The sequence below is a fragment of the Furipterus horrens genome, unplaced genomic scaffold, assembly GCF_987537825.1.
Source record: "Furipterus horrens unplaced genomic scaffold, mFurHor1.1.pri manual_scaffold_8, whole genome shotgun sequence".
NCBI lineage: Eukaryota > Metazoa > Chordata > Mammalia > Chiroptera > Furipteridae > Furipterus > Furipterus horrens.
The window spans coordinates 33,762,689-33,906,867 of NW_028327178.1; the positions used below are offsets into that span (position 1 = coordinate 33,762,689).

General features: G+C 36.9%; 1 non-coding gene across 1 annotated transcript; it reads left to right on the forward strand.

The window, feature by feature from the left end:
• Positions 1-86: 86 nt before the first annotated feature.
• LOC150002711 (U6 spliceosomal RNA) lies at positions 87-193 on the forward strand. Its single transcript, XR_016512928.1, has one exon. It is a non-coding gene; the product is annotated as a U6 spliceosomal RNA (small nuclear RNA).
• Positions 194-144,179: the final 143,986 nt, after the last annotated feature.

Consider the following 144,179-nt stretch of genomic DNA (forward strand, 5'->3'; position numbering starts at 1 on the left):
CCCCCCACAACACACCAGTTACAATTGCCAAGATATGGAAGCAGCCCAAGTGTCCATCAGTAGATGAGTATATAAAATAACTATGGGTGCTCGTTTCGGCAGCACATATACTAAAATTGGAACGATACAGAGAAGATTAGCATACCCTCTGCGCAAGGAAGACACCCAAATTTGTGAAGCGTTCCACATTTTTCTGAAGAAAGAAGTTAAAGAAGATACAAATAAATGGAAGCATATACCATGCTCATGGATGGGAAGAATCAACATCATTAAAATGTCGATACTACCCAAAGCAATTTATAGATTCAATGCAATCCCAATTAAAATACCAATGACATTTTTCACAGACCTAGAACAAATACTTCAAAAATTTATATGGATCCAAAAAAGAGCCCGAATAGCCACAGCAAGTTTAAGGAAGAAGAACACAGTAGGAGGAATCACAATACCTGATATCAAACTATACTACAAGGCCTTGGTAATCAAAACAGTCTGGTACTGGCATAAGAACAGACATATAGATAAATGGAACAGAATACAGAGCCCAGAAATAAACCCAGGTCTATATGTCAACTAATATTTGACAAAGGGGGAAGGAACATCAAAAAAAGTAAAAAGAGCCTCTTCAACAAATGGTGTTGGGAGACCTGGACAGGGACATGCAAAAAAAAAAATATGAAACTAGACCACCAACTTACACCATACACCAGAATAAACTCAAAATGGATCAAAGACTTAAATGTAAGCTGTGACACCATAAAAGTCCTAGAGGAAAAAATAGGCAGGAAAATTTCAGGTATCCCACGTAGCAATATTTTCACTGATATATCTCCTAAGGCAAGAGAAATAAAGGAAAGAATAAACAAATGGGACCACATCAAACTAAAAAGTTTCTGCTCAGCTAAAGAAAACATCAGCAAGATGAAAAGGAAACCAACCAAATGGGAAAATATATACGCCAATGACATCTCAGACAGGGGACTGATCTCCAAATATATAAAGAGCTTATATGACTCAACATCAAGAAAACAAACAACACAATTAAAAAATGGGTAAAGGACCTGAACAAACACTTCTCCAAAGAGGACATAAAGAAGGCCCATAGGCATATGAAAGAATGCTCAACATCACTAGCCATCAGAGAGATGCAAATAAAAACCACAATGAGATACCATTTTACAGTAATCAGAATGGCCATCATCAACAAATCAACAAACAACAAGTGCTGGAGAGGATGCGGAGAAATGGGAACCCTGGTGCACTGCTGGTGGGAATGCAGACTGGTGCGGCCACTATGGAAAACAGTTTGGAATTTCCTCAAAAAACTAAAAATGGAACTGCCTTTTGAACCAGCAATTCCATTGCTAGGATTATATCCAAAAAATCCTGAAACACCAATTCAAAAGAACCTATGCACTCCTATGTTCATAGCAGCACTATTTACAATAGCCAAGTGCTGGAAACAACCTAAGTGCCCACCTGTAGATGAGTGGATCAAAAAACTGTGGTACATTTACACAATGGAGTACTAAGTAGCAGAAAGAAAGAAGAAACTTCTACCATTTGCAACAACATGGATAGAACTAGAGAGAATTATGTTTAGTCAAATAAGCCAGGCAACAAAAGAAAAATACCTTATGCTGTCACCTATTACAGGAAACTAATGAACAACACAAACAAATGAGCAAAATTGAACCAGAGATATGTAAACAAAGAGTAGATTAACAGTAACAAGGGGGTGATGGGAGGGAGAGAAGGGGGCAAGAAGGGGAAGGGTCTAGTCAAAGAAAATGTATAAATGACCCACGGACATGGACAACTGAATGGGGACTAAATATTGGAGAAGAAAGGGACAGTGTGCAGGGAAGCAAGAGGGGGAAAAAACGTGAGACAACTGTAATGGAAAAATAAACAAAAAAATTTTTTTAAAGTATATTTTATTGATTATGTTGTTACAGTAGTACCAATTTTTTCCCCTTGACTCCCCTCCACCCAGTATCTCCCTCCCCCAGCATCCCCCCCCCAAGTCCATACCCATGGTTCGTAAAAAATAACTATCCCTCCCTCTCAGATATTAAGACTCTTTGTAATCTTGTAAAGGACAATGGGCGAAGGTCTCAAGCTCCTCTAGGCTGCTTCAAGCTGGACATGGCCGTCTTCCTACCTACCCTTGGGTCCAGAAATCCCTAATAATAGTGGGGGTGTGGAGGGGAGGGTGGCCTTCCCACATGGGGAAGGATTGTGCAGACTCCAGGTCAGTTGGCTGTCTCCGGACAACGGCGTGCTTGGTTTAGCAGGCTGGTGTCCTTGTTGTGTTCTGGGGGCAACAGATTTGACAAAAAGGGTTAAAAGACATCATTCAATCCATAACTACTAGATGACAAAAGGCAGGGATTAATTTTTCAATGTTCCACATTAGGAGAAAAAAAAAAAAAAAAAAGGGCTTCTTTGGAGGAAGGTGTGCTAGGCACATCTCGCCTGTCCAAAACCCTTTTGCCCATTATATTTAGTTTGGGCTGAGGGAAATAGTTTATGTTTCCCCCCTCTCAGACCTCTAGGCCCTTTCTGTCCAAGCCATTAGGATAGAAAAGAGAATTCAGTTTTAAAGTGAAGCCCACAGACCACCCCATTCTTCACCAACCCAGCCATTTAGTTCAGCCAAACTGTTGAGTCTCAGGAGGCAGCGCTGCAGAGAGGATTAAGTGAGGCTTATGCATACAGACAATCACTCAGGTAATGCAGTCATAGGCTTATGCCCTTTGAAAACAGAAAACATATGTTAATTTAAGTAACATAACCAACAAACAAGTCTATAAATCTGTAAGACTGTCTTATTGGGAAGACATCCAGTTGCAAGGCACTTGACATTCTACTTGCCTGCAACTTGAATCTCTTTGGTGACATAACAGATATGGTTTAATTTTCAAGTGAAACCATTTATTAAGTGAGAAGAAACTTTTAAGACGGTTAGCTGCCCTACTTTACAGTCTGCCACTGATCATTGTGATTTTCCTTGAATAATGATTTTTCTCCCTAAGATTACTCTCCTTGTCTTTAAAGGGACTACATTAAGTCCATTTTTAATTTATCCTGTTCGTCTGCATAAACACAACAAGAGCAGCAAATGATCACTTATGATCTTTAGTTCTGTTTTGCTGGAACTTACTCAAGGAACATTTAGGGTGGCCCTCAGTCTGCTCTTCAGGGCACAGAAGCTGGGCCACATACCTGGCATTCATCCTTGCCTGTACACACCTGTCCTTTCCAAGTCTTTCTGGTTTTCCATTGTGCCTTAAGGTCCCTTCTAGCCATCTTTCAGGAAAACAACCTTCGTTCCTTCCCTGGAGAAATTGCTGTGGACCGCACAACCAACCATGGCAGCAGGCCTTTTATTTCGCGGGCTTTTATTACCTTTGAAAGTCATTCCCAGTTCCTTAGGGCTTTTTGGTAACAACCTGAGCCCAAGCATGTCTCCTTTAGGCTTGACATTCCAGTCAAAGGCTTGGTCAGAAAAAGCAACCTCTATTAACAACTGGTCTTATTAGTTCTATGCAAAGAAACTTAAGTCATTACTTATTTGTTTAGAATGCCAAACTCTGGAGAGATCAAATAGGGAGAAAAATATACAACGTGAAGGAAAATCTTTGTCCTAATATTTACTGAACTGGCATTTCCATTCTTCATATTTTCATTTTCCCCCACTAAAAAAATATTTTTGTTTGTTTTTCCATTACAGTTGTCTCACTTTTTTTCCCCCTCTTGCTTCCCTGTATCCTGCCCCTCCCTTCCCCCACATTCAGTCCCCACTCAGTTGCCCATGTCTGTGGGTCATTTATACATGTTCTTTGATTTGACACTTCCCCTTCTTACCCCCTTTTCTCCCTCCCACCTCCCCCCTTGTTACTGTTAGTCTACTCCTTGTTTACATACCTCTGGTTCAATTTTGCTCATTTGTTTGTGTTGTTCATTAGTTTCCTGTAATAGGTGACAGCATAACGTATTTTTCTTTCGTTGCCTGGCTTGTTTCGCTAAGCATAATTCTCTCTAGTTCCATCCATGTTGTTGCAAATGGTAGAAGTTCCTTCTTTCTTTCTGCTACATAGAACTCCATTGTGTAAATGTACCACAGTTTTTTGATCCACTCATCTACAGATGGGCATTTAGGTTGTTTCCAGCACTTGGCTATTGTAAATAGTGCTGCTATGAACATTGGAATGCATAGGTTCTTTTGAATTGGTGTTTCAGGATTTTTCGGATATAATCCCAGTAATGGAATTACTGGTTCAAAAGGCAGTTCCATTTTTAGTTTTTTGAGGAAATTCCAAACTGTTTTCCATAGTGGCTGCACCAGTCTGCATTCCCACCAGCAATGCACCAGGGTTCCCATTTCTCCGCATCCTCTCCAGCACAAGTTGTTTGTTGATTTGTTGATGATGGCCATTCTGACTGGTGTGAGGTGGTATCTCATTGTGGTTTTTATTTGCATCTCTCTGATGGCTAGTGATGTTAAGCATACTTTCATATGTCTATGGGCCCTCTGTATGTCTTCTTTGGAGAAGTGTTTGTTCAGGTCCTTTGCCCATTTTTTAATTGGGTTGTCTGTCTTCTTGGTGTTGAGTCGTATGAGTTCTTTATATATTTTGGAGATCAATCCCTTGTCTGAGATGTCATTGGCGAATATATTTTCCCATATGGTTGGTTTCCTTTTCATCTTGCTGATGTTTTCTTTAGCTGAGCAGAAACTCTTTAGTTTGATGTAGTCCCATTTGTTTATTCTTTCCTTTATTTCCCTTGCCTTAGGAGATATATCAGTGAAAATGTTGCTATGTGGGATATCTGAAATTTTCCTGCCTACTTTTCCCTCTAGGACTTTTATGGTATCATGGCTTACATTTAAGTCTTTGATCCATTTTGAGTTTATTCTGGTGTATGGTGTAAGTTGGTGGTCTAGTTTCATTTTTTTGCATGTCCCTGTCGAGTTCTCCCAACACCATTTGTTAAAGAGGCTCTTTTCACTCCATTTGATGTTCTTTCCCCCTTTGTCAAATATTAGTTGACCATATGAACCTGGGTTTATTTCTGGGCTCTGTATTCTGTTCCATTTATCTATATGTCTGTTTTTATGCCAGTACCAGACTGTTTTGATTACCGTGGCCTTGTAGTATAGTTTGATATCAGGTATTGTGATTCCTCCTACTGTGTTCTTCCTCAAAATTGCTGTGGCTATTCGGGCTCTTTTTTGGTTCCATATAAATTTTTGAAGTATTTGTTCTAGGTCTGTGAAATATGTTGCTGGTATTTTAATAAGGATTGCATTGACTCTATAAATTGCTTTGGGTAGTATGGACATTTTAATGATGTTGATTCTTCCCATCCATGAGCATGGTATATGCTTCCATTTATTTGTATCTTCTTTAATTTCTTTCTTCAGTGTTATGTAGTTTCTGAGTACAGGTCTTTTACCTCCTTGGTTAAGTTTATTCCTAGGTATTTTATTTTTCTTGTTGCTATGATAAATTGAATTTTTCTTTCAGTTTCTTTCTCTGAGTTTTTATTGTTGGTGTATAAAAATGCCTTTGATTTCTTAATATTGACTTTGTATCCTGCTATTTTGCCGAATTCACTTATTAGGTCAAGTAGTTTTTTTGTGGAGTCTATAGGGTTTTCTATGTACACTATCATGTCATCTGCAAATAATGACAGTTTTACTTCCTCTTTTCCAATTTGGATGCATTTTATTTCTCTTTCTTGTCTGATTGCGGTGGCTAGAACTTCCAAGACTATGTTGAATAGGAGTGGGGAGAGTGGACATCCTTGTCTTGTTTCTGATCTCAGGGGGAATGCTCTCAGTTTTTGCCCATTGAGTATGATGTTGGCTTCAGGTTTCTCATATATGGCCTTTATTATGTTGAGGTATGCTCCCTCTATTCCCATTTTGCTGAGAGTTTTTATCATAAATGGGTGTTGTACTTTATCAAATGCTTTTTCTGCATCTATTGATATTATCATGTGGTTTTTGTCTTTCATTTTGTTTATGTGGTGTATTATGTTTATTGATTTGCGAATGTTAAACCATCCTTGCATCCCTGGGATGAATCCTACTTGATCGTGGTGTATGATCTTTCTAATGTGTTGCTGGATCCGGTTTGCCAATATTTTGTTGAGGATTTTAGCATCTATGTTCATCAGCAATATTGGCCTGTAGTTTTCTTTCTTTGTTGTGTCTTGACCTGGTTTTGGAATTAGGGTTATACTGGCTTCATTGAATGAGTTTGGCAGTCTTCCCTCTTCTTGTATCTTTTGGAATAGTCTGAGAAGGATAGGATGTAGTTCTTTCCTAAATGTTTTGTAGAATTCACTTGTGAAGCCATCCGGTCCAGGGCTTTTGTGTGCTGGGAGTTTTTTGATTACTGCTTCAATTTCACTAGCTGTTATTGGTCTATTCAGACTTTCTGCTTCTTCTTGATTCAGTTTGGGAAGACTATAGGTTTCCAGGAATTTGTCCCTTTCCTCTAGGTTGTCAAATTTCTTGCCATACAGTTGTTCGTAATAATTTCTTATAATCCTTTGTATTTCTGTGGTATCAGTTGTGATTTCTCCTCTTTCATTTCTGATTTTATTTATTTGGGTCCTCTCTCTTTTTTTCTTGATGAGCCTGGTTAAAGGCTTGTCAATTTTGTTTATTTTTTCAAAGAACCAGCTCCTACTTTTGTTGATCTTTTGAATTGTTAGTTTAGACTCTATGTCATTTAATTCTGCTCTGATCTTGATGATTTCCTTCCTTCTACTTGATCTGGGCTTTGCTTGTTGTTCTTCCTCTAGATCTTGTAGCTGTGGGGTTAAATTTTTTATTAGATATTCCTCTAGCTTTTTTAGGTAGGCCTGTATTGCTATGAACTTTCCCCTTAGGACTGCTTTCGCTGTATCCCATAGGTTTTGGGTTGTTGTGTGTTCATTATCATTAGTTTCCAGAAACTTTTTGATTTCTTCCTTGATGTCATTGTTAACCCATTCATTATTTAATAGCATGCTATTCATTCTCCATGAGTTTGAATGTTTTTGAGTTTTTTCCTTGAGGTTGATTTCCAATTTTAAGCCATGTGATCTGAGAAGATGCTTGATATAATTTCAATTTTCTTGAATTTGTTAAGGCTTGTTTTGTGTCCTACCATGTGATCTATCTTTGAAAATGTTCCATGTGCACTTGAGAAGTATGTATATTTTGCTTCTTTGGGGTGAAAACTTCTATATATATTGACTAAGTCCATTTGATCTAGAGTGTTGTTCAGTGCCTCAATATCTTTGGTGTTTCTTTGCTTCGAAGATCTGTCCACTGTTGACAATGGGGTGTTAAAATCCCCTACTATGAGTGTGTTGTTGTCTATATCTTTCTTGGAGTCTTTCAAAAGTTTCCTTATATATTTGGGTGCTCCTAAGTTGGGTGCATATATATTTATAAGGGTTATATCTTCTTGATGGATTTTTCCCTTAAGTATTATGAAATGCCCTTCTTTGTCTCTTTTTATGGACTTTGCTGTGAAATCTGTTTTGTCTGATATAAGTACTGCTACCCCAGCTTTTTTTCAGGCCCATTTGCTTGAAATAATTTTTTCCCTCCCTTTACTTTCAGTCTGTGTAGATCTTTTGTTCTAAGGTGGGTCTCTTGTAGACAGCATATATGTGGGTCATTCTTTCTAATCCATTCAGCTACCCTATGTCTTTTAATTGGAGCGTTTAATCCATTTACATTTAAGGTTATTACCGATAAGTACTTATTCATTGTCATTTTTCCCCTTTGTACTCATGTTCTTCTCTGTCTCTCTCTGTTTCTTTATCTTCTTAGAGCAGACCCTTTAGCATCTCTTGCATTGCTGGTTTGGTGGAGATGTATTCTTTTAGCCTTCTTTTGTCTTGGAAGCTCCTTATTTCACCCTCCATTTTGAATGAGAGCTTTGCTGGGTATAGTATTCTAGGTTGTAGGCCTTTGTTTTTCATTGCTGGGAATATTTTTTGCCATTCCCTTCTGGCTTGTAGTGTTTCTGCTGAGAAATCTGATGATAGCCTTATTGGAGTACCCTCGTATGTTATTAGTTGTTTTTCTCTTGCTGCTTTTAGGATCCTCTCTTTGTCTTTGAATGTTGCCATTTTAATTATGATGTGTCTTGAGGTGGGCCTGTTGGGGTTCATCTTTATTGGGACCCTCTGTGCTTCCTGGACTTGCGTGACTCTTTCTCTCGTCATGTTAGGGAAGTTTTCTGTCATTAGTTTTTCAAAGAGGTTTTCTATTCCTTGCTCTTCTTCTTCTCCTTCTGGAATTCCTATGATACGGATATTATTACGTTTCATGTTGTCCTGCAGCTGTCTTAGAACCTCTTCAGTCTTGTTCAGTCTTTTTTCATTTTGTTGCATTGTCTGGGAGTTTTTGTGTAGGTTGTCCTCCAGCTCGCTGATCCGATCTTCTGCTTCCTCTAGCCTGCTTTTAATTCCTTCTACTGTGTTCTTCAATTCAGAGATCGTATTCTTCATTTCCTCCTGGCTCTTATTGATAGCTTCCATGTCCTTTTTCATGCTCACGCAATTTTCTGTGAGTTCCTTGTAGTTTTTCTGGAGTTCTTTGTAGTTTCCGCTGAGCTCATTCAGCTTCTCCATAATCCATGTTTTGAATTCCATATCGCTTCCCTCTATTTCATTTAGCACTCTTTCTGGGGATTCTACCTTTCCTTTTGATGGGAGGTTGTTTCTCTGTCTCCCCATTTTTTTGACTCCTATTGTTTGTTGGTGCTTCTTAGAATGATCTGCACTTCCTGGATCTGCCTCTGGTGGCGTCAGATCATGTACCAGTCTGGGCCTAGGCAACCTGTTGGAGACTTCCAGGGATCTACTGCTGTTGTCTGTCTTCTTTGATTGTTAATCTACTCAATCTGTGATTAGCTGTCAGGCTTAAGGACCGAGGGTGTGGCAGTTTAATTCCTGTAGGCAGGGCTTTTGCTTCCCCTCAGGCTGAGGCCACTTGGAGGGGAATGGTCTACCCGCAGTACTGGGGATGAGTCAGCACTGGGACCCAGTCGGCTGCTCCTCCAGTTCTCCCCTCAAAGCCACTGTGCCAAACTCTCCCCAAGTGTCTCCAGTCCTCTCTGCCTTCCCTCTGCTTGAGCCCAGGGTAAGTGGTGGCCAATATATTTTCGTATGTGATCCACTTAAGAGCTCTTTTTCTCCAGCTGTTTCTCTCCGGCTAGCAAGAATCCCTGTGGCTTTTCACTTTTCACAGCTGATACTGTTTTACTTTCCACTCTGTTGCTGTAGGCTGGGATTTAGACCCTGCCCTTCTCAGGGAGAATCCCCAGCTGCTGAGCTGTTTCTCAGTCCCTTCAGCTGCCACCCATGTGAGCCCAGCGAGCCCTTCCGCGTCTCCGCACTCCCTACCGGTCAAGTTGTGGTGTAGCGGCCTTTTCTGTCTCTCCGTGGTTATAAGACTTCTTTCCAGCTAGTGTTCCGTTGGTTATTCCAGATGATTTCTCCAAAATTAAGTTGTAAATCCAGACTGGTCCTGGGAGGAGGTTAGTGTAGCTTCCATTTACTCCTCCGCCATCTTGGATCTCCTCCAAAAAATTTTTTAGTAGGGGAAAAATGAAAATATGAAGAATGGAAATGCCAGTTCAGTGAATATTAGAAGGACAAGGATTTTCCTTCACACTGTATATTTTTCTCCCTATCTGATCCCTCCAGAGTTTGGCATTCTAAAGAAGTAAGCAATGACAGAAGTTTCTTTGCATAAAACTAATAAGACCAGTTGTTAATAGAGGTTTTTATGACCAAGATGTTCACCGGAATGTCATGCCTAAAGGAGACAGGCTTGGGCTCTGGTTGTTACCAAAAAGCCCTGAGGAACTGGGAATGACTTTTGAAGGTAATAAAAGCCCATGAGATAAAAGGCCTGGTACCATGCTTGGTTGTGCGGTTCACAGCAATCTTTCCAGGGAAGGAACGAAGGTTGTTTTCCTGAAAGATGGCTAGAAGAGACCTTATGGCACAATGGAAAGCCAGAAGAATTTAGAAAAGGCAGGTGCATACAGGCAAGACAATGTCAGGTATGTGGCTCAGCTTCTGTGCCCTGAAGGGCAGACTGAAAGTCACCCTAAAGGTTCCTTGGGTATGTTCCAGCAAAGCAGAACTAAAGATCATAAGTGATCACTTGCTGCTCTTGTTGTGTTTATGCAAATGAACAGGATAAATTAAAAATGGACTTAATGCAGTCCCGTTAAAGACAAGGAGGGAACTCTTAGGGATAAAAATCATTCAAGGAAAATCACAATGATCAGTGGTAGACTATAAAGTAGTGCAGCTAACTGTCTTTAAAGTTTCTTTTCATTTAAAATATCTTTTCACTTGAAAGTTAAACTATGTCTGTGGTATCATCAAAGATATTTAAATTACAGGCAAGAAGAATGTCAAATGCCTTACAACAGGATGTCTTTCCAAAAAGACAGTCTTACAGATTTAGAGCCTTGTTTGTGGCTTATGTTACATAAGTTAACATGTGTTTTCTGTTTTCAAAGGGCATAAGTCTATGATCTCATTACCTGAGTGATTGTCTGTATGGATAGGCCTCACTTAATCCTGTCTGTAGCACTGCCTCCTGAGACTCAAGGGTTTGGCTAAACTAAGTGGCTGGGTTAGTGAAGAATGGGGTGGTCTGTGGGCTTCACTTTAAAACTGAATTCTCTTTTCTATCCTAATGGCTTGGACCAAAAGGGCCCAGAGGTCTGAGAGGAGGGAAACCTAAAATATTTCCCTCAGCCCAAACTAAGTATAATGGGCAAAAGAGTTTTGGACAGGTGAGATGTACCTAGCACACCTTCCTCCAAAGAAGCCCCCCTTTTTTTTCCCCTAATGTGGAAGATGGAAAAATTAATCCCTGCCTTTTGTTATCTAGTGGTTATGGATTGAATGATGTCTTTTAACCCTTTTGCCAAATCTGTTGCCCCCAGAATACAACAAGGATGCCAGCCTGTTAAATCAAGCATGCCATTGTCTGGGGACAGCCAACTGACCTGGAGTCTGCACGATCCTTCCCCATGTGGGAAGGCCACCCTCCCTTCCACACCCCACTCTTTTTAGGGATTTCTGGACCCAAGGGCAGGTAGAACGATGACCATGTCTAGCTTGAAGCAGATAGAGGAGCTTGAGACCTTCGCCCATTGTCCGTTATAAGATTATAAAGGGTCTTAATATCTGGGACGGAAGGATTGCAATTTTTTATTGTTAAAATAATTAATCATTTATTTATTTTTAAAAAAATAGATGAATATATAAAAGGGTGAAGTGGGAGAGCTTTTATGTACGAACCATGGGCATGAACTTGGGGGGGATTTCTGGGGGAGGGGAGTGCTAGGTGGAGGGGAGTAAAGGGGAAAAAAGTTGGAACTATTGTAACAATATAATCAGCAAAAAATACTTAAAAAAACAACTATGGGACATTTACACATGGAATACTACTCAGCCATAAAAAAAGAAAGTTTTATCTGTTGTGACAGTATGGATGGACCTGGAGACATTATGCTAAGTGAAATAATCCACTCCGAGAGAAAAATACCACATGATTTCAGTCATTTGTGGAACATAATGAACGAACTGAGCTAACAAGCAAAATTGACTCAGAGAGCAGGATGACAGCTAATGTGGGGAGACGGTAGGAGATGGACGATTTAGCAAAAAGATAAAGGATTCATACACATGGACAACAGTGTGGTGATTGTGGTTGGGGGAGGGAGGTATAAGGAGATTAAATGATAATGAAAAAAATACAATTTAAAGAAAGGAAAAAAAGTGGTTTGTGAAGTTTTGTGCTGGAGATTTCTCACTGGAGGAGGCTCCGTGGTTGAGAAGACCACTTGAAATTGATAGCAATCAAATCAAGACAATAATTGAGAACAATCAACATTATACCATGTGGGAGATAGTCGACATACTCAAAATATTCAAATCAATAAAGTTATTGGTGGGAATAAAAATGTGTATTTTATTTTATGGAAAAAACTAAACAGATTTTTTAGACAACTCAATAGTTGCTTGGTCTATAGTAAAATGTGCTTATTGTGTACATAAATATTAGATTAGTATGTAACCAATTATGCACCATTTAACATAGACCAGCAAACTTTACATTGTGCATGAGACCCAACAGTTACTGTCTTAAAATTTTAAAATAAATTATTTCTTTTAACATTTTTTTACTTGAAGAATAGAAATTTATATTTAAAGGACTTTGCAAAGAGCATCCCAACACATTTGTACCATTGCACATTTTATGTGCCTTAGTTTTTTTTTTTTTTTCAGATGCAAAGAACATTCAGACACTTAGCAAGCTAACAGAACACAGAAAACTTTAAACCTGGGGTGTAAAAAGAGATATTTACAAATCCAGAAGCAGCCAAATCTATGTATAACCAAAATAGTTATAGCAGCCCAGTAGTTTGGTCTATGCCATTATAATTGGATAAAGTCAATATTAAAATAAATTCAGTACCTTTCTTATAAATCCACAAAATCAAGGCAAGATTCTAGGAAACAAAGGATGAAAATTAAATTTCAAATTTTGAAATTTTCCAAAGTGACAAGGACATAGAATAAAAATAATAAACTCCTTACTTGCTTATTTTTTGGAACAAATTCAATTAGTAAAGTTGCCTGACACATTGAGCAGTTCATAAAAGAGTTATTTAATTAGAAAACGCAATGAAATTTTTAGCAGGAGTTTTGGGAATTTCATTTCATTTCAGTTTTACACATTTTTAAAAAAATTAGGTGTGTTTTTATTGACAGTCCAAGGCCTTTATCTAAAAAGGTTCTTTCTTATTCATTCTGAGAGCCTATGAAGCTTTCATTTTCTTTTTCAGTGTTTCTTTTCCCCCTTTATGTACTCATTAAATTGTTGCTGAAAACTAATTTGGTAAATGAAGAGAAACAATTTTCTAATTCAGAAAATATGGACTCAGTTATATTTTAAAAAAATTCAAATATCACTTGGGAATGAACAAGCATTTTAGATGTTAAATGAAATAGTTATTCACCATGCACATTTCAGATTTAGATGTGAGACTGAAAATAAGTAGAGTTGATTCTATGTGTAACGTGCAACCCTTAAATCATTGATTATATTTTATTTTCTCAACAAATATATTTGATAAACCACCAGATAGTACATGATATCAGAATTGGCTGATCTGTAGTATGTTTGGATTTTGCCAGATTTTTTCCTGTGTAGCCAAAAAGACTATTAAAATGCATAGAAGGAATACAGCCATTGGTATTGTTACTATAAAAATATACTAACATCTAAAACCAAAGAAAAACTACATTTCTCAGGTAACTATTTTGTATTCTTTGACTTTCTTAGTCTTTAGTGGCAGAGCGGACACACTGCTTGCACGTGTATCAGTAGATTGAGGAGGAAGGAAGCAGAGTAGTGAGAATCAGACAGGACTGATACACTTACCTCCGTCAGTGACTGAGTCAGTGATGAATACAAGTAAATACCAGAAGTTCTCAGGTATTCATGTACATACGTGTGCAATTACGTAAAACCTCCAACCTCTTCTTTCCTTGTTCTTTTGATTGATATCGGCATTGCTAATAATTCAGACTTCAGTCATCCTGGGTTCCAAGTTCAGATATATTATATCAAGAAATACAGTGGGTGGAATTCCTATTTACATCTAACTTGCACAAAGGAGTTAAGAATCCATAACATCTTAAATACGTCATACTTTAGAAAAATATAAATTAATGCTTATGTATATTTATAGACCTCAGAAAATAAAGATTAGAGGCCAGCATAAATTTTTGAAAATTAAAATGAATAAGCACTATATGACTGTTCAGAGACATTAACAACATAAAATATGATAATGGACATAGAAATACCATACAAATGTGCAATATCATTTTTATCTTATCATACTAGTTCTGGAATTACATGGCAGTTCTTTGTTTTGTCTCCTGATTGTATTCATTAACTAGCAGCAATATTGTACAGTGTGTAGAACTTCTGAAACTTTGCTTGAATTGGGAATCTGGAAATCAGTCAGCTAAGACTTGTCATAATTAATGGCTAAGTGACTAATAATACTAGTGACATGCATGTCTCTTTCAGACTAAATGTGCTTACAGAAGTCACAACACAGCGGTAGCAGGTGTGACCTTTGATCATGATAAGGTGGGAACACATTTAGTTCTGCCTCTAAGTTAAGACAACTGTGAGATTTTGATAAGATAATTTAAAATTCATTAAGACCATCAGTAATGTATGGGGGGGTGCAAAACAACCCCAGAATTTATTTATAAAAGTTGTGTATTTGTTTTTACACGTTTAAACTTCAGTGACCTTCAAAGTACTTTCCATTTGATGCAATACACCTATCAAGATTTTTTTCCCACTGTTCAAAATAGTTTTTTAACTTGTCAATTTAGATGCCTTTTAGTGTTTCTGCTGTTTACTGCTTCACCTCTCCCAAAGGTTTGGACAAAACATTTTCCTTTGAGGATTTTTTCATCCAGGGAAACAAAGAAAAATTTGCTTCAGGTGAGATCCAGTGAACAGGAAGGGTGGGGCATGAGGGTCATTCCGTTTTTGGTCAAAAACACTCAATGCAGTTTGGGCAGGTGCACTCATAAATCACCCATCATGAAACAGACAAGTATGTTGAAATAGTCTTCAAAAAATTTTACTGAAGCTGAACACAGCCTCTCACAACAATACCAGCTGGTATAATGATACAGATGGGTTCCTAAATACTCACTTATAGGAGGAAGCCTGTACTACAAGGACCCCACCCTTCAGAAGGTAATTCCGGTGGTTTTGGGGCCCTCCCCTATATTTACCACCAACAGTATGCCAGGCAGGGTTTTGTGCAAAGGAATCTGCATTAAACAAGAAAGAAGCAGCTTTTAAAAGGATTACATTTTGGCCCCAGTCACTGCGCTGCTGCTGAGGACTCAGCAACCTCCCCTTGAACTCCTCAATCCCCCACTCTCCACCACTTCATTCCTTCAGCCCTTGCTTTCTAAAGGCCATTTCCACTGAGGACAAAGGAATCATTGTGTACCTGCTGTCCAGAACCTCCTCCACTCTTTTGACCCCTTTGCTCATGTAAGTAAGGTTGAGATTGAACTAGCTAAGGACACCAGCTACAGGTTCATGAGTTTTAAGTCCTTTGAACTCACTGAAGCTTAAGTGAGAATTTCCTTACAATGAGTAGAATTTCCCTTCTGTCTTTTGTCACAAGTTTAAAAATCTTATAGCTTGAATAATATAACCATGAGGGGTCTGCTTTTGACTTGGATAGTGTAACCCCTTCATGCAATAAACTGAAAAGCCATGCTGGTCTTGAAGTCTCTCATTTCAAAGGGGGTCAAGCAACAGGTGCCTGGCAGTGTCCAGCCTGAAACAAAGCCATAATGCGATGGTTGAGCCAAGCCCAGAGCCCCAAGATCACAGATGGCTGTGTCTGTCCAGAAGCTCATGGCTCTCCCTCTGCCGAATTCCCTGACCTAAGAGGATGTCACCGGCTAAACAGCCTTCTGTGAAGCTGAGGAGAGGATGCAGTAAGGCAGCTATGCCACTAGAGGAAGACTTTTGTAGTCAAAAATCCAGGTGAGTGGAGCTTAGCAGCCACCTGCCCTCAAGTGAAATGATGGGACATAGCTTTGCCACCCAAGTCTTTTTGACCAGACACATCCTAGCTAATCGATGTGCAAACACCAGAATGTGAGACCAACCTTTTCCTGGAGTTAAACTTTTGACAAACTAACACATTGAAATGATGTGCCAGTCATGTAGCTTAGCTTCTACTAGTAACTGCTGTCCAAAGCCATGCTACGTAACAACTAATTCTTGTTTTTGTCCCCTTCAGCTTTAATGCTATGTAATGTATTTAAACCCTTATATACATAAATCCTGTTTTTCTAAAAAACAAAACAAAACAAAATAAAAATGGATTAGATTTTACTTTGGGAGAAAACAGATAATAAAAACATAAGAGGTAATAAATATAGACAGTTTTAAATAGTGCTCTGAAGAAAGCAAATTATAGAGTCATGATGAAGAGTGATTTGAGGAAGGGGAAATGTGAAGGTTTCCGATGTGGTTTTTTAACTGAAACAGAGTCAGTCTAGCTTCTTCTCTGTTATGCACCCCACGTTTTAAAAATATTTTTAACACATGGGAGAGGACTCTCAATGTCACAGAATCTCAGTAGAGTTTTATATTAAACTTTACCAGAACTACACAAAGTAGATTTATGACCATTGTTTCTCCAAGGAGAAAGCAGACTGAGAGCGGGGCAGTGACGTGTCACAGGGTTACACAGGCAAAATTGGGATTGGAACCAGGTGTTTGACTCCTGAGCTGGAATGCTTTCCGGTATCCCACATTAATCATTCTATTCCACATGGATCATTATTCACAATATTTTGGAGAATGGGTCTTTTTTTTTTTTTTTAACTCAACACTGTTGTTATCTTATCCAGGTCCTTCCCCTGGTTGCTCTAGGTAACGATGGATAACCCCACACAACTGTCCCCCTTTCCAGAGGTCTGCTGATCAAACTGAGCTGTCTTGCTTGGAAATGCCTGGGATTTTTACGTCTCCCCTTTTCTCAGGAGTCCCACAGCTCATAATGGAATTATATAAGATACAGAAGGCCAATCCTCTTGCTTCATGAGACAACAACTCCGGGGTGTCCCTCGCACTCTGGAGCTACCCTGGGATCAGCTAAGGAAGACCTCATCTGTTGGCATATTTGCTTAGTTCCTTTCCCTGCTTCCTATCCTATTTCCCTCACCTACTTACAGTTTCTCCTGAGAGTTCTCCCTCAATAAATCATTGCAAAAGAATTTCAGTCTCAGGCTCTGCTTCTAGGAAGCCTGACCTAAGACATTTATTCAACAAATATTTATTGAACACCTGCTTTGTGTCAGATTTTGAGCTAAACTCAAGGGATTCAGAAATCAATATACTATGGTTCTTTCTTTCTGGGACTGGGATGGTGGAGGGACAGTTTGTAGACCATTAATGAAACGTGAAAAAAATATAATAGAGGTGCTCTATCAAAATATATATATGCCACAGGATCCCAGGATCAAAGAAAAGAGAACAGTTAGCTCTGCTTGAAGTGGAAAGTTGGGAGATAATGAAAAACTTTGCAAAGACCATAATAAATAAGAATTCATCAACTTGATAAATGTAGGAAGGTTTTAAAGGGAGGAGGGGCAGTCCTTTTGAAAGATTCAATTAAATGAAAGACAAGGCAAGACTGAGGGATTCTCAAGTCATTCTGTATGACTAAAAAGACAAAATACGGTTTTATATGAGACAATAATGGCTGTCTGACAAACCATGATAAAAGACATGATATACTAAAGAGTTCAAATTGTACAAAATAAAAATTATTAGAGGTGCAAAAGAAAATGCAAAAACTATAAAGCTAATGTGCATGCAATATGTATTTTATGAATATTAGATATTCTATTGTGTGAATGTAATTGCTAACTTAAGACATAACTGTATTTAATAATGTGTAGTTGATTAATAAAGTAGAGTTACATTTCCTAACTGTGTGTAGTTTTAACAGAATTGTATTAGTCAAGGGCCTCCTTACTTTCCTACTTATTATTGAGTAAATTGCATTTTCAGAATGTCCTGGTTGAGGGTTGAGTCTGCTACATTTTTAACATCTGTATAGAAGTTTGCCACTGTGAGTTTACAACAAGATGCTATTATGAAGTTAGCACACACACACACACACGCACACACAAATGTAGTGCTAATTGGGCACAGTTCAAATTGTCATGTAAAGTTATTTTTATAGTCAAGTGTGCATTTTTTGACTATATAAATTAGGCAATGATTTGATTTGCTCATTATGAAGGCTAAAAATAATCCATCTGACCTGTAGTAAACCATTTACTTAGTCATTGGATAATGACTATTGTTTTGTTTTTAATTTTTTATATGAAGCAAGATCAGAACTGGGGGAAAATTATGAAGCATACAATATCCTCATTCTCCTCTCTGCCTCCAGTAGTCTTTAACCAGACAACTAATTGCTCTGAAATTTTTCATATCCCTCTACTGTCATCCAAATGTCATGGCCAGGCTTCATGAACCACAGAAGGAATTTTGTCAAATTGACACTAATGTGTAAAGGATGGATAAGCCCTGAGATTGTCTTTCAGGTGGAGGTGGGAATAGGTATGGCACTTTGAGTCTCAGACTGCCCTGGGGTAGTAAGAAGTTCATACAAGCTGTTTCACATTCTGGCCCATGGGGTAAATTCCACATTTATTGTGGTAAGACTCCAGGATGCTATTTGATAAGTTTGTTTCACTTAATTAACAAAATATTTCAAAGCATAAAGCCCACATACCAAAAGGCAAGAAAAAAAGGGGGTGGTAAAAAGGTTGAGAAGACCTTGTATAATGAAAAGATCATTAACCTAGTAGTCTAAAAAAGTGTCTTATCCCAGCTAAGTCACTTAATAGATCTGTGACTTTATGTAAGTCACATAATGTCTCCAAACCTCATTTTTCTCCTCATTGGTAACATGAAGACAGTACTACACACCTAACCTGAACCATTAAGTTGTTATAAGAATGGAATGAACTCAAATGTATTTGTTTTGTATACTAGAAATCTCCTGGGAAATGTTATTGTCCTTCTAAGGTTCTAATTTTGGTTGCAATTCTCTCTTAAAGATCCTTTCCACCTTCAGTAGAGCTCTGTGCAGTCACATCTGCACCCTGCCCATCCTGTCTTGGGTGATCACAGAGGCCACCGAAGTCATGGGTCAGCCCCATGGCAATTTTAAGAATCAATGTTTAAGTTGTTAAAAAACAGGCAAAAAAAAAATCTCTTACCTATGTGTACAAGGACACTTTATATTTAAAAATTTCAATGGGAATATACATCCAAATTTTCCTTTATCCAACATTTAAAGTGGCGGTACTATATAATTCACATAAACATTTACATCTTTTTTTGGAAAAATGATGTGTAAATTTGAATATTTCATTGTGTTGTTCTATTTTATCAGTATACCTAGGGGGAAAATGAAGAAGAAAGCCTGCTCATACACAATCTTTAAAACTGAAAGTGAGTATGTTTCAGTGGAATTTCAAGCATAAGTGTCTGAATCATGCTTATGCATTTATTCTTTGTAAGTGTCAGGTATTAGAACATTTTAATGCATCTCTCCTTCCCTTGAGTCCATTTTATGTGATTTCAGATATCCTTCTGACTTTTTTTGTTGTTTTGACAAGAGGAATAAAATGCACTTTATGACCAAATCTATGTATGTTTTGGACTGCTTCACTCAGAGATGCTTGGGGGAACTTAATCAAGAGAGCTTTTATAGAGTTTAATACAGAAAATAAAGCCAAGAAAGTAAGCACTGAAAATAAATTACCTTGAAAATGGAGTAAATCCTTTTTATCTGTCTGTCTATATTTAATGTCTCTCATTTTCACATGAAAGAGGATGCTGCTTTGGAGAAAAGGATTGTATCTCTACGTTTTACATACTTATTCTGAAATCCCAAGCACTGGAATAATGTCATCGCTGTGATTATTATGTTCCTTTATTATTCACCCAATGAGTCATTACTTCTGACTAAGTTATGTTTAAATGTTTGCTGTGGAATTGCTTATATTTTCATTAATTCACCAATATTTCTGAACTACATCATCTAGGATGTGTGCACAAATTATAATATGAGGATAGAGTCATCGGTGTGTCCTACATTCACAAACAGATTACCATTTGTTCTGCTAGGAGAGTTGAATCTAAGAAAAAGGCCACAATGGTAATAGGGTTTGAAAGTAACAAGCCAGAGAGGGAACTAACCAAAGCCTTTGTTTTTCTAGAAGAAAGTTCAATCTCCAAACCTACTTCTTCCTAAATGTTTTTACTTTTATTCCTCTTACCTGTGAGAGAACTGCAGCTATTGTTAAAAGTTCTGAAAACCCAGACCAATATTTTCTTTTTGTCTTCCCTTCAGAAGAGAAGAATCCTTTTGTGGAGGCATCATCAATTTAGGGCTCAGATGATCCAGTATAGCTGCGCTTGAGTTTGGGAATTAAACATTGTCATGCTGTAGCATTTTATACGGTGTTACCTTATTTAGTCATTTAAACTTCAATTTCATTGATAGCTCCTTTTATCTCTATAGTCAGGGTTTGCTGATTTGGGTCCACTTTCTACTTTTTCCCTCCCAACAATTGAGGTCCTAGATGCTGTCCACACTCCTAAATATCCATGAGAGGAGGCAGTATTTAGATGAGAAGCACCTCCTTGGCTTTGAGGCATGGCTGTTATTAAATTTCAAGCCACATAAAATGGCAAGGGAGGTAATTCAAGAAGCAAGCTCTTCCCTGAAACAGGCTTTGTCAGGGATGAGTTCAGCACCATTATTGTAATTTACACCCGTCTTTACAAATCCCTTCTATATCATTTTCTGTTTAGTTTAAAAGCCTAATGTGAGTTTTGTTGAATTAGACCTGAACCCCTGGGCCATGTTGTTCCACTGATATCTGTCCTAAGCTCTGCATGTGAAAGCAGCCGGCACCAATGTCAATAGAGTTCTATAAAGATTAATGGGGCACCTGAAAAGCAACAAGGACTATGAGTGATTTCAGGGATCAGACTCCAGAAATCAATTTCTGTGAAAATGTCCTTGCTAATTTAACTGATAGCTTTTGACACTCCTCCTGCATAGCAGAAGCTATAAGTATGAGAATCTAGACTTTATTTTGACCAAGCGAATAAATTAATACATAGCATTGGCCAAAAATGCTGTTACAGTTTTTCCGAATGATGACTCTAGTAGTGCTTAGTTGCCTTTATTCGAAACAATTTTGTTAGATTGTATTGTTACAGCTGTCATATCAGCATGCATTAAAAACCTTATCAAAATCGGTGAATTTTTGTGCAACCATTTTAATATTGAAGATGGAAGAAAATACACAACGTTTTCAGCATATTATGCCTTATTATTTCAAGAAAGGTAAAAATGCAACTGAAACACACAGAAAAGGTTTGTGGAAATTATGGAGAAGGTGTTGTAACCAGAAGTTGCTGTGACTGATTGAACGTGTCAAAAATGGTTTGCGAAGTTTGTTGGTTCTATTGACATTTTGGCCAAATAGTTCCTTGCTGCGGGGCTGTCTTATGCATTGGAAGATGCTTAGCAACACCCATAGCACCTACCCACTAGACAGCTGACATACTCAAAATATCCAAATCAATAAAGTCACTGGTGAAAATAAAAAAATGTGTCTCTTTTTTCAAGGAAAAAGCTAAACAGACTTTTTGGCCATCCTAGTACATGGGTAGATATGTAAGTTCCAACATATAAACATGTACGTGAACCAATATGTCAATTGTTCATAAGTTTCCTCAAAATCAGCCATGTATTTTTCTAAAAAGATTTGAAGAATAATCAAGCCTCACAGGGATGAATTCATTCATATTAGACAAAATTAAAGGAAGTTTACTGCTTTGCATGGCTTATCAGCTATTGTACAAATAATGCTCTGCTATGTCCTTAATATTTTGGGCTCTATTATATTACAGAAATAAAGAAACTTTGAAATTCCAACAAAAAACTTACAGTTTTCCACATACTGATAAAGGCATAATATATTAAAAACTCAAAATAGGAGAGAAAAATCACAAAATTGAGTGCTGTGGAAATTTTTGAAATATTTAAGTAGTGCTTATTCAAACATTTTAAAATGTTTTAAGTATAGTTTTCAATTATTTAGAAATAATTATTGTCATTTTCATCTGCCTAAAATAAGGATATTGTGATTTTAAGTGGAGTTCTTCAAAGAGACTTTTTTTAAAAATCTGTATTAAAAGAGAATTTTACGTTGACTTTATCCTAGCATCTGAGTTTAGTAACTGCCTCTTTTAATGTTTATGAAAACTTTGTGAGAAGACAGTCTGAAATGAAAAAAATTGAGAAAAACAAAGGAAGTAAGATAAAGCTTTTGAAGCCTTGCAGCCTTACATGCTGCTGCCACCTTTTAACAAGTATATGTTTTGAAGTTTCATTGATCCTTGATTTGAGTTCCCAGGTTTAGTAATAAAATATGACATGATTTCTCATTCTGGCACAGGGCAATTTACTGCAAAAGAATTATGCAAAGTCCTTCCTAGTGTAAGGTTCTGACCAATTCAGAGAATTCATGAAGTTCATCAAACCCGTTATTATAACTCAGAACTCCCCATTTTCCACTTGGTTATGGCATGAAACTAATAGAGTGTGATTTAAGTGGCTCACTGTCTTGGGGAAGTAATGCCATTGACTACTGAAGCACGTCTGTAGAATTGAAGCATGTGACTTTACAGAACCCAGTCTCTCTCTCTCTCTCTCTCTCTCTCTCTCTCTCTCTCTCTCTCTCTGTATCTCTCTCTGTCTCTCTGTCTCTGTCTCTGTCTCTCTCTCTCTCTGTCTCTCTCTCTGTCTCTCTGTCTCTGTCTCTCTCTCTCTCTCTCTCTGTCTCTCTGTCTCTCTCTCTCTCTATCTCTCTGTCTCTGTCTCTCTCTCTTTCACACACACACACACACACACACACACACACACTCCGCACCTACACTCACAGAACAGTGTTCTCTTAGTCCCTGTTATCAGCCTGGCTTCTGTGTTCAATTACACGGCACATATCACAGTGGTTTGCAGCCCAATGCATAAAGCTTTCCAAAGCAGCAAATCTGGCAACGAACGTTCTGTGGCTTTTCTGCTTCTTCTGAGTTTCACCTGTTTTTACTGATAAAAAAGTGAATGGAAATATTTTAAGGAGGAAAGAGGACAAACATTTCAAAGAAGCTAAACTTAGTGAACTGTTATAACATTAGGAAAAATGTGCCAAAGAATTAATGGAAGGCAGAGAATAATTACAAAAAGCCTCCATATACACATAAACAATAGAGAGAGTAAACTGAAAGGAGAATCAGGCTGTTCACGGACGGCCACATGTCTGAGACCTAGGAAGGCAGATTTAAAAGTAGCTGTTGCCTTGATCCTAAGGCATCTGCTTTGCTGGGTCTTTCCAGTCATATCTTAGATCACTAACATGAGGAATAGTGTCACTATGACCATCCTAGCCAAGAGGACATGGAGTGGTGAGGGGTTGGAGGAGGCCACTGCATGCTACTCTGCCTCCTGTCACTACCAAGCCAATTGTCAGGTGAGGAGGTCAAGTTGATGTTATTCAGTATCCTTATCATCAAAGGTGGTTCACACTGACTTTTATACTCTTCCCTGCCCTTCTGCCATAGCTAATCTTCAAGTGTTCAGAATAGTTCAGAAATGGAGCTCTCACAAAATCATAGCACACGTTTCCAGACAAGCCAAGTCAAAACAGGAACTATTAACAATAAAATATTTTGCTTCACTAAGATATTTTCAGAATATACTTTGTGAAAGACGGAAGAGCCAACATCTGGAACTTGCTCTATGTTAATCTCTATCAGAATTCTATTGTGTAAACAAAAATGTATTAACAGTTCTTAATTCACAAACAACTTTGTATTAGTGATATAAGAATTAAAATTTTACTTTATATGACTCATATCTTAGCATTTTTGCTCTGACACTTAACAAGCAGAATTTTTGATTTGGCCCTTTCCTTTTAGAAAATCTAGAATGAACCACAAATTAGAAAAGTAAACCTTTGTCTAATATTCAATAATCCTTCTGAAATTTTGTCATCTTTTTTAAGTGATGAGAATACAGACTCTTAATTCTTTGCTTTGTTGGCAGCCTTCCTAGGCCAAGACCAGTTGATTCAAAGGAGGCCAAGTATAAACGAAATGCAATCGTCTGCAACTCCTGGGGGAAATAATGACTTATAATAATGAAACTACAGGAAATGTACTCCAGCAGGTAGAGAAGCTTCACACTCCCTGTAACTTATTTTTTCTTGTTTTTCTTACTAACACAGGTATTTTCCTAACACGGAAGATTTTTGTATGCATTATTTTTGTTTCCATTCTTACCCATCCACAACCACAGCAGCGGCACCCACAGGCACCCACACATAGATTCTGCAAGGAAAGCACTAACAGACCATGAAATATAATTATTTCAGAAGTTATAACTTCAACCAGTGTGAGATTGCTAGGGCTCTCCTGTCTAGCTCTCTAATAATAAACCATATATTTTCTGGTCCCTTTATTCTTTATCCAGGCTTTTCTTTGTTGTCTCAAATACACAACTTTAAGGTCTCGATAGTTTTCTTAGAAAGGAGATAAAAGCAGAAAACAGAGAGATGATTGGGAGGATGGATAGGATAACAGAGATGTGCCAAAGGCCTCTCTTATTTTCAGTTGCATCTGGTAGATTTACCTAGTGTGATAAAGGCATCTGTCTGGCCAAAGGTTTTGTTTGGACCGTGATCTGGGTTAGTTATTTTTGTCCCTTATAGAAACCACAAGGGATAAAACACCCTCTCATCGTAACGTGGCTTTTTACCAGCGATCTCAGAGGGGTTGGGGTGGCTTGTAGAGGCAAAGGATGTGCAACTTGGAATTTTTCCTCAAGCAAGCACTTCCCACATTTGGATTGACACACAAAATGCTGTTTCCTGAGAGTTCACCTGTTTTTCCCCTCATTTTACATTAAAATTTAAAACCCAATATAAAAATTATAATACAATACTTTTAAGAATAAAGATTAAATTTAAATATAAGAAATTCAATCACATAGATAACTTTATTTCAGGAAAAATTAAACAAGGGACACAAAAGGTAAAAATAGTTTTCAAAAAAATGTTTACTCAGTTATAAACTTGTCATCAATCTTATATATAAGTGCATATTAAATATATATATATATTTCAACACCACCTAGTAATTGCATACTAGTAATTTAAAAATATGTATAAATAAGTATTTATAAATAGTATCTCCTTATGACTCAATTTGTGTTAGTGTACAACTAAAATTAATGAATTTTCTTAATTTGTTTATATCACTTTGTCTATGATTTTATTGCTCATCCTTTTAATTTATGCTTATTTTCATCTATTTCCATCTTATTGTGAGAAAGCTCTTTACTATTTTCACTCTTCAATAGTAAAACTAAACAAACTATTTTATATTAGCAAGTTGTAAATCCAGGAAAAACATTACAAAAATTAAGGAAAATGTTACAACACTTTTCTCTAAAGTCCAATTGATAATACTGTATGGAAAATATATAGCACCATTAGCTTTCAAAATCCACAGATAAACAAAAGCTAAGTAATAACATTTATCAGTGTACTTATTATTACTATACTGGACAGGAAGATCTAAATATCCTTCATAGATCCCCCAAAAGTGATTTAGATACTGAAATAATTAAAATAATCTTATATTTATGCACATGACATCTTTAATAGGAAATAAAATAAATTCAATGTATTTTATATAAATCCATTTCAATGGTTTATTGTTACAAACTGATAGTGAAAGTTTTTATTCAAATTCTAATAGCTAAACTTCCTGAGCAATGTCAAAGATCAGGTATCCTTCCGGCATATCCTGTTGTACTTATATATCAAGACAAATTATATTAAATTTGAATTTTATATATTTTCTGTGATAATTATATATGTATGTTTTTTAATTATTTTCCTTTCTTTACCTCTATCTCCACTGATTCTTAATATATTAAAACAGATGTATTTAAAATTTGTATTACCCTGGCTGGTTTGGCTCAGTGGATTGAGCGTCGGCCTGCGAGCTAAGTGTCGCTGGTTCGATCTTCCAGTCAGGGCACATCAGAGAAGGAAAACTCTGACTCCAAAAAACCTCCGCTGCCTTGCGGCATACCTCTTCAGGGGAAAGGCTAAGGGAGTAAACCCCGACAGAAAATCCGGAGCCGGAGTCCCTAAGGCGGTTTGACGTTGTAGTCAACACCGGCAACTCCTGCGGCGCACCTGAAGCCAAGCTGTATTGACTCCGTCTTTCCCTTGGGCCCTTCAGCTGCGAAGAGAGGGGGGGTCTGCTGCATGGGCAACAGCAGACCCTCCATATCACCCTGCCCAGTCTCTGTAGCTTCAGCTTCACTGGAGAGGACACTCCAGCATCATCGCAAGATGTCGTTTCAACACGGGAGGAGACAGATACCGTGTCACTCCCGAGTCGGACTGCACAGCCATTCTCGGCGGTGCAGATAGACTCTTAAGAAGCTACACCATCGTCTCTCGAGGCTCTGTAGCTTCAGCTTCACTGGAGAGGACACTCCAGCGTCATCGCAAGATGTCGATTCAACACGGGAGGAGACAGATACCGTGTCACTCCCGAGTCGGACTGCACAACCATTCTCGGCGGTGCAGATAGACTCTTAAGAAGCTACACCATCGTCTCTCGAGACGGACGGCTGCCGACGATTTAAAATTTGTATCTCGTATCACACCCAAAAACAACACGCATATGTATACATTTATATATTTGCATTTCCATAGAATTATTACATTAAAAATTTGTAAATATTAGCAGTACTTTCAATATCAATACCTAAAACAATTTTAACCATTCCTTAACCTAGAAGGATATAATAATATTATGCATATTTGTTCTCCATATTCTACAGATGTACTTCTAAATCAAAATTCAGCTTGTATATGTGAATACATTTTGCTCTCACTAGGATTTGGTCTGAGCTTTTTAAATTATTAGTATGTTACCACTGGTGATTTTTACTATTTTATACATTTCACACAGGCTGATAGCATTTGAAGATTAAATACAAGCTGAAAATACAAAACCATGCCATCTAAATGAAAAAAAAATTATGTATTAAATACCAAACAAATCTACTTTGAACGAAAATATTAAATAATTACTGTAAACTGTGAATACATCATTTCTAATGGCGGCTTTATATCAGTCCACAGGGAACCCTATCAAGGACCAGCTAATTAATGACTAACATTTTTAGTTGATTTCATTAGTATTTGTTATAGTGTAAAGTACATTCCTTTTAGTGCTCTGATAGTGATTTACATACATTTATTGTAAAGGTTTTGCTTTGGATAATATAAAAGTGATTTAATAGCTAAGTGAAGATTTTTTTTTACCTACCAAAATCTACTTATTCAAACACAAATATTAACTTTTAATATAAGAGCACTCAATGCATTATTACCATCCATTAAAACAAAACATATGATGTGGTCAGCTAACCATCTTTATGCCACAGCAACAGACTATTACAGTCTTCTTTTAGAGTCTGAAGCATTTGACCATTTTTGATTGAGTGTAATTTTTATAAATTATATGCACTTCACTTATACAGTAAGCTAGTTGAACAATCCCCCCTGATTAAAGAAGGCAGTGTTATCAAAGTGAGATAGACATCTCAGCCACCTATTTGATATCAAGGACAAGTTTTTATCCTCTTGGTTTTCAAAATAGTTAATAATACTAATAAATAATTATATACGATGCTTGGAATTTTGGCCTAAAACATGGTTCCATTTTTGTGATGTATGTTTTTCTATTCTAGGAAATATTAAAGTTGAAAAAAGCAAATTGTAAAATCAACTGAAACTCACAAGATACTATTCTGTGTGATGAGGGTTTCAGAAAAATAAAGACTTTGTTCTTGACATCAAGGAGAAAGCAAGATAAAACATGAGCATTTACATAGATCATATACAAGTCTGCTTAAGACACAGACCAAACAAGCAACAAAATCAATAAATGTTATGTTTTGGAGGGTAGAGCAAAAATGTTGTGACTTGTTCTTAAAAGAAAATTAAATGTGTCAAAAGCTGATATCAGATATTTAAAAATATTCAGACATCTGACTCTATATAGTATGGTTAACTTCAATTTAAGTACTCATATTTGTAGAACTTATGTTGTAAGCATTAAATGAGAAAATTTTGAATATTAATTGAAAAATATAAAGTTATTGTATCTTCTAAAACCAAAATTCAAAGAAAAATGTCAGTATTCTTTATTTTCTGAGTAATTAATATTTTATCAGATTATTTACCCTGGTAGAGAGGTCTTATTATTGTACAGTTTTTTTAAATGAAAATTAATATTTTAAAGAGGTATTAGTAATGCTCAGGCAAGAGAAATACAATTGTAAAAACTCCATTTACTTTAAATAGGGCATCCTCACTATGTTTTCAAATGAGAACAAGAACTAGACCAGAACTTAAAAAATAGTTCCCCCAATCAGATGTACCAAGCCCTAAAAAAATGGTTTCTACATTTTTACTCTCATATAAATAAAGTGATTAATTTGGCTCAATCTGCCTTTCTTTCCATCTTTGATTCTGACACCCACCCACTCAACCAAATGTTATGGAAAACATTTAGTTAAGATATGTTAACTTATCTGTGAAATGGGGCTGAAGCTTTACTAACCTTCTTCCACCATACCTTGGTTACTTTCTGATTCTCTGATTTAAGTGTTTTACAGGACGGGCATTTATTATATCTGTGTTTATTTATGGCTTCTAATCAGATGCTTGGAATACAGTAGTATTTCTGCAGGAATTATTAACCAAGGGAAATTATAAGCAAATGCTTAAGATGAAGACTAATTGACTTTAAAATTTAAGACATTGAAGTTCCATTATGAATTTGCCTTAAGATATTTACGTGAAGTTGCAAAGACTCCCTTAACTTCTTCCAATTAACCATCAATCAAAGTTAATGGACCAATATAATTCAAATATTTATATCACACTATTCATTGCAAATGAGTATACACATGTTAATAATTTCCTCAAAATTATTTCAGAATAATACCTGCATCTACAGTCACCGTGGCTATGCTTCCAGCTGGGAAATGTTGAGATATACCTAAGGGAACACTAGTCTCAAGTCACTAAAGCTGGTTTCTACAACTAAAACAGGCATAGAGAAGGTGGAGTGGTGCACTGTCTCATCGTCTGTTAAATCCTAACAAGTAATGACCTAGAGCAGTGGAACTATTTGTTTAATATAAACTGCCCTTGCTCTGAAGTGTAGACAAATGTGCTTACCTGAGAGCAATTTTCTCTTTCTCTCCTTTTTTTTTTTTTTCATATAAAATTGACTCCAGACTAATTGAATTCTACTTTAAAGGGAAGCTTATTGATACCAGGGAGAATATTGATGAATGTTCATTGACATTCTGCTTTATCATTTAGTGCAAATATGCTTCCGGGCACCAATTGACATGTATGTTTATTTCTATCTTATTAATGTAGGAGAAAAAAAGAAAGTTTAACTGAGTCTCTGATGGAATTCGGTTTTAAACTTGGGGAAAAAAAATGTTACTTGGTATGACTATCAAATGAATTAGTGCCCAAATATCACAAACTGAAGATCAGTCATATAGTTTTAAGATATTTGGCTTTCTTGTAAAAACTAACATGTTCTATTTTTTTTTTTATTGGTGTTTGTGCTTTTGGTGTCATATAAGAAACTGAGGTTATGAAGATTTACTCTAATGGTTTTTTCAAGAATTTTATAATTTTAGCTCTCATATTAATTCATTGATCCTTTTTAAGTTAATTGTCATATATGCTCTGAAGTAGGAGTTAGAGTGAAGAGGAAGAGAAGAATCAGGAGGAAGGGATGACGAAGGGTGATAAGGGACTTTCTGGGTATGACGGATATGTTCATTATCTTGATCGTGGCACTGGTTTCACACGTGTACATATGTTAAAGCTAGTAACATTTTACACTTTAAATATGAGCAGCTTATTTTGTGTTAATGAATATCAATGAAACTGTTAAACCAAAAAAGTCATGAAAAAAGAAATACGAACCTGTAACTTTGAATGCAACCCATAGGAGCACCTTTATATTTACCAGATGGGATGCAGCCTGATTCATGAATTGTTGAAAAAAGCCAAATAGATATTTAAATAAATAAATAAAATACAAACTTATAACTTTTAAGCCACATAAATATAAAGATATTTTTAAAATTACTTCTCAGCTTACATCTGTCATGTGAGATCAGAGGTCACTGAAACCACTAATAGACGTGTTTCCTACCATGTAACCTTTGAAATTCTGTCTCACCATGTTTGTGTGCTTGGCTTTTTAGCCAAGGTGTACATGTATCCCCTTATTTATTCATATCTAAGTGTAAACTCTTAATAAATGCATTCTATGGGATTAATACAGCCAGCACCTAAAAGAGCCAGGCATACAGGGGGTGTTGGAGAAACCGTTGTTAACTGAATGAGTGAATTAATTAGTTAATTAATTAATAATAGGCATCATTTTGGCACCTCATATCAGAGGTTGGAAAAGTAGTCAAGTTTTCTGATATCTTGGAACAAAGATAAAAAGTTACCATCTGAAATAACAGCTAGTAATATAGAAATTTTCTTATATTTGTTTTTTATATGTTTATTTAGAACATACCTACTCTTTCCATATTCAGTGTTTGCATCTCTTATTACTATTTAAATACATGCCATACTTTTGTAGCACTTTAAGAAAATAGCTGCTACTGAGAAATTTAAAACATAAATCTCTTCTCCTTACTAAGAACAAGTCTGTTCTGAGAAGTAGATAATGGGCCTCTTTGAAGCAATACGTTTTCCTTTTTAAATTTGTGTCTTATTTCTGAGTATCTTTGTTTATCATCATAAAAGGAAGTTTCAAAAATGAATTGCAGTATTTGAGAGAAAGATGTGAATTAAAAATAGAGACCATATAATATAACCCAATTGTGCACACCTTTTAAAAAGTGGGGTTTATAAATCACATTATTAAATATTTAAAATAAATGTGTTCTGTTTTTGCATTGTATATGATTAAGCCAATCTGCATTTAACATCTAAATAAATAAATTAAATTAATCTTAAAAGCAAAATTTAATAATTATGGCTTAAACTGATATGTTATGGTGTACAGCCAAACCATAATTTCTACCACACAATCCTAATTATTGTAGTCCGTAGAAAGTACTGAAGTCTATAGAGTAAGCCTTCCAATTTTATTTGTTTTCTTTGTCAAGATTGTTGTATCTTTTCTAAATCCATTGTATTTCCATATGCATTTCAGAATCAGCTTGTCAATTTTTATTGTGTAAAAACGGGACTTCTGAGATTTTTATTGAGTTTGGGTTGACCCTATAGATCATTCTGTCAGAACAAAACAAACAAAAAATGGTTCAAACGTAACATTGAAAATAAAGGAAATAAAACTGGAATATTTTATAAAAGTTGAACATTAACTGAAAATGCATTTTTCCCTTTGAATATATTAAGTTTTTACTGAGGTACCATTTACAGAGTGAAATGCATGGAGCTATGTACGCAGTGAAATGAGTTGTGACAAATGCATATATCCATCTAACCACAACCCATTAAGACACAACATTTCCATCAATCCTGAAAGTTTCCTTATACACTTCCCCAGGCCATGCTACCACCCCCTCCAATCAGAGATAGCCATTCTACTAGTTTCTATCAGAATATTCTGACTGTTTAAGACTTTTATATAAATCAGCTCATGCAATGTTTTTTGTTGTGTCTTAGTCTGCTCATGCTATCATAACAAAATACCATTACATACACTGGGTGTCTTAAACAAGTGAAATTTGTTTTCTCACAGTTCTGGAAGCTGGAAGTCTAAGATAAGAGTGCTAACATTTTTAAGGCTCCTTTTCTGGTTTACAGATGTTTGCTTTCTCATTGTGAGGATTTTCTTTGGTGTATGCATGAGGTCATGAGAAGCGAGAAAGAGAGAGAGAGAGAGAGAGAGAGAGAGAGAGAGAGAGAGAGAGAGCAACCTCTTTCATGTCTCTTCTTTTGTTGTCATTGTTTTAGCCAGGTTTTTTTAGTTCATTTTATTTTTAAGTGTACAATTCAATAATTTTTAGTAAATGTACAGTGTACAACCATCACCACAATCAAGTTTTAGAACAGTTCATTACCTGAGAAAGATACCTCATGTGTTTGTTCGTATAATATCATCATAAAGGACACACTGTCGTGATTTCATCCACCTATTATTATCTCCCAAATGCCCCATCTGCAAATATCATCACAACAGAGGTTAGGGGTTCAACATATTACTTTGAGGTGGTCGGGCACAAACATTCAGTCTATAATAATCTGTTTCATTTTTTTTCTCTCTCCCTCCCTCCCTCTTTCCTTTCCTTCCTTCCTTCCTTCTTCCCTTCCTTCTTTCCTTTCTTCCTTTTAACTCTCTCCGTCTCTCCCTCCTCCAGCCCTCCCCCAAAGTGTACCCATGAGAAGACTTTCATCCTGCAGATAAATGATCAGGTGATACATGGGGTTGGAAGCAGCACCAGAGAGTATGGCTTCAGCTTGAGCACTAGGTAGATCTTGAAGATCATGCAGCTGGTTGCTGTCAGGTACTTGCACTACTCACGCAAGAAATGCAAGCCCTTTTATGAAGGCAGATCAGAATGGTACAACTAACTCCATGACTGCTTCAAAAGTTTAAGTATACATTTAACTTTAAAAGACCTGCCAAACATTTTTTCACTGCAGTTGTTATATTTTACACTACCATGATTTGGTGACCTCATAAAAATTATAGTTGTTAATCTTTGAAACTGGATGCATTCTAGTAGTAGTATCCCATTGTGGTTTTAACTTGCCTTTCCTTGAAGATTTATTTTGTGCATTTTATATGCTTATTTTTTTCATTATCTACTTCTTTTGTGAAAAGACTCAAATTGGTTCTTTAAAACACTGGATTGACTTTTTAGTATTGAACTATATGTAGTTTTTCATATATTCTTTATGCAAATCTTTTATCAAATGCTTTGCAATATTTTCTCCCATGACTTGCTTATTTACTTTCTTAATAGGACATTTGACAAAGCAGAACTTGATTAATAACAAAATATCAATGTTTTATCATTAGTGATTTTTTCTATTGTTAGTGATTTTTGCATTTTAGGGACAACTATGTTAATCCAGAAGGATTTTTGTCTGTTTTTAACCTAAAAGTTATATAATTTGAGTTTGTAAGATTAGTTTGATGATTCTTCATGAATTAATTTTAGTGTATATAGTGTGAAGTAGGGAACATATTTCTTTATGCAATGCATGGTCTCAGTGTGCTAATATTTCATCTGTAATTTCTTTGTCAGGCTTTTGTACCAGAGTTTTATTCTAGTTTCCTAAAGTGAGTTATGAATGTTCCTTATTTCTCTATTTTCTAATAAAATTTTGTAACTCAGGCTCTATTTTTTTTAATGTATATGTAGGATAAAATTTACCACTGCCACCATCTTGAACTTCATTTTACTTGGTGGGAAGGCTTTGATAACAATTTAACTTCTTTAATAAGTATATGGTTATAAATATATATATATATATTTAAAGATTGGTCCTTTATTTATTTTTTGAAGACTTTATTTATTTTTAAATAGAGGGATAGAAACATTAATGTGTGGTTGCCTCTCATGCACCCCCAAATGGGGATCTGGCCCGCAACCAAGGCATGTGCCCTGACTGGGAATCAAACCCGCAACCCTTTGGTTCAGAGATCAGCTCTCAATCCACTGAACCTCATCAGTAAACGCAAGATTTTCCATTTTTTTAGAGGATCAGTTTTGGTAAATTGTGTTTTTTAAAATAATTTGTTTATTTAACCTTACCTATAGAATTTTTGACATAAAGTTCTTTGGGATATTTACTTACTATATTTTTAATGTATCTGGGATCACTAATACTATACTTTTCTTTAAATATTACTTTTATTTTCTCTCGTTTTCTTTCCTCCTCAGTCTTGTTAGAAATTCCATCAATTTTTTCCAAAACAAACTTTGGCATTGTCAATAACTTCTGTTTGTTTTCTATTTTACTTTATTTGCTCTTATCTTTATCATATCCTTCTTAAACACATATTAACAAAATTTATTTCACTCTCCTTTTCCTAGTTTTTTAACATGAAAGTTTAGATAACTTATTTTGAATCATCTTTTTTTCCTAAAATATTATATAGCTATAAATGTTTGTTCTTATTTCTAAACATTGCTTTGGTTATATCCCACAAATTATATTTTTATTTGCTTTTATTATTATTAGTTCAAAATATTTTCTAAATTTCATGGGATTTTTTGAGTCACATGACATACATAAGCAGGTCACTCAATTTCTAAATATTTGGGCATTTACCAGATATATTTTTGATATTATTTTCTAATTTAATTCTGTTCTGGTCAGAGAATATTCTCTGAATTATTCTATGCTTTGAGACTTATTACAAATTATTTATGGCATAGTATATGGTACATCATTGTAAATGCTTTACACAAAAATAACCTGGAGACTATGAGTCATTGAGGTATTCTATATATGTGAATTAAATCAAGTGTATTTTTGTCAATTGAAATATTAAAATCTAATAGAATTTGCCTATTTTTCTATTTCTTCTTTCACTTATCAGTTTTTGATTCTTATATTTTAAAGCTCAGTTACATGATGTATATATAGTTAAGTATGTTATGTATTCTAGAAAAAGTGACTCTTGTCCTTATGAAACATTTCTATTTTTCTCTGGTTCTATGCCTTGTCTTGAAGTCTATTGTATCTGATATTAATAGAGACAATCCAACTTTCATATAATTAGCATATGCCTAGTGTATATATGTGCATGTATATATTTTTTTACTCTTTTACATGAAACCAATTTTTGGCTTCATATTTCAAATATATTTCTGATAAAAAACATAAAATGGGTCTTTTTTAAAAATTCAAGATGAAAATCTCTTTTTTTCATTAAAATATATTATATACATTTACTGTAAATATTGATATAGTTGAATTTGTATATTATCTTTCTTATTGTTTTCTTCTTGTCCCATTTAATAGTTGTTTTTGTTGTTCTGCTTTCCTATCATCTTTTGGAATAATTAAGAACCATTGGTGTTTAATTATGTCTCTATTTGATTTTTAGCTATACCTATTTGTTTTATTTTTATAGTAGTTGCTCTTCCCTAGATATTCATCTTTAGGTCATTGTAGTCAATAGTAAATTAATATTGTACCACTTCACAAATAACATACTAATCTTACAATGGAATATCTCCATTTACCACCCCCGAGATTTGGTACAAATTTTCATCATTTATACTTCTTAAATATGTTATAACCTCACAAATATATTAATATCACTTCAGTTTTTAAGTCATTAAAAAATAAAGATATAACAATATTTTAAAAATATTTACCATATACCTAAAATTGTTTGTGCTCTTCATTCTTTTGTATGACTCACTTTTAATCTAATATTATTGTCTTTAAGAAGAATTTTCAAACATTTATTGTCTTACAAATCTACTGATCAACTATTGTTCATCTGAAAATATTTTAACTCAGTACAATTTGGAGGACACTTTTGCAAAATTTTTACATAATACTTTGAAGGATATGAAGTCTGAAAACTTCTTTCAGTCCATCAGGCCCCCGGTAGTTGTTTCCTGTCATGGCCTATAGCATCTCACTCCATTAATCTGCAGGTGAGTATTTGAATAAAATTTGAAGGGGCCAAAGTATATTTTGGGGGCTTCTTCTCTAGGCTTTACCTTCCTTTTAAGTATCCTTGAACATTTCCATCATCTCAATAAGTCTGATCTTCAAGCTCTGTTTCCTCTGCCCAGGAAGACTATAGCTCTCTATTTTGGTTCCACACCCCTGAGCTGAAGTGTATGAAGTGCCTCAGGCAGAAAGTTGGGGGCTTCATGATTTTCCTTCCCACAATAATCACAGCCAGGCACTGCTTGCTGCTAATACCTGAAAACAAATATCTTATACATCTCTTAAATGTAAAACCTATTTACAGTGGGACAATAAGTCTTATACTAGCTACTCAATTATGCCTGGGATTGAAATTCCACAGTAAATTTGTTTTTATTATACATCTCCACAGTATTTCAGCATTATCTTTTTTCTATTAGAGAAAAAAATTCAGATTTAATAAGTTAATTTTTTAACTCTTTGCTATACTAAAGCATTGCAGCTTGGCAATGTAGAAGTAATTAAAATGCTAATGAATATCTTAAGCCTTATAACTGAAATTATTTTTCCAGTAGTTTTTATTTCCATAACTTATAATTACACAGCAGTTTTATCTTTGACTTCCTTAAAAATTTTTAAGTTAAAATATCTAGAGAAGCATAATTGGTATCACAAATAATCATCAATCTGTATACAATATTCTAACATTCACAGGAAGTAATGCTTTACTAGGATAAGGAGTAAAAAATGAGATGATAAAATGTAGTATAAATAGGCAAATATACTAAAGTCAATATTTTAAGTTACTGAAAAGTTGAATAAGTCAATAACTGTCACAACTTCCATGTAGCAAGTTGACTCTGTGACACATGAAAATGCATAAAGGTTATGCTAAATTAACTGGCTTCTTCTTGAGTAATCACAGCCAACCAGGTCTCATCAAGGGTAGGCAAAGTAGTTTCGTTACCATTACTGACTTAATTCTTTACAATGTCATAGCTTTGAGGTCGCTGAACATTCTAATCTAATGAGGGAGGCTATCTTTTTTGTGACATGTTTTTCTTCCCTGAGAAGTTAAAGTTTCTGACAACTGAAAAGGTCCTAAGGGAAATTCCTAAAAGGACTGATAGCCTTGAACCTTGGCAGCTCTCTGGCAGCAAAGTATATGGATTTTGTACAAAGCTTTATATTTCTAGGCCAAAATAACTATGTAATTATTTTGTAATTATAAAGCAATCATTTACTGGCAACTAGAAGTTTTTCATTTTTTTATAGTAATTCCAAGTACAACTACCATATAATTTGTAAGAAAGAAATAGCTATGCAATTACTCTGTATTAACACAGTAATTACCAAATATGCCCAGGCTTATTTGTGTCATAGGAAATAGAGATTCCCACACCTGCAAACTGCAGATTACACAGCAGCTATGTATGCTCTCTTCAGTCAGTCTATTGCAAAACAAAAGGCAGTGGGGTTAGTTTTTGTTTCATCATATCATTGTGTTAGGTTATCAATTGAATGTAGTATTTTCTCACAGCTGTGTCTCTATGGTTACAAATAAATTGTCCCATCAGAGTAAAGTAGAAATGATTTCAGAGCTGCAAGAAAAAGGCTAGTACAATGCAAAGGAGTGAGAGTTCGAAGTCAGATATGTAATGGAAATCTACCCTGCCTACTTCCTCAGAAGTAATTTGGATAAATTACCCAATTTTCTTCATTTATAGAGTAACATTTATAACTTTATAAATTTCAGGGATGTTGTCACACAAGATAAGAAATACATATGTAATAATTCACTCATACAGTCAACAATTAATTTCCTAAATATCTACGTGCACTGTCTTAGACACGTGGAAAGCACTGATGAGAAAAACAGACATAATTCCTGCCCCGCAGAGCTTAAAGTGCAATAGAACACATTAGCTGTGACTGACTCATCACACACATGAGTGTAAAATGACAACTTTCATTCCCTGAGATGTCTTAACTAGAAGAAGAATTAAGAGGGCTTACATAAAAATTTGTACATAAATGCGCAGGCAGCTTTATTTATAAAAGCCAAAGCCTGACCCGTGATTGCATAAACTAACTGTGTACACACATTTCTCAGCAACAAATACTTCTCGGCAATAAAAAGGGACAAACAACTTGATATATGTCACAACTTGGATGAATCTCCAAGGAATGGTGCTGAATGAAAAGGTCAATCGCAAAAGGTTACATACCGTATGATTCCGTTTATGTTTTTGAAATGGCAAAATTTTAGACACTAGAGGCATTTTATGGTTCCAGTGGGTTGGAGGGAAGTGGCTGTGTTGTAAAAAGACAACACAAAGAGGCCTTGTGGTGACAGAAATAGCATCTCATCTATGGCAGCAAATGCATAAACTACACATGTGGTAAAATTACAGAATTAAGAACACCATACAAATGTGTCAGGGCAGCCTTGCTCTGAGAAATCACCCAGAGACCACTGTGAAATCAGGCAGTGGGCTTATTGAGAGGAAAAGGGAAATGGGGTGGAAGGGAAAAGCAACTCCCCAATCATAGGAACAAGGGCTCATAGGAACAAGGGAATGGGGCCCAGGGAATGGGGACTGGGGAATGGGGACTCCTGCTCCTCCTTGTGGACCCGTAGGAGTCCCACCCACACTTCTGCAGACACCCTTTTTTTATATTTGTCAACCACACATTCCTGTAAGGGTAAGTTTTCTTATCAACATATTCAGTAGATCATTAACATCTCATTGCTCCCCCCAACACAAACAACAAACCATATCAGGCTAGGTACATTACCATTTTCCCTGGGAATAGGTTCAGTCCTTCAGTATATCCTTTGGGAACCGCTAAGTCCAGGGCCAGGTTGATTAGCATATACCAAAAGTCAAGGTGTGCATTCTAGCTGCCTCCATGTTCTGACAAAATGAGTATGAGTAAAACTTAGGACCAAGTGGGTACTTAAACTTTCAAGGAACCTGCTTTGTAAAATATATGATTTCTAAGCATTAGGTTGTACACCTGAAACTAATACAAAATGATATTGACTATAACTTGTATGATAATTGAAAAACATAATTAAACAAACAGTTAAATGGGAAATATTAATAAGACAGGTGGACTTATCAATGTTAGTATCCTGGCTGTGCTATTATACCACAGCAATTTTCAACCAGTGTGCCACAAGAATTTTTTTATTATGTAACCATTTTTATTGCTATCCTATTACAGTTGTTAGCCCTGGCTGGTTTGGCTCAGTGGATTGAGCGTCGGCCTGCGAGCTAAGTGTTGCTGGTTCGATCTTCCAGTCAGGGCACATCAGAGAAGGAAAACTCTGACTCCAAAAAACCTCCGCTGCCTTGCGGCATACCTCTTCAGGGGAAAGGCTAAGGGAGTAAACCCCGACAGAAAATCCGGAGCCGGAGTCCCTAAGGCGGTTTGACGTTGTAGTCAACACAGGCAACTCCTGCGGCGCACCTGAAGCCAAGCTGTATTGACTCCGTCTTTCCCTTGGATCCTTCAGCTGCGAAGAGAGGGGGGGTTTGCTGCATGGGCAACAGCAGACCCTCCATATCACCCTGCCCAGGCTCTGTAGCTTCAGCTTCACTGGAGAGGACACTCCAGCGTCATCGCAAGATGTCGATTCAACACGGGAGGAGACAGATACCGTGTCACTCCCGAGTTGGACTGCACAACCATTCTCGGCGGTGCAGATAGACTCTTGAGAAGCTACACCATCGTCTCTCGAGACGGACGACTGCCGACATATTACAGTTGTCACAATTTTTCCACTTTTCCCTCCTTCACCCATCTCACCTCCTGCACCCACAGTTGATTCCCAAACGCTTGTCCATGTCTGTGGGTTATTGGTGCATGTTCTTTGTCTAGTCCCTTCCCCTTCTCTCCACCATTGTCCCCATCCCCCCTCACCTCTGGTTACTTGCAATACCTGACTATTTAGTCAGGTGCACTGACCTCTTTTCCCTTAGATTGTCAAATTAAAAAATGGGAACAACTAACACAACAATAACTCTCTGATGTGAATGGATGAAAATAATACCTAACTTTTTTTGTCAGATCAAGAAAAAATATTTCTTTTTGGTGTGCTGCAGAACTTCAGTAATTAGTTTATGTGTGCCATGAGATGAAAAAGGTTGAAAATCACCTTTATACCATAGTTTTCAAAATGTTACAACCAGGAAAAAGTGGATTAAGACCAAAAAAGATCTCTGTATTGTTTCTTGTAACTGCATGTAAATCTATAATTATCTCAATAAAACTTAAATTAAAAAATAACCTGCATTTCTGTAATCCTTCTGTCCTAAAAAAAAAGAAAAAAGAAAAAAAGAAAAACATAACTGAAAGATGGAAAGAGCTAAGAAGAGCTATCTTCAGAGGGGAGAGGCATAAAATATCAATTGAACCAAAAAAAAAAAGACCTGTTTGAGACAAAAGTATGTGAGATATAAGATTCAAGGTGAGAATGAAGAGAATTCAGAATCCAGACCTTTTGGGGCTTCAAAAGGTAATAAAAGTTTTTGGCAAAGCAAAACAAAATCATCAGATTTAAGCTTTGAAACTACCATTCTGAAAAATTTATTTTGAAGGGAATAGGATATATACACAATTGTTTAGCTCTTTTCTCTTCCAAAACTGTAGGATACTAAAAAAGGAAATGTTCAAAGTATATTCCCACAAAAACTGAGAGATTAGAATAGGAGATAGTAACAGATAATTTTTGAAAAATAGAAAGGTTCGACAGACAACCAATTCAGCGAAAGTAAGGAAATTTTAATTTAAGGATCTTCAGTGGACATATGGATTTTCTTCAGATCACTGTGAGGCTCATGTCTTGGATTCACCAGGTAACACCTGAAACTAATACAAAATGATAATGACTATATCATACCTGAGGCTGGCAGGGTAGAGAGAGAAAGTGTTTGAAAGTTTTTATACAGAGAAACTGGTTGTCTTGGTCCCCATTCCTACACCACACGGGCAGAGACACAACTACCCAGGGAGAAGCTCATCTCCTGAATATATTCAGACCACACTTTCCACCTTCTTTCATTTCAGTTGGCAGACACGTATTCCACCCCAATCCATGATCACTTAGGTCTGAATTTCAAGAAGAGGAAGAGAGGAAAATAAGAAAAAATGGAATAGCAAAAGGGAAAAGAAGAAGGCTCATTCAGAAGTCAGTCCTGGCCAGTGTGGCTCAGTTGGTTGGAGCCTCACCCATACACCAAAAGGTTGGGATTCAATTCCTGGTTAGGCACATGTCTAGGTTATGAGTTCCACCCCTAGTTGGGGTACATTGGGAGGCAACCAATCAATTCTTTTTCTCTTGTATTGATGTTTCTCTCTCTCTTTCCCTTCCTCTCTCTCTAAAATTAATAAACATATTTAATATTTTTTAAAAAGAAGTGAAAGATTGGAATTACAATTACCAAGGTAAGAGCAAATGTATAAAACATGTCCTTTCTTTCCCTAGCATATTAAGTAGTGGACTTATTGCAAAATGTTAAAAAATAATAAATTAAAAGTGCTCAGTAGAAACAATTGTCAGGATGCACAAGTTATATTAAAAATATAAAAACTATATATCGGGCATCCACAGCACTTAAGAAACTGCACATACTGCTGTGTTTTTGGCGGTGCTGGCTGTCATTGGCACCTGACTTCACATCGGCATGCAACTACCTTTCCCTCTCAAAGTGTCCAGTTTGGATGATAAATTACATGCTTGCTACAACTATGTATAAAGTTTCTTAAAAATCCATGTAAAATACACATGATACTAAGGATGAGTCTTCAGTATAGCTTTGTGGGAATTATAATCTTTTATTGGCCTGAGACCAAATACCTCCCATGAACAAAGATAAGTAATTAGCAATGCTCAGTCTGACATGTTTTAGCAACTTTTACTTGTTAAATGATTTTAAAAAGAAAATGTATATCTTAAAAACAGTTTTGAGGACTTTATAAAAATATAAACCTTACCATAATAAAGTTTTAAAATATCTTTATTCAATTTTCTCTCTACATAGAATAATTGATGAGAAAATAATAGAACAAATATTTAAATTTTAGAGATTCATTTTGAAAACTGCCCCTATTGTCTTTTATTGAGGTGTCAAGTTTTTTTGTTTTGTTTTGGGGGGGCATAACTGACAGAATGAAGTTTCTCGTAATTTATTGAAATTCACTTAATCCTCTGTCAACCATCTCAATTTATTGCAGCATTGTCCAGACAAGCCAAGATAAAATAATAGGATACAAGATGATATATTACATAATAAGCCAAGAAAAAAACCTCAACTATACAGGAAAATGTGATTGTTTTAAGGAATTAACTTAAAAGAATACCTATATTTGATCATTCTCAGCCCAAAGCAACCTAAAATTGCAAAGGAAAAAGAAAAGAATAAAATAGATTCTATTGCATAATTAGGAGGCTGTGGCCATGTCCTCCAGTAAGTCTAGAGTAATAAATGTTGAAATTGAATTAACTGATACAGTTAGCAAGCATCAATACTCCTTAGAGGTAAGTGACTGCAAAACCATAGCTATTATAATAGTGTCCATCACTTTTAACTTATTTTTCTAACCAAGCTAGTTGAAGTGATCTGTTTTCAAAAGCATCTGGATAGTGTCTGTGCAGCCATAACTAGCATGTTCTGGTATCTGGAACTCTTTTTCTTTCTTAAAAATATGAACTATAAACAGAAAAGGAGAACTCTGCCAGTTAGGAAAAGTTAACTTGTTCAAAAAAATAAAAAGAAACTATATTTCTATAATTTATTTAAAGGATACCTAAAGGCCATATTATGATACACATAAAGATCTTCCATTAACGAAAACTGTTATAAGAGGTTCTCAGCCTAAAAAATAATTTGTCTAGATCATCCATCTTCTCTTTTAACTTGTTCTTTGCCCTGAAATTAATGAATCACACATTTCAAACAGCAAAAGGAACAAAAGAAAATATAGAGAGGGAAATATATATTGATAGTTTAATGAATATTTTGGGGGCTCATCTAATAATAACGATATTGTCACAATAATATCTGGTATCCTCTTCACTGAGTGTTCAATGAGAATTTGTATGCGTGTGAGTTTGTATGCCTAAGGAAAGGCTCCAGTCCCCCATTTTGAATGGTACTTCCAGAGTGCTACTGAATTCATGAATTTCTCAAAAAATCCTTATGTGGGACTTGATTATATATCATACTGTATTATTAACAAATAAGCCATTTTTCTAAATAAAAGCATCTCTAATGATAGTATGAAAAATAGACTTTTTTATTATCTTAGCTTTAAATGTCAGATGCCATTTTTTAAAGTGACATAAAATATTAGTTTCAGAGAAGTGTAAATTAATCTGAATACATCAAAACGTCAGTCTGAGACCACGAAGTACTAAAATCTGAAACAAGCATCAGAGAAAGGCATTTCACAGGAAATGGCCCATTCATTGCAGACTATCATTTTAACTTGTCCCTATATCCTCTTAGAAAAAGAAAATTCCACTCTTTCAAAATATACATTTTCCTGATAGAAGCAGCCCTATGCTTTGTCTCCCAGCCCCAGGCCCAACCCCAGCCGCACCCCCACCCGTGGCAGTGTGGTTTGCCTCTTTGGCCATCTCTGTGCCTCGGCATCTCTGCCATCCTCTGAACACAACAGGTGCAGGATACAATTTGACTGCATTTTCCTTGCTCGCCAGTTCCGCAGGGGCTTTCGAACCATATCATGTCTTTAAAAGAGATTGCATTGACTGAAATGCTAACAAAGATTTCCCCTTTGTGACTAGAGCTTTGAATAGCTTAATCAACATATGGGTAGGGGAAACTGGGGTGCTCACACATTCTCTTTTCCTCCATTGTTCAGACCCTATTTGCTTTTTATTGCAATTACAGATATCTAGGAGCTGAGGGTTATGTACATTGGCACCGTGCAGCACAGTTATTCACAGATATTGTTGAAAATTTTGGTGTCATTTCTTGCAGTGAATTTTAAGTATTTCAAGTTCGTTTGAAAAATATGTTTTTGATTTCCACATTTTTTGGATATTAGACTTGGAGTAGAAAGAAACATTGTTTAAAAAAATTCTATTTTCTATTATGAGAGCTTTGCTAACTCGTTGTTCTTCTATATCATGGAGTGGGTACAACAACGAAAACACAAGGACCAAAGGAGAAGAATGATTAATAGGAACAGGGAAGTAGCTGACAAATGTCACTGATACACTAAGTAGTCTTAACTCCATTGTGATACAAACACCGAAGAGGTCATTTTCCCGTAATTGCTGCCTTACCTATACTGCATGAGCCTTCTTTTCTTTTCCCTAAATGATATCCGGGGCAGATCCCATTGTTTTTATAAACACTCTTGGTTCCCAAGATCAACCCAATTTAAAAGTTTAACCTCAAATTTTATCATAATTTCCTTTCTTCCCTTCTCTTAGTCAAGCTGGAGCTGTGAGCCTGATTTCTTGGAGCAAAGAGAAGGAATTTGTTTAATCAGAGAAAAGAAATGGTTAAGGGTTGTAGTTTCAGAAAGGAAGCTGGCATCCTGAATCCCCTAGATAAAACAAGAATAGGATTTGGGGAGTCTGGGTCTTAAATAAATTTTCAATGTGCTTGTGTTCTCTATACATTTGATCTTATTTGCTTTCTCTTTAACAATGTGAATTTTAGGCACAGTTACTTTGTTCTCCTGAATTTTTAAACAGTTTTTTTTTTTAATTATTAAATGGTGTTTTATAAATTGCATGTCAATTTTGCAGTGTTTCTTGATTTTTTTCAAAAAACTTCTCAAACATTTTCTTTTCAGTTTTTGTTGTTAACACTATCACATATGTCCCCTGTCACCACACCTCCAGGAAATGCTGATACCACAGATTCGCTGTACACCCATGTAGGTACTGTGACCTTTTGGAGGGCCACAAATCATTATACTGTCTAAGCTTTCTTTACCCCCAACAGCGCATTTTTACCCCAATCCCATTGAGAATGCCTGGTGTAGAGGATTGCTATCAGCACTTTTTTTCACATAAGGCTGAAAAAGAATAGAAAATGTCAGTGTGTATCACACACACTGTGACAGCAGGTATTATTTTAGCAGGTATTGTTTTGTGAAGATGTTTTTCCAAAATTACATAATTTTGAGTGTGTGCACGTATTCATATACAATCACAGTATGAAATGTACCTTTTACTTTAGTCTTCAATAGAATGTTGAGAGTCACTGTTGTAGGAGGTAACAACTGTACAAAGAACATGCAACACACACACACACACACACACACACACACACATACACACATATGTGGCTAAACTGATAAGTAAGAAACCGATCTCCTAACTTAATTTTCAAAGCAGTGCTTTGGGTTGGATTACTAAAAGATGATACTATATATTACTGTGCCAAATAGCAGTTAATTCCTATTCTTTATCTCTTTAATTCCAAATTGCTCCTCATAGGCCATGCTGGGAAAAAGAAAATGGTTCATTGATTAGTCAAGTTTTTCTTAGTAGCTGTATCCTTCCTCTCATAAACTTATTACTGTTAGCAAAGACTCAGTTAAATTATTAATCAATTTTTTTATTTATTCTCCTTTATATGTTAGTAATTGACATGAATATTAGATAAAATTAATTTATCATTATATCATCACAAGCTAGACAACTCACCACATAGTTGTTGATCATAATTTTATAATGATTGAGTTACAGTATTTTTTCAGAGAATGTGAAAGATTGGTGCAAATTGTGTTGCTCACTCATTCATCAAAATATCATTTAAAAAACTGTTTTCTTCTAAAATATTTAAAATTATATGTTAAAATTAAAAATAGATATGAATTATGATAAATAAATGTCAAAATTTAAAAAAATATATTTAAATAAAGCTAGGTGTTTATTTTTTATTTCAATTCATTTTAGTACCTATTTTTGTAAAATAGATACAATTATTTGAAATTCCAGTTTTCAGTGTTTATTTATTTGACAATGGCTTTAAGCATGTTAAATCTTGACCTAGATATACATAAACATAGAAGAAATGTTAATTATTTAACATCACAACTGTTTCTTCTGCCAATTTTTGTTGAGACAAAACCATACTAATTTATAATTAACTTCTGAAGTGCAAATTGGAATAGGAAGAGAAAAAAGAAAACAGGTATCCTGCACTACCAGAAAATGAAAATTCATTATGGAAGAGATTACTGCATTCATATTTGAGGAAAAATATTTAAAATATTTTATAAGTTAGCTTTCTTCCCACTTACCTATGTGCTTTCACCATTTGAATCATTCCTGCATCCCAAAGTAGTGTGCTGCCCACATTAACAGAAGCACAATTTCAAACTATCCAAAGTTTGGACACAGTAGGTTTTCTCTCAAGGCCATAGCAAACACATGGAGAGGTATTTCCTTGAGGCCAGCATTGCTATTTTTGCTTAGCATTGCACGTAGTGCCACACCCATTCTGAGTGTTAGGTTTTAAGCAACAGAGGCAGCCAGGTGTTTTTAATGAATTCATTTTTGTAAGTTTGTGGTAAGTGAGGCTTTCTAAGGCTTGGGACTGGGAACAGACCCCACTTACACAGGTCCAAGGGCAGCTCTGCTTCTTACCAATAGTCTATTTTTTATTACAGAGTATGAAACTACGTGGGAGCTATAGATTTATTAATGCACATGTCTTTTAGGGTAAAGCAATACGGCCTTTCGGTTATGGTCAAGCCCCAGAAGTTGTGCTTGAATGGAGGAAGTTGAGTTTAGTAAAGAACCTATTTATAGAGGTATAAGCAGGATTCAGAGAAACCAGCGAGAGCTGTGTAAGCCCCCCTAGGGCTGGAAACATTGGAAAACAGTGTGAAACAGTGAGAAAACAGGGATAGCAACAGGGAGGACACATTAGCAGCCCTTAGTCGCAAAGTTCAAGGGGAGGGAAGAGTTTCCAAGATGGGGGTAGGGGGTGGGAAAAGGGGGGGGAGAGAGAGAAAGTAGGGAGAGAAAGGAGAGAGAGAGAGAAAGAGAGAGAGAGAGAGAGAGAGAGAGAGAGAGAGAGAGAGAGAGAGAGAGAAAGTGAGATGTAGCTAGCTGCCTTATACATCCCAGGATGGAGGCAGCACCAGGGAACAGATAGCTCATCTCACCCTCATCCGACTTACCTTCTTTTACTGCCTCTTATTGGCCAATTGAACAGAAGCCAGAGGACAAAGAGGCCTCTGATATACTCCAAGTGGACGAGATGGAGAGTGGATCTGGGGGTTGGAGTGGGGAGGTGATGGAGAATTTTCCAGACTATATACACAAAGTATTTCTGAGTTCTGCAGACAGAAAAAGCAGCTAAATCACTCTCAGCTTGCACAGCAACCCATCATTGATAACCTGTTTTTTAGATTGCAAATGCATGTTTTTGCCTTCATTTAGGAAACTGACAATTCTGACAATATTATTATGCAGTTGTGGATACCAGTAATGATTCCTTTTGAGATGTTACAGTATTCTATACTCAAAATACTTCCATCATGGCTCAGCTTGCAATTCACATGGGTGTCGTAATCTGTGGAATAGGAACTATGCCACAGCCCTTTTCATAATGAAATAGGGTTGATTAATCTATATGGTTGATTGCCAGAAGTCAATTCTCATGGTTTGATTAGATCTTAAAATTAGTCTTTTGAGTACCTTATTTGCAGTGTCTCCATGCTGCCCATTCTTAACAGCTGGTTGTGTATTCTGCCCTCAGCAGTGCTCTGAACCAGACCAGTGCAACGGAGCAGGGCAGAGCCATGGCAAGGAGAGGTGTTTATTGCACTTACAAAGCTGTTATCAAATTCTGCTGCTTTAGTAATACACTTGGGGTCGGCAAAGCACATCATAGAGGAAAATGCAGGAGCGTGTATCAAGAAGCCTTATATGTATACAAAAGTCAGTGGAAAAGGAATAAAAAAATCAGGAACTTGCTCCTAATAAAGCTGAAATTGCCTTTTTTTTGGGGGGGGGCGGTGTTACCTCTCTGGGGAACTTAGGTAAAAATAGCAAAAGGTATTTCAAAATAACCACTTTAGAAGCAAACTTAACATTGCAAAAGAAGATATTTAGTGGCCCGTAGAAGCCAGTTCTGTGGTCGCTTTGTCTAACTCCTGCAGTGAACTTGGCCTCCCTCCCCATCTTCCCTAGTACTTCAGCCCTCTCCTTAACAATTCTTCAAAGACCTGTTTCTGCCCCAGGGCTGTTCATTGTCACTTATTTCATAATCAAGTTCAAGAATTTTTATGGGAACTGGGAAAGTAAAAATCTGCAACTGTATCCAATGTTTCAAAGCTAACTGGTGTATCCTCAGTCTGTGGTCTGCCTAGATCCCCTTGGACTTATTTTACTGTTTCTGTGATTACCTCCCCTAGCTTCAGAATCCATTTGCTCCGGCTTGCCTATAGGATTGCACTTCTAAGACTGCCCTCTGAGGAGTACAGAATGAACCAAAGTTCCCTGGGAAGAGGGTACTGAGGCCACCCTCAGGAGGACTTTGCTGGGAATTGCACCTTTTCAACTTCTTCGCTCTCCTTTCCCTGCTGAAATCCCTCCCTAACAGTGTCTACCAGAAGGATCCCCTATTGCACATGAATCCTCGTTTTAAAACCTGCATCTAAGGATTCCGATGTAAGATGGCATTTTCTGCAGTGGGACATCACATCTCTGGCAAGAGTCACCCTAGTTCCTCATACTCAGTCTTCTCGTCCTATTATTCAGGAAAATGTAGAATTCATCACGAGTTAGAAATCACAAATTCATGATAAAAACTCAAATAAAATAGCATATCTTTTGAGACAGGTCATGGATATTATCTCCTTTAATGTGGTTAAGAAAAGGTAAAGTAGGGGAGAAACTAGAAAAATTAGTTCCAGCAGACAAGCTCCCAGTTAAAAGCTGACATTGATGTGTTTTCTCCATGGGGGCTTCTCAAGGCTTCTCCAGGCTGTTCTGTATCAGTGGTTAGCCAAGGGGACTTACAGACAAAGGAAGGAAAATAACATTAATGCTCCGACCTCCTGCTTTGTTTGAAATTACTAGTAGTAAAGGCTGAGGTGGTAAAAGCTTTTAAAAGCATCTGTTCACTAAATCTTTTGAAAAGTTCTATATGCTTCCAGCTCAAACCAGATGATGATATCTCTTCTTTCCACGTACTTACAAAATGAAATCCTTTTTATGATTGCAGAAGCTCCTCACTTCATACCAACTCAGAGAGAAAGATTTTGTCAACTCTGCCTGGAACATGGTTTTATTTAACATCATAATCCTAACAAATCTCACTTGATTGATTTCTGATTTCTATTTTATTAAACTCAGCCTTGCATAGGGCTCCATGCCTCCCAAAGTGAATTTGCCACTTCCATCCAAATATAATATAGCCACTAATTATAGGAAGCTCGGTTAGTGCATAGTAGACTTCCTGGGCTTTAGGGAATTCCAAAATACGTCTTATTCCTGTCAAAGAGAGAAGATAACTGAAGCATTCCCAGATTGAGGCTTCGTCTTCCAAACCTTTCAGAAATGGAAGGGCAGTTTTAAAAATTAACTCTCAATCTCTTTCCTCATAATAGAAACTGTTTGCCTTCAGATATTATATCATACTTATTTTAAGTAACATGTGATTGTGGAAAGAATACCAGGCATTTTATATCAGAAGATTAAGGCTCAAGTTTCAGTTTTGTCATTTAACTGCTATGAGAAAAATTCTCAATTTCCTAACCTATAAAGGGAGCATAAAAAAAAACAGTCCTATCTACTAAAAAAGGTTTTTTTTTCCCCAGGATAAAATGAAATATAAAACTAACACAATTTACAGTGAAATGTGAAAAGAAAATTTAAGCTATAATAACTGCAGGAATAGAAGGCATTATTAGGTGTCTGTTTCAATGAAATAACAAAGACTATATCCTACCTTGACAGATCTAGGAACTATTTGCACTGTTAATTATCAGAGGAGCTTATATTTAACTTGAGAAATAAAGTTATTTCCAACTTTTTTTAGTCTTATAAATTTTATCTCCATTACAGTAATTTAACTTTTTATACCTTTGTTTGCTTTTCTTTTTCCTACTTCCGGCAGAGAAATAAATTGTCTCATAGTGTTTACATAATAAAAACCTCTCCCTCCCCAAAAGAGATGAAGAGCTTTTTATATTAATTATGTATGGACTTCAGTGTGTTGAATCTAATGATGCACAAAAGAGGTGACTCTGATGGAAGATTCAGAAGATTAAACTTGGAGTAAAAAGAGTTGAATCTGACCCCTTTTTTGTACCTTATGGATTACCTACACTTCTGTTATATCTAATACACTTGATCTTTCTGCAGTTGCTTTATCATTTATAGTCTCAATAAGATTATTCATTTATGACATTGGTTGTGAGGATTAAGTACAAATATTAATCATCTATTTAATACTTACCAATATCATTATTATATCAATAAGGAATGGCTTCAGAACTAATCATAATAATTTTTAAATTAATTTTTCCTTCCACTACTCTACTGTCTCCATTTAATGAATCATCAGGTCCTTTTGGTGCTATATCCTAGGTTTTTTCCCAGTTCATTTTTATTTCTTTTACTCTGGTCAGGTCCTCATAGTTTCTATTTCATTTCTCATTTTTTCAATAACTCTTACAAAAGCCTCAACACCCCTCTCAAAATGATTCTCTTTGCCAACTGTTTTCTTTATAAAACATAACTGACCTTATAACTCCTGTGTTTATAATCCATTTATTAATTTTTATCACCTACATCATTAAATTCTAAAACACTTATAATGACTTTCTAGCCCTTGATATCCTACTTCCAACCTGTTTTTATTCCCACATATTTACAAGAACTTGACTTTTCCAGGAAACTGGAATGTTTGGCATTTCCAACACCATCCCCTCTTTCTATTCATACATCCACTCCTGTCATCCCCTTTCTCAGGATATTTCCTCCTCTTTTCCTGCCTTTCATGATCCTATTTACAACTCAAGGTAGAGCACAAGTGCCAGCTTTCCTCTGAAGCTGGCCCAGTCCTCCTGAGAGAGGATTAGTCTCTAATTCCTCTGCCCACACAAAATACTTTACTTAAATCACTATGAATTTATTGCCAATACTTTCCTCACATTACATGTACACACACACACACACATGCATACACACACAATATGTCTCTATTTAACTCATCTCTCCAAAAAAAGTAAATACAAAGATTAAATTACCTATTTTATCTTCCAACATCAGAGCGCCTTGAATAGAGTAGACAGTCATTAAATATAAATAGAAGGGCGACAGTTGCATAGTTTTGTTGCAAACAAAAGGAATGAAATGATTTTTCTATATGTTCAAAGATAATAACCCGAATTTGGCCTCCATGAAAAGCATATACTGTATTTTTTGCACTATAAGATGCACCTGATTATAACGCACACCTAGATTTAGAGGAGGAAATCAAGAAAAAAAAATTCTGAACCAAATGGTATACTTAAATATTTAGTAAAATATAAGAGAACAATATTTCAACCATGTAAAGTGAACAGCAGTCAACAGCAGTATTAAGAATCATCATCAAAGTCATTAATAAATGAGGAGAGGCTTTAAGGTTCAAGTACTCTTCTAGTTTTCTGGGAACCCCAAGAACTCATAATCACTAGTGTCAGAGTTTATGGGGGCCTTTAGTAACAGGCATTGAGGGAGTTAAGAGGTATCACTAGAGGATTTCCAGCCAAAAGGGAGGCCTATACAGATACTCTGTATCTCCCTTCAAAACTAAGAAGGAGTACAACTACCTCAAAACTAGAGACCACCAGAAGTTCCAGAAAATTGAGCTGCATAAATCTCCAGAAAACAAAGATATAAAGAAGAAATATTCATCCAGACAAGTAAGAGGGACAGAGTTGGGGTGAAGAGGATGCGAAGTGGTGGCAGCAGCAATGGTGGCAGTGGCAGGCTGCCAGAAAGCACAGTCACATGTTTTAAAAAGTCAGGAGGGATTCTAAGAAGCACCAACAAACAATAGGAGTCACATAAATGGGGAGACAGAGAAACAACCTCCCATCGAAAGGAAAGGTAGAGTCCCCAGAAAGAGTGCTAAATGAAATAGAGGGAAGCCAACTATCAGATATGGAATTGAAAGCATGGATTATGGAGAAGCTCAATGAGCTCAGCGGAAACTACAAAGAACTCCAGAAAAACTACAGTGAACTCCAGAAGAACTATAAGGAACTTACTGAGAATTATACTAGCATCAGAAAGGACATGGAAGCTATCAATAAGAGCCAGGAGGAAATGAAGAATATGATCTCTGAATTGAAGAACACAGTAGAAGGAATTAAAAACAGGCTAGAGGAAGCAGAAGATCAGATCAGCGAGCTGGAGGACAATGTAGACAAAAACTCACAGACAGTGCAACAAAATGAAAAAAGACTGAACAAGACTGAAGAGGCTCTAAGACAGCTGCAGGACCACATGAAACATAATAATATCCGTATCATAGGAATTCCAGAAGGAGAAGAAGAAGAGCAAGGGATAGAAAACCTCTTTGAAAAACTAATGACAGAAAACTTCCCTAACATGAGGAGAGAAAGAATCATGCAAGTCCAGGGAACACAGAGGGTCCCAATGAAGATGAACCCCAACAGGCCCACTTCAAGACACATCATAATTAAAATGCCAACATTCAAAGACAAAGAGGGAATCCTAAAAGCAGCAAGAGGGAAACAACTAATAACATACAAGGGAGCTCCAATAAGGCTATCATCAGATTTCTCAGCAGAAACACTACAAGCCAGAAGGGAATGGCAAAAAATATTCCAAGCAATGAAAAACAAAGGCCTACCACCAAGAATACTCTACCCAGCAAGGTTCTCATTCAAAATGGAAGGTGAAATAAGGAGTTTCCAAGACAAAAGAAGGCTAAAAGAATACATCTCCACCAAACCAGCATTGCAAGAGATGCTAAAGGGTCTGCTTTAAGAAGATGAAGAAACAAAGAGAGACAGAGAGGAACACGAGTACAAAGGGGGGAAATGACAATGAATAAGTACTGAAAGAAAGAAGGAACTTCTACCATTTGCAACAACATGATTGGAACTAGAGAGAATTATGCTTAGCGAAATAAGCCAGGCAACAAAAGAAAATTACATTATGCTATCACCTGTTACAGGAAACTAATGAACAACACAAACAAATGAGCAAAATTGAACCAGACATATGTAAATAAGGAATAAACTAACAGTAACAAAGGGGGAGATGGGAGGGAAAGAATGTGTAAGAAGGGGAAGGGTCTAGTCAAAGAACATGTATAAATGAACCATGGACATGGACAACTGGGTGGAGACTGAATGTGGAAGAAGGGGTGGGTAGGGTGCAGGGAAGCAAGAGCGGGAAAAAGGTGAGAAAACTGTAATGGAAAAACAAACAAACAGAAATTTTTTTAGTGGGGGGAAAAAATAAAAATATAAAGAATGGAAATGCAAGTTCAGTGAATATTAGAAGGACAAGGATTTTTCTGCACACTGTATATTTTCCTCCCTATCTGATCCCTCCAGAATTTGGCATTCTAAAGAAGTAAGTAATGACCTAAGTTTCTTTGAATAAAACTAATAAGACCAGTTATTAATAACGATTTATTTGACTAAGACTTTGACTGGAATGTCATGCCTAAAGGAGACATGCTTGGGCTTTGGTTGTTACCAAAAAGCCCTGAGCAACTGGGACTGACTTTCAAAGGTAATAAAAGCCCATGAGATAAAAGGCCTGGTACCTTGGATGGATGAGCGGTCCATAGCAATCTTTCCAGGGAAGGAATGAAGGTTGTTTTCCTGAAAGATTGCTAGAAGGAACCTTAAGGCACAATGGAAAACCAGGAGGACCTGGAAAAGACAGGTGTTTACAGGCAAGGCTGAATGCCAGGTATGTGGATCTGCTTCTATGCCTTGAAGGGGAGACTGAAGGTCACCCTAAATGTTCCTTGCGTAAGTTCCAGCAAAGCAGAACTAAAGATCGTAAGTGATCATTTTCTGCTCTTGTTGCGTTTATGCAAATGAACAGGATAAATTAAAAATGGACTTAATGCAGTCCCTTTAATGACAAGGAGGGTAATCTTAGGGAGAAAAATCACGATTCAAAGAAGATCACAATGCCCAGTGGTAGACTATAAAGTAGTGCAACTAACCGTCTTTAAAGTTTCTTTTCATTTAAAATTTGTTTTCATTTGAAAGTTAAACTATGTCTGTGGTATCATCAAAGATGTTTAATTTACAGGCAAGAAGAATGTCAAATGCCTTGCAACTGGATGTTCTTCCGATAAGACAGTCCTACAGATTTAGAGACTTGTATGTGGGTTATGTTACATAAATTAACATGTGTTTTCTGTTTTCAAAGGGCATAAGCCTATGATCTCATTACCTGAGTGATTGTCTGTACGTATAGGCCTCACTTAATCCTGTCTGCATTGCTGCCTCCTGAGACTCAATGGTTTGGCTGAACTAAGTGGCTGGGTTGGTGAAGAACAGGGTGGTCTGTGGGCTTCACTTTAAAACTGGTTTCTCTTTTCTATCCTAATGGCTTGGACAGAAAGAGCCCAGAGGCCTGAGAGGGGGGAAACCTAAAATACTTCCCTCAGTCCAAACTAAGTATAATGGGCAAAAGGGTTTTGGACAGGTGAGATGTACCTGGCATACCTTCCTCCAAAGAAGCCCTTATTTTCCCTAATGTGGGACATTGAAAAATTAATACCTGTCTTTTGTCACCTAGTGGTTACGGATTGAATGATGTCCTTTAACCCTGTTGCCCCCAGAATACAACAAGGATGCCAGCCTGTTAACCAAGCATGCCGTTGTCCAGAGACAGCCAACCAACATGGAGTCTGCACGATCCTTCCTCTTGTGGGAAGGCCACCCTCCCCTCCACACCCCTACTCTTATTAGGGATTTCTTGACCCACGGGTAGGTAGAACGATGACTATGTCCAGCTTGAAGCAGCTAGAGGAGCTCGAGACCTTCGTCCATTGTCCTTTATAAGATTGTAAAAGGTCTTAAGTCTGAGAGGGAGGGATTGTTATTTTTTATTGTTAAAATATTTAACTAATTAATTAATTATTTTTAAAAAAGAAGAAGAAGAATATATGAAAGGGCGAGGCAGGAAAGCTTGCATGTACAACCCATGGGCATGGACTTGGAGAGGGGATTGTTGGGGAAGGGGGTTGCTAGGCAGAGGGGAGCAAAGGGGAAAAAATTGGAACTATTGTAACAATATAATCAATAAAATATACTTTAAAAAAAAAAGTCAGGAGGGACACCTGGGGAGCACTTCCAACACCAGATGAGACCACATAGCTCACGGTTCCAGTGCCAGGGAAAATAAAGCCTCATTGCTTCTGACTATGCAAAGCAGTGGGGGTTGGGGCAGGGGAAGAAATAGCCATTCTCTCAGCAGAGTCCACTTGTTTAAAGGGCCCCCACAGTCCTAAGAAATTAGCAGACCCACCCACTCTGGGCACAGCAGCCAGGGCAACAACTAGAGTAGTGCCTGGAAAAGGGGCAAGTGCTGAGCAAGCGATATTATTCGCTCTCAGACCCCTCCCCCACATATAGTGCCACAACATGGTGAAACAGGTCGCCCTCTACTGATGATAAAACCTAAGGTTCTTCCCCTTACAACGTAACAGGAGCGACAGCTCTACTTAAGACACAGAGGCAAACAAACACAGGAACCTGTCAAGATGAGGAGACAGAGACATATGTCCCAAAAGTGGGAACATATCAAGGTTCCAATGGGAGAACTAAGTGATGAGGAGATAGCCAACCTAACAAATGAGGAAATAGCCAACCTAACAGATGAAGAGTTCAAAACACTGGTGATAAAGATGCTCACAGGCTTGACAGATATACTTAAGTACGGTAAATGCAAAGAAAAGAAGTGAAGGCTATACTAAGTGAAATGTAGGAAAATTCACACAAAACCAATGGTGAAGGGAAGAAAACTGGGGTTCAAATCAATGATTTGGAACATAAGAAAAAAAAAAAGTCAACAAGTACAGAATGAGGAAACAAGAATTGATAAAAATGAGGAGAGTCTTAGGAACCTCTGGGACAACTTTAAATGTGTCAATACCCAAACAAAAGGGGTGGCAGAAGGAGAAGAGGAAGAGCAAGAAATTGAAAATTTATGTGAAAAAATAATGAAGGAAAACTCCCCATATTTGGTGAAGGAAATAGGCATACAAATCCAGGAAGCACAGAGAGTCCCAAACAAGCTAGACCCAAAGAGGACCACACTGATACACATCATCATTAAAATGCCAAAGGTGAAAGATAAAGAGAATCTTAAAAGTAGCAAGAGAAAAGCAGAGAGTCACCTACAAAGGGTGCCTATAAGACTATCATTTAATTTCTCAAAAGAAACTTTGTGGGCAAGAAGGGACTGGCAAGAAGTATTCTATGTGATGAAAAGCAACCTACAACCAAGATTACTCTATCCATCAAAGCTATCATTTAGAATGGAAGGGCAGAGAAGTGCTTCCCAGACAAGGTAAAGCTAAAGAAGCTCATCATCATCAAGCTATTATTATATGAAGTGTCAAAGGGACTTACTTAAGACAAAGAAGATCAAAATTATGAACATTAAAATGACAACAAACTCACAACTATCAATGACTGAATCTAAAAAATAAAAACAAAATTGAACTAAGCAAACCAGAATAGGAACAGAATCATAAGTATGGGGATTATTCATAGGGTTATCAGCTGAGAGGGGGAAAAAGGGAGAAATGGGGAAATGGTGCAGGGATTAAGAAGCATAATTGGTAAATACAAAATAGACAGGGGGAAGTTTAGAATAGAAATAAGTGAAGCCAATGAACTGATATGCACGATCCATGGACATGAACTAAGGGGGGTGGGATTGCTGGAGGGAAAGAGGGTGCTGGGCAGAAGGGAGCAATGGGGGGAAAATTGAAACTACTATAACAACATAATCAATAAAATATACTAAAAAAATAAGAGGTATCATTAGCTGCAAGAGTCACTGAAAGTATCACTATCCTAGTTACAGGTTCTGGTGGACTACCCCCAGTGACTGTTATGGCTAGTGATACTAACCTCCTCAGTGCCTGTGTTACTACTAGAATAGTGTTCCCACCATAACTCCCTTTATATACTACAAACTTTAACATTTATGACTGCTCACCCAGTTACAGCTGGTCACCTCACACAGATATCTGGTGTGCACCATAAACAGTATGGAGGTGAACAAGACAGCTGTAGCATCTAAGGGAGCCAGTAGCCAACTGAGAACATATGCCTTCCCTTCCACCCATCTGCATCTCATGATTGGCAGAGCTTAAGACACAGTGATACGTGATGGGAGGTGCTTCTACTGACACAGACCCCACCCAGTGACAAAGACAATTGGCTATTGGCACTGTGCCTCATACCCGTTATTAGCCTCAGCTGATTCGACAGGTCAGCGGTTGTAGCTGGGAGTGTCACACAGCTCTCTGCACTCTCCCAGGTCCCAGGTGATGGACAGAGGTGTACGGCAACTGACCAGATGCCCTGAGATTCAGCAGTAAAGTCAGACATTTAAATATCCCCAGGGTTTCGTGTGGGCCCACTGTTTCCTCTTCTAACAGCTGTCACCACTGCTAACAGGTCAGGTAATACACATCACAGTCTGTGACACAATATTTGCTCCATAAGATGCACAGACATTTCCCCCCACTCTTGGAGAAAAGTGTATCATATGGAGCAAAAAATACAGTATATTACTACACCCTTTCATCTTCTAATTAAAACTTGCTTGTATTTATATCTCTTTGTAAGACTGGTAATCAGATAACTGCATAAACTGATTTGTAATGTTTTGGTAATGAATGCTAATAATTGAATAAAAATTAATACATTGGAGGACAATGACCACCTCAAAAGTACAAACTCTAAGAGAAGACATCATGAAGTGAAACAGATACCTGGAACAGGAGGCCTTTACATCTCCCTTTTGTCAGGTTATAGTCAATTATCTACTCTGCTCTCTGTACAGTCAAGAAGAATAATCCTCACACTGGAGAAAATCTGAGATATTAATTGTCTTTAAACAGTGTATACTAAGCATCAGAATATCTATTAGGAAACTTGTGAATACCCCAGTGATATGAAATTTGAATACAAAGGAAAACTATGATTCCAGGCTGCCAAGGTATCACTTTTCTTAAGTAAACCAGCCCACATCTAAGTCAAGAGTATTTGCCAATGTGTTCTAATTCTTCAGTCACAGATTTACTATTACAACAAGGGAGTTATCCGCCACCTAAAGGATTGCCCTTAGCAGATCGGACTCTAGAATGAAGGTCACCAGCATAATTTCAAAACTGAAAACTCAACTCACCCTAGATGCATTATTCTCAACCTCTCATAGAGTTGAATGGAAGTTGTAAAAGTGGGTTTTAAGGCAGATTTGGATTCACACATTCAGTAATTCTTGATGTTTCTGGGGCCCTTCTTTTAACCAGGGCCGACATTGCATTTAGATTTCCACAAGTGCCCGTTGGGAGGGGACATTTTCCTCCAAGGTACATGGGGCCAGTGTGAAGCTTTTGAAATGCTGCTGAGCCAACTCTCCAATTGATAGATTTATTTAGACCATGTTATATAGTAAGCTGCCACAGTCCTGCACTCTAAAACTCAACGATGTGTAAAGAATGCAAGGGCTGACAGTCCTTCATAAAACCCATTAACAATCCCTGCTTGGAGAGCTCTGCAATATGTTTCAGGTAGATGAAAGAAAGCCCACTATAAATAGGCTTTGCATAGAAAACTTTAAAAGGGAAATGTTTTCACTGGACAAAGGTATAAAACATTATTGTACTGCAGTGAGGAGCCCCAATAGCAAACAGATAGTAGTAATAATAATAATAATATCAAAATAGGTCACCTCATGTGTACAAAGATGAATTGAAAATACTTCAGTATATAGGTTCAACATCTTTACTAAAACCTTCATTTTTTTCATTGGTAAAATGGGGGTAATTTTACATACATTTGTTCTCTAGAGAACTCCTCTATGAACATCATTAAAAGGCAATTTTTATTTTTTAAATATTTTTTTCATTTATTTTTAGAGAAAGGGAAAGGGAGGAAAAAGAGAGGGAGAGAAACATCTATGTGTGGTTGCCTCTCGTGTGCCCCCATCTGGGGACATGGCCCACAACCCAGGCATGTGCCCTGACTTGGAATCGAACTGGCAACCCTTTGGTTCACAGGCTGGCACTCAATCCACTGAGCCACACCAGCCAGGGGGAAAAAAGTAAGTAATGTTTTAAACAGGAGGGTACTGTGTAAACAACAGGTAATTATTAACAATTCTTTCATAGGAGGACTTGCCCTTGGTGTTATAACCAGTGGGCAGATGCTGCAGACAAATGAGGTATAGACTGAAGACATCAATGACACTAAGCAGCCTGGATAAGAAAAAGCATGAAGCAGTAATGACGTGATTTTTGTCTACTTTATTTTTCACAGTTTTTACAGCTTGAAAAACACTTTTATATTTAGATAGCAATAAAACCTTAATATAAAATGGGTTTGGCATCTCGCAGTTCTTGGAGATGTACTGGTAGCATTAAGCTGGAGGTTTTTTTGTTTTTTTTTTTTTGTCTAGGAAATAGTATACAATCAACCTTAATGTCCTATACAGAAGACATCTGCAACAATGATTTCTCATCTGATCTCCTGGCATTCAGCTCTTTTTAGAAAATTGCCCTAAAAAATTCCCCAAATCCTAAGAATTGCATGAGTCATTTAGATAATATTTGGCTTTAGCCTTTAGAAAACTAATGTCTTAATTGGACACACACACACACACACACACACACACTCCACACACACTTAACTTACGCCGAAAAAAATCAAGTAAAAAAATGTCTTGTTTTTTTCTATGTAATTTCAACTGCTGTAAAAGTTGGTGTTGTTTTAAGTTACCAAAATGACATTAAATGACTGATTTTCCTGAATTTACTTGTGTTGTATGTGTTACATCATCATGCTAGTCACCTCAATATAACTCAAACACAAAAGGAATAATAGAACACAGTTTTTTTCTCCAAAGCATATCTGTATTTCCAAAGCCACAGAGAATGCGATCTGGGTAGTTTACTACAGTTTTCAAACCAGAAGTCTAATGCATCACTTTAGAATGCGAGCGGGTAGCCAGATGTGTCTCTGACACGGTTTCCTTTATTCTATCAGCTCCATGCTGGGCAGTCTTCACTGTCACAGTTCTATACATCCTGTTCTGATGCTTCTGATTTCCTCCTTTACAGAAATCAAACCACACTTCATGGTCTTCGTTTTAAAAATAGCATAATACAAAGCCTTTGATGTCACTCGTGATCACTGCTCTGGGAAGTCTGAGTAATCTAGGTTTTCAAATTTGGTTAATAACTTTCCTAAGACCAAGTACTTCTAGGAGCTACTGTAAAAGATGAAACACAAACCATAAAAATGAGGTAAAATGAAATTTCAAGTCCAATGATTTAAACTGCACTAAACACAGCAGAGATGGCACTGCCTGTTTTGTTACGGCTTTTTAAAAATATAAATACTGTGTTTAAGAAACAGCAAAGAGATGAGCAATTATTCAATAAGTAAAATAAACATGAAACTAGTAAAAGGTGTAAATATTTAACAGAAAGTGAAAATGTTTGAGAATACTACACATATTTGCTAATGCTGTACGTATTTGTTTAATTTGTTATTAATATGGGGCCAGATTTAATGTAGTTCATATCCAGGTTAAAGGCGTGGTTTGAATTCTTATGAGAAGAAGGTAAATTTTTTAATTTGCAGCTGAATGCTCCAGCTCAGTGAGGCCCTTCACTCCCACAGCCTGTGCCCTGCCTTCCCGCCCCTGTTGCTGCTGTCGAAGGGCAGCATGGCCATGCGGTTTTGGAAATACACAACTTGTGTTTTCACTTCCTGGTTGGGTACAGATGATTAGTGTCAAGAAGAACCATTTATAACAGTAGTTCTAGAATAATATTTATTAAATTTATATATAATCCACCTAATTAATGTAGAGCCTAATTTAAGAATTTATGATTAATGCAGTGCCATATGCACTCCTTCATAGTGAGAAGGTGGCAAACATGTCTTCCCTAAAAGTTTCACAAGTAACAATAAATCCACTGTAATTTTAGTGTATTTTGTAAAACCTCAGTGAAAGCAGTGTCTTCCTTTATCAACTCTCACCCTATGTGTTAAGGTCAAACTTACTCTTTTTCTAGAGAATTCCTACTATTTCTTCAAAGGTCAGCTCAACTGTCATTCTCTCAAGAAAGACCTCCTTAAAATTCTCACTATTTCAGAGTTCCCAAGCATTCTCCCTGACTCCTCAGTTTTCTGTTCCTTATCCAGTCTAAGAGCAAACTCTGTTGCTCTACCTTAAAATTATATTCAGAATACAACCACTTCTCACTGCCTGCAATATTGCCACCACTTTCTCAGCCATCGTTATTTGTGCCTGGAATATAAAATAGACTTATTAGTCTTTCCTGCTACTACCTTTTCTTCTTACAGTCAGAGTTATTGTTTTAAGACACGTTAGACCATGTCATTCATAAAAGTACTGCAAAGCTCACCTTCTTACCCGGGTAAAAGCCAATGCCTTTGAAATCAGATAGAACACCCTACTTTATCCATCCCCCTACCTCAGTTTAGGAACTCTCTCGCCACGTCTCCCTCTGTTATTACCAAACATCTGCTTGATAAACTCTTCCCTGGATTGTACCTATTTTGTTTGTTGTTTTTCTAAAAACAGTAATTTTGCCTGTTTTATTTTAAAAAGCAGAGTTGTTTGCCTATTTTTTCACTATGATACACCTAAAAGGAGAAGAGGCATACGTACTAGATTTAAAATATATTATTCAAAAAGTTTTTTTATATAAATAAATCACTATACTTGTCTCTAAGGCACCTGCACAGTCATACCCTCAATGTTTAGTGCGATTATTTGTTTATTGTTTGCTTTTCCTCCACTCAATGCTGACGCAAGTACCCGGAGTTCAGAGATCATTTGTTTTGTCTATTTTGTATCCTTAATGAATCATTAAATGATTTAATGAAGGGGAAATAGTACGATAATGCCCTCTTTCATTTTCTTGTCTGTTTATAATGTATTATATCAAATGTAAAATATTTCTGTAGTTGGTAATTTACTTGCCATTTGATCTCTGTAATATCTCTATGATGTAATGCAAATTTGAAGTTTTGTGTCTTGCCTAAGTACCTTATTTAAAGACACTTTGGTTATCTGCTTTGCTTAAATACTTTATTATAAAGATAAGAAATATTTTTATTTTCAATAGCCAGAAATATATTTAACTGATTTTTTTCACTTAAAAGTATAGCATAATTTTGCAACTACCATTTTAAATCTTAATGCTAAACAAAGAAAATATGCATGGCACCTTATTGTGTGGGTTCAACTGAGCAGCAAAAATAAAATGAGCTTGATAGGATTAGGAAAAGAAGTAGTAGCCTTGTGTACATTGGGAAGGTCAATGTACTTCAGGCTTTGCCTGCGTCTGTTTCCTCATCATCAGGTTCCTTGCTAGGAACAACGAATTAAAAGGGAGTGTGCTATTTTTTGTTTTCCGGTCTGAAGGCAGACTCTCTCAAGAGTAGCTGGTCATGCCTGTGATTGGGTAGACTAGGACTTGTTAGCATATGTAATTTATGGTAAAGCATAGTCACCTTCTCTTCAACTACACTTGGTTTAAGGGTGTTGCCAGTAACAGTAGGGTTCTTGCAGTGGCTCAAGGAAAGCATTCCAGGAGAACCCCACATAGGCGGTAGAGGCTTCACGGTATTTATTTGAGTGGAAGTAGGAGGCTGTCCCCGGTTTCCCAATGTCTCATATCTGTCCAACCTGTTACGAAAGAAAAAAAAAAGTCCAATCTTGTCTTCATCAAGGGCAAAACAAAGGCCAGTGTCCAGAGATTTTGTGCTATATTAAAGTTTAGTCCCCCGTCAGTCCAGCCTTTGTCACCGTCAGCAGCTAGCTTAATCTCTTCCTGGCTGTGATCCATTGCTGTGCTGCTTTTGTGCCCAGGCTCCTGCTTGGAGCTGAGCATTTGGAGTCCGTGGGCTGCCAGCCGTGCAGCCGCTGTGGCCACGTGGTTGCTAAGGAAAGAACGTACAAACAAAATGGGGCCAGCATGTGTGTTAGCAGGCAACCAGGCTATAAGATAAGCTCTTTGTTAGCTGAGATTATATCTCTTCGTGGGAAGGACCAGACATTTTTTTCAATATAACCAATCAACTTCCCAAGCTTTTGGGGCTTCTAATGAATCCACCACCCCCCAAACCATTATTCTCCAGAACTTTCAGGGCTGTGTCTCTCACACAATTTGATCCTTTTTCCAGGCTAGACCGACAGACCTTTACAGTGGCCATCCTAGCTCCTACTGCGCATGTGCTCCCCCCCCCTTCGTTGTTCAATGCCTTTCCCCAGTGACCTGCAGGAAAGGACTGGTGGTTCCCTGGGGAGTGCGTGAAGCTACGACTTCCTGGTGAAGCAAGCAGACTTCTGCTCCCTAGTTTATTATGTTTAATAATGTCTGATTTCCTTTGCTTCCTTCCTTTATTAATCACTAGCTAACTTCCTCCGCTAACAAGGGGACTGAGGTTTCCATTAACTTCAAAAAGTAAACTGCAGGTGCGGGAGTACGGGTAGTGATATTATATAGACATGACGTGTTTTTAGACCGCTTCCAAAATGGGCTTTGGGCTACATCTGTTCACAGCTAAAAACCAATGTAGACACTCTGTCAGTCACATTCTGTTTGGCTTGCGCTGGCTTAAGCAAAATCAGAAATTCTATGGGATTCTCAAATACAATGTAATTAAAATAAAATTTTTAAGTTTCAAATTTGTTTAAATTTTCAGTTATTGACTTTAAAAGAAAATATGTAATAGGCTTTTGTTTTCTGTGAAATCAATCATTTGTTAAGAAATTCGACCTAAAAAGCCCTGTATACTTAATTATATCTTATACTAAGGTTCTTATTTTTCACCCATGTATTTCTCTTATAATTATTCCAAATTAATTAATGATCTCTAACATAAAAAGATATAGCAGTTTAGCATATATATTTTTCAATTATACATCGAAAAAATTTTAAATTACAACAAACTGTTTTAAATTGTCTAATTACCAATATAATAGATCTGCTCATGATCACAGACTATCTTCATTCCTATAGTTTTTTTCTTTCAGTTAATCTGTGATTTTTCTACTCTAACTCTAATGTCTTCTGCTATAACAATTTATATGTGAGAGGAAAGATGAAGGCTTTAAGTATGTGCTAGTATATATGTCAGACTTAAATAAATGGATAAATTAATGGATATATTTGAGTATATAGGCACCAAACTTGAATTTTTTTATTTGTCAGCTAGACTATAAATGCATTCAATAAATATTTTTGAATACCTATTCTAAGCTCTGGGTACACAGCAGTAAACACACACATTTCTTGCACTGATATAAATAATATTCCAGTAAGGAAAAAACTAAACAAATACTTGTTTGTTTACTAATAAGTAATAATGATAGTAGTAGTAGTGATGCATAATACATATGTAGCTCTTTGTGCTAAATGCAGTCATAATGCTATCACTATCCATCTATCATCTATCTATCTATCTACCTACCATGTTTTTACTCTTCACCACAATCCTTTAAGTTTGGTACTGTAAGTGACCCACTTTACAGATATAAACACAGAGGCAGAAAGAAGGTATGTAATTTGCCCAAGGTTTTATGTCCTATGATCTGTACAATTGGAATTATAAATTAAGAGAGTCTGATATCATATACGCCCCCCCATGTTCATAGTGGCATTTTTTACAATAGCCAATATATGGAAATAGCCTAAATGTCCATCAATAGATGAATGGATAAAGAAGATGTGGTACATATATACAATGAACTATTACCCAGCCACAAAAATAAAATAAAATCTTGCCATTTGTGACAACATGGATGGACTTAGAAGGTATTATGCTAAGTGAAATAATTCAGACAGAGAAAAAGAAATAGCATATGATTTCATTTAATTTAGAATCTAGAAAATAAAATAAATGAACAAACAAAACAGAAACAAACTCAGAGAACAAATTGATGGTGTCCAGATAGGAGGGGGTTTGGGGAGATGGATAAAAATGGGGAGGGGATTAAGACATATAAATTGTTAGCTATAAGAAATCACAAGGATGTAAAGTATAGCATAAAATATATCCAACAATATTTTGATAACTATATGTGGTGTCAGATGGGTACCAGGCATATTGGGTGATCACTTTGTAAGTTATATAAATGTCTAATTGCTAGGTTGTATACCTGACACTAATATTATATAATTAAAATGTAACAAAAAATGAGTTTGATCTCAAAGTCCAAATTTCTAATTTTATTTTATTTTCTCTTTAAAGATGTATCATGAGTGTAAGCAGCATAAAAATAAATGACTCAAAGTAAGGTGATAAAGAATATAGTTTTATTATGGTGATTTTAAAATATATCCACAAATTCTTTGATACTCTTCCCTCAGTAGGTGGGGCTGGATTTATTATTCTAACAAACTGAATAAAATGGAAGAGAAAGTGTGGTAACTTCCATGATTAAGTTATAAATGTCATTGGGAATTCTTTGTGTTCTGTCTTGGGTCACTCACTGGGGAAAGCCAGCAGCCATGTTGCAAAGATGCTCAACCATCTCCATATATATTCTACTGCACATTTTTTTCAGCATGTGATAGTGTTGTATTTCCCGTTCCCTTTGAAATTAGTCATATGACTTGTTTTGACCAATGGGAGGTAATTTCAAGTGACATTTATTTCTTCCAGAAAGAAGCTTTATGAGGTACGGTAATATTTAATTACCACATTCCCTTTTCCTCCCCCTGGTTTCTTTAAAAGTACATGTCAAGATAGATCATCTATCCACTCAAGGCCCTAGGTGATCGTAGAATGCCAGAGTCCTCCACCCCCCATGCTTCTCTATGCTGCATAGATGATATGAGCAGGGTATAAACTTTTGTCAGGTTTAGCCCCTAACAATTGAGGGTTGTTTGTTGTTGCATCAGGCCCAGACATTCTAACTGATAAGGTTCAACTATATTAACATGTTTAATACATAAGAAGATGTAAAGGACACAGAACTAGTGAAGGCTGATAGTAGGTTCCAAAGTACCCTAAAGTGAATCCCAGATGGCCAAGGAGCTCCAAGGCATAAAGAAGTGATTTGTCTACATTCATCTGACCACATGCATGCATTTATCTTAATAAATGTTGCCTGCTTCTTTTGGTTGCCAGAGCAGCCTCAAGAGAATTCCCTGAGCAATGATTCACCACACATAAAGGGTAAGTTTTAATGGGAACAACAAGACTCAGGCACCAGTTGCCAAATAGAAGTCTCCTGGTTTTTCTGACATGAAGCAGGCTCTGTCACATTTAACAGAGGCAGACAGAGCATCCTAACCATTTGCATTCATCATTGTTAGAGTGATATCCTTTTTTTGTGCTGCTGACATTGCTGGCTTTTGTCAATGTGTAAAACATACAGCTCTATGAACTAACTACCTCGCCTCCCTCAAAGATTTAATTAAGGAAATCACATGCCATGGCCCTCTTTTTATCAGCTTGATTAGTTTGTAGTGAAAATTTTATTTTTGTCAAATCTCAGAGTGATTTATTTTTGTCTAGGGTCTATAAAGAATACTGTTTCCCCATATTCAGTATCTTTGCTGGTGGAGGGGAGGGTTGTATTTTGTAGAAATAGGAAAAGAGAGTTTATGACATTTATGTATCCTAGTGATTTCCATCTTGTTAAATGTCAGAATATTAAAAATTATGTTGTTTTCTCTTTATTCCGGAGAGGCACAATGATATTGTAAATAAGGATACATCTAAACATCAACTTCTAACGCTACGACTTATACGCTGTGTGACTTGAACATACTACTTAACCTTCACTTTTATGAGTTGTAAATTAAGAATGATAGCTCTTGTTTCCTAAGGCTGTTGTGAGGATTACACCTATTAAGTACTGACTATAGTGCCTAGAATATTGTGCTTAATAAATGTTAACTTTTATTCTTTTATATTTAATTTATTATTCCAATGGAGGAAATTTGCTTACAATACAGTAGAAAAGAAGGAAGAGTAGATAAAAAGATATTAGTACCTGCATCTCATGTTTTTCCAAAAGAAAATAAAATTTACACACTTTTTGATGTCCTATTTTAATTGGTATATATACATTCATTTACATTATAACAGACCTTTTATGCTAACATGAAGAGTGCGCTCTTGAAGTCAGGGACCATATTTTTTTCACCTTTGTATCATCTGCCTCTACCTTATACATATACATAGCAAAATAACTCTTTATTGAAAAAGAAAATGAATGAATAACATCCCCCTTTACTGTTCATATCTTAAATTTCCACTATGCATTGGACCTCTGTGATTTCAGTTGCACTTTGAAGGTATTTTCAAATTTAGCTGCTCCTCATATTTTAGGTTTGGTAAACCTACCAGTTCCTTGGCCCCAATCTGATTTGATATAGTATGACTGGTATAGAATCCATAAATGAATATATTTTAAAAGCTCCCAGCATATTCATACTGCAATAGTCCCCCGTTATCTGCAAAGGATACATTCCAAGACTCTTGGTGGATGCCTGAAATCATAGTTAGTACTGAACTCTATACATTCTATGTTCTTTCCTATAACTACCTATGATGAAGTTAAATTTATAAATTAGGCACAGTGCAAGAATAACAATAACTAGTAATAAAATAGAATAATTATAATATACTGTAATAAAAGTTATGTTAATGGGGCATTATTAGGTAAAATAAGGATTACCTGAGTACAGGTGCTATGATACCTCATAGTAGATCTATAACTGAAACAGCTATTAACTGACCAATGGGTGGAAGCATACACAGCGTGGAGACACTGGACAAAGGAATGAGTCACATCTGAGGTGGGACAGAACAGGAGGAGCAATTTCATCATGCTACTCAGAATGGTGCCCAGTTTAAAACTCATGAATTGTTTATTTCTAGAATTTTCCATTTAATATTTTTGGACTGTGGTTGACTTCAAGGAACTGAATGAAACCACAAACAGTGAAAATTGCAGAAAAGAGGGAAGGAACTACTGCATTTGTTAGGCTCTGGATCCATTCTTCTCAGGTCTCCTTCAACTCTAACACTGTATGAGGTTAAACTTAGCTAAATAGCAACTCAAAGAATTTGTTAGGTTTTAGAAATAGCTGGCCTGGCCCTGTTTATATCAGAATTATAACTTTCTACTACAGCAATTTCCTTTTTCTTTTTCACGTTATATTTATTATTTACACTATTACAGGTGTCCCTCAATCCCCGCCCCCATACCAAGTTGGGATAGGCAACTTCAAATGCTTCTTAGACATGCTTTATTTTTATTTTCTTTAAAATAACTCTTTAAGACTTCTGGCCAAGATGGAGGCCTAGACAGACATGCTGTGTCTCCCTCCACAATTAAGAAGGAATACAACTACATCAAAACTAGAAACAACCAGAAGTTCCCGAAAATCAAACTACATGGAAGTCCAGCAAACAAAGATATAAAAAAGAAATACTCATCCAGACAGGTAGGAGGGGTGGAGCTGGGGCGAAGAGGACGGTGGTGTGGTGGCGGTAGTGGCAGCAGCATCAGCGGCAGCAGTGGCAGCAGCGACAGACACATATTTTAAAAAGTCAGGAGGCACATCTGGGGAGCGTTCTCAGCTCCTCACCAACCCTAGTAGCTCACGGTCCCAGCACCGGAGAAAATCAAACCTCATTGCTTCTGACTATGCAGACCAGGGGGTGCGGGTGGAGGCAGAAACTGCCAGTCTCTCAGCAGAGTCCACTTGTTTAAAAGGTTGCCCAGTCCTAAAACATCCACAGACCCACCCACTCTGGGAACAACAGCTAGGGCAGCAGCTAGAGAAGCACCAGTCCGGTGTGGAAGTGGGAGAGGTTCCTGGAAAAGGAGCGAGTGCTGGCCAGGCAGCATTGTTCCCTCTTGGACCCCTCCCCCACATACAGTGCCACAATGTGGTGAAACAAGTCGCCCTATACTAACCCCTAAGGCTCCGCCCCTTACAACATAACAGGAGCGACAACTCTCCCTGAGATGCAGAGGCAAACAAACACAGGAGCCTGTTAGAATGAGGAGACAGAGAAGTATGGCCCAAAAGGGGAAATAGATCAAGGTTCCAGTAGGAGAGCTAAGTGACAAGGAAAAAGCCAACCTATCAGATGCAGAATTCAAAACATTGGTGATAAAGATGCTCACAGGCTTGACAGATATGCTTGAGTATGGCAAACACATAGTCAAGATTATGCTAAGTGAAATGAAGAAAAATCCACACAAAACCAATGGTGAAGGGAAGTAAACTGGGGTTCAAATCAACGATTTGGAACATAAGGAAGAATAAAACAGTCAACCAGTGCAGAATGAGGAAGAAAGAATTTTAAAAAATGAGGAGAACTTCTCAAATTTTGTGAAGGAGATGGACATACAGGTCTGGGAAGCACCGAGAATCCTGGGCAAGATGGACCAAGAAAGGACCACACCAGGACACATCATGATTGAGATGCCAAAGGTGAAAGATAAAGACAGAGTCCTGGGGGCAGCAAGAGAAGCAGAGAGGGGGGTGCCTATAGGACTGTCAGCTAATTTCTCAGAGGACACTTTGCAGGCAGGAAGGGACTGGCAAGCAATATTCAATGTGTTGAAAGGCAATCTGCAATCAGGATTACTCTATCCAGTAAAGCTATCATTTGGAATAGAAGGGCAGAAGTGCTTTCCAGACAAAGTGAAGCTAAAGGAGTTCATCATCACCAAGCCATTATTATATAAAATGTCAAAGGGACTTACTTAAGAAAAAGATCAAAACTATGAACACTAAAATGACAACAAACTCACAACTATCAACAACTGAATCTAAAAAGTAAAACAAACTCCAACTAAGCAAACCAGAATAGGAACAGAATCATAGGTATGGGGATCATTTGGAGGGTTATCAGTTGGGAGGGGGGAAGGGGAGAAATGGGGTTATGGTGAAGGGATTAAGAAGCATAATCAGTTGATACAAAATAGACAGGGGAAGTTAAGAATAATATAGGAAAGAGTGAAGCCAATGAACTTATATGCCCGACCCATGGACATGAACTAAGGGGGGTGGGGTTGCTGGAGGGACGCGGGGCACTGGGAAGAGTGTAGCAAAGGAGAAAAAATTGGGACTACTGTAACAAAATAATCAATAAAATATATTTAAAAAATAAAGAAAATAAATAAAAAATAAAATAACTCTTTAAGGATGGAGCTTATGTTCTACTTAATTAACTTTTTATAAATTCACACCTGGCTAAAACTAGTTCTGAAAATTGAGATACCCTGCCATATAGCAGAAAGGAGGGCAGTTTGAGTAGCAACATGGTTATTTAGATTATTGAAGTCCCCAATGGTTTATTACTCCACTAAAACTAATAATAAGTGCATAGATTCAGATATTTGCCAAGTTTCAGTGTTTGAAAAGTTATAACTTACAAAGCATACATTTCCATGGACACATGATTCATCACATGTTATGAATCATCAATCTGCAAAGGAATCCCTTGTTTCCCCAAGTTTTCAATTATTTACCTTTCTAAGTTAAAATAATTAATCAATCTGTACAGGGTACAAGTTAGAGTGGTATAAGTTACATGTTCATAACCAGCAATAAAACTAACTCATTACAACTGAGTTATTTAATTTTTTTGACCCAGCTGAGGTTTATCCAAGGTCATATCCAAGATGGCATGTCAAAAATGAAAGAAAAGGTGAAATAAATACATATTATGATCTACTCTACACTTAAAACAACAGCCTCTTAAATTGATGTAAATCCAGAAAGAGTGACATATTGATAGCAAGTGATAAAATCAACAGGCTTATCTAAAATATATCACCTTCTGTTCAGGCTCTTGTTGGTTTTCCTCATGCAATGATTACAGCTTATAGCTATACTATTTACTTTCACATGTGTGTATTTCTTCACTGTCTGCTAGCCCTGAGTTTCTTAAGGGTAAGGCGAACCTTCTTCACTGTTTTGCTTCTGGCACTTGGCTCATGATAAATAGTCAAGAAATATTTGTTGAAAGCATGCATACAAGCTTCTTGCAGCTATATTCCTGGCACCAAACTAAGCATGTGGAGATATATTATTATTTCAATGACTCTGTGAAATATACATTAGCTTTATTTTTTTAAAGGAAATTATAATTAAATTGGACCTGGTAATTTGTCCAAGATCTCCTGCCTTCCAGTCCATTATACTTCCCATTAAGTCCCAACCCAATAAAAATTTTTGATATATAACCTTTGTCTAAAAACCCCAAAGCACTTTTCAAAACACTTCCCCCAATTCTTTTGAATCTATAATCCATTTCTAACCTAGCAATTAGCAATGTTTCAAAACAACTCCATACTATAAATCTTAAACCAAAACAGATACTACTATAGTTGGCTCTGTTTTATATTGAGTCATGTAATAACAATAGAAAGTATAAATATACTAACCACAGAAAAACAAAAACTCTTTATGTATTATTAATCAGGTAATTTTTTACATTCATCATGATGTTTCCAGGTGAGGAATTTAATAACTAAATCGCTGTACCAAAGTTTTGATTTGCTGGGTGAGGGAAAGCAGAAACCAGTTGGGGTCATGCTGACCCTTGATCCCTGGCTGAACTCCTTGATTGCCCACCCTCCCCTATAGCACATACTGAATGAAGTCCTTGACTCCTTAGCCCTCCTTAAGATTTCTGAAAATTTCTTGGACTAAATTTTCCCTAGTCACCTTTCACTTTGATTTTAGTTTTCACTTATAAAGTAAGAATGAGAATCATTAAAGGAAAATTGACTATATATTTTTTTAAATTATTTTTCAAAGTTTCTCCACCATTTCTAGCAATTTTCTGTAGTCTACTAGGAGTGTCTCTTATCTCTGTCACCTCTGCTGCTTTTCTCTGCCCATAACGTTTGTTCATGTCTCCTTCAGAATTTATATGTTTTGTTGGTAGTATTATTTCTTTCCTATTCCTCTTCTATCAGCCTATAGAAACACCAACAACAATCGCAACACCAATATTAAATACCTAACATTCATTTCATATTTATCTTGTGCCTGACCTTATGCTAAGTGCCTGAAATGAATGAATACTCTCAGTTGCTGTCCTAGTTGTCTGTGAGGTAGCTACTATTATTAATTCCATTTTATATAGGAGGACACAGAGTGTAACTTTGCTAAGTAGGCTACCCCTAGCTAATGCAATGTCTCCAGGTAATGACCTAAAGTAGGCTGTTCTTACAAGAAAATCTGATGACAGCTATTTAAAAATAATCATTTCTCATCCTACTCTACCCACCACATTTTGCTAATTATATTTGACAAGTCGTTTCAGCTGTGGTGCCAGCAGAGGAAAGATAAGTGGCCACAGGAAATCAACCCAGCCCTACATGACCTGGATAACCTTAACCTCTCAGTGCACACAGGTTCAACAGAGAGAGCACCTGGGCTTGGCCCTTTCTTCTGTAAAATGAAGATTTCCAATATCCTGTTCTATCTATGAGCCTGCATCCTTTCAGCACTTGTCATTCCACTACGCAAAGCTATCAAACTGTCCACGACATACATTTAAAATATGCAAAGCCATAACTGCTCATATTATTCCTTCACGTTACAATTCCTCCACCCTACTTCTATTGATAGCTTATTTCACTCTTCATAATTCAACTTCCATAATACCACATTTTTCTCAAATCCCTGCAGTGATAACTTATTATTCCTTCCTCTGCAATGCTCTACAATGCTATTATTTCATTCTATTGTGCATTATTGCTATTTACCAATGCTTAACTCAGTCTCTTCATGGAGATTATAAGCACCTGACAGACAGTAACAATGTTTTCCTTAGTTCTCTTTCGCACACATTATCAAACTCATATTCTGCACATAATTTACCTCAAAAGCATTTAATTTATTAAGCAAACAGTCAGTGTTATCCATGAGCAGAATTTTTGCTTTGCTGATTCTCGCAAACTGAAACTCCAACATTTAGACTGCTCAAAGACAAAATGTTTGGCTCAAGAAATCCCACCAAATAAACTAGAATTCCAAAATATTGCCTAGGAAACCTCAAGTTAGGGACTGTGTCTATTAAGTGAACAAAGAAAAGTGTTTTCTGCCAAAATATGCTGACTACCATTCTCTAATTCTGATAAATAGGAATTCTTAGTTATTTTCTGTTGCATTCCTTCATTTGCAATTGCATTTCATTTACTTAAGAGTGCAAGAAGTATTTAATTCAAATGACCTTTTAAGAGACCATAGCTGTAGGTTGTTTATAAAATCTGTGTCCAAAATAGGACCTCAGGATACCACATAAATAATAGGGTGCCCTTTAGCACTCTATTTATGGCAGATATGTCCATCTTAATTTGTCATATGATTATCTCATGAAGAGAATGTACTTCCCAGGCTCCCTTGTAACTTGAGTTCCGGTCCGTGGCAGGAAGTGTTGCAACCTCTTTCAGGAGAGCTCCAGGCAAGCATCCTGGATTCTTCTTCAGCTGCTGTAACTTTGGAAGATGAATCCACATACGGTCTAATTACAAGACAGAGGAAGTTCGCTTGTCCTGCCTTGGACTCAGTGTCACTGACAAATAAACTTTAATTGTGTTAAGCTATTAAGCCAATTTGGTGATATTAATGGACAACACCAACATGTTTAAGGAGTGCTATCTCTCCTCAGACTGTGTTGAACCCCTAGAGCAGCCATCATTTAGCTATGAAGTAGCCATAACACAGCTTACAATATCCAAAATCAGTTTCATGGTCCACACAGCCTCTGATAATCCAATGCTCTATCTAGGATGGTTCCTTGCCTTTCTTTTTTTTTTTTTTAATTTAATTTTTTATTTCTTTTATTGGTTCTAGAGGGAGGGGGAGAGAGAGAGAGAAACATTGATGTGAGACAGAAACATTGACTGGTTGCCCTTTGCACACACCCCAGCTGAGAACCAAATGTGCAACTCAGGCATGTGCCCTGACCAGGAATCAAACTGGTGATCCTTCAATTTGCAGGACGATGCCCAACAAACTGAGCCACACCTGGCTGGGACTCTTTGCCTTTCTTTTCTGAGATAGTTCCAGAGAACCCTGGGAGACTTAGTTCCAGATGTTGGGTCTCCAGGGAAATTTTCTTGACTTTCTTTTCTGCATTAGATGCCCCTTTTATGTGTCTCTAGTGTGGATGTGCTTCCCATCATCATAACCATTACTTCAAGCTATTACCATTGTCTTTTTATTTGCCCCACTCTCCCACCAGACTGAGAGCTCCTTGAAGATAGATAATGTAGTTTTTATTTCTTTTTGCTGTCCCAGTGCCTAGCAAAATGCTTGTTGTATAGTGTCAGATAAGCCTTTGTGGAAGGAAGAAAAGAAAAGAGAGAATATGCTTAAACAAAATATCCAAACACGAAGATGTTTTTCCAAGCAGACCCTATGGGGAGTGATTTCCTCCACTCCACTGTTTTTTATGAGTCCTTATAATAATAAAGCCCATGTCTCCCCATGCAGAGAAGGAGAATCCGATTCATTATCTTGCTGTTTCCACCTCTTACATCATTGTCTCAGTATGTGGGTATGGAGGAGTAAGGGGGAAATCAACAGACAATACATAATGCCTCTCACAGAGACCACTGACAGCCACACACAGAAGAAAGCATGAATAGAAGCACTACATAAAACTTCACTTCCTGATCATTTCTAAAACAAGAGTAGAGAAAATGAACTAGACAAATAAGACAAACATGCCATTTTTAACCTCACTTGTTTTTTGCCCACATCTTTTAAGACAGGGCCAGTCATGAGTGTACAAAGTCCCAAAATGTAGAGTGAAAAGTACATAAGATTAAAGAGAGGATATCTGGCCTTTAAGAGATTTAATCGCTCTGGGCCTCAGTTCCATCACCTACAAAATTTGGAGAACTAGATGTCAAAATCTACAAAAATGCTGTTGTTTTGTAAAATTTTATTAAAATTTATTTACTTTGCATGTATATTATATGTGCGTGTGTGTGTGCGCATATTCCTCATCCAAGGATATGCTCTCATTGATTCTAGAGAGAGAAGAAGGGAGAGGGAGAAAGAGAGAAAAATATCGATGTGAAAGGGACACATGGATCAGTCGACACCAATATAGTCCCCAAGAGGGGATCAAACCTGCAAACTAAGTATATCACAGACAGGAATTAAACTGCAACTTTTTACTGTATGGGATGATGTTCCAACCAACTGAGCTACCTGGCAATGGTGGTCATATGTACATATATATATTTTAAAACAACTAATTTGGCTATGTTTATGATTATGTTTATGATTTCAGGCAGATTATACATGTTTCCATTAAAAAGATTTTTTTTTTTTGTATACTAAGCTTTCATCTGTCTTCCAGTTTAGAAAGGTGAAACAGTTGTGAACATCATATATTCAATTGATCATTAAGAGTCAAAACTGTGTCTGCAGGATATCCAAGGTCACAGTCAACTTGCATTTCAATAGATTATTTAGGATCCCTAAACTTACCTGTGGAAAGAAAATATCACATCTAAAATTCAGAGATTAGGATTAATGCCTTGAAAATATGCAAACAAGCATGCTCAGAAGCATAGATACAGACAAGATTTAGATAGCTCACTGCTTGCTGTCGATAGGAAATTATCATTGAGGGTAGGAGAATAGTGACATTACTGGAGACCCAAAGATTTTTAAAAAAGGAAAAGAAAAACCTGAAATAAATAATATGGAACAATTCAGAATACAGATCAAAATAGAGACAGCATGATGAGTGAACTTGTGAGGTAAGTTGGAAAGGGAACAAGGAATGGGGTAGGCATGGGAGGCTCAATGATTTAGAAAAGACATACCCAAACAAAATTCTAGATTTAAGGGAAGTGAAATGAACACTAACAGTCAAACATGAACAACAAAGCTAGAAATTGGTATAATGCTTAAAGAATAAAAAAAGCTTTGGAAAAACAGGAAACATACAGGGAAAACGAGCAGTGACAATTGGGGTTGCTTCAAAGGATGTGGATATGGACGTGAGCAGCCAGCTGGTCAGTCTCAGTGCTGACGTATAAAATTGCTCAGACAGCACCGGGTATGAGAGATTGTCGGCTGCCCGGAAACCGGAATGTTCGATTGACCCTCAAAACTGTGGCCGATCCTGCCCCTAGACAATCTAAAATAAAATCTTTTGATGGAATATATTGCCGTTACTTTTCCCTCTTCATGTAGGCTTTAAGAGTGAGTATTGTTGGTTCGCTATGCTAGAATCTCTGTGATTTCATTGCAAACATTTAATTGTTCCCTGGAGAACCTGGCCTTGTGTCTGGAAGTTTACTGATTTCCAACAAAGGTTTATATTAAATTTCTCAGTTAAGAATGCTACAAGGGTGATTTATACCACCATCTGTCAGTATGCCCCACATGATAGAGCAATTTCACTTACATAATAGGTCTAATATCTTTTTCTGATATAGAATTTCCTATATCAGAGAGCTCTCTGTCAGAAAGTTTTAATTTAATGCTAACAAGGAAAATTCATATTTCCTTTCTCTCTAGGTAACTACTAGTCAGTTTCCTTCCCTTGTCTATAGATACTTAAAAGTGGCAGATGACAAATGGAATGTTTTTCCCTGACTTAAACTGCCATCCTGAATAATAGCCTCCTTTCTTCAAATGTATGTCTAGGTTATTCATTCGTTCCTTTATCCTTTCCACATATATTTATCAAGTGCCTACACTCCCAGACAAAGACTTAGGCACTGAACACTGAGGGCCAGGTACACTTGGAGCTGATATCCTAGGAGAGACAGTGAACAATTAAACAAATAAAAAACAAGATAACGTCAGGCAACAACAAGTAGAAGGAAGCAGAAATATGAAGAGACAAGAACTGGATACACTTGATGGCATGGGTCACTGAAAACCTCTCTGAAGAGGTGAGTTTGAGCTGAAACCTGAAGGATGGTTTCATGGAAGCAGCCAGGGGAGTACAGGGCACAAAAGCCTCTTAGTTAATGTTGACTCTCTCCATATAGTGATGAACATTTTCTTTAAAAAAACAAATCCTACCATTTTTTAGATAATTAAGCACAAGTAGATATAGACTAAATATATATTTAAGTAGGTCAAAATATAGTATTGCTTTTAGGTCTTTTCTAAATTTAGTAAAATAATGTTTTGTTATTATTCGTTAATTCCTATAAATTGGGTGATTTTACTTTAAAATTATTTTGATAATTATTCAGTGTATCTTGAGAAAAGTGAGTTAGCTACAAATAACTTTTAAAGATTTTATTTATTTATTTTTAGAGAGAGAGGAAGGGAGGGAGAAAGAGAGGGAGTGAAACATTGACGTGTGAGAGAAACATCAGCCAGCTGCCTCTCACACGCCCCCAGCTGGGGACATGGCCCACAACCCAGGCATGTGCCCCAACCAGGAATTGAACCAGTGACCTTTTGTTTTGCAGGATGATGCCCAGCTCACTGAGACACACCAGACAGAACAGCTACAAATAATTTTTAAAACATTAAGGATTGTTGTCCTACTGAATCAGGACCTTCTCATTTTATTGTTCATTTTGAAATCTCCACAAACAAAAGATATATAGAATCATTGAAGAGGGCTTAAGTTTTATCAGTAGTCTGTGGAACTGTAGAATTAATTCTGGATATTCATAGATGATGTACACAATGGATGATATTAGGGCTGCTATATTGTTTCATAGCAACAAATGTACCAGAGGGTTTTCTTAAACATATCAACCATAAGGATTAATAGGCAAGGTAACAAAGAAATCAACTTAATATTTGAAAAGCAATTAGGAAATTAATAGAATAATTCAAAATTCTTCAGCTTCTGAAGATATGAAATAAAAATATCAACTCATGATCTTCTATGAATTAATGCAAATAGTAGGCTCAGAAAGAAGCCTATTTCTTTGACCCTTAAAAATGTTTTACTGCCTGCCTTTGTTATTCTTCCATTTCCTATCTACTATGTAAGCAGCCACCAACTGATGTCAATGCCTATCTTTTCTTGTTTGGAAGACTTCCTTAATATTTTAAGTGATTTTCTGGTTGTTTTGTTTTGTTTTGTTTTGGCAGCTCCAGAATGTCTATGTTGAAACAGGTTAGAGTGGAAATCACCTTGGAAGGGGTGGGCCTTGGCAAATGTCTTGAAGCTACATGTAAAGTCTTTGAAGTATAATGTGATGTACATCCACTTCACTGTTTCTCTTGTTTTCTACTGTTGGAGAGGGGTTGTATTTAGCATGCCCTTCTCCTTTTCCTCGTCTCTCTTCCCTTATGACTCCTGGTTATGTTTATAAAAACACAAATTGCAACTCAGTGCCCACTGTGTAGAAACAGTTGATAACCATTTCCCTTTGTTTTTTAGGAAATGATATCCAATCTCCTTAAATGGATGAAAACTCTGGCAATTTGCTTCTGTCTGCCTACCAGCTTTACTGTCCACCACTCTCTCCCTACTGTCCAGCTTCTGCCACATAGATGTACCAGACACATGAAATCCCCCAGAATTCTTGAATGTTCCACATTTTCTCTTGTCTTTTTATCTCTGCATCATCTGCGTTTCAGCTGAGTACTTTTTACAGCCCTCAAACCATAAGAACTGCTACGTATCTTTCAAGATCCTTTTAATGGCTATTTCCTTTGTGAGGCTTCAACTAACTTTCACAGGCAAAGTTAATCATTCCCAAACCTGCATTCCCATAGCGTTAGCATCTTTGTTTTAGCACCTCTCACTCTCATAGTATTGTGATTGGTTATACATTCTTCTATCCCCTATGACTCTAAACCCTTTAATAGGATGTGAATAATGATGTTCATACTTCTACACAGTCCTAAATATTTGTACTATTTGAGGGACAATAAAAAAGAAAATTTAAAAAAAACTTAATAATGTAGAAATGTTGTAAATATTTAGAAAGCTTAAATATATCAATCAATTGATGTATTTTAAATTGTACTAATCTTTGTGGAAAAGCATATTACAATTAGTGAATATTTCTCTCCCAGGGGACCCAAATTTAGCTGAAGTTTAGTGAGCTCCCCATATAGTGAATGCTCTCATGAACACAGGCTGACCTCCCTAGCAGGTGCTACTCCATCCCACCAGATGGGCTCCAAAATTGGTGGCCAAGAGAATATGCTGTCTGTCAATGACTTTTTGTAAGCTCTGTTCATTTTAAACTTTGGTGTCTAGGGTTAAATAATTAAATCTGCAAGTGTGATATAACAACAATAATGTGGCTTGAGATGAACTTTGCAGATATTATATAATACATTTTGGAATCTATTAACAAGTGTATTGGGGAGCAAAATGAGCTAACAAAGGATGTAAATTATATTCTGTGAATAATATGCTCACACCACCTCAGTATCATATATTATCTAACATTAAAGCAATGTCTGTGGTCCCCTTTTATTTAACCTACATGTATATTTCAAACTTACGAAATGAGGCAGTGAAATAATAGAGTAGCAAGAAAACCAGGATTCTGAAAATGTGAGTCATGGTCCTGTTTCTGACTGTGAAGAAATAACTTCTTTGTTTTATTATTTGTATAATAAAGAATTATAAGTAAAAAATCCCAAAAAAATGCTTCCTACTCAAAATATAATTAACTAGATAGTCCACAAAAAATGGTATGTGTGTTTGTGTGTCGTCGTCGTCGTCGGCAGCCGTCCGTCTCGAGAGACGATGGCGTAGCTTCTTGAGAGTCTATCTGCACCGCCGAGAATGGCTGTGGAGTCCGATTCGGGAGTGACAATCCCTGCCGCACTTGGTACAGTTGAAGGCAGATGGCTGTTGTTGCTGCTGTTGACGCTGCTTCTGCCTCGATCTTTTCTGGACCGCCTCCTCGTTGCGCGCAGCCTCTGCACGTGACGTACCTTGCCTGACCGCGAGCCTCCAGGCTAGGCGGTCCTCTGCTTGAACTTCCCATGTGTTGAGATTGATGGAGCATTGTGTCATGTCCTTTTTGCAGATGTCTTTGAACCGCAGTTTTGGGCGCCCTGTCATCCTCTTGCCTTCTGCTAGCTCGCCGTAGAGGAGGTCTTTGGGGATACGACCTGCATCCATTCTTTTGACATGGCCGAGCCACCTGAGGCGTCTCTCACTAAGAACTGCATGCAAACTGCTCATATTGGCTCGCTTCAGCACCTCGGTGTTGGGGACCTTATCCTGCCAGGCGACATGCAGGACGCGTCGCAGGCACCTCTTGTGGAAGCTGTTGAGTTTCCTTTCGTGCCTTGCGTAGGTGGTCCACGTCTCGCTGCCATAGAGGAGAGTGCTGAGTACGCAGGCTTGGTAGATGCGCAGTCTGGTTTTCTCAGTGAGGCTGGAATTGTTCCACGCTCGCCGGTTCAGTCTGGCCATAACTGTGGCTGCCCTGGCGATTCTCCGGTTGACCTCCAAGTCGACTGACAGAGAGCTCGAGATGGTGGACCCGAGGTAAGTGAAGTCGTTGACAACCTCCAGGGTGTATCCGTCGATGGTGATGCATGGGGGAGTCCCCGTGCCTTGAGCCATAACATTCGTCTTCGTCAGGCTGATGGCTAGTCCGAACTCCTTGCATGCGTGGGAAAGGCAAGTGACTAGCTGCTGGAGTCCCTCTTCGGAGTGTGATGTCAAAGCTGCGTCGTCGGCGAAGAGCATCTCACGGATGAGCACCTCTTTGACTTTGGTCTTGGCTCGTAGACGGGCCAGGTTGTAGAGCTTGCCATCGGATCTGGTGTGAATGAAGACACCCTCGCTGCAGTCCTTAAAGGCGTATTGGAGGAGCATGGAGAAGAAGATTCCGAACAGCGTAGGCGCGAGGACGCAGCCCTGCTTTACTCCGCTGCTGACTGAGAAGGCCTCAGAGGTTGCGCCGTTGTAGGACACCGTGCTGTGCATGTTGTCGTGAAAGGACATGACCACAGCAAGCAGATGTGGTGGACAGCCAATCTTCCGTAGCAAGCTGAAGAGTCCGCTTCGACTGACCAGATCAAACGCCTTCGTGAGGTCAATAAAGGCGAGGTAGAGTGGTTTATGCTGCTTGTGACACTTCTCCTGCAGCTGGCGTAGGGAGAAGATCATGTCCACTGTTGATCGGCCAGCTCTGAAGCCACACTGGGACTCTGGGTAGACGCGGGTAGCAAGGGTCTGCAGGCAGGCAAGAGCGACCCGGGCGAATACTTTGCCGACGACGCTGAGGAGAGAGATGCCCCGGTAGTTGTTGCAGTCGCTGCGGTCTCCTTTGTTCTTGTACATGGTGATAATGTTGGCGTCTCTCATATCCTGGGGGATGTAACCCTCCTTCCAGCAGAGACAGAGTAGATTGTGGAGCGGCTGTAGCAGGACTGGTTTCCCGCTCTTTAGGATTTCTGGAGGGATTCCGTCGCTTCCTGGAGCTTTCCCGCAAGCAAGGCAGTCGATGGCTTTGCCGAGCTCTGCCGCAGTAGGTGGGGTGTCTAGCTCCTCCATGACTGGTAGGTCTGGGATGGCGTTAAGAGCAGTGTCTGTTACGGTGTTCTTCGTTGCGTACAGCTCGAGGTAGTGCTCGGTCCACCGCCGCATTTGCTGTTCCTGGTCAGTGATGACCTCACCTGTCTTGGACTTAAGGGGGGCGATCTTGGAGGGGATTGGGCCTGTTGCCTTCTTGATACCCTCATACATTCCTCGTGCGTTGCCTATATCGGCAGCTTCCTGAATGCTTCTGCACAGGTTTAGCCAATAGGTATTGGCACAGTGGCGGGCGGTCTTCTGGACTTTGTTCCTGGCAGCCCGTAGAGCTTGAAGTGTACTGGGAGTGGGCGTGGCCTTGTAAGCCAGTAGGGCCTTCCTCTTAGCTTCGATCATGGGTTCCACTTCTTCCCAGTGAGCCTCGTACCAGTCAGCGTTCTTCCGCTCTTTCTTCCCGTAAGCAATAATGGCGGAGTTGTATATGGCGTCGCGGAGACGTGGCCAATTGGATTCGATAATGTCATCTGCCGCCACTCCCTCGCCGAGTGCATCTTCCATCTTGTTGATGAATTGCTGGGTCTTAACTGGGTTGCTGGCACAACTGGTGTTGATGCGTGGGCGACCCTTCATCTTGGAGTGGTGCAACCTCTTCGGCATTATGCGCACCTTGCTTACCACGAGGGCATGGTCCGTGTTGCAGTCTGCACTGTGGTAGCTGCGGGTGAGGAGGGTGCTGCCAATATCCGTTCTTCTGGTGATGAAGAGGTCAAGCTGGTGCCAATGGCGGGAGCGGGGGTGCCTCCATGACACCTGGTGGATCTCTTTGCACTTGAAGAATGTGTTTGTCACGCACAGGCCGTGGTGACACGAAAGCTCAAGCAGTCGCTGACCATTCTCATTGATCTTTCCTCTCCCAAAGTTTCCAAGGCAGGTGGGCCAGGCCATGTGGTCGGCTCCTACTCTTGCGTTGAAGTCTCCAAGGAGATAGAGAGTGTTACTTCTGGGGATCTTGGATAACGCTTCGTCCAGTGCATGGTAGAACTGTTCTTTCTCTTCGATGGTGGCGCAGAGGGTTGGGGCATACGCGCTAAGAATGCTGACTGGGCCGAAAGTTGTTGACAATAGGAGGGTAAGTAATCTCTCTGTGCCTCCTGTGGGTGGCTCTATGGAGTTAACAAGCGTGTTCTTCACAGCGAACCCAACACCGTGCTGTCTTGGTTGGTCCGGAGACTTCCCTTGCCAGTAGAAGGTGTAGTTGGTTTCTCTGATAGTTCCGTTGTCGGCCAACCGGGTCTCCTGTAGAGCCGCAATGTCGATGTTTAGTCATGCCAGTTCCCTATCGATGACAGCGGTTTTCCTGGCATCCTTGATCCACGGAAGGTCTTCAGTAAGTCCGGGGCACATGGTCCTGATGTTCCAGCTAGCGAGGCGAAGAGCCGGAGGCTTCTTTCTTGTTGTTTGCTTGGAATTAACTGGTGCGGGTGTTTTGTGGCCCACTTTTCGAGAGGCGCCTCTCTGATCCCCACGCACCCAGTGGAGCAGGCGAGCCATGGCGAGACGGTAGCTGTCCAGTGAGGTGCAATGACCTCTCCCACCGTCAGAGGAGACCCCTGGCGCTCATTTCCTTCGCCAATCGGATGAGCTTATAACCGGTATCTGTCTCCTCCCGTGTTGAGTCGACATCTTGCGATGATGCTGGAGTGTCCTCTCAAGTGAAACTGAAGCTACAGAGCCTGGGCAGGGTGATATGGAGGGTCTGCTGTTGCCCATGCAGCACACCCCCCCTCTCTTCGCAGCTGAAGGGTCCAAGGGAAAGACAAAGTCAATACAGCTTGGCTTCAGGTGCGCCGCAGGAGTTGCCGGTGTTGACTACAACGTCAAACCGCCTTAGGGACTCCGGCTCCGGATTTTCTGTCGGGGTTTACTCCCTTAGCCTTTCCCCTGAAGAGGTATGCCGCAAGGCAGCGGAGGTTTTTTGGAGTCAGAGTTTTCCTTCTCTGATTTTAGAGATGTCCTTCCTCTTTCCTCCTTTACAGTCTTGAGGGCAGCATTTACAGGCTAAAATAGAAAACTGGCAGTGTAACCTTCTAAGCAGATACTACCAATACCCTGCTTGGGTATACTCACCCAACAATAAACATCTCTTAAATGTCCTCCAAGTGCCATGCCTCGAATTAGTAAATGGCAGTGCAATGGCAGCCAAACATTTGGATCAGTTTCACTAAGTAAACCACCAACACAAGTAGGTTTTTAAAACAATAGAATAGTGTCTCATTTTATTAAAAATAATAACTATTTTTAAGCAACTTACCAGCAACACTGAATAAAAACCTGGCTGTGTTTCCCACTGTTTCAACTGCTCCTCAGCTGGCTTTAACACAGCAGTATCCTGACTGGTGGCCTGAGTTAAGACTTGAAGAACAACAGTGCTGGCACTATTGAGATCCATGGAAACCAATTGGCTCAGTCCGAATAGCCCGGCTCTCCAGCTTCCACTGTCCAACACGAAGCGGCGTCGGTTGGTCCCGCGCCCCACGCTTGCAAGTCCATGCGCCGCCGCCCACTGATGCCGAAAGCGGCTTCTAGGAACGCGCCATGTTCTGAGTCGCAGCTCTAAACGATGCGGACGCTAGAATATCGCGTCACAGACATCCACAGCAATAAAAAAGATCAAAATACTGATACACAAAACAACACAAATGAATCTCAAAAAGCATTACGCTAAGTGAAAGAAGCAAAGCATAAAAGTCTACATGAAGTTCTAGAAAATGCAAAATTATAGAGACAGAAAGTAGATCACTGGTTGCCTTGGGCTATGGGGCTAGAGGAAAGGATGATACAACAAGACACAGGATAATTTTTAGGGAGATGGAAATGCTTTAATCTTGATTCAATAGTAGTTATGCTACCGAAAAGCAATTTGGGGTCCTGCTGCCTGCCGCCACCGTCTAGGCAAAATTCCAGAAGCAAAGGTTTGGTGATAAAGAAAGTCTATCCAGTCACAGCTTCAATTACTTAAGCCTATCAATTAAGGCTAAACTCTAACACCTGGGCCCTGCTATCATTTCCCCCTGTTTTAATCACCTTATTTCTATAGGGCTAGTTACAAACTAAAACAGCATAAAATACAAAAACTACACAACTTTGGAAGAATGACAGGCTTCTGCCTCATAGCCTGTTCCCTCTAGAACACCCAAAGAATAAACCAGGGACCCTCTGCCAGGCCAGCCCAATCCTTTAGAAAAATAGGAAGCCCCACACTTTGTTCTTCCACAGAGACACGAACTTAACAATATACTGTCTAAAAACGCTTTAAGAGAACTCCAGAAACCAGTTAAAAAGTCATAATATCCCAGGAAAGTGCAAAGCCAAAACCAGCTACATTAAAATGGTTAAAAAAATTATTTCACCCATGAGAGCCCCTCCCCTAAGCCAGCACAGAAACAACCTTAAAGAAATGAAGACCTAATAATTATGAGACAAAAATAAAAACGACCATCTTAAATAAGTTCAATGAACTTCGAGAGAAAACAGACAACTAAGGAAAATCAGGAAAATGATGCATGAACAAAATGAAAATATCTTAAAAAACAGAACTTCAGGAATTGAAGAATATAATAATTCAATTAAAATATTCACTAGGAGGACTTCTGGCCAAGATGGAGGCATAGACAGACATGCGGCATCTCCCTCCACAACTAAGAAGGAATACAATTACCTCAAAACTAGAAACAACCATAAGTTCCAGAAAATCAAAGTGCATGGAAGTCCAGCAAACAAAGATATAACCTGCAACCAGGACCACCCTATTCAGCTGCACGTTTACATACTACATAAAACACTTTTAACTTTGAAATAACTGTAGGCTGAGAAAAGGGAATCAAAGTTGCAAAGACACGACCTGAGTTCTGCACGTCCCCTCACAGCGTCCTTTGTGTGTATAGCTTATATATTAAGGTACAATGTATATTGCCTTAGTCTGCTTTAATCACTGCTTTTTGACATAAAATTTTATTATCACTGAATTCTGGGTCCCCTGAGGCAGTGTTATATCTTATACAACTCATTTTTGCAGAGCTACTCTTTCATTCAACTGCAATAATAGTGTAAATCCTTGCTTAAAAGTCACTAAGATGGTGCCTTAAAATATGCTTTGCAAAGAAGATATGTTTTATCCTTTTATCATTTTTACTCAGCTCCCAACCCCCTCCCCTCTGACAGCTGTCAATCTGTTTTCTGTATCCATCAATCTGTCTCCACTTCGTTAGTTTATTTTGTTCATTATATTCCACATATAAGTGGAATCATATGGTGCTTGTCTTTCTCTGACTGGCTTATTTTACTTAACATAATGTTCTCCAGGTCAAAGAAAGACTCATGAATACTGACAACACTATGGTGATGCCCTGAAACCTAAAAATTGTATTAACAAATGTCACCCTAATAAATTCAAATAAGTAAAACAATATGTGTTTAATTAACAGCAAAACCAATAAAGCCATCAAAATTTATTTCTATGAAATGTATTGCAGCTTCCCCACACCTGAGACTCTCCATTCTCTATCTTCCCTTCCCCCTTTTCCTGACCTCCTCTGTCTTCACTTATTTTGCTTGATAATCTCTTGGTTCTAGATTTCACTTTGCCACAGATATTCTCCTGTTCCATTACCTTAGAAAACTGATTTAATTTCAAAATTTAGCCCTTCATGAAGACTGATTCTTTTGGCTCACCTCAGAGAGGCCTTCAATAACTCTTTGTTTGAATTCCATCACTGTCTGAGGGAATCCAGATTATTAAAAAGGTCTAATAAGAAATCACTCAGCCTAAGCATTGAATGAAGCAGCACAGTCATCATTTATTTCACGAAGCTTCCCATAAATATTCATTGTATAAATACTTCCAGAGGAAGCCATTGAATGGATCTTGAATAACAAAATATCTAGGGGATCGAAGTGCTCATTTCTAGCTACAGGGATTCTACAAATTATCAAAGGTACAGGAAAATGCACCTAATTTAATTTTTAAAAAGTGTCAAAGTAATAATATCATATATGCTAATAACGTAAATGCCCAAGTACCCATAATTTACCTTGAGAAATAAAATTTTGCATCCCCTAAAAGTTACTTGTCTCTTAATTGTGTACACTTCCCAGCAAAAGATATGGTTCAAAGAACATGAACACACAGCTAAAAGCTATAATAAAAACATGCAAAGAACCAAATACTATAAGCTAGAATCAAGAGAATAAAATGAGAAATAAAGTTTAAGGTATAACAATTATTAGATGAAATATATTTATTACATTTAAAGACAAAGAGAAAAAATAAAATGTATGGAAGGACAAGAGATTGCAAAAACAACCAGGGAGATATGACTAAGAATCAAAGATAATGTTTTTATAGGATAAAAATATCATAATAAATTAAAATTCATCAAAAGGTTAGAAAGCAAATAAGACATAGATGGGAAAAATTAATGTATGGAAAGAATGATCTCAAAAAATTATATAAAACTCAGTACAAAGAACCAAAAAGATGGAGATAAAAAAGAAAAACCTATAAGAATAGAAGATGGATTGAAAAGGTTTGCCATATATCTATTTAAAATTACAGCTAGAGACAAGAAGCATAATGGAAATGGTCAAGCCTAGTCCAAGAACCCTTCATTATATAATATCTAAAATCATGCATGTTATTTCCTTAGGCAAGCAGCTACAAAATTTATGACATCATTTAAGCCTTGGTAGACTTTCTCTAATAAAAGCAACACATCTGTAGTTATGTTGATCTTCTTCTAAAAGCTGAAATAGCTATAGAAGTTAGAAAAGAATGAAATCTTTCTCTATTATATTCAGCAGGAAAACACTGCATATTATACTAAAGAACACCTATCTGCTAAAATTATTGGTGAATAAAGAATGTAGTAGTAACAGTTTTGCCATCATGAGGTCTAATTTTTAAGGCATACTAGTCTAGCATACACCCCAAAACATAAGAGAATAACAATATTTGGAGTGATGTTACTGGATTTATACCAATGGGACACAAAGTAGCTTTATAAAAATACATTCTACTATTCTAGTTAACAGCATCAAACTCTTAACCATAAGTAATACAGAGAAGACTGCTGATTATGGTCACTAATTTTATCCCTAAACTCTAATTTTTCTCTCCAGAGATCCTTAGCTTTAGAATATTCCAGAGAAGTGCCCTACTTCATAGTAAAGAATATTCAGAGGACACAAAAGAAAACAGTAAGCATAACCCTCAAAAGCAAACAAATCCAGTCTGTGACATGCAACCGCTGAGTATTGTAACATCCTCAAATATAGATAGGCACCATTCACCAAACCTTTAGTTATTTTTAAATTTTGATTTATTTATTTTTAGAGAGAGGGGAAGGGAGGGAGAAAGAAAGGGAGAGAGACATCAATGTATGTTTGTCTCTTGCACACTCCCAACCAGGGACCAGGCCTGCAACCCAGGCATGTGCCCTGACTGGGAATCGAACCAGTGACCCCCTGGTTTGTAGGCCAGCACTCAATCTACTGAGCCACACCAGCCAGGGATATTCACCAAAGCTTTTAAATACTGCTTGAAATTTAAGGATTGCTTCCAAATTCTCTACTTAGTCTCCCAGAATTTTATCACTCAACTCTAGTGTCTAGCACAGTGCCTGGCCCAACACAAGTCGCATATTATGACTGTTAAACATGAGGCTCTAGAGGAAGACAGAGCTGGAATGGAGCCAGCACTGCAACTCAGAGCCACATGACTCTGAATGGGTTAATAAAAGTATCCAAGGCTCAGTGTCTTAGTCCATAACATTGTAATCTGTTAGTTCTTATCACCGACAGTTGCTGTGAGGATTCAATAAGATGATGAATATAAAGGATTTACCACAGAAGCTGCCGCTGATGCATCACATTACCACTTCAATAATAGTCACTTCATTGTTGCTGAATATGTACTAAATAATTGCACTAACTCTAGAAAGTTGACTTACCTTTTCCAATTAAAGTCAAAGAGTACATTTATTTATCCCTATTTTGAGAATCAATTGTTCTTGGAAGTACAAAAGACAATATCTGAAATATGTATTTTTGCTTTCTTTTTATACACAGAAGACAAAAATGAATCTCATGTAGTTGATGAAGTATCCCACATTAATTGTACATAGCTCTAGGTAGTGCTTCACCTGCTGGATTGTATTTCTTTCTGCTTCTTCCTCCACTACTGTGACCTTTCAAAGAGCAGGTCCTCATCTCATATGTTTTGCCACTCTTATCCCACAAAGACCTTCCCTTTTCCAGGGGCACTTTTCCTTATTTCCACTTGGCAGTATCTACCTGCCCTTCACATCACAACTCAAGGACGACCACATATAGTAGGTGTCTCCTAACTCTATTCTCTTCCTGGCTGACCTGAGAGTCCTTCATTTTTATGTTCATGGCATAAATACAATATCACTGTCCAACCACATGCCACATCATCTTGTAGTGGCCTGTTAGCATGTGGTTCAGCCACTACTTTCACAGGGGTTTCATTCACCTGTATATTCCCAGCACTAAACATACTTCCTGTCACATAAAAAATAATATTGCAAAGACATGTAGATGATATCTCATAGACATCTAATTAACATTGGCTAGTTAGATAAATGGAGGGATGAATAAATGAATAGAAGAACAGATGAATGAAAAATATATTCTTGTGTCTTCTCTAATAAAAAGTTTTTAAAAAATCATGTTGCCATTAGACAAGAGTCTGATCTAAACTCATGTGCAACTGCAACATGAGCTAAGACAAATTTTACAAATTCTCTTAGAATAATAAATATAGAAGTTGTCTTTGTTGAAGTTGATATTATTAATGAAATTGTGAACTAACTTCCTCTTCTCCCTTTGTCAAAGTTACTCCCTGGTAGTATGTTAAAGAATTTAGGGACACACACTGGTGTTTTCAAATCCTCATTTAGCTCTGCAGCTGGCTCAAGCCAGGTTCTGGCACAATCACTTTCATCTGAGAAGTAATGCCATCTTTTAAATTAGAGGGTCCAGTGAAATGAGCACCATACCCAGAGGACACAAATGAAAATCATTGAGTCACCTGATCTCTGCTTTCACTCAAAACCAACACAAAACAAGCTAGTTCAGCAAATTGAGGCTATAAATAATATACAACACTTTATCATTTCTGTTGCCTCTTTGAACAGCATCCAAGATGACTACATACCTGGACAGAGTAGTCTTATTAGAACACTAAGGAGATGAAATAGCCACTAGCCAGTTAATCACAATACTATCAAATTGCTACATCAGATGACTATCGTTAACTGAATAGGGTAGTTATTAAAATTCCAAGTTCTCTCTATGATGTGACCAGAATGGTAATGACAATACAGTCAGCCTTCCTCATAAACAACGAAACATAATAAGAAAGGCATATAGGTGCCACTATCTATGAGTGGAAGCTACCCTTCAATAAATAAATAGCATGATGAGATCCATGCCTTTCGTGACAACATTTGTGCAGAAGAAAATATCCCAATTCTACTAAAAACACCTATACAAGTTAAGATCTTAATGTTCTATAAATCACAGCACAGCACTCAGCACTAAAATCACCTTTCACAATTAAGTCAAGCAACAGCAAATTGGCTAATTAGCATAAGAATATACAAACATTGTTGCCTCTTAAGTGCCATTATTAAGCAGTCTAAATATAGTCATTTCAATTGTAAAATTTACCAATTTTTTCCTCATAATAAATCTTGGCACCCTTATGACAAATGCTATAATCCTCACTAGGCAGAAAAGCCCTAAGCTAACATAAAATGAACTTTTTATGAAACCTATGAATCTAGAGAAGAAGCAATTGAATTACTCTTGACACCACCAAAAACACACTTAGATTGGAAAACCACCAAATTGACCCAATGAAACTTAATTATAGTTTAATGAAAAGCAGTTAAAATAAGTTTTGAATTAATCTTTTTTTTCTGATCACAGAAAAAAAAAAACTTGTGGAAAACATAAAACTCTGTAACAATGATTAGAAAATTATTTTATTCTAAAAACATATTGGTTAGAATATTATAACCTGAAACCATACTATATATCACTTCATAATGATAAGCCTCCATTCTGCATAAGAAGGTGGATTGCAAAAGAAATATCAGAACATTGCGTTTATTCTGCACTGTTTCACCTATGGAAAATGTCACTAGTGTGAATTATTTTTTACTGAGAAGGTATGTAAACTAATAAATTTGAATGTCATTACTAAAGTAGAAGTTAATTTTCTTTTCTCTAAAACTTCTCCTATATAGATAGATGATAAATAGATGGATAGATAGATAGATAAAACATATATAGAATTAAAATTAAGAACTTCTAGATTTGGAAAGGCATCTTTTAATCTATTAGGTTAAAAGTCAAACCTAACATGAGTTGGATTAAGCCATCTTCTACAGAAGGAAAATCTCTCAAGGTTAAGCCTCTAAACAAAAGTACACAAACACTCTGAACCTCAACCCCACTTACATCCCTGGATAAAGTACAACCCACCAAACAAAAAACGAATTATTCTCTGATGCATAGGTTCCAAACCTGTAGCACATGAACCACTAAGGCACTTCTGGTATTGGAAAGGAACTGAAAACTCATTTGAGTTTCACCTAAATAAACTGCCTATTTTAATTGATTAAATGGTGATTGTAAAATTGCATGTTAATGTTCTTTAAAGGTTATTAAAACATTCATGTACAAAGGCAAAGACAATTTACAGGCTGCAAAGGTAACAATTCTACTTCAATTAACCCAGAAACTTGATGCACTGCCAACACAAATTTCAACAGACTTTTTTTTTAGTAGTGAGAATCAGAGATTATCCAAATGATTCTAAAAGTTATTTAGGAAAATAAACGTCTGAGAAAAACCAAGATGGTTTTTGAAAATATAGACTAAGGCAAAAGATTTGCCTTCCCAAATCAAGAGGTTTAAAAACCCAGTATTATTCTATTTCTATAGTTATTTACTTTTGAATATTTGGTCTATGTATAATGTCTTATTGTGTATAAGAGGAATATCATTATTTTTCAAAAATGGAAATCCTGTACCATATTAATGAATATTATATAATAATTTGTTTTTTCACTGAAGTAAAACATCATCCTTATCATATATAAACCCCTATAATGTATAATATTCAAACAATGAAATTACCTTAACTTTTCCTTAATAGAAAATTGGTTTTAAAATTATAATAAAAATAAAAGAAACAAAATGACAGTGTTATTATAAGATAGTTTGTCACTACTAAAATGATCATGCAGAAAAATATTTATCAGTTTTAATATCTCTTCTATTAAGTTAAGAAAACAAGTTTCAGAACATGACATCGATCAAGTTTTATAAGATATTTTTGTGTGTTTGCATATATATTATTTTGTGAAGAATAAGATATCAGAATAGATTTGTATTTGACCTTTATTTTCCTCTGTATTTATTAATATTTATTTTTGTCAGTAAATGCCTTCCCCCTTTGCTCTATCTCCATATGATTATTCCCTGAGACTATGTCCCTTTACAGTCTAACATTTTAAGCATGCCCCTTAAATGATGTGGGGTCCTAAACACTTGGCCACACGGTGATGGGAGAAGCTGCACATATCTGTACACCTGAAAGGGGCAGATAATCTGAATGAATTTGAGCTCTCTTGAGTTATAACAGTGGCTAATCAATCTTTCTTTCTTATGTATCTATTATCTATTTTTAAAGAAATGCTGAGTGATCTCTTAAAGAAGAGAATTAGAACTAGACATTTTTATTCCTTGCATTGGCAGAAGATGATTGAAAGTAAAACTGTCAATGACATTAAAATTTAAAAACAAGATTGCTAGAAGAATTGGCTTGGCCCCACAAAGTTTCTGTCTTTTGATATCATAGTATCGATTACTTGCTTACCTTCTAGACAGCATTTATTAGTTTATATCAGTACATTGCTTAAAACATTGCCAGTATAATGTTTCATTTTGTATGATGGAAAAAAATTTGCAAAAATGGCAACATTAAATTACCCAGCTTTGCTTTAGGTTGTACATTCAGGATTCATAAACTTAAAGATCTAAAATTCAAGCATTCTTCTCTAATCACAACCTTCTATTCTTTAATTTCTATAACATAATCTTTTCCTATTATATCTGTTCTTTAACTGCTGGATTTTTAAGTCTCCATCATTTATTTTTCCTTTCCTCAGAAGCCTAGATTTTACAATCACTCAGTCACTCCCTTGACCATGTTGTTGTCTGTTGACTTTTTGTCCTTTCATTGTACTCATTTGGTAAAAATCACAGTTCTGGAAAATTGAAATTGTCTGATTTCTCAAGTGTTATATAAAGGATATTGAACAAGCTCAGAGAAAAAAATGCACAATCTTGGAAACTGGAAGCATTACAAATTCATGGTTTCTGGTTCAAACTGTACCTTCGGTGCCTTTTAGCATCATCTGGGATCCAAACACCCTGCCATGTCTCTTCAATTGTTGGCTTTTCCTCCTCTATTTCATGCTTCCATAGCAACTATTCTGAATCATCTCCACTCCCATTAAATCTCCTACTCTATCATCTCTTATCTCCATACAACCAATAGCACATAGTCTACCTCACAAAGAAAATAGGATTATTAGAAAAAGATTCTACCTACTACCTCTCCCCCTAATAACCAGTTTTCATGCATGTATACCCATCATGTCTCCACTCCTTTTGCCAAAACTCTTTTCTTATCTAATGTGAATTTCTCTACCTGTGTTAAAACTTCTATTTCCTTCTTTCCCCTGTAAAAGCCATGCCACAATTAATATTACTTTTTTATCCTGTATTAGAAACATTTTAATCATTAGTTTCTTCCATTTAGCATTTAAACATGCGTCTCTTTCTATTTTTTCATTTCCTCCCTCAATCCTATGTGTTCTTGCTCTCTCCTCTACTTCTTAGCTGAAATTCTTAGAAGTATTTTCTATACACTCTGTTTACTTCTTTATTTTCCACTTCTCCCATAATCCCTATAATCTAGTTTGTTACCAATATTTCACTGAAACTACCATTGCTAAGGTCACCAATAAACTTGATGCTAAATTTAATGGACAATGTTCAGTATTTATCTCATGTGAAGCCTGTCCCTTTTGCAGCTAAGACTCTGTGTGTTCCAAATGTCTTTTTTGCCTGTTCTCACATGTTTCTTCACAGCATCTTCTTCATCTACGTATTTTTTAAATTGCTATGTTTGTCAGGGTTAATCTCATCTACTCCAACTCTTCAACTATCATCTGTCTCCTGAAAATTCCCAAATCTATTTTTTCTGTTTTCTATTTTTTCCCCTCTAGACCTGTATACTTAATATACATAATTCTATTCCATGTCTCCTCTTCCATAGCTTAGAAGTACCTTTCAACATTCCAAAAGCTAAATCTTTCCCAAGCAAGAGATCTGGGTGACCCATTTGATTTTCCATTCCTTAAATTTTGTCAATCATACTTTTTTTTTTTACATTTCTGAGTTTCATTCATCTCCATTAGCATAACTACACCTTTGGATCCAGCCATCAATTTATGGTTTCTACTCATGAATGAAATCCTTTTCTAACAGATGTCACTGCCTATATAGTCTTATCCTTCTTCAACAATTCCATATCAACTAGAATTATACTTTTAATATGAAACTTTGATTATATCAGTCACTCTATTAAACTTCTTAATATTTGGGATATTTTCCAAATGTCTCCTCATGGCTTTAGAACACTTCCTAGTCTCGGCTCTCTCACCTTCCTCACTATACCTCTTTCCATATTCTATTCTGCAGCCAAACTATTAATAAATTTCTGGCCAGTCTCTAAATTGCATGCTTCCTTTTGCTTCAGAGATTCTGCACCACTGTGCATTATGTCTAGAATGTACTTCCCCTACTCTATCTTTTAGTTCCAGATTGAGTGCCAACATCTCCATAAGGCATTTTTGATTCATCTACCACCTTCCTCTTATAGAATTTGGGTGCTTCATTTAGGAACCACTATCATAGCATTTATTACAATGTATTTTAATTTCATGCTAAGTTGCTTGTCAGCCAGGTAAAACTGTACTGTTTTTAAGGTAGACACAATGTCTTTTTTTTTTAATGGTGTTTCTAGTGCCTGACTCCATGTAGATGCTATATCAATTCTTGGATGATTGATGTTGGCCAGTTGCCCAGAAACAAGTAAACTAATAGGAAGAAGACTTGTGACAATAGGGTAGAGTATTAGGCAGGTCAGAGAACATGCATAATAAAGTTAAATATAAATCAGGAATTGTTATTGTAAGAGATATATTAACCATGTCTTGAGAATTTATACTGAAAGTACCTTGCTGATGGGGGATTTTTAATAATAACATAGCTCTCACCATGTTGATCCTAAAGCCACTATCTCCTGTCAAGTGTATAACTTCAGTGGCTTCTTCTCTACCTTCCTCCAAACAGGTTGAAAAAAGGTAAGAAGTACTACATCTGCTTATTGCATTTTTTAATGAAACTAGCTAATTGATGAAGTAGCTTGGACATATTTTGCTTGCATTTGGTTTTGGAAATGGATATAGAGCAGTGATTTTCAATTGGGATTGGTGGCATAGTGCTCATTTGTTTGGTAGGCAGGTATATTAGAATCATCTCTAAATGCCACCTTTATGAGGAAATTTGGATCCCATCCATTATCACTTATAGAATCTCTGCCCTAGAAAACCAATGTTAGTGAGGAGAAAGTGTCAGCTATCTAACTGTTATGGGTGTTACATATATTTTGGCCAAGAAGAATATAATGAATTCTTGTTTTAGGTATCATAAATAAATTAGCTGTTTCATTTCTAAAATGTACAAAAAATAGCGTCTATGTACCATAAAATCCAGATTTTCAAAGAAATATCACTATATAGAATATATTTATAGAATTATCAAATTTCCAATCAAGAATACATATTAGAATTAACTACAATAAAGATACCTAAATATAATAAAATGCTTACTATGGTCAATCACTCTTTTAAGTGGTTTTCATATATTAACTTACTTCCTTTTCAGAACAACTTTATGGACTAGATTTCACAATTAGCCCCATTTTACATACAGAAAAATTAATGCACAGAAAAGTTACTCAAGGAAACATACCTAATCTGTGGCAAAACCAGAATCTGAACCAAGAAATCCGGTAATAGCTTCTGTGCCTTAAGCAGTACTTTTTTCTCCTCCTATTCTCCCATATTTTATATATTAAGAAACTAAGTTAGAGAAAGTTTAGACAAATTGCCCAAGAACTTTAATATCTCTGTTATTATTTTTCAATATCTATGTTATTGTACTTATTTTATTGGTAAATATTGTTAACTCTTGAAGTGATGCTAGTTTCCTTGGAGACTTGGGAGGAAAATTAAAGTTACGTGCATGTCAATAAAGTAAAGAGTTCATTTTACTCTATATGGAACATGGAACAAAGCAACATAATCTGATATTTTGAAATCTTTTGAAAATTATGTATGTAGCAATGAGAGGACTTTGTGATAATTCAATATCTTTATTAAGTTAACCAATATGATTAGCCTTTCATTTACATTACAAAGGGTGAGATAACTATTTCACAGGAAATGTTTCCACAACTGAATTTCATTAAACCTTTATCAAATGCCCTATTATTAGCCAGGCCTCTCTTCTGGAATGAGTAAAATAAGTGAGATGGAGAGAACATTGGATAAAGCAGTAAGGTCACTGGCTTGATTATCAAGGGGCAGACCTATCGTATCAGCTCACTTATTAATGGTCTCAGACATGGTTAAACTTTTGCATGTTGCTTAGTCCTGCTTTCCTTATGGGAAAATGTGTGAAGCACATACAGTTCTCTATAATGAGATGTTAAGAGAAGGGCAGCTATCAGCTTGCTCTATCATTACAAGACATAGACATCCTGTTAGAATTCCACATCAGGTCATAAGAAACAATTCCAATTTTCAACACAGAAATGTTTTGGGAAAGAAAGATAATTTCAAGGTTTCTCAAAGACTTGAACAGACACATAGGAATATAGCTCCTTTCACAAAAAGATGGGTAGGAAGGCCTGGCTATAGTTGGCGCCAATCGCGGGGCAGGCTCTCAGACCGCACCGCGAATGCAAGGACGCGCACACAAGGACACTTCAGCACGAGCACTAAAACACCTCGGCCTGTATACAATAGGTGCCAATTGCAGGGCAAGCCCCTGGGCCTCACTGTGCGAGCAGGGGCGCACGCGCAGGGACACCTCAGCTGGCTCCAGCGGGCAGCAAGTGAGCGCACTGTGCCGGCAACCGCAGGCGCGCACCATTGCGGCAACCGCGGGCGCACACCAGTCCTGCAAGAAACAAGAACCTCTGACCTGCCACACTAGACCAGCTGCGGACCCAGAAAAAGAAGACGACACACCAAGGCTGAACTGAGTAAAAACATTCCTTTTTTCTTTCTTTTTTTTTCCTTTTCTTTCTTTCTTCTTTCTTTCCTTCCTTTCTTCTTTTCTTTCTTTTTTTTTCTTTTTTTCTTTCTTCTTTCTTTTCTTTCTTTCTTTCCTCCTTCTTTTCTTTCTTCTTTTTTCTTCTTTTTTTTTTCCCTTCCTTAAAAAAAGGAGACGGCAGGAGAGGAGAGGAGGGGAAGAAAAAAGAAAAGAAAAACAAACTATATCTCTAATGCGTTTCATATAACCTCTCCTTCTCATCCTTTCTCTTTAATTGTTGTATATTTCTTTTTGTGTCTAGTTTAGCCCCCCTATCACTCTAAATATTATAATAGAATTACTATATAAACCCAATACAATACAATCCCACTTTCTTACTATATACTGCATTTTCTCATCCTTTTCTTCTATTTTTATTAACATATAAATATTACCTACTGGCTTGCGTAGTCTCAACTATTATTAATCTATCACCCCCTCCATCAAAAATCATATTTTTCCTCCCTAAAAACAACTTTTATCTATTCTTCTTATAATATAAAAGCCTTAATCTCTTTACATTTATATTAATACTGGCTCATTGGCTGATGATAGCGGGATAGAGGGTGGAGGATATTTTTGAGGGTGTGGGTCTCCTGCCTGGGCTGTGTGTTTATGTTTTTAACAGCATCTCCACAAAAGAACTCAAGACAAAGTGGATAGAGTGACTCTCAATCAACTAGTCAGAAGGAAGATCCTACCAAAGAACATCTGAAATATAACCAGACAGCATAAACAAATGACATAAAGGGTACCCCAAGAACATCAGGCTCAGGAGATCAAAGAGACTGCACCATTGAAACCCCCAGATCTCCTATAAAGAATCTCACACCACAAAGGTGGGAAGTCAAAGCATACCATCCCTAAATAAATAAATAAATAAATAAAAACAAGAAGAATCCAACATGGTAAGATGCAAAAATAACCCCTCAATGAAAAGAAAAGAGGAATCCTCAGAAAGAGAGGTAGATGAAATAGACATAGCCCAAATATCAGACATGAAATTCAAAACAATGGTGGTAAAGAAGCTCAATATACTCGACAACCTTAAAAACAACTATGACAACCTCCAAGGAAGTTACCAGCAGCTCCAAGAAAATTACAGGAAACTTTCAGAGAACTACACCAGCATAAAAAAGAGAGATAGAAACTATTAACAAGAACCAGGTAGAATTGAAGAATTCAATCTCTGAACTGAAAAACACAGTAGAATCATTCAAAAGCAGACTAAACGAAGCAGAGGATCGGATTAGTGAGTTAGAAGATAATGTAGAGAAAAACTCCCAGACAATACAGCAAAATGAAAAAAGATTGAAAAAATATGAACAAAATGTAAGGGAATTACAGGATAGCATGAGAAGAAATAATATCAGGATCATCGGAATTAGAGAGGGAGAAGAAAAGGAGCATGGAATTGAAAAACTGATAGGAGAAATTGTGACAGAAAATTTTCCGAACCTGATGAGAGAAAAAGTTATACAAGTTCAGGAAGCACAGAGAGTTCCAATGAAGAGGAACCCCCAAAAACCCACTCCAAGGCACATCATAAATAAAATGGTAACATTCCAAGACAAAGAGAGAATCCTAAAAGCAGCAAGAGAAAAACAGCAAACAACATACAAGGGAGCTCTGATAACTGATTTCTCAACAGAAACATTACAAGCCAGAAGGGAATGGTCAAAAATATTTAAAGCAATGAAAAACAAAGGCCTACAACCAAGAATACTCTACCCAGCAAGGCTCTCATTCAAAATAGAAGGTGAAATAAGGAGTCTCTTAGACAAAGGAATACTAAAAGAATACATCTCCACCAAACCAGCATTGCAAGAGATGCTAAAGGGAGTGTTTTAAGAAAAAAGAAAAAAGAAAAAAAAAGAGGAGAGGAACAGAAGTACAAAGGGAAATGAATAAATACACATCAATAATAACCATAAATGTAAATGGATTAAATGCTCCAATTAAAAGACATAGGGTAACTGAATGGATAAGAAAACAGGACCCACATATTTGCTATCTACAAGAAACACACCTCAAAACAAAAGATTTACACAGACTGAAAGTAAAGGGATATAAAAAAATATTCCAAGCAAACAGACCAAGAAAAGAAGCCGGGGTAGCAGTCCTCATATCAGACAAAACAGATTTCAAAGCAAGGGCAATAAAAAGAGACAAAGAAGGACATTTCATAATACTTAAAGGAACAATCCATCAAGAAGATATAACACTAATAAACATATATGCACCCAACATAGGAGCACCCAAATACATAAAGCAAACATTAGAAGACCACAAAAAGGATATCAACAACAACACACTCATAATAGGGGACTTCAACACTCCATTATCAACAATAGACAGATCATCAAAGCAAAGAAACACCAAGGATATACAAGCATTGAACAACACACTAAACCACATGGACTTCACTAATATATATAGAACTTTCCACCCCAAAGAAGCAAAATATACATTCTTTTCAAATGCACATGGGACATTTTCAAAGATAGACCACATGATAGGAAACAAAACAAGCATCAACAAATTCAAGAAAATTGAAATCATATCAAGCATCTTTCCAGACCACAATGCCTTGAAACTAGAAATTCACCTCAGAGAAAAAAATCAAAGACACCCAAACTCATGGAGATTGAATAACATGCTATTAAATAATGAATGGGTTAACAATGACATCAAAGAAGAAATCAAGAAATTTCTAGAAACTAATGATAATGAGCACACAACAACCCAAAACCTGTGGGACACAGCAAAAGCAGTCCTGAGAGGGAAGTTCGTAGCAATACAGGCATATCTGAAAAGGATAGAAGAATCTCAAATAAAAAACCTAACCATAAAGCTACAAGAACTAGAACAACAACAAACAAAGCCTAGGGCAAGAAGAAGGAACGAAATCATCAAGATCAGAGCAGAACTAAATGACATAGAGACTAAACAAACAATCCAAAAGATCAACAAAACTAGGAGCTGGTTCTTCGAAAAAAAATCAACAAAATCGACAAGCCTCTAGCCAGTCTAATCAAGAAAAAAAGAGAGAAGACACAAATAAACAAAATCAGAAATGAAAGAGGAGAAATCACAACTGATACCACAGAAATACAAATGATAGTTAGAAATTACTACAGACAACTGTATGGCAAGAAATTTGACAATCTAGAAGAAATGGACACATTTCTAGAAACATACAACCTTCCAAAACTGAATCAAGAAGAACTGGAAAGTCTCAACAGACCAATAACAAAAAAGGAAATTGAAACAGTAATCCAAAATCTCCCTGCACACAAAAGCCCTGGACCGGATGGCTTCACAGGTGAATTCTACAACACATTTAGGGAAGAACTAACTCCTATCCTCCTCAAACTATTCCGAAAAATCCAAGAAGAGGGGACAATCCCAAACTCTTTCTATGAAGCCAGTATTATCCTAATCCCCAAACCAGGTCAAGACACAACAAAGTAAGAAAACTACAGGCCAATATCACTGATGAACATCGATGCTAAAATCCTCAATAAAATATTGGCAAACAGGATCCAGCAATACATCAAAAAGATTGTACATCACGATCAAGTAGGATTCACCTCAGGGATGCAAGGATGGTTTAATATTCGCAAATCAATAAATATAATACATCAACTAAACAAAATAAAAGACAAAAATCACATGATCATATCAATAGATGCAGAAAAAGCATTTGATAAAATACAACACCCATTTATGATGAAAACACTCAGCAAAATGGGAATAGAGGGAGCATACCTTAACATAATCAAGGCTATATATGAGAAGCCTGAGGCCAACATCATACTCAATGGACAAAAACTGAAAGCATTCCCCCTGAAATCAGGAACTAGACAAGGTTGTCCACTCTCTCCACTCCTATTCAACATAGTGTTGGAAGTCCTAGCCACAGCAATCAGACAAGAAAAGAAATAAAAAGCATCCGAATTGGGAAAGAAGAAGTAAAACTCATTATATGGAGATGACATGATAGTATACATAGAAAATCCTATAACCTCCACTAAAAGACTACTCGATATAATAAGTGAATTTGGCAAAATAGCAGGGTACAAAATAAATATACAGAAATCTAAGGCATTTCTGTACACCAACAATAAAATAGCAGAGACAGAGACAAAAAAGAAAATACCATTTACTATAGCAACAAAAAAAAAATAAAGTATCTAGGAGTAAACTTAACCAAAGAGATAAAAGACCTGTACTCTGAAAATTACGCAACATTGAAGAAAGAAATTAAGGAAGATACAAATAAATGGAAGCAAATAACATGTTCTTGGATGGGAAGAATCAGCATCATCAAAATGGCCATACTACCCAAAGCAATTTACAGATTCAATGCAATCCCTATTAAAATACCAATGACATATTTCACAGACCTAGAACAAATTCTCCATAAATTCATATGGAACCAAAAAAGACCCCAAATAGCAAAAGCAATCTTGAGACAGAAGAACACAGCAGGTGGAATCACAACACCAGATATCAAACAATACTATGAAGCCACTGTGATCAAAACAGTCTGGTACTGGCATAAGAACAGACATATAGATCAGTGGAACAGAATAGAGAGTCCAGAAATAAACCCAGGCCTCTATGGTCAACTAATATTTGATAAAGGAGGAAGGAACATAAAATGGAGTGAGAAGAGCCTCTTTAACAAATGGTGCTGGGAGAACTGGATAGGGACTTGCAAAAAAATGAAACTAGACCACCAACTTACACCACACAAGAGAATAAACTCAAGATGGATCAAAGGCTTAAATGTAAGCCATGACACCATAAAAGTCCTAGAGGAAAACATAGGCAAGAAAATTTCAGATATCTCACGTAACAATTTATCCACGGATACATCTCTTAAGGCAAGGGAAATAAAGGAAAAAATAAACAAATGGGAATACATCAAACTAAAGAGTTTCTGCTCAGCAAAAGAGAACATCAGCAAGATGAAAAGGAAACCAACCATATGGGAAAACATATTTGCCAATGACATCACAGACAGGGGACTGATTTCCAAAATCTATAAAGAGCTGATACGACTCAACATCAAGAAAACAAACAACCCAATTAAGAAATGGTCAAAGGACCTGAACAAACACTTCTCCAAAGAAGACATACAGAAGGTCCATAGACACATGAAAAAATGCTCAACATCCTTAGTCATCAGGGAGATGCAAATAAAAACCACAACGAGATACCATTTTACAGCAATCAGAATGGCCATCATCAACAAATCAACAAACAACAAGTGCTGACGAGGATGTGGAGAAATGGGAACCCTAGTGCACTGTTGGTGGGAATGCAGACTGGTGAAGCCACTATGGAAAACAGTATGGAATTACCTCAAAAAATTAAAAATGAAACTGCCTTTTGAACCAGCGATTCCACTACTAGGATTATAGCCGAAGAATCTTGAAATACCAATTCAAAAGAACTTATGCACCCCTATGTTCATTGCAGCACTGTTTACAATAGCTAAGTGCTGGAAACAACCTAAGTGCCCATCTGTAGATGAGTGGATCAAAAAACTGTGGTACATTTACACAATGGAATAATATGTAGCAGAAAGAAAGAAGGAACTCCTGCCATTTGCAACAACATGGATGGAACTAGAGAGAATTTTGCTTAGTGAAATAAGCCAGGCAAAGAAAGAAAAATACCATATGATATCACCTAATACAGGAAACTAAAGAACAACAGAAACAAAAGAACTAAATAGAACAAAGAACAGAATAGCAGTCAATAGGGGGGAGGGGGGAGGGAGAGAAGGGGGATAAGTAAGGGAAGGGTTTAGTCAAAGAACGTGTATAAATGACTCATGGATACGGACAACGGGTAGGGATATGATTGCGGGAGAGGGGGTGGGTTGGGTGGGGGAGAGAAATTAGGGGAAAAGGGGACAACTGTAATTGAAAAACCAAAAATAAAAAAAAAATGAAAATAAAAAAAAAAAAGATGGGTAGAAAGATAGGGTTTGTTTGACCCACTGAATGAGTCTGAAGCCCATTATGTAGAAATTTTCAAAACGCAGAAATTTTCACAATGCCCAAGGCAATTACTTCCTTAAAAACTCTCCAGAGAGCCAGACTACCTCTACCTGAAGCTCTTTCAAACTTAGTGGGCTGGGTCCCTGATTCTAGTCTTCATCTGTTGTTGCACTTTAGCTTTTTAGTTTTTTAATATTTTTATTTATTTATTTTCTAGAGAAAATGGAAGAGGGGAGAAAAGGAGGGAGATGAACATTGATATAAGAGAAAAACATCAGTCAGTTGCTTCTTACCTGCACCCCTACTGGGGACAGAATTCACAACCTAGGCATGTGTCCTGGTTGGGAATCAAACAAGTGACCTTTCTCTTTGGGGGACAACAGCCAACCAACAAACTAGTTAGGGCTGTTATACTTCAGTCTCATTTGATCCTAATAGTAATTTATTTTACTATGCCACTGCCCCACTTCCCTGCCCTTAGTCTACCACTTGCCACATACTTCCATTTGCATTCTACTTAACTCTATCACAAAAGCCTAGTCTGATCGTTATCTAGATAACTAGACCAACTTCAAAGTTCACCACTCACTACCACTCATATATTACCTCATGTCCAACCACTGCAGTCTTTTCCCTAACACCTGGCTTGGCTGTATTCTACAACCACACAGCAAAACATTTCAACCCAATTTGGTATTTATATGAGCCAGGGGAAAAAGTGGCAAAGCTTAAACATAATGACATTGTTAATGTGAAGCTACGTTACAATTCGTCAGTTCTTTAGGAGCAAAACCTGAAATTTAAATATGCATTAATACATTTGTGTTTTCCTTACTCTTTCTTTTTGAGAGTAATGTAGTTCTTCCAGCAATTGTGCTTATGTGATTGATTGTAACTTGTCTGTAGCTCTCTGGGACCTTCCTGAAAATGAAATCGACCATCTTTGAGTGATAATGTCAGTGGGATAGAATGTGTCACTGGATAATGGTCTCCTGCTGCTGCATAAATGCCAATGCAAGCCAAAGATATTTATAGGGAAAAAGTTCATACTAAGCTAAGATTTTTATTTTTAATGCAAAATAAACAGATGTTGTCGTCAGTCATTTCTACTACACCATAGCTAGATGTAGAATTAATAAATGTATATAATGTATGTTCAAAGGATGCTATGATAGTTAAATTATCAATTCTGATTTAAATCCAATAGTCTAATTGGCTTAAAATTGAGTTCTTATGCATTTAAGCAAACCCTAAATAAGATTAATTTCTCAGAAGAAGAACAATTTCCTAATGTGGATTTTTAAACACGTAGCCAGATTCTCTTAGATTATATTAGGCACTTTTGAAATTTATGGGTTATTTTTTTACTAGAGGTTCAAGTTTAATAAATAATATGCAGAGGCCTAGACACTATGCTGTTCATTTTATTCTATAATGCAAAGATATAGATATTAATATTTGTGGGACAAACATAAAATAATCTTCCAAATACAAAAATCAATTTATATCATGTGTGTATACTGTATCTTGTGAGAAAATATTCATGTTAAAAATTCTTAATAGAAATCTTATAATTATAAGTTACTGAGAAGACATTCTTAATAAAATATATGTGAAATATATTGAATAGTATAATAAAGCTATACAATTTTCTTCTGAATTTGGCAAAAAATGTCATACTATTAGTTTTGTATTATACTACAACCTTTTAAGATTGGATTTTCTCTGTAGAGAAAGCATTAAATGAAATATAGATCTATAACATAGAATATATTGACCAATGAAAAATAATGTGTAGTCTAGGTAATACCATTTCCTCAGAACAGTATAGGAGAATAAATTACCCTGAAATGTGTCAATACAGTAACTTGCTCCGAGTTTTTTGGTTGTGGAAATCATTAAAAAAGAAATTGATATAATTTGTAACATATATATGACCATTTTGTAAACTGTCTGAAAGAAGGTAGTAAAAGTTAAAAGTAATATTATCCATATACAGGAAGCCACACCACTGAGAAGTCTGATTTTAAGATGCTAACAATTCCAGCCTAGAAATGAAGGAAAGTTCAAACACTTACTTTGCTCCTGATGATTTGAAAGTGATTAGAAATGTGATAGGAAATGAGCACATCTATTGTGTGTGTGTGAAAGCCATTATGCACTGATACCTTAATAAGCACCAAGTCATCATGAAAACTATTTTGTATATCTGCCTCAGTGTGTTAGATTTTAAAGACTTAATTGGAGTTTCTAATGAAGACATCTTTTAATTAACCAGGACAATAAAAGGAGAGGCACTTCTAAATAATAAAAAACCATGGTTAAAAATTCCTAAACATGGAATAAATAAAAAAAAATTCTTGAAAACACCATGTAACTATTAAGAGCTCATTTACTGCCCTATTTACAACTTTATTGAAAAAAATCAATAGTATACTTATCTAAAATATAAATATCTTATACATAGGCAAAAAGCAAAATAAAAAACAAAAAATCAAACTGCTTGAACAGTCCATTGCCTATTGTGGTGTCCTAGCTGAGCTTCCCCTTTACATAACAGGATGTGAGTTGGGTAGATTCCCAGCCCCTGCTGCCCATTAGATTGTTCTTGTCTTATTTTTCTGTGATCTGTGTATGCCTGACTCTCAGTATTGGAACTCATGGTAATACACTCTCTTTATTAATTGATTATCACTTTGTTCTTAGGAAGAGCTACTGGCATAAGAAAATGTACACAGATCCTAGATCAAAATAGTCTATTGATCATGTGCCTCAAGAGGGAAAGGAAACACTTGGGATTGCAGTAGATACAATGTGAATTCTTCGAATAACCTCATTATTTTAACATGAAAATCCTTATTGGTAGATTAACATCATGAGATATATAATTGTCAATATTTTTAATATGTTCAGGAGCTAAATTATTGGCTCAGAGCAGAAATGAAACAATATGTCTATGGTTTAGATGTTTTTCCTTCATTGTAAAGGAAGTTCTCACACCCAGATCTACCCAACCCACTATCATTCCATCCTATCATTTATCTTTCACTCTTGAAATGATTTTAATAATCAGAGAAATTCTGCAAGAAATACAGTTTTGCTTAATTCACTCTGGAGAAATTGTACTCTTCTGAAACGTAAATGTTCAAATAAATGAAAAGAGTAATTATAATTTTTGGATGTAATTTATTCACTTTTATGGCATGATATTCTTATGAGTCAGAATATCACACAGTGTCAAATGTGTAGCTAGTAACATAATCAAGTTCAATAAGTTTTGGAAATAAGATGGAGTTTCACTGGCTTAGTGTTCTAAATTGTACACTAACAAACAAACTAAATAGAACAAAGAGTAGAATAATAGTCAGTAGGGGGTAGGGGGGAGGGAGAAAAGGGGGATAAGTAAGGGAAGGGTCTAGTCAAGGAACGTGTATAAATGACTCATGGACATGGACAACGGGGAGGGATATGATTGTGGGAGAAGGGATGGGCTGGGTGGGGGGAGCAATGGGGGAAAAATGGGACAGCTGTAATTGAAAAACCAAAAAATAAAAGAAATTATATATATATATATATAAAAGAAATTTAACAAAATAAAGCAAGTAACACATTTTAATTCTTAAAAAAAAAAAAGAAGGTCCTGCAAAGAATACTGACTTGTCAAACTAATAGTTGTATTTAAAATAATACTCTAAAAGAATAAATAACCTTAACAAATAAAATATTCTTTTAAAATGTACATGATTTACATTTAGGGAACAGCAGAGGTACATGGGACATTTTAACCCACAGGTGAAAGGGCATTTGAATGGTGAGATTTGAAGAGTGTGGAAAGGCTATCCATTGACCTGTCAATTATGAGAATGATTAATGAATTACTTCTTTAGGTTGAACACTTTCTGTTTCTCCAAGTTCTCTTTTAAACTACATAACTATGGAGAGAAAAGGTAAATTAATAATACTTCAGAATCTGTTCATTTTATCAATTTTGGGAGGTCATTATGAGCTGTTGCAGGCAGCTCGGTAACTCTTACTTAACTCTAAAGGTTGGTGAAGAAATAAGTAAAGGACTAAGCAACAAAAAAAGCAGAGTAGAAACAGCAAGGAAAGAGGCTCAGACAGCAAGGTAACAGGGCCAAAATGGAACTTCAAAATTGCACACCTTTCCATTAGTCCTCCTGTGCATTGCTGATATTTATTTCAAACCTGTATACTGTTCAACAATAGCATTCTAAAACAGCATTTAAGATATTGTATGTTTTACCTTTCCTAGGTGTTTCTTACAAATAAGAATATGGTTGATAAATATGAAAATAATATTATGTAAGATGTAATTTGAAAGATTAGAAATACTTATTCACCAATGATTTTAAGACTTGTATTTGGTGGAAAGATGGCTTATCAGGAAAGTTCATAGTATCCATTAATAGGGTACTTAATATATAAGCACTTTTTGCATGAATAGTTGAAGGAAAACTTCTTAATTACCATTAGTAAAAATAACAAGAGTTACTATTTAATCAACACATACTTTGTGTCAATTACCATTTTAAGTTCTTTTTATGTTTCATCTTTTTTTGTATAAATATTGAGATTTCTCAATTATTTCCATACAAAAATTATTTAAATAATAAAGCCTCATGCAGCAATGCTTCAAGCCCTATATCAATTTAAACTTGATAGGCCTTTTAAGTGATACAGACTTTCTGTTAATTGTGTCTTGTGCATTTCTACACTTAAACTACATATTATAACACTTATGTTAAAGTCAATCTGTTTCCATCTGTTTAGACTACACATTGCATCACTTAGTAGCACAAAAAGAACAGTTTTTCTTAGACTCCTGAGACAAAAATCACACAGACTTCATAAGAGATTCAACACATAAAAATTCATTTCCTGAGTGGAAGCACTGAAATGCCATGTAGCAAAAACTATTACTTTTTTCATTGTGGTATAATAAAGAAGTCAAGCAATCATAGCCTTCAGGGCTGGACACCTCATCACCTCACTTGAACGCAGCCACAGCGTTCAGCCATGGCACATGGAGTTAATTACTCTGGGCAACACGATCCTGAGCTCCAGAATGACCCTATTTGTAACTATTTGTACTTTGTGCTACAATGAAGTGAGTTCTTTCACTCTACACACCCAGGGACTCTGAATGGAGCAATGGTTCTGGCATCTAGATCACAGGAACACTTGCCCTTCCAGGGACACATTTGATAGGGCCTGACACACCTTCCATCAGACTGTCATCCTTCCAGCTCAGTGGGCTTCAGAATCCAAAGGTCATGCCTTCACTGATCATTTCAGTGTCAAGGTAGCTCCTGCCACACCGTTTGGATCCATTGTCTATGAGTTTGCATCGTTCTAGGAGCAATTTCTACAAGAAATGTGCAGCCACGGAAACCTGCCTCTGTGCAGTTCTGTACGCGCAGCAGCCCTGGTGACTATTATCTGCAGGAGCCCGGGCTTTATTGAAATTCTCAGGAATCACTCACTGGCCAAGGCCTGCATTTAACCCTTTCAAAATTATTTTGGAAAATACATGTTGGTGGTAAAATAATTTTTATGCGGCAACAAAGTGTGTGCTTGGGAAACAGGGGCAGAAATGTAGATAAAATGTTTATTTTGTGCACTCTTATCCCCAATTTTTACCTTTATCTCATTGCCATTATAAAACCCTGGCTATTATCTCTATGCCCCTGACCTCACAGGAGACAACGTGAAGAATTAATGGACACTGAAATGTTAATGGAAATGTGATGAGCTATATTGTGATATATCATGTATGTAGGTATAAATGCTCCTCTTTATATATGTTTCATTTGTTTTTACTTAAAAGGGCTCTACAGTAGCTAATCCATTGTTTTTTAAAGAGAGAATGAGGAAAGAAGGAAAGGAAGAAAAAAGAAAGGAATAAAGGAGGAATGGAGAGAGACAGACTATACTATACAGTACTGGTAGAATCTAGATCTAAAATTTTGGGTTTGAACTGTGCTTTCTTACCTGCTTGTGGGCAAGTTATTTAATCGCCAAGACTTCAGTTCATGTCCCAGTACATATATATTTACACGTGTTCTTTTTTTTTTCCAACTCTACTTCAAAGACTTTTGTTATAGTCATTAGGGGGGAAAAAAGACCACCTAGAAAACCATATTTTTAGGGAAGTAAATTTAACTTCCAAATAGAGAAAAACCTTATAAATAGATTATTCCAATTATATAACAAAAAATAGATTTTATGTCTGTATTAGCATATTACTTGTACTACTTTACTAATATTGAGTTGTAATATTAATCAAGATTTGGAGAGAGTTAAATTGAAAATGGTAACACCTTTTATTTTTAGTTATGGAGAGAAGAATTTACTGCAAAAATTAGAAAAGATAAATATTACCATGTCTGTTAATGTCATATAGAAATAAAGATACTTCATGTACTTTATGATTTTAAATAACTAGGTATAATGTGGTATTTAAATCAGAGAAAATATATAATTCAATATTGAATGGATTATTCAGGAAAAATGATGCTCATAGCTTAAGGCAGTTGTGAAAAGCACTAGTTTGAGGGATAAAAAAGAATGGATAAAGAAAACATGTTGAAAAAGTTGAAGAGAAAAAGAAGTACAATAATGTTAATAATTTTTCATTACTTCTCAATTAAGACTTTGGGATATGAATTCAGTTATTATGGTTGATTATACTATTATTCATCAAATATTTACCCCTCCCCATGAAAAGTTTGGCAATGTGATGAGTTTAGGCCGACAGAATGTAATACCATGATGCCACATCCAAGTATAGGCAATAACAAGTATGGCATCTTACCACTCTAGTCTTAGGATGTGACCCTAATTTCCAAATATTGAGAAGACTTGAGGATTATTTCTAATATATATCAAATAATACATTACCATGTCTATCCCTGTGTGTAATCTGGATTAATATATCAGTAATATGCTGCAATATAATCAAGTCGCTATCACAGTCTTAGGGATGGGGAATGAGGATTAAAAAAAATCTGAGTGATGTATGTGGAAGATCTGATATGCTGATGTGTTTTCCAAGTTGTGAGGAAAGAAAACAGGAAGGCCTGGCCAGGTAGCTCAGTTGCCTAGAGCATTCCAATGCACCAAGGTTGCGGGTTTGATCCCTGGTCAGGGCAGGTACAGGAGGCAACCAATTGATGTTTCTCTCTCACATTGATGTCTCTCTCTCTCTCTCTCCCTTCCTTTCTCTCTCTAAAATCAATAAATGTCTCTTTGGGTGGGGATTAACAAAAGAAAGAAAACAGGGCAATGAGCATATAATGAGTAATGAAGTGCATCTGTGTTCTGCATTTTATTTAGTAGGTTGGCTATGCTATGTTATGATGCGCTGGGCCTGAAAGGAAAGCTGTGCACTAGTTATCTATAGCTGTATTACAAATTACCTCAATTTAATGACTTAAAACAACAAACATTAAGTATTTGAAAGAAAAATACTTCTGTTGAAAAGTCTCCCCTAGGTGAAACCATGACAGTGTAGCAAGAAAGATGATATTGACAATCCTGGCTGATATGTTTGGTCATTCATTCATATTTACTATTTAGAGTGAATTTTTGTTGGAAGTTCTAGAGCTTCTTGGGACCTGGGTAAATTTATCCTTATCATGTGGTAAAGGGATCATAGGGATAAGATTGATGTGGGTTGGCCAGAGGCTGACTTCTGTATTGTTTAGGTTTTACTCCTGCCGTATCTTTTGCACCCCACCAGCTAACAATCCACTTCCAGGTATAATCTTGTGCCACCCCTTCCAAAATGCCTGTTGGGAAGCATTTCTTTTGCTCTAAATTCTGTAAGTGGCCCCAAATAATGCATTTTTCACTGTTGACTTCCATCTGTAACACACACCTATGTCAATCTCATTGGTATGATTATTGTGAAAAGAATAGTTTTTGAAATCCAAGTATGGCTTGAATGGTTTATAAACTACTGTCAATATGTCTCTTAAGAGAAAATGAAAAAGATGAAATAAAAATAAGCAAATGATGTGGAGAAACGGGAACCCTACTGCACTGTTGGTGGGAATGCAGACTGGTGAAGCCACTATGGAAAACAGTATGGAATTACCTCAAAAAATTAAAAATGGAACTGCTTTTTTAACCAGCGATTCCACTACTAGGATTATTCCCAAAGAATCTTGAAACACCAATTCAAAAGAACTTATGCACACCTATGTTCATTGCAGCACTGTTTACAATAGCTAAGTGCAGGAAACAACCTAAGTGCCCATCTGTAGATGAGAGGATCAAAAAACGGTGGTACATTTACACAATGGAATACTATGTAGAAGAAAGAAAGAAGGAACTCCTGCCAGTTGCAACAACATGGATGGAACTAGAGAGAATTATGCTTAGTTAAATAAGCCAGGCAATGAAAGAAAAATACCTTATGCTATCACCTATTACAGGAAACTAAAGAACAACACAAACAAAAGAACTAAATAGAACAAAGAGCAGAATAGCAGTCAATAGGGGGGATGAGGGAGTGAGAGAAGGGGGATAAGTAAGGGAAGGGTTTAGTCAAAGAACGGGTATAAATGACTCATGGACATGGACAACGGGGAGGGATATGATTACAGGAGAAGGGGTGGGCTGGGTGGGGGAGAGAAATGGGGGAAAAATGGGACAACTGTAATTGAAAAAACAAAAATAAAAAATTTTTAAAAAATGTAAAAATAAGCAAATGATAAAAGTCCAGTTCTTGTTATTCTGAAGATATATTTTGGAAGAATAGTTTCCCATGGAGAAAAGCAGAAAATGGGACTAGACTATTCCTATATAATCTATAGGTCAAGTAACAGATAGATCAGTAATTAAACCTTTACCTGCTGGTGCTCTGAACCAGATGCCTGCTAAACAGCAACAATTCTTTCCCACGTCCTGGGAAAGCAATGAGCTAGGAATGTCACATTCTATTGTGTGGCAGATGTGTTCCCACTCATCAGAAGCTGCATGAAACTTTTTTTTTTTTCAATTTAGCAATTTTTTCTGTTGACTTTAATTTAAACTTTGCAATACCTCCTGAGATTAGCAAGCTTTTTCTAAAGGGGAGAAAATGAACATGCTTACAGAGCAGGTTTTCCTAAGCTATCACAGAACTAAAAGGCAGCTGCCATCTCCCCTGAAAAAACAGCAGCAGCAGTATGGGGTGGAAGAAAGCACTTCAGAAAATCCTCTATTTTGTTAGCACCTCCTTCTTAAATACAAAACCCTTAAACATCAGAACAGACAACCACGAAGGTGACACTCCAAGAAAACTTAAGAAGGTGAGATCTCAAATGGTTTTGCTTGAATCATCCATTTAATGCATATGTGACCCAGACTAAAAGGAAAATATCAGGTTTTTCTGACAAAATTTCCCAAGTGGGTTGAATTTTCTTTTAAAGAAATTTGAGAAACATGCATCCCATTAAGATGGGCAATACATTTTTTATGCATGTTCAGGAATTTAAAAGACATTTGTAGTATTAAATGTTTAAATTGCCCAGAAAATAATTTATATATTTTAAAATAACAATGCCTTTATTTTTATTTCTCTTCTCAAACCTCTTATCTTAGTTGCAAAAGCTGAAGATTCATGTCATTTATAATGGCATATCTGTTTGAACCTCTTTTTTCTTGATTCTTTGTTTTCTCACAGTTTACAAATGAAAGCATTTGCCATTAATCTCTCTAGACAGAGCATCTGAAGGTCAGGTATTGCTTCCATTAATATCGGTCACTATTTGGAGAAAGAAAAGTATGTGTTAGAACATTTTCGCCAATGCATTTGCCCCATTAATTACACAAGTGGAAGGAAACACTTCTACATTATGGAATAGGATTATAAATCAAATCATTCCAATGTATCCAAAGAATGATTGAAAACTGACCAGTAATCTGTGGAATGCATTCAACCCAGTTCAATCTTAAGTGATATGTAAACTATACCAAAATCTAAGATATTCTGTGTGTGCCACATGCAAAAAGGAGTTTTAAGAGCATAAACTTTTAAAATATAGAACCTTTAATTTGTTGAAGAAACAAAAATGTTGGCATTGATAGTCTCTTTTTGTAGGAAAAAAATAAAGTTAAAACCCTGAAAAGTCTTTCCTACAAAAACTGCCACTAAAATCATATTTTTAAGTATATTTTATTGATTATATTATTAAATAGTTCCAATTTTTTCCGCTTTGCTCCCCTCCACCTAGCACCCCCCACCCCTAAAATCATATATATATTTTTTACATACGCACTGCAGTGCAAATGTATTAGTCTGTTCATAAGCTTAACCATGGCTACATATCTTTTCCTAATCTAACTATACATCCCATGAAACTTTTAGAAAGCTATTTAAATTTTTCTATTTTGAACAATAAATGAGCATATTGTTTTCCTTTTCTCATAGATCAGGATATTTATTCAGGTATTTTTCTAGAAGAAAAATCACATCAAATCCAAAATCAACTAAGTGATATTTCTCTACAATTATTTTACTTTGGATGTTTTTGGAGGTTTTATTTTGAAGCCAAGAAATTGAGGATGTGCACTGTTATTCACACTTTGTATATCTACAGTTATATTCCATATATATCATACGTGTTGCAAATACTGGTAAAGCATCACTAAAATTAAAATACTGTGACTTATAAAATGCTCAGAAGCCAGTTTTAAATCTACCACATGAATTTGACCTGACCATATGTATGGAAATATTTCAAAGGTAGAGGCATTAGCTCTCATTTATTATGTAATATGGAACTGAATTTTGCCATATTTTAAAAGATTGGCTTTAACCTTGTTCTACTAATCTATTGATGTATAACAAATCACCCAACCCAATATTTTAAAATTACTAAAAATATTTATTTTGTTCACAAATCTGTAAATTAAGCAAGGTTTAGTAGCGGACTTTATCTCTGCTCCATGTGTCATCAACTAAAGTAACTCAAAGGCTAGTATCAACTTAGTGACTGGGGCTAGAACCATCTAATGTACCGGTGGATAAATTACAGCCCATGGGCCAAATCTGACCCACCAAGTACTTTTGTAAATCAAGTTTTATTGGAACAAAGTCTTGCTCATAGTTTATATATTGTTTTGGGTTATTTTTGCACCATAATGGGATTGCTGAGTACTTATGGCAGAGACAGCATAGCTCACAACATAAATAATTATTAGCTGATGCCTTGCAGAAAAATTAAATAAATGTCCTGACCTATGATACAAAAGCTCACTCACAACATGCTTGGAGATTGATGTTGGCTGTTGATTAGAACCTCAGCTTGGGCTGCGGCCCAAAATTTTACACAATGTTCATGATGTAGCATTTTGGTTTCCTCATGATATGGTGGCTGGGTTCCAAAAGTGTGCATCTCAAGAAATAGGAAATGGAAAGAGTCATTAAGCTCTGGGCAGTAACATAATCCAGATTTGAGGAACAGGCGTACACACTCTCTTCTCTTGCAAGGAAACATGCTAATGAATTTGAAGGTTATGTTTTAAAACCAAGATAAACTTATGACATTTCAATAATATAGGTTCAAAATATTTATGGTATATAAATACATAACACATATTCCTTAAATATTTACTTAGCCCTTACAATATAGACTATATTTTTAACAAAATAGATATGTTAGCATGGGTAGAAAGTGAATAATAAACATGTAAATGAAAAAATAACACAATAAGTTTAGAGAAAAATTAAGTATTACAACGAAGAGTGAATGGAAGGGTTAGGAGTGCGACTACTTTGTTCAGAGATAGCCTTGCACCATTGATGTCACTTAAGTTGACAAGAGATAGCTAATCATGGGGTGAAAAAAGATTATTGCCAAACACAGAAGGCAGAAATACAGCAAATACAAGCACTATTAAAAAAAAGAAAAGAAAAGAAAAACCTTGGAATAATCAAGGGTCAGAAAGAAGACAAGAGTGACTAGAGTATAATTGGTAAGGAACCAAGAAGAGACTCAGTCTAGCCATGAAGATTTTCCAGATGTACCTGATTTTATGGGAAGTCTAATGGGAAGCTATTTGTGAGTGATCAGGAAGCAGCATGGTCTGATATCATTTTTAAAACTTAGGCTGCTGTGGAGAAAGGATGATTGAGTTGGAGTTGAAGAGATAAATAGAGGGCAATTAATTGAAGAGGAGATGGAAATGGTAACCAGGTGAAAAAAGGAAGACCAATTGAAAAATAATTACTAGAGTTAAGGCGAGAGACAAAGTTGACTCCAGCTAGAATGCCAGCAGATGAGATGAAAATAAGTTAAATGAATGGAATTTGGAAAGTAGAGCCAACAGGACATAATGTGGGTGGAGTGTGTGTAAAGAATTAAGCAAGATTTTATGGTGAATTACTTCTGAAACTCGGGTTTGCTTAGCTGTATCCTAGCCCGGGATTCAGTAGTTGCAAGAGCTGCACCTAAGTTCAGCATCCTTGAAAGGGACTCACTCCCCTTCTTAATGTAACAAAGCTGAAGTTCATAGCAGCTGAGCTTCTTAGAAAATGCCTTGCTCAACTGGCATCTGAACCCAAATTGTTTGGTGTCTAAACTTTAACTTTTATTTCCCACAGATAAGGCTGTTCTTATGCTTGACTCTACAGATGTACAGCGAAAGTACTTAGCGTCTTTCCCCTGGACGGCGGCCTCGATGCTCATGCCAGTTGCACCATCACACTCTGTGCAGCTCAGTGAGATGAGGAGAGACTGCGGACTGGGTTAAGTTTTGCCTTTAAATGTCCCCAGTAGAGTATATTCCTTAGGCCATATCACATGATACTAACCTCACTGCCAAAAGAGAAAAAAAAAAGAAAAGAGAGTAATCAATATTTTGAGCAAAATGATGCCATTTACTGAGACAGAGAAGAAGAAAGCAGCAGAGTTTATGTGTGTCTGTAGAAAGTAAGAATAAACTGAGAATTAAGAATTCTATTTGACCATACCATGTTTGATTAGCTATTATGTGATACAGTTGTAGATGGCAAGTAGAGAGCTATGCTGAGTCACAGAAGCTCGCAAGAGAACTAAAATAAAATAAAATAAATGTAATACCACTGCAAATATACCATCAGTCACCAAATATCCTCCATTGACTGTAATGACAACAACAGTTCTTGGAACAGGCAGGCAAAGTCAGGCAGGTGAGCTCACCCCTGGGTTTGAGCCTCTGAAGGTCTCTGGTCTCTTGGAGCTCCTACCTGATGGAGAAAAATGCACCCTTCTTGCTTACGTGCCTTGGAAAGAAATATAATTAAAAACTAAAGGCTTGAGATATTGGAAATAATTTCTAACTGTTCTGTCCAGAAGCTGGGTTTGAGCAACAACAAATATAAAGAAAATATTTACGAACCTCTTGCCTAATATGGCCACAAGTAGACTAAACAGTGCGGGAGTCAGTCTAAGGAAAAATGGAGCATACTCTTCAAAAGCAGAAGTCACTTCTTATGTTCTGGGTTTTTTATTTGCTTTCTTTTCTCCCCAAGCTGGGGAAAAAGTTGATAAGGAAGACAGAATTAGAAAAAACCTGAGAGCTATTTACCTCCAGCAATTTGGACTCAGCAAAAGGCGGCAAAATCAACAAGGAATGAAAGAATCCTTGTGGCACTAAAAGGTGAGCAGAGGATGTAAGAAAAGGTCCACGATGGCCCTTAATGTGGCCTCTCTTTATTCTCCATCGATTAATAATCCTTGGGCAAATCCTTGCGTGCTCCTGTGTTTCCTGTGTTTCCCCTCTTTATGCAGACAGGGAACAGATCCTGTGGAGTGTCAGTTCATATTTTGGCCATTTCTGAAATCCTGTGTTAAGAATATTCTCTCATCTTGAATTAGGAAACTCAAATGAGTTCAGGATAACTCACATGGAATAAGCCTCACCCAACTATGACACATGTAATTCATCAGTTTGTTGTAAGTTTAAAAAGAATTAATCCATGGCCAGTGCTTGAAACATTCCAAGGCACGTAGTGAATATTTAATAGTTGTTACTTTACAATATTATTTCTATTTTTAAATTAATGAAGTTCTTTGCTTCCATTATGTTTTCTGTTAACTGTATTTCTTGACAATGACTTAGGCATTTACCACTTAAATCTGATGCCCTGGCTTGTAAGAATTGATGCTCCAGTGGGAGGTGATTTTAGATCTGGTAAAACACAACCTCACATTGAAAAAGAAATGTCTGAAGACAGAAATTTGTATAATAGATGACAGTTTACACATGGCTGAATTCAGTTATTCCTCATCTCACTAAAAGTGGATGCAACAAGTGCTGAAAGCACATTTGGATGCTTTACCCTAAATGTGCTGTGACAACATTTCCAGCATTTTCAAAAATACTCTTGTTCAGCTTCAAGATAGAGCTCCAAATGTTGATGATGAACAGAGATGCCAGTTCGCTAGCTTGGACTGGAGTCTTCACATTTCCTGAGACATAGTTAAGTGGGATTTAGGAAGCCAGAATGCACAGAGCCTTGCCCGGAAGATTTCCAATGAAATGTCTCTGGGTCTCTTTCCAGCTGTCCATATGCACAGTTGTCAATTTCCTTGTTCCTGTCGTAAAAATGAAGGGAACCCCGCTTCTCTAATCCATAGTTTCCCAATCCTAACCCCAGGAATGTATCTATTCTGTCTGAGACTGAAAATGATTTCAGGACCTTGGGCCAGTAGCCTGTGAATGAACATGAATAATGACACTGTTGATATCTTCAGTAGCACAGGTGTTAGTAGGGTTTGTGTTGTGTGTAACATAGATGGTGACCCAAATTGTATGATTTCTAAGGAACTTAAAATGACCTTTTGGGAACTCCCCAAATATCATCTACAAATTTTTCTGATCACAGAAGTTTTTCATAGAAAGAACAGGAACTTAGAGTTTACAACTGAAGAATTTTAATGGGAAACAAGCACACACTTAAAGGTATATGATGGTCATTTTACATGTATATGCTATGTCTTGTCATGTGTGTGCACATGGGTGTATCTGTTATATACGATACAGCAGAACCATTCCTTAATGGTGTATGTTGCTGTGGGAGAGGAGAAAGCACATATGTCCCACAACTCCAGGTGGGAGAAACATGGGGAGGAAAACACCACCACTGGGGGCTACAAAGCACAGACTAGGGAGGCTGGGAGCATAGAAAACAGCTTCAGCCTTTATGAGATAATGAAAATATATACTGGTTTCTGCTCCCAGTTCCTGTCACAAAACTCCTGAAACCCTTGTAATTTCCTACCTGATAAGAGCATTAGGAGCATCTTTTATGTTAATATTTGGTCTTTGATTCTGATTCCTTACACAAAACTCCTAAAACTCTTATAATTTCCTGGATTATACGAGTATCTTTGTTCTAATGAGGTGACTCTAGGTTGGCTCCTGGGGTGGACTGGTGACTGTAAAGACAATGATGAGAAGCCTGGAAGTTTCAGCCCTGCCACCCCCGTCCCCCATTCTTTTGAGAAGGAAGAAGGACAGAAAATTAAATTAATGACTGATCATGCATATATAATGGTGCCTCAGAAAAAAATCCCAAAAGCACAGGGTTTGGTGAAATTATAGGTTGGTGAACACATCCTCACTGGAAAGGTGTTGAGACCCCAAATCCACAGGGACAGAAACTCTGCATCCTGGACCTTCCAAGACCTCTCTTGACATAACTTTTCTTCCGGCTGCTCATCTGTATCTTTAAATAAACTTGTAAATGTGTTTTCCTGAGTTATGTGAGTTGCTCTAGCATATTAATCAAATCCAGGGAGGGGGGTCACAGGGACCTCCAATTTGCAGCCAAGTAGACCAGTTCTGTGAGTAGCCTGGGGACCTCTTGCAATGGGCATCTGAAATGGGAAAGGGCAGCCTCATGGGATGGAGCCAAGGCCTCTGGATCTGACATTCCCTTCAGGGAGCTAAAGCAATGGAGATACATAGGAAGGAAAAGCACTATGATTTTTTAATACAGTCTTTGTCTTTTCTTGACTAAAGACAAGGATGTCTTAAAACAAGACTTTTGTTAAGTTTCAAGCAATTTCATAACAGACATGCTTTCATGTAATTTTCCAACAAACCTATGAGTATGTGCATATGCTCATTTTACTCATCAGAAACTGCGATTCAAATAAATTATTTTTACTATTAACTAAATATAATGATGTTTTCTGCCATTTGTTGGGTACCTTTATTTTGCAAATGTTTCTCATTTTAATTCTTAGGAAGACTCTATGATGTTGGAGTTGTTATTCTCATTTTTCATGCGAGAAAACCAAGGCTTATGATGTAAATAATTTATACTAATAAGTAGCAAGTTTGGGTTCATGTTCAAATTTTGTGATTATGAATTCATATCCTTTCCACTATAGAGGACACTCATTCACAGACATCATATTTCTGCAAAAGGGTCTGCATTTCCATTCCAGTTCTCAGAAAGGAAGAAAACTGGAGAGCATGTCTAGTTTTTTCCACCCACTCATGCATTCCCTTCAGGAATGAAGGAGTGTCTTATCAGCTTGGTAGATACAGAAGGAATTAAGCAGAGTTAGGTCTTTTGACCTCATAATTTCAGAGCCAGCCTGACCACCATTTAGTGCCTTCTGTTCTCTCTGGCTCTAAGCTTACAGGGAAAGAAACACTGGAGCCCAGTGAATGAGGAGGATCATTGAAGAAGACTGAGTAGGGCCTTTCAAGCCACAGGACATAGAAATGAACAGCCTTTCTCCTGCTGCTCATGGGTGGTTTAATGCCTGAGTAACCCCTGGTCCTTCCACGCTGTTTCATAATTACTCAAGGGATTAGAGGGAAAAAAAAAAATATATATATATATATATATATACTTTAAAATGTAAAAATGAAGAGGGAGTTTGCTTTAGAAGAAAAATAAGAGAAGAGAAGTCATTGCACTTAATCAATGAAATAAACTCAGAATTAACTATAAAGCTGAGCACATAGCTAATATGTGATACTAATCTCTACATTTTAAATAGTGAAGATATTAAGTAGATGTTATCAGAAAAGAGTAACCTTGCTTACTCTTCTACTCTGAAAGTGTAATTTTTTAAATATAATAGCCACAACCAACTCTGTTTCAGGCTTTGAGGCTGACAGTTCATTGCCATTCTCTACCTCAAAGCACCTAAAATGAGACCCACTTAAGGGTAGACTAGACATAAGACCTCTCTCAGAGACAGGCAGCTCTGGGTTACATGGCTCATTTCCCAGGGGGAAAAGAAGGCATAGGGAGAAGCTGTGTGCATCTTCTTGTAGAGGTTGAACAATATCATATGAAAAAAAGAATTGCCCTCCTCAATTTGCACTAAGAGACACAGAGGGAGAAAGGATAGAAGTACTCATTCTAGGAATATCATAGAGAGAATCCACACTGCGAAAACAATTGTGCAGGTTAAACATGCTATCACACCATATTCTTTGAACTAATGAGGACATTGTCGTGCCAGCTTTGGATCAAGCATTTACCACACTTAATCTATTGCAGACAACTGTACAGCTAGACAAGGCAAAAATGTTTCAATGTCAGACATTTGCAAGAGATCATACTGGAGTATATGCAATAAATAGATAGTTTGACATAAAGTTCGAATTCCCATGCATACCAGGACAATGATCCTTTAAGAACAGGAATAGTCCAGGAGTTGCTTTCTCTCCTTCCAAGTTTTGAAATGATGAAACTTTTATCTCTGGAAAAGTGTTTCCATTATGTTGGCTCCAAGCCATTTTTTTTAAGTCTTCACCCAAGGTATTAATTTTAGTGAGGAGAGAGAGAGAGAGAGAGAGAGAGAGAGAGAAAGAGAGAGAGAGAAGCATCGATGTGAGACAGAAAGATATCGATCAGTTGCCTAGTTGCCTCCTGGATGTGTTTGACCAGGGATCAAATCCACAATCTAGGTATGCTAGATATGTGCCTTGACCAGGAATCAAACCTGCAACCTTTTGGTGTATGGGATGACACTCTAACAAACTGAGCCACCTGTCCAGGGCCATATAAGCTAATCTTGTCATGAGACTTTTGTTCACTTGTTTTTGCATTCAGCCCTGCCAAACATGGACTGTTCTGCTGCAAATGAAGTCTCATATGCAGTCTTCCCTGCCTGCTCAGCTTTTTGTCAATTTCTATTCCTATCTGGGCCACCATTGCCATTCAGCATTTTCCACTTCCATTTCTCCTGACCAGCCTGCTACCTACTAATCACAGAAACTACTCACATGACAGCGTGAGTCTGACAAGCTTCAGCTCTGGCCACAGCTCTGTACTGGCCGTGCCTATGAATAGAACTAAATGCATATGGCCATGGGGTTTCTGAGATTTGTTCATGTCTACTATAAAGACTGAATTGAAAAAGTTCAATCGTATGTGATTTCTAGAGGGACACAATCTAATCACATTTTTCCTGAACCAATTATCTTTTCACCAAGACAGACTTCGAATTCATTGCCAGTGGGCTTAACATTTTCTACCAAAAGTTTTTTTTTTTTTCCACATATATCTTAAAAGCAAACCTCGAATTTTCTTTGCAGACTCAAGATTCATTGATCATGTGACATCATTTATTACTGACAATTCTATTATATACAAATAAGTGCTGGTTGAGTGGGATAATAACTTTCACCCTTGCTGTACTTCTGCATTTTTATTGCTTTAGGTGTGATATGTTTTAGCCGTTCTCTAATCAGAAACCCAGCCTTAGAGGCAGTTTGTGGGTTTTGTTGATGGTTTGAAATAGCATTGGCCTAAAAGCTCTTATTTTAATCAAATGGGAATTTATTTCCCTTCACCGGCACAAAACCCAACCAGATTATCTTTAAAACATAAGTTAATGATTTCCTTTTATTTCCTCTTTGTCCTTGTAAATATAGATTCAACCAGATTATTGCCATGATAAAGTTGAAGCTACATTAATTTCTTCACCCAGCAAATCATCCTTTAACAGGAAAATCTGGATTATATTACTTATTTTACTGTTACCTAAGTTTTAACATATATAGGTTGAATATGAATGAATTTTTCCTCTCAATAATGTCTTTTTAAATGTTTTTTTTCTAGTTTTATTGAGATATAATTGGCATATAGCACTCTATATGATTAAGGGGTATAGCATGAATTGACATATATATTTTGAAACCATTACCACAATAAGTTTAGTTAATATACATGAGCTCATTATATGCAAAAAGTAATATTCTTCCTTGTGATGAGAACTCTCAGGATTTATTCTCTTAATAACTTTCAATTGTACTATATGGCAGTGTTATCTATAGCCATTATGTTTTATATTACATCCTAGCTCTTATTTACCATATTTTTTGCTCCATAAGACACAATCTTTTCCCCCAAGGGGTGTGTGTGTGTGTGTGTGTGTGTGTGCATCTTATGGAGCAAATATTGCATCACAGACCATGATGTGTATTACCTGTCAGCAGTGGCGCCAGCTGTTAGAAGAGGAAGTGGTGGGTCCCATGCAAAACCCCTGGGGATGCTTAAATGTCCCACTTTACTGCTGAATCTCAGGGCATCTTGTCAGTTGCAGTACACCTCTGCCCATCACCTGGGAACCTGGGAGAGTGTAGAGAGCCTCTTGACACTCCCAGCTACAACCGCTGACCCGTCAAATCACCGGAGGCTAATAACGGGTATGAGGCACAGTGCCAATCGCCAATTGTCTTTGACACTGGGTGGGGTCTATTTCAGTAGAACCGCCTCCCATCACGTATCACTGTGTCTTAAGCTCTGCCAATCATGAGAGGCAGATGGATGGAGCTTAAGTAACATGTTCTTGGCTAGCTACTGGCCCCATTAGATGCTACAGCTGTCTCGTCTACCTCCATACTGTTTCCAGTGCACACCAGATTTCTGTGTGAGGAGGCCAGCAGTAACTGGGTGAGCAACCATAAATGCTGAAGTTTATAGTACATAAAGGGAGTTGTGGTGTGGTCACTATTCTAGTAGTAACACAGGCACTGAGGGGATTAAGGGGTATCACTAGCCATAACAGGCACTGAGGGTAGTTCGCCAGAATCTGTAACTAGGATAGTGATACTCTCACTGACTGTTACAACTAGTGATACCTCTTAACTCCCTTAATGGTAAGAGAGTGGAGGGAACAGGAGGATCAGCTGAAAAAAAGTAGATACAAGTAAGCACACTTTTTGTGGGCATGCTGCAAAGTGGCCACAGTTAGATGTGGACATGAAAGAATGGCTTCTCAGTATCTACAAAAATGATAATATATGAAGCCAAACACATTGCTATAGAGAAAGGCATTCAGGATTTTACTGCATCACCATCGTGGTGTTACAGATTTATGAAGTGATGTGACCTGGCTATGTACAACACAAGTAGAATTGCACAAAAATGCCAAAAAATAGTGAATCTAAGATTCTGTCCTTTCATAAATTTTTAATTGATGCTAGGAAGAAAAATGATTTAGAAATTGGTTAGATTGAGAATATGGAGGAAGTCCCACTAACCTTTGATGCCATCTAGTAAGACTGTTCATCTGAAAGTTGCCAAAACCATAACCGTGAAAACCTCGGGACATGAGAAAACCCATTACATGGTTGTGTTGTCTTGCTGAGCAGACAGCACCAAACTGCTACTGATGTTAATTTTCAAAAGGAAAAACTTTCCAAAAGAAGTGGTTCCACAAGGAATTGTTGTGCACGTTCATGAGAAAGGACGGATAGGTGAAATGGAATGAGAATATGGCTTGAAAAAGAGTGGTCCAAATGTCCCGGAGGGCTTCTGAAAAAATCGGCCTTATTAGTGCCTGACCAGTTTAGAGCACATATTAGCGAAACTATAAAAAGAAGCTTTAAAGAACTGATGACTCATCTATCTGTAATTCCTGGGGGGTCTTACCAGCCAGTTACAACCTCTCAACGTTTCCATCAACAAACCATTCAAAGTCTTCATGCAAGAAGTGTGGAACAAATGGATGGCTGCTGGTAATCACGATCTGCCACCTACTGGATGAATGAAGAGGCCCATTATCACTCAAGTTTGTGAATGGGCGAAAACATCATGGCATTCAGTGAAGGATGAAACCATTGAACGGTCATTCAAAAAATGTGGCATTAGCAATGCCTTAGACGGAACTGAAGATAGTATCATATATGAAGATAGCAAAGAAAGTGATACCAGTGATTGTGAGCAACTGAGCTTCATAAATTCTGACACTAGTGATGATGAATTCTTGGGGTTCCCAGAAAAATAGAAGAATACTTGAACTATAAAGTCTCTCCTCATTTGTTAATGATAACAATAATGGTTCTTAAAACTACTGTTGACTGCTGTTCACTTTATATGGTTGAAATATTATTCTGTTATATTTTATTAAATATTTTAGTACACCATTTGGTTCAGTTTTTTTTTTTTCTTCCTGTTTTCCTCCTCTAAATCTAGGTGCATCTCATGGTCAGGTGCATCTTACAGTGCAAAAAATACGGTAACTTATAATTGGAAATGTGTACCTTTTGACCACCTTCATTCAGTTTACACAGTGATTTCTTAAGGCAACAAAAATGTTAATGTATAAGTTGGATCATATGTAGTTAGATGCAAATGTGCATGCAGAATGATATTTCAATTTTCTAAGAATTATCCCAACTACAAGTCTCAATAGACTATGAACAATAACTTCTAAATAAATTAAACTGCTCCCAAGTGTTTATTTGGATGCTTTTTTTAAAAAATTATGTATGATATTATTTATTTATTTATTATTTTTAAGTATATTTTATTGATTATGTTGTTACAGTAGTTCTAGTTTTTTTCCCCTTTGCTCCCCTCTGCTCAGTACCTCCCTTCCCTCCAGCAATCCCACTCCTGCTTAGTTCATGTCCATGGGTCATGCATATCAGTTCTTTGGCTTCACCCTTTCCTATAGTATTCTTAACTTCCCCTGTCTATTTTGTACCAACCGATTGTGCTTCTTAATCCCTGCACCATATCCCCATTTCTCCCCCTCCCCTCTCCCAGCTGATAACCTTCCAAATTATCCCCATACTTATGATTCCGTTCCTATTCTGGTTTGCTTAGTTGGATTTTGTTCTTATTTTTTAGATTCAGTTGTTGATGGTTGTGAGTTTGTTGTCATTTTAGTGTTCATAGTTTTGATCTTCTTTTTCTTAAGTAAGTCCCTTTGACATTTCATATAATAATGATTTGGTGATGATGAACTCTTTCCAGCTTCACCTTGTCTGGGAAGCACTTCATCTGCCCTTCCATTCCAAATTATAGCCTTGCTGGATAGAGTAATCCTGGTTGCAGGTTGCCTTTCATCACATTGAATGCTGCTTGCCAGTTCCTTCCTGCCTGCAAAGTGTCCTCTAAGAAATCAGCTGATAGTCCTATAGATACCCCCCTGTAGGCAACTCTCTGCCTCTTTCTTGCTGCCCTCAGGATGTAGGGAACCGCTCCTCATGGCTTAGGGTATTGTAGCCCTGGCCTGAGCATGACTTCCACCAGCATCTTGGCCATGATTGTCTTTAAGTCTCAACATAAGGCTGCACGGGAGACATAACCGAAAGCCACTCAGAGGGTTTCCATGGGAATTGGATTTAAAAAATGCTTATTATGCTTTAGAACTTGCTCTGCTTTCTTTATCATTAATGTAACATAAACAATCTCTAGCAAGGAATATATGAAACCTTGCACCTACTGCCAGTGTGGCGTCAAGATGTTTGATAGACCCTGACACAGACTAGTCACTGTACCCTCTATACTAGTACATGTAATCTGTTACTGTCAACTGTAATCCTAACACCTCCAAGCTATTGATGATTCATGAATCTTGACCTTGTATCTCTCATGTGTATCATCCTCAATAAAAAGCATGAGGGAAGAAGGTCTAATTGCTGTTCTCCACTAGAGAGAGCAGCCACCTTCCTTCCCCCAGACATAATGAAATGTCCTGTGTAAAAGTTTGTTCTGCCGTGGTCACAAAGTCTCTGCTGGACAGAGCAGCTTCCAAATGAGCCTAGGGTCTGTGAGACAACTCCGCCTCATCAGGACTCTCTCTTTATTTTCACCTTTGGCATCTCAGTCATGATGCATCCTGGTGTGTTCCCCTCTGGGTCCAGCTCACCCAGGACCCTCTGTGCTTTCTTGACCTGTATGTCCATCTCCTTTGCAAAATTTGGGGAGTTTTCCTCATTTTTTTCAATTCTTGCTTCCTCATTCTGCATTGGTTAACTGTTTTTTTTCTTCCTTAGGTTCCAAATTATTGATTTGAACCCCAGTTTACTTCCCTTCATCATTGGTTTTGTGTGGATTTTCCTTCATTTCACTTAGCGTAGCCTTCACTTCTTCTCTTATGCATTTGCCATACTCAAGCATATCTGTCAAGCCTGTGAGCATCTTTATTACCAGCGTTTTGAATTCTACATCTGTTAGGTTGTCTATCTCCTCATCTATTAGGTTTGCTATCTCCTCGTCTCTTAGTTTTCCCACTGAAACCTTGATCTGCTTCCCCTTTTGGGCCATACTTTTCTGTCTCCTCATTCTGACAGGCTCCTATGTTTGTTTGCCTCTGTGCCCCAGGTAGAGCTGTCGTTCCTGTTATGTTGTAAGAGGCAGAGCCTTAGGGTGGATGCTTTTTTTAAAACAAATATTTATTAGATCATTTTTTAAATAAAAGATAATTAAGTGCTTTTCCATTCAGTTGAGGTGCCACCGAAGACATTCTTTGGTGGCTTATATGAAACTTAAGAACAGTACTTGTACTGGATCGTAACAATGATATGGTAAAAAAGATTGACCACAAAGTACATCTTCCATAACATGCAATGAAAAACATATATTCAGTGTCAGCTACAGTCCTGAAGTCCTGAATGTCACATCAGTGTGAAGCCTGATCATACAGAGGGTGTGACTTGAAAAGCACTGGGAATTGGCCCAGGCCTAAAATAAAACTTTCACCCATCAGTCACCATCTAAAAATTCCATTATTGGAGAGTAACTTATTTAAGGTAATCCCTAAGATTTATTTTTTAATCATCCCTTTTAAAAATTCAAATCTCTCTGACAGGGATAAAACCTTATGTCACTTACACTTCAGGAAAAATGATTTTATTTAATTAACACTGTTCATCATGACAGGAGAAACACAGGGGCAACATTGGGTCATGAGCTGTCACAAAAGCATAAGTTTATTAGACAATGAAAAGTAGTCCAGAAGCTGAAGATAAACTGCTAGCTTTACAGTTTTTCCCAAAATGGTCTTATTCAGATGAGTATGTCTCTAATGGAAGACCACAAAACTATATTTTTGTCTCAGTCTATTTTTCTTTCTTATAACTACACTCTGTCTTGACTTCTGGGTAAGTTTATTCATGATTCTTAAATCTTAGTTGAGTTTTAAACATAGCCCAAGCTTTGGGTCAAATTGAATGTATTTGAATATCAGCTTTGGTACCAAAGATTGTAAGATCTTGAAGAAACTTTTCAGCCTTCCTGAACTTCAGTTTCCTCAGGGAGAATAATCAACCTCTCTGAATTGTTGTAAGGATTAAATAAAATGATGCCTATGTAAGGCTTAGCAGAGAACCAAGCTCTTAGATAATGTTGACAAAGTCTAATCATTACCAGATTTATCAGGGTCACAGACAGAGTGGAGAGCAGGACAATGTAAACAGTTATGACAGTGACTTGTGCCCTTGCAAGAGGAGTAGTGACACAAATCAGCCTTGCTCCCAGTGTTTGTCTTGTCTCAGGCTGTTTCAGTACTGAAAGTGCTCTTTGCTTGTCTTTCCATATCCAAGGGCACCCTTGAAATTTCCTAATGATAGAGAACATTTAAGAGGCTTCCCTCAACTTGGCATGCAAGCTAACAGACCAACTGGAACTGAATCTGGAACTAAAGATTTTGTAAATGGTGTTTTACTTCAGACCCTCTTTTCTTCACCATGGAGACAATTGTTCTAGAACATCAGTTCTCAACACCTGTCTCTCTTATCACCACCACAATGCAGTTTAAACACCATTTCAAAATTACATTTTAACGTAATTTTTAAAAATACGAAGACTGAAATAATTAGAAGACAAATAAGAACATCATGTCAAAATAAAGGCCCCCATCCATTCAATTAGTAATAAAATTAGTCCTTCCAAATTTCAGAGAATCCAGACTTTAAGAAATCATTATTAATTTGTATTTGTGTGGAATTGGACATCTATGGACAGATTCTGCTTTAATCAAATATCTAATCTTATCAGATTAAAAATATAAGTTAAGCCATATCATAAAGACTTTTAAACATGCAATGACAGGTATCCCCCATATAACACAGTACTTCTATAACACAATTTCATTCTAATATGGTTAGAGAATTGGGGAAAACTCCCATATAACATGAAATTAGGAAAATCCTCATACAATATTGAACATGATAAAAGCTTTTAAGAGCAAAAGGTAACTCATTGAAAAATTTTCATTCGCCTGTGTACTGCATATCAGTTTACTCTAAAAAGCATAAAGAAAGGCCTAAACTTAGCTGAACAGTTAGAATCATATTTCTTAAATGAAGATCCTTGCACTGAAAGGAGCACAAAGTTTAAGAGAGAACTTCAAAAGTGCTTGGCATCATATAATGAAATTTATAAAGATCTCTCAGCTAAAAGCAAGCAATCTAAAATAACAGCTCTTTTGCAAAAAATAGAGCATAGAAATCAAGATAATGCTGAAGAAAGTTCAGAGGATGAGGGTATCTTGTCAAAAAGAAAATGCATTCAGTTAATGGAGCTTAGTAGTGATGATGAAGAAAACATTACTTAATTCATATTAATATGTAATACTTACGATGAAAATTGCTTTAATAAAGATATTTCTCTTAATTATAAAAATATAATAATATGTTCTTTTAATTTTTGGAAGCTAACTCCCCCTTTTGTACTAGTTCTTTGTTTCATATAACATGGATTCGCATAACATAGCTTTGATAGGAACCTAACAATCATGTTATATGGGGGTTACCTGTACTTTTATATCTGTTTTTTCCCATGATAGTACTAATGAAAAAGCTTTAATAACTTCCACCAGGACATTATGTTTAAAATGGGGGTAATTCCAAGAATCAATGTCCCAACCAAGGACCATTTAGAAATAAAATACATATAAACAATAAGCTAGGCAGATGGCATGAAAATAGTGGTGTCTGGTCCTGGAAACCATGCTACCCAATACCACAAGGATAGCTTCCTGTCAGAGGGTGGGCAGCAACTTCAAGGCCCAGAAAGTATTGATTTTCAGGAGGACTGACATCATACATATGATTATACATATATTGACACTAATTGAGGTTATTATTACCTTTCCCTTTGGGTTTTATAATAGCTTGTTTTTCTTCTTCCTGTCTCTACCCATTTACTTCCATCTTCACATTATGACTGCAGTAATTTTCCAAATAACTTATCTCCAGTAATTGTATTTTCCAGTCAAAAAACCTTGAATGTCGCCTATATAGCATTGCTTCAGTCTATCTCCCTGGTTTCAAATACACAAATACACTCAGCAATCGAGCCAATTTTTTTTCTTTTTGAGCCAATTTAAATGATTCACTTTTCTTCATTTTGCTCCCATCCCATCTTAGGATGCACTTTCCAGCTCTCACTTCTACTGAGTAAAGTTGAGTGGAAAGACAGAAAAGAAAACTAATTACTACTATGGTTTATGGTGTTGACACACTTAAGATCAAATAGAGGTTGTAGCTGATTATCTTCTTTTCATCCTGGAGATAAAATTGCACTAAACATGCTAGGGTTTTAGGAAGTAATAAACTCTGTATCTATGTATCTGAGAGAATAACTTTGACTACTTATAAGATTCCAGGGAAGATAAATGAGCTATTTTATTCAATACTCCTAGTATAGTACCTGGCAGACAGTAAATTTTCTATATGGAAATATGACCATTAATAATGTTATTATTATTATAATGATTTATTTTGAAGTCACCCTCCAAAATATTCTTCATTTATAATCTTAAAATTTACCCTTCCTGATCTAAAAGAGATGTGTGCTCCAGAGAGATCCAAGATGGCGGAGGAGTAAGTGGAAGCTACACTAACCTCCTCCCAGGACCAGTCTGGATTTACAACTTAATTTTGGAGAAATCATCTGGAATAACCAACAGAACACTAGCTGGAAAGAAGTCTTATAACCACGGAGAGACAGAAAAGGCCGCTACATCACAACTTGACCGGTAGGGAGTGCGGAGACGCGGAAGGGCTGGCTGGGCTCACATGGGTGGCAGCTGAAGGGACTGAGAAACAGCTCAGCAGCCGGGGATTCCCCCTGAGAAGGGCAGGGTCTAAACCCTCAGCTGGGCTTCCCAGCCTACAGCAACAGAGTGGAAAGTAAAATAGTATTAGCTGTGAAAAGCGAAAAGCCACAGGGTTTCTTGCTAGCCAGTGAGAAACAGCAGGAGAAAAAAAAGAGCTCTTAAGTGGATCACATACGAAAATATTTTGGCCACCACTTACCCTGGGCTCAAGCAGAGGGAAGGCAGAGAGGACTGGAAACACTTGGGGAGAGTTTGGCACAGTGGCTTTGAGGGGAGAACTGGAGGAGCAGCCGACTGTGTCCCAGTGCTGACTCATCCCCAGTACTGCAGGCAGACCATTCCCCTCCAAGTGGTGTCAGCCTGAGGGGAAGCAAAAGCCCTGCCTACAGGAATTAAGCTGCCACACCCACAGTCCTTAAGCCTGACAGCTAATCACAGATTGAATAGATTAACAACTAAAGGAGACAGACAAAGGCAGTATATCCCTGGAAGTCTCCAACAGGCTGCCTAGGCCCAGACTGGTACAGGATCTGACGCCACCAGAGGCAGATCCAGGAAGTGCAGATCATTCTAAGAAGCAACAACAAACAATAGGAGTCAAAAAAATGGGGAGACAGAGAAACAACCTCCCATCAAAAAGAAAGGTAGAATCCCCAGAAAGAGTGCTAAATGAAATAGAGGGAAGCGAACTATCAGATATGGAATTCAAAACATGGATTATGGAGAAGCTCAATGAGCTCAGCGGAAACCACAAAGAACTCCAGAAAAACTACAAGGAACTCACAGAAAATTATGTGAGCATGAAAAAGGACATAGAACTTATCAATAAGAACCAGGAGGAAATGAAGAATACGATCTCTGAATTGAAGAACACAGTAGAAGGAATTAAAAGCAGGCTAGAGGAAGCAGAAGATCGGATCAGCGAGCTGGAGGACAACCTACACAAAAACTCCCAGACAATGCAACAAAATGAAAAAAGACTGAACAAGACTGAAGAGGTTCTAAGACAGCTGCAGGACAACATGAAACGTAATAATATCCGTATCATAGGAATTCCAGAAGGAGAAGAAGAAGAGCAAGGGATAGAAAACCTCTTTGAAAAACTAATGACAGAAAACTTCCCTAACATGATGAGAGAAAGAGTCACGCAAGTCCAGGAAGCACAGAGGGTCCCAATGAAGATGAACCCCAACAGGCCCACCTCAAGACACATCATAATTAAAATGGCAACATTCAAAGACAAAGAGAGAATCCTAAAAGCAGCAAGAGAAAAACAACTAATAACATACAAGGGTACTCCAATAAGGCTATCATCAGATTTCTCAGCAGAAACACTACAAGCCAGAAGGGAATGGCAAAAAATATTCCAAGCAATGAAAAACAAAGGCCTACAACCTAGAATACTATACCCAGCAAAGCTCTCATTCAAAATGGAGGGTGAAATAAGGAGCTTCCAAGACAAAAGAAGGCTAAAAGAATACATCTCCACCAAACCAGCAATGCAAGAGATGCTAAAGGGTCTGCTCTAAGAAGATAAAGAAACAGAGAGAGACAGAGAAGAACACGAGTACAAAGGGGAAAAATGACAATGAATAAGTACTTATCGGTAATAACCTTAAATGTAAATGGATTAAACGCTCCAATTAAAAGACGTAGGGTAGCTGAATGGATTAGAAAGAATGACCCACATATATGCTGTCTACAAGAGACCCACCTTAGAACAAAAGATCTACACAGACTGAAAGTAAAGGGATGGAAAAAAGTATTTCAAGCAAATGGGCCTGAAAAAAAAAGCCGGGGTAGCAATACTTATATCAGACAAAACAGATTTCACAGCAAAGTCCATAAAAAGAGACAAAGAAGGGCATTTCATAATACTTAAGGGGAAAATCCATCAAGAAGATATAACCCTTATAAATATATATGCACCCAACTTAGGAGCACCCAAATATATAAGGAAACTTTTGAAAGACTCCAAGAAAGATATAGACAACAACACACTCATAGTAGGGGACTTTAACACCCCATTGTCAACAATGGACAGATCCTCGAAGCAAAGAAACACCAAAGATATTGAGGCACTGAATAACAATCTAGATCAAATGGACTTAGTCGATATATATAGAAGTTTTCACCCCAAAGAAGCAAAATATACATACTTCTCAAGTGCACATGGAACATTTTCAAAGATAGACCACACAGTAGGACACAAAACAAGCCTTAACAAATTCAAGAAAATTGAAATTATATCAAGCATCTTCTCAGATCACAATGGCTTAAAATTGGAAATCAACCTCAAGGAAAAAACTCAAAAACATTCAAACTCATGGAGAATGAATAACATGCTATTAAATAATGAATGGGTTAACAATGACATCAAGGAAGAAATCAAAAAGTTTCTGGAAACTAATGATAATGAACACACAACAACCCAAAACCTATGGGATACAGCGAAAGCAGTCGTAAGAGGAAAGTTCATAGCAATACAGGCCTACCTAAAAAAGCTAGAGGAATATCTAATAAAAAATTTAACCCCACAGCTACAAGATCTAGAGGAAGGACAACAAGCAAAGCCCAGATCAAGTAGAAGGAAGGAAATCATCAAGATCAGAGCAGAATTAAATGACATAGAGTCTAAACTAACAATTCAAAAGATCAACAAAAGTACGAGCTGGTTCTTTGAAAAAATAAACAAAATTGACAAGCCTTTAACCAGGCTCATCAAGAAAAAAAGAGAGAGGACCCAAATAAATAAAATCAGAAACGAAAGAGGAGAAATCACAACTGATACAACAGAAATACAAAGGATTATAAGAAATTATTACGAACAACTGTATGGCAAGAAATTTGACAACCTAGAGGAAATGGACAAATTCCTGGAAACCTATAGTCTTCCCAAACTGAATCAAGAAGAAGCACAAAGTCTGAATAGACCAATAACAGCTAGTGAAATTGAAGCAGCAATCAAAAAACTCCCAGCACACAAAAGCCCTGGACCGGATGGCTTCACAAGTGAATTCTACAAAACATTTAGGAAAGAACTACATCCTATCCTTCTCAGACTATTCCAAAAGATACAAGAAGAGGGAAGACTGACAAACTCATTCTATGAAGCCAGTATAACCCTAATTCCAAAACCAGGTCAAGACACAACAAAGAAAGAAAACTACAGGCCAATATCGCTGATGAACATAGATGCTAAAATCCTCAACAAAATATTGGCAAACCGGATCCAGCAACACATTAGAAAGATCATACACCACGATCAAGTAGGATTCATCCCAGGGATGCAAGGATGGTTTAATATTCGCAAATCAATGAACGTAATACACCACATAAACAAAATGAAAGACAAAAAGCACATGATAATATCAATAGATGCAGAAAAAGCATTTGATAAAGTACAACACCCATTTATGATAAAAACTCTCAGCAAAATGGGAATAGAGGGAGCATACCTCAACATAATAAAGGCCATATATGAGAAACCTGAAGCCAACATCATACTCAATGGGCAAAAACTGAGAGCATTCCCCCTGAGATCAGGAACAAGACAAGGATGTCCGCTCTCTCCACTCCTATTCAACATAGTCTTGGAAGTTCTAGCCACCGCAATCAGACAAGAAAGAGAAATAAAAAGCATCCAAATTGGAAAAGAGGAAGTAAAACTGTCATTATTTGCAGATGACATGATAGTGTACATAGAAAACCCTATAGACTCCACAAAAAAAATACTCGACCTAATAAGTGAATTCGGCAAAATAGCAGGATACAAAGTCAATATTAAGAAATCAAAGGCATTTTTATACACCAACAATAAAAACTCAGAGATAGAAAATGAAAGAAATATTCAATTTACCATAGCAAGAAGAAAAATAAAATACCTAGGAATAAACTTAACCAAGGAGGTAAAAGACCTGTACTCATAAAACTACATAACACTGAAGAAAGAAATTAAAGAAGATACAAATAAATGGAAGCATATACCATGCTCATGGATGGGAAGAATCAACATCATTAAAATGTCCATACTACCCAAAGCAATTTATAGATTCAATGCAATCCCTATTAAAATACCAGCAACATATTTCACAGACCTAGAACAAATACTTCAAAAATTTATATGGAACCAAAAAAGAGCCCGAATAGCCACAACAGTTTTGAGGAAGAACACAGTAGGAGGAATCACAATACCTGATATCAAACTATACTACAAGGCCACGGTAATCAAAACAGTCTGGTACTGGCATAAAAACAGACATATAGATCAATGGAACAGAATAGAGAGCCCAGAAATAAACCCAGGTTCATATGGTCAACTAATATTTGACAAAGGGGGAAAGAACATCAAATGGAGTGAAAAGAGCCTCTTCAACAAATGGTGTTGGGAGAACTGGACAGGGACATGCAAAAAAATGAAACTAGACCACCAACTTACACCATACACCAGAATAAACTCAAAATGGATCAAAGACTTAAATGTAAGCCGTGATACCATAAAAGTCCTAGAGGAAAAAATAGGCAGGAAAATTTCAGATATCCCACATAGCAACATTTTCACTGATATATCTCCTAAGGCAAGGGAAATAAAGGAAAGAATAAACAAATGGGACTACATCAAACTAAAAAGTTTCTGTTCAGCTAAAGAAAACATCAGGAAGATGAAAAGGAAACCAACCATATGGGAAAATATATTTGCCAATGACATCTCAGACAAGGGATTGATCTCCAAAATATATAAAGAACTCATACGACTCAACACCAAGAAGACAGACAACCCAATTAAAAAATGGGCAAAGGACCTGAACAAACACTTCTCCAAGGAAGACATACAGAGGGCCCATAGACATATGAAAGTATGCTCAACATCACTAGCCATCAGAGAGATGCAAATAAAAACCACAATGAGATACCACCTCACACCAGTCAGAATGGCCATAATCAATAAATCAACAAACAACTTGTGCTGGAGAGGATGTGGAGAAACGGGAACCCTGGTGCATTGCTGGTGGGAATGCAGACTGGTGCAGCCACTATGGAAAACAGTTTGGAATTTCCTCAAGAAACTAAAAATGGAACTGCCTTTTGAACCAGCAATTCCATTGCTAGGATTATATCCGAAAAATCCTCAAACACCAATTCAAAAGAACCTATGCACTCCAATGTTCATAGCAGCACTATTTACAATAGCCAAGTGCTGGAAACAACCTAAATGCCCATCTGTAGATGAGTGGATCAAAAAACTGTGGTACATTTACACAATGGAGTTCTATGTAGCAGAAAGAAAGAAGGAACTTCTACCATTTGCAACAACATGGATGGAACTAGAGAGAATTATGCTTAGCGAAACAAGCCAGGCAATGAAAGAAAAATACGTTATGCTGTCACCTATTACAGGAAACTAATGAACAAGACAAACAAATGAGCAAAATTGAACCAGAGGTATGTAAACAAGGAGTAGACTAACAGTAACAAGGGGGGAGGTGGGAGGGAGAAAAGGGGGTAAGAAGGGGAAGTGTCAAATCAAAGAACATGTATAAATGACCCACAGACATGGGCAACTGAGTGGGGACTGAATGTAGGGGAAGGGAGGGGCAGGGTATAGGGAAGGAAGAGGGAAAAAAAAAGTGAGACAACTGTAATGGAAAAACAAACAAAATTTTTTTTATTGGGGGAAAATGAAAATATGAAGAATGGAAATGCCAGTTCAGTGAATATTAGGACAAAGATTTTCCTTCACATTGTATATTTTTCTCCCTATTTGATCTCTCCAGAGTTTGGCATTCTAAACAAGTAAGTAATGACTTAAGTTTCTTTGCATAGAACTAATAAGACCAGTTGTTAATAGAGGTTCCTTTTTTTGACCAAGCCTTTGACTGGAATGTCAAGCCTAAAGGAGACATACTTGGGCTCAGGTTGTTACCAAAAAGCCCTGAGGAACTGGGAATGACTTTCAAAGGTAATAAAAGCCCGTGAAATAAAAGGCCTGCTGCCATGGTTGGTTGTGCAGTCCACAGCAATCTCTCCAGGGAAGGAACGAAGGTTGTTTTCCTGAAAGATGGCTAGAAGGGACCTTAAGGCACAATGGAAAACCAGAAAGACTTGGAAAGGACAGGTGTGTACAGGCAAGGATAAATGCCAGGTATGTGGCCCAGCTTCTGTGCCCTGAAGAGCAGACTGAGGGTCACCCTAAATGTTCCTTGGGTAAGTTCCAGCAAAACAGAACTAAAGATCATAAGTGATCATTTGCTGCTCTTGTTATGTTTATGCAAATGAACAGGATATATTAAAAATCGACTTATTGTAGTCCCTTTAAAGACAAGGAGAATAATCTTAGGGAGAAAAATCATTATTCAAGGAAAATCACAATGATCAGTGGCAGACTGTAAAGTAGGGCAGCTAACCGTCTTAAAAGTTTCTTCTCATTCAAAAAAAAGGTTTCACTTGAAAATTAAACCATATCTGTGATGTCACCAAAGAGGTTCAAGTTGCAGGCAAGTAGAATGTCAAGTGCCTCGCAACTGGATGTCTTCCCAATAAGACAGTCTTACAGATTTAGAGACTTGTTTGTTGGTTATGTTACATAAATTAACATGTGTTTTCTGTTTTCAAAGGGCATAAGCCTATGACCGCATTACCTGAGTGATTGTCTGTATGCATAAGCCTCACTTAATCCTCTCTGCAGCGCTGCCTCCTGAGACTCAACAGTTTGGCTGAACTAAATGGCTGGGTTGGTGAAGAATGGGGTGGTCTGTGGGCTTCACTTTAAAACTGAATTCTCTTTTCTATCCTAATGGCTTGGACAGAAAGGGCCCAGAGGTCTGAGAGGGGGGAAACATAAACTATTTCCCTCAGCCCAAACTAAATATAATGGGCAAAAGGGTTTTGGACAGGCGAGATGTGCCTAGCACACCTTCCTCCAAAGAAGCCCTTTTCTTTTTTTTTTTTTCTCCTAATGTGGAACATTGAAAAATTAATCCCTGCCTTTTGTCATCTAGTAGTTATGGATTGAATGATGTCTTTTAACCCTTTTTGTCAAATCTGTTGCCCCCAGAACACAACAAGGACACCAGCCTGCTAAACCAAGCACGCTGTTGTCTGGAGACAGCCAACTGACCTGGAGTCTGCACGATCCTTCCCCATGTGGGAAGGCCACCCTCCCCTCCACACCCCCACTATTATTAGGGATTTCTGGACCCAAGGGTAGGTAGAACGACGACCATGTCCAGCTTGAAGCAGCTAGAGGAGCTTGAGACTTTCGCCCATTGTCCTTTACAAGATTACAAAGGTTCTTAATACCTGAGAGGGAGGGATAGTTATTTTTTACGAACCATGGGTATGGACTTGGGGGGGGGATTGCTGGGGGAGGGAGATACTGGGTGGAGGGGAGTAAAGGGGAGAAAATTGGAACTATTGTAACAATATAATCAATAAAGAAAAGCTGGGAAAAAAATAAAAATAAAAGAGATGTGTGCTCCTATATCATGAGAGATTGCTGAGAAAACATGGTAGTCAGATTGAAGAGTTTAAACTTTTTATTTCATAGTGAGTAGATGAGTTTTCTGGTAAGAAAAGGCCATAAGCAAACCCATAATTTTTGTTTTTTATAGTATTTTTCCCATTACCATTTTGTCCCCTTATACCCTCCTCCACCTCCCAAATCTCCACACTACTGTCCAGATCCATGAGTCTTTTTTGCTCAATCCCTCTACCGCATAACCTCCCCCGACAACTAGCTGTCATCTTGTTGTCTATCTATGAGTCTGTTTCTATTTTGTTTTTTAATTCAGTTTTTCCATTAAATTCCACATATGAGTGAAATCATATGGTACTTGTCTTTCTGTGGTGGCTTATTTCACTTACCATAATGTTCTCCAGGTCCATCCACACTGTCACAAAAGGTAAAATTTTCTTCTTTTTTATGGCTGAGTAGTATTCCATTGTGTAAATACTCCATAGTTGTTTTATCCATTTATCTACTGATGGACATTTGGGCTGTTTTCGTATCTTGACAATTGTAAATAACACTGCAATGAACATAGGGACACTTATGTTCTTTTGAATTGGTGTTTTGAGTTCCTCAGATACATCCCCAGCAGTGGGATTGCTGGGTCAAAAGGCAGATCCATTTTTAATTTTTTGAGGTAACTCCATTCTGCTTTCCACTGTGGCTGCACGAGTCTGCATTTCCACCAACAATGCACTAGGGTTCCCATTTCTCCACATCCTCGCCATCACTTGTTGTTTGTTGATTTATTGATGATGGCCATTCTGACAGGTGTGAGATGATATTTCATTGTGGTTTTAATTTGCATTTCTCTAATGATAGTAATGTTGAGCATCTTTTCATATGTCTAATGGCTTTCTGTATGTCCTCTTTGGAGAAGTGTCTATTCAGGTTCTTTACTCATTTTTTAAATTGGGTTGTTTGTTTTTTTTGAGTTGAGTTTCGTAAGTTCTTTATAAGTTTTGGATATTGACCTCTTATCAGATATATCAGCAAATATGTTCTAGTCTGTGGATTGTCTTTTTATTTTGTTGATGTTTTCCTTTGCTGTGCAAAAACTTTTTAGTTTGATGTAGTCCCATTTGTTTATTTTTTTAAATTTCAGGAAAGAAAGGTTCATACAACATTCTCACATCAATAGATGTGATTCACAACATAAGCAAAATGAAGAAGAAAACCACATAATCATATCAACACATGCAGAAAAAGTATTTGATAAAATCCAGCACACATTTATGATAAAAATTCTCAGCAGAGTGGGAATAGAGGGAACATACCTAAACATAATAAAGGTCATATTTGACAAACCCACTGTCAGCATCATACTCAATGAGCAAAAATTACAAGCATTCCCCTTATGATTGGGAACAAGACAGAGATGTCTGCTTTCACCTCTCTTATTCAACATAGTACTGGAAGTCCTTGCCACAGCAATCAGAAAAGAAGAAGAAATAAAAGACATTCAAATTGGAAAGGAGTAAGTAAAACTGTCTTTATATGCACATGACTTGATTCTGTACATAAAGAACTCTAAAGATTTCACCAAGAAAATACTAGAACTGAGAAATGAATTCAACAAAATAGTAGGATAAAAATTAATATCCAGAAATCTATTGCATTTTGTATGCCAAAAACAAACTAAAAGAAAGGGAAATTAAGAAAAAAATCCCATTCATAATTGCTTCAGAAAGGATAAAATACTTAGAAATAAACCTAACCAAGGATCTAAAAGACCGGTTCTTGGAAAACTATAAGACACTAAAGAAATAAATTGAAAAAAGATACAAGTAACTGGGAACTCATACTGTATTTAGGGGTAGGAAGAACTGAAATGTTCCTATTACCCAAAGCAATCTATAGACTCAATGCAATTTTTATCAAGACTCAAATGACATATTTCATAGAACTAGAACAAATATTTCAGAAATTTATATATAACCACAGAAGGCTCCACACAGCACAGCAATCATGGTATAGGACAAAGTTGGAGGAATCACACTACCTAATATGAAACTATATTATAAGTCCACAGTGATCAAAAAAGCATGTCACTGGCATAAAAACAGACACATAGATCAATGGAACAGAATAGAGTCCAGAAATAAACCTATATCTTTCTAGTCAATAAGTATTCAACAGAGGAAGCAAACACATGCAATGGACTAAAGATAGTTTATCAATAAATGATATCGGGGAAACTGGACAGATATATGCCAAAAATGAAACTACTTAATTTCTAGATTGATTAAATACTTAACTGTTAGACCCCTAGAAGAAATCCTAGAAAAAATTATAGGCAGAAAAATCTCAGACATTGCTTGGAGCAACATATTACTGAATATATTTCCCCAGGCAAGAAAAATAAAAGCAAATCCATAATCTTTAAACACAATTCTTAGAGCAAGCAGTGTATGAAGTGTATCAGGACAGGGAGAGTTCAAATGAAGGCATACCAGTTAGGAGGTTATTAGAAAACTGCACTAAAAGGTAATTTATGTCTGTTGGAAGTGAGGCAAAGAGAATATAATTTTCATATCCCAATCTAAATAGAAACAAAATATCAGAGGATAAGGTGATGGGTGTGTACTTATTGTTAGACTTTAAGACCCTCACATTATTAATAATAGAAACTTGCAACCAGCAATTAGAAACAAGATTCTAAATCATAAGAAATTAATTAGTGCTAGAGACAAAATGACACATGTACATATTGTTCGAGGCAATACAATTAAGTAAACTCATTGAAAGAACATAGTGTTTTGTTGATATAAAAAAGTCAAGACACTGGTTAAAAGCATCTAGTGCATTAGTCAGAAATTTTAAAAATAAACAGAAGACCTAAGTGTCTGGGACACAAAAGAGATTTTTAAAGAAAGTATGGCAGAAACTTCAAGTTCCATCTCTACACCTGTGTTTCTTCTTCCTGAGTCCACATTTCTCATCCCTGCCTCACAGCTGAATGTTGCCATTGAACTGAATAAATGCTCCACCTGTTTCTCTGTGTTTATCCAGCTGGAAGACAACTTTTAGAGCAGCCAAGGCAACTTGTTGAAGATGATAAAATATTGAAGAGAGCAGAGCTGCATTCAATTTGGGTCCTGTAATGAAAAGGTAAAGCTCACCACATCCCCCTTCTCCCATCCCAAATCCCTACCTGGAGCCCCATGGGTTCATGATGTGAGAAACTTCCACCGTGTTCTGCCACCACTGAAATTGCAGTTTCTGTGTCACAGCAGTGAGCCTTCCTTCAACCATATTGAATAGCCATCTATAAGTCCTGACTGAAGAAGATAAGGACTGAGAGGCCTGGAAATTTAATGACCTTAAGAGAACAGTTTTGGGAGAGTGATGAAAAGAAACCTATGTTTTTGAAAGTTAAAGAGTGAGTGGGAAGTGTAGAAATAGAGGCGACATATGCAATTTTTGGAAGGAGGAGGAATTCCATATTGAACAAAAAGTAAGAGATGGTACAGTAACCTGAACAGAACACAGGGTGAGAAAAGACTGTATAAGGTTGTGGAAAAGTAAAAATATCTAAATATCAGGCAAGGGAAACAGTCAATGAGATGGAGAGATTGAAAATGCAAGAAGAAGAAAGATTGACCAAGCAAGAACACAAAAGGAACAAAGAGGTGGCTGAGACTGCTGGTACATTTAGCTCTTAAATGAAGAAGCACCTTTCATATTCTTTAATGAGCAGGAAGGAGATAGTTTAAGAAAGAGTGATCAGATTATGGAAGAGTCAGAATTCACCACATGAGTGTTGTGAATGCACAATTCAATCTAGAATGTAAAAATGTCAAGCTTCCTTTTAGCTTCTGGGGTTGTGGTGAAGAAGGGGTTGTGTTTTTTGTTGTTGTTGTGTGTTTGTTTGTTTTTACCAGTTCAAAGCCTTTATTTGGGAGGTCCCAGCAGGTGGGCAAAGTCTGGAGTGACTGCAGCACCAAGCAGAAACAGAGCAGGGGTTGGGGGAGCTGGCAGAACTTTCAAAGTCCAGCTGGAGCTAGTGATAGGGAAGTAGGCTCTGAGAACAGGGAAGCTGCTAAAATGTCATCAGCAGAGTTCTTCTATAAAACGAGTGGGGACTCTACAAAAAGAAGCCTTTGATTGTGTTGTTGACACTTCGAAAGGTCTTCAAAGATAGATCTGGTACCTCTTCCTAACCTGAAGTCAATTAAAATCTATGTACACAGCACAAGTTGGCAAACTTTACCTTTGCGAATTCTTAGTCATTACACAAATACTTCTTGAGTATCAAACACATGTTAGGAGTATAGACATAGTTAAGAAAGAAAAAACTGCAAATAAGTATGCAAACAAATAATTCTAGAGTGTAATTGCTATGATTAAAATGATCTGATAATTTAACAAAAAGACTCAGAGGAGCTGAATGGGGATAAATAATCTTAAAGTTTACAATCCTGTACCAAAATGTTTTTATTTATAAATTGGTAAATTATGAAAGACGATAAATGAAGCTGCAATTATTTCAATGATTTGTCCAGTTACACCATATTTGCCATCAATCCTAATTTCTGGCATCATCTTTATAGTTAATTTCAATTAGACAAGGTTTGAACATATATAGTTTCAGAAAGTAAAATAAAAAATTGCTAAAAAAAGTGTTTTGCATTATGTATCTCGATAATGTATCTTTATATTACCTTATTAAGATATACTATTTCATTCAAACAAGTTGATAGCTTTGAGTCTGTTATTGATATGTACTAAAATTATATGTATGCAGACCATGAACATATATTGTAAGCATGAATATATATATATTAACATTTAATAGTGAATATAAACAACATTATGTAACAATATTGCTTTGATTGCTACTTAACATTCTTTATTTTTGTGAAAATTTCTTTTAAGAATGTGGAATAACAACTAATTTTCAAGGATCTTGCCTTTAATGTGAGTTTCTGAGAAAGTTCTTTAAAAAGCCAGTTTTCTAATATATTTTTATTTCATTGCTGAAATAATAAGAGATAAATTACAACAAAGACAGAAAATTCTTAAGAAATGAATAATATTCCATGAGTGATTGATTTACTTTTATCTATAAAAGCACTATTTCCCTTTATCTGCTCTGAAGCCTTAGTTAAATGTCCAGTAATATAAAGTATTTATGGTTTTCTGGATTGGAGTTACAGTTTCTTGACCAATTTGATTCAGGCTAGATCCTTGTCACAGTTTTTTACTTTAATGAATTGAAAAATATTTTGAAGATGTTTAGATTCTTCTTTTTTGCACTGGAACCACAGAGAATTTGAAAAAATTATTCCTCTCCTAAACATAACCATGATTTCACAGGTTGTATTCATTTTCATAAAAGAATAGACTACATTTCAAAAAAGTACTCTGATATTCAATAAAAGAAAATAATGAGCTATTTTAAAGATATCTCCAATTTTAATATCATAAATTTTACTTTCTTTCCCACGCTCCCCCCAAAATATATAAAAACTAAATATTTAAACTTTATTTGTTCTTTTCTTCTTTCTATAAAAATCTCCCTGATTTTGAAATATTTGAATAAATATTACAGATACCTTTGTTTTTATGTATTCACTATTTTCATTTTGATACAAGTTCTTGAAATAACATCATTTTAATTCGCTATTTTGTTTGCTATAATTTTAAAGTCCTTCTGCGCTAATTATATATTTCATAAAATGACAGATATGATAAAAAATAGACTTTGAAGATTTTTACCCAATCTTAGGCCATAAAATGACTTTAATTTTTACTATATTTTGCCTTTCCTATCTTGAAATATTACTATTTTAAGAATGTTTTTTTAACTGAAATGACAAAAATGATGATTAATGATGGAAAATTGAAGTGTCATAAATTTTAATTAAATATATGTGAATATTAAATACTATGTTTTTACTAGTAGTTCCTTAAATTCATTTTTGTAATGATTTTTATTATTCAGATTGGAGCTATATATATATATGTGATATAATATAATAACATAACATATATGTACATATATTCTATATAAAATATGTATATATTAGATATAATACTAAAAGTCAAAACATAAATAAAACTAAGAATTCTGTCAATCAGATAAAATACCTGTAAGTTTTTCCTAAGGGAAAATAGGAGCCATCACACACAGAGAATTAAAAAATGAGGAAATATCTTTTTAAAACCTCTATAACTTCAGGACCAAAACAGAATTTGAACTGGGGGTTAGCATACAGAATAATTTTTTTCATTTTTTTCCCTATTTACTGACCAGTTATGTTCACTGATATTTATATATTGGAGTTGAAAAGTACTTTATGAACTGCTCAGTGCACCAATATATAAATAAAATGCATATTTATTTATTGCAAATTTCAAAATAAAATGTTGGAAACCTTCTAAAATCTCCCCTGCATTATATAACAAATATAGTAGACTGAATTACTATGAAGAAATTTCTTACCTCACCAACACACCCCACTTCTACATTCCCTTTCCTCTTAATTTTGAGGTGGCCCATGCAACTTGGTTTACAGAGGTGTAGCCCAGAGAGCTTGCTGGTCC